At 46.7% G+C, this 142945-nt stretch overlaps 1 protein-coding gene and 2 long non-coding RNA genes across 10 annotated transcripts; 2 read left to right on the top strand and 1 right to left on the bottom strand.

Moving 5' to 3' along the window:
* Window positions 1-43232: 43232 nt before the first annotated feature.
* On the top strand, window positions 43233-45574 carry LOC144340599 (uncharacterized). Its single transcript, XR_013416872.1, has 2 exons — window positions 43233-43499; window positions 43857-45574. It is a non-coding gene; the product is annotated as an uncharacterized LOC144340599 (long non-coding RNA).
* A 1227-nt stretch (window positions 45575-46801) lies between these two features.
* Window positions 46802-50140, bottom strand: LOC144340598 (uncharacterized). The gene is made up of 2 exons (XR_013416871.1): window positions 49906-50140; window positions 46802-49328 (listed from the first exon to the last, which is right to left on the bottom strand). It is a non-coding gene; the product is annotated as an uncharacterized LOC144340598 (long non-coding RNA).
* A 3690-nt stretch (window positions 50141-53830) lies between these two features.
* On the top strand, window positions 53831-112193 carry DUSP22 (dual specificity phosphatase 22). 8 transcript variants are annotated; one of them, NM_001260542.1, is made up of 8 exons: window positions 54183-54284; window positions 65755-65788; window positions 72994-73076; window positions 95293-95342; window positions 106265-106339; window positions 108657-108828; window positions 109259-109331; window positions 111653-112187. In NM_001260542.1, the coding sequence occupies exons 1-8, from the start codon at window positions 54264-54266 to the stop codon at window positions 111697-111699; spliced, it is 555 nt and encodes a 184-aa protein (NP_001247471.1). In that variant the 5' UTR covers window positions 54183-54263; the 3' UTR covers window positions 111700-112187. The 8 variants fall into 8 exon arrangements, with proteins under 8 accessions (XP_077854742.1, XP_014990880.1, XP_014990881.1 ...); XM_077998616.1 differs by lacking the exon at window positions 65755-65788 and having other exon boundaries at window positions 53831-54284; window positions 111653-112193; XM_015135394.3 differs by having other exon boundaries at window positions 53831-54284; window positions 109259-112193.
* The last annotated feature ends 30752 nt before the right edge of the window (window positions 112194-142945 follow it).

Here is a 142945-nt window from a genome sequence, read left to right as displayed (position 1 = left end):
CGATCTTAATGATCACTGGCGACACTGAAATCCAAGAATACAGGAACTGCTCCAGCCTGAGACCAAATCTGGGAACGGAGAACTGAAAAGGACAAGAAAATCGTCCCACAAAGGACTTGAACATACACAGAAGGGGCGCGTTAAAACAATATGTACACCATGAAGCTTGAAGAGAAAACTGTTGGGAAGTTTCTTAGCAAGAGGAGAGGGACTTCTTACTATATACATTATATTAATATGTTAACATTAATCAATATTAATTTCTGGAAGAATATACTTCACTAAAATGAAAAATGGTTTGATGTTGAAAAAATTGAGACATAAAAGAGAATACATTTATTTAACTTGGGGAGTTAGTTTCACTTTGGTTTATTTATGACATTTCAATATGTCAACTTTAATTTTTTGGATGCAGTTTATTTGTATGTATTTATGGGGTACATGTGACATTTTGTATACGCATAGAATGTGTAATGATCTAGTCAAGATATTGATCATTTCCACGTGTTGGGTACATATCAAGTCCTCTCTTGCAGCTATTCTGAAATACATAGTACATTGTGTTAACTATAGTCACACTGCTCTGCTATCAAACATTGGAACTCATTAAATGGAAAGATACCTAGCACTTGGGCGGATCATTTGAGATTGGGAGTTCAAGACCAGCCTGGCCGATATGGTGAAACCCTATCTCTACTAAAAATACAAAAAAGATTAGCCGGGCGTGGTGGCGGGTGCCTCTAGTCCCAGCTGCTTGGGAGGCTGAGGCAGGAGAATTGCTTGAACCCGGGAGGCGGAGGTTGCAGTGAGCTGAGATCGCGCCACTGCACCCCAGTCTGGGAGACAGAGCTAGACTCTGTCTCAAAAAAAAAAAAAAAAAAAAAAAAGAAAGAAAGAAAGAAAGAAAAGAAAAGATACAAAGGCACACTCTTATTTTATGAAAACGTGTTTCCTCAGTCAGAGACGGATGCTTGTCCGTAAGCCCTGCAGTTATCATCCTGAGTGGTAGTGAAGATGACACCAGAGGCGCAGTCCCGTTAGTACTTCTAGGGTTTGTTTTTGTCCATCCCTAAGACTGCAGTTTATTAGATGAAGTCGAAAGAGCTCCTTACTGTGGCACTGTGAAGAGAAGGAACCGCCTCTCTTGGCTTGCTGGTCTAGTGCTGGAGAACGAGGTTATAGGTGTATCTTTGATCACTAAAATCAAAGATACATGGGCCTTCATCTTCCAGAGGGACAAAAATTACAAGATCTCAGAGTTGCCTCAGTATTGTTGAAAGATCAAAATCAGACAATAGGCCAATGCAGGTATTGTCATCACGGGGTGTCAGGAGCTGATAGCCACCAGAATTTAAATGAAGGGCCTTCAGAGTGAATGCTGTTGACAACACCAGAGATCGTTCCCCTCCTTCTGAGTCCACCCTTGACCAGGGCCACTGCCTGACTTCTTTCATAGAACTCCCATGGTACTTTCCATGAAGTTAAGACAGTCATTGCACACCTTAAAGCTGGAATGATCCACTCTCTCATTTTATGATGAGAAAATGGAAGCTTAGAGAAATGAATTAGCCTGGATTGAAAGATTAAACAACTAGTTAGGATGGGAGCCAGGGCAGGAATCTTAAGTCTCCTCCTCTCCAGTCAAGAACTTCTCGCCTCCACCATCCTCTTGAACTCACATCTCAGAAGCGTGACACAATGTCCTCTCCCTGGGACCTCTACGTAGCCTCCACATTGTCGAGGCTCTTGAGGTGCTGGCTGGTGCCCTTGCCCGGAACAGAGAGTGAGGCAGACTGAGCCAGGGAGCAGGCAGGTGCTGCGGAGCCAAGGAGCCTCGGCGGGATGCCTTCCCACCTTCCCACTGCTGTCATGCCAGAGCCCAACTCACGTTTGTCATTTTAAAAGCCATTTGTTAAACTCCCTTAGTCAATCCCGTAGACCCATTTTTCTTGTTTCCCTGTGGCACTTGACTAGGAGTTAAAAAATAATAACATTTAAGACAGACCAACTATTCTTATTCTTGGACCAAGTCCTGGGAGCTGTGTTTTCCATAGCAGGGAATCAGGGGAATCAATGTCACCGGAGTAGAGTGGATGAGCAGTTTCCCACTCCTGGAAACCTGGGGCTGGTGCAGGTCCGGGGCATGCACTCCAGAACAGGCAGGGGCAACCTCTGAGATGCAGCCGAGCTACCACCGCTCCTGATGGCCCCTTTCTCTATAAAAAATATTTAAAAGTATTTTACTGCTGCACTGATAAAATGACAGATGTAATTGAGATGGGATTCATTATTATATATTCATGATTATTATATATATTTTTCTTCTGATTTTAAAGAAATAAAGATTAAGCTTTTTTTTTTTTTTTTGGACGGAGTTTCGCTCTTGTTGCTCAGGCTGGAGTGCAGTGGCACAGTCTTAGCTCACTGCAGCCTCCACCTCCCAGGTTCAAGCGATTCTTCTGCCTCAGCCTCCTGAGTAGCTGGGATTACAGGCATGCACCACCATGCCTGGCTAATTTTGTATTTTTAGTAGAGTCGGGGTTTCTCCATGTTGGTCAGGCTGGTCTCTAACTCCCGACCTCAGGTGATCCGCTCACCTTGGCCTCTCAAAGTGCTGGGATTACAGGCTTGAGCCACTGCGCCCAACCAAGATTGAGCATTTCTAAGGTTTCCAAATGCAGCCGGGCCCCAGGCACCATGCCTCCTGTGCCAGAGTGCAAAGTCGGCTCCATCAGAACCAGATGAGCTGCGGGCATGTCCTGCTTCTTCATGCCATCCTGAGTTCCCAGAACCTCTGTTTCCTTCTCTCTAGAATAAGGATTGCCTAGGGCTACTGTGAGGATGGACAGAGATCACATGCATAAAAAAGAGCATCCCCTCATCCCTCCCTCACCTCCCTCCTTTTCCTGGGAGATTGGTCTGCAGCATTTCTTGTCTGCACAAACTCTTGGATTTGTTGCTTCTGAAATTAGAGACAAGCCACTGGTTAAGGGCACAGTCATTAGCAAGATCAGGTTTCCTCTGTCTCAGCTAACTTTTCTCTCTCTGTACGGCACTCCCTCTGCTCTGGTCAACATGTGCACAGCAGCACTGAAACTTCTCTCTGGTGACCACCACTCCCTCCAAATAGCCTCACGGTGCCCCCACTGTTGCACACACACAAGCTACTGCCCAGAATAAACCACCTTGGGCATCTCTTAAAAAATGCACTGAAGGAAAGTGCTATTCCATCCCTGAGTGATGGAGGAGGAATATATGTTTCAATTAATGGTAAAACAACCAAGACTGATGCATCCTATGATATCTGGGACCTGCTTTACTCATTTGTCGTGAAAAATTGTGAAGGATGTTGAAATGTGAAAGAAAATGTGAGTGATGTCTATAAATCTATGTATCTACGGTTGACCCTTGAACAACATGGATTTGAACTATGCAATTCCACTTACACACGAATTTTTTTCCATGGGAGTTACACTGACTGTGCCTGACTCTCTTGCCTTCTCTTCCACCTCCTCTACCTCTTCTGCCTGTGCTACTCCTGAGACAGCAAGACCAACCCCTCCTTTTCCTCCTCCTCCTCAGCCGTTGTGAAGATGATGAGGATGAAGAGCTTTATGATGATTCACTTCCACTTAATGAACAGTGAATGTATTTTTCTCTTCTTCATGATGTTCTTAATAACATTTTCTATTCTCCAGCTTACTTTTTGCTAAGAATACAGTACATAATACATATAACATAAAAATATTTTTTAATCAACTGTTTATGTTGTTGGTAACACTTCCAGTCAACAGTAGGGTATTAGTAAAGTTTTGAGGGATGCTGAATTTTACCAAACATTTAAAGAAAAAGTAATACCAGTCCTACTCAAACTATTTTGAAAAACAGAGAAGGAGGGAATACTTACAAAATCATTCTATGAGGCCAATATTATCCTGATAACAAAACCAGACAAAGACATATCAAAAAAAAAGAAAACTGCAGGCCAATATCCCTGATAAGCATTGATGCAAAACCCTCAACAAAATATTAGCAAACCGAATTCAACAACACATTGAAAGGATCATTCATCATGATCATATGGGGTTTACCCCAGGGATGCAAAGATGATTCAACATAAACAAATCGGTCAATGTGATCCCTCATATCAACAGAAAGAAGGACAAAAATGATATGATCATTTCATCTGATCCGGAAATAGCATTTGATAAAATTCAACATCCTTTCACAGATAAAAACCCTCAAAAAACTGGGTGTAAAAGGAACATACCCCAACATAATAAAAGCCATATATGACAGATCCACAGCTAGTATCATACTGAATGGGAGAAAACTGAAAGCCTTTCCTCTAAGATCTGGAACATGACAAGGATGCCCACTTTCACCACTGTTATTCAACACAGTACTGGAAGTCTCAGCTAGAACAATCTAGCTGAGACAAGAGAATGAAATAAAGGGCATCCAAATTGGAAAGGAAGAAGTCAAATTATCCTTGTTTCCAGATGATGTGATCTTATATTTGGAAAAACCTAAAACCTTCACCATAAAACTATTAGAACTAATAAGCAAATTGAATAAAGTTGCAGGATACAAAATCAACATACAAAAATTAGTAGCATTTCTATATGCCAACAGTGAACAATTCGGAAAAGAAATCAAGATACTAATCTCATTTACAATAGCTATGAATAAAATAAAATACCCAGAAATTAACTTAACCAAAGAGGTAAAAGATTACTACAATGAAAACTATAACACATTGATGAAATAAACTGAAGAGGACACAAAACAATGGAAAGATATTCCATGTTCATGGACTGGAAGAATTAATATTGTTAAAATGTCCATATTGCCTAAAGCAATCTACAGATTTGATGTAATACCTATCAAAATACCAATTACATTCTTCACAAAAATAGAAAAACTAATTATAAAATTTATATGTAATCACAAAAGACCCAGAATAGCCAAAGCTATTCTAAACAAAAAGAACAAAACTTGAGGAACCACATTTACTGACTTCAAATTATACTACAAAGCTATAGGAACCAAAACAGCATGGTACTGGCATAAAAACAGACACATAGACCAATGGAACAGAATAGAGAACCCAGAAACAAATCCATACATCTATAGTGAACTCATTTTCAACAAAGTTGCCAAGAACATACATTGGGGAAAGGATAGTCTCTCCAATAAATGGTGCTGGGAAAACCAGATATCCATATACAGAATAATGAAACTATTGCCCATCTCTTGCCTTATACAAAACTCAAACTGAATCGAATACTTAAATCTAAGATTTCAAACTATGAAACTAGTAAAAGAAAACATTGGGGAAACTCTCCAGGACATTGGTCTGTACAAACATTTCTTGAGTAACACCCTACAAGCACAGGCAATCAAAGCAAAAATGGACAAAAAAGATGACATCAAGTTAAAAAGCTTTTGCACAGTAAAGGAAACAATCAACAAAGTGAAGAGACAACACACAGAATGGGATAAAATATTTGAAACTATCCATCTGACAAGGGACTAATAACCAGAATACATAAGGAGCTCAAACCACTCTATAGGAACAAAATCCAATGATCTAATTTTAAAAATGGGCAAAAAATCTGAATAGATGTTTCTCAAAAGAAGACATTTAAATGACATATAGGTATATGAAAAAGTCCTGAACATCACTGATCATCAGATAAATGCAAATCAAAACTACAATGAGATATCCTCTCACCCCAGTTAGAATAGCTTATATCCAAAAGACACATAATAACGAATGCTGGTGAGGATGTGGAGAAAAGAGAAACCTCATACACTGTTGGTAGAAATGTAAATTAGAACAACCACTATGGAGAACCATCTGGAGATTCCTCAAAAAACTAATAATAGAGTGCCATAGGATCCAGCAATCCAATCCCACTGATAGATATATATCCAAAAGAAAGGAAATCACTATACTGAAGACATGTCTGCACTCTCATATTTATTTCAGCACTATTCACAATAGCCAAAATTTGGAAGCAACCAAAGTGTCCATCAATAGATGAACAGATAAAGAAGATGTGGTACATATACAGAGTGGAGTACTATTCAGCCATAAAAAAGAATGAGATCCTGCAATTTGCAGCAATGTGGTTGGGACTGGAGGTCATTACGTAAAGTGAAATAAGCCAGGCACAGAGAGACAAAGTTTGTATATTCTCACTTATTTGTGAGAACTAAAACTTAAAACAACTGAACTCATGGAGATAAAGAGTAGAAGGATGGTTCCCAGAGGCTGGGAAGGGTAGTGGGGGGTGAGAGGAGTAGGAGGGATGGTTAATGGGTACAAATATATAGTTAGAATAAATAAGGTCTAGTATTTGATAGCATAACAGGGTGACTATAGTCAACAATAATTTATATGTTGTTAATAATTAAATATTATAATTGGATTGCTTGTAACACAAAGATATGATAAATGCTTGAGGAGATGGATACCCTATTTACCCTGATGTGATTGCTACACATTGTATGCCTGTATCAAAATATCTCATGTACTCCATAAATACATATACCTATTATGTACCCATAAAATTAAAAATTAAAAAAAACAAACAAGATTTTTCACTGCACAGGGATCTGCACCCTGACTCTTGCATTACTCGAGGATCAACTGTACATCTATGTCTGTACATCTCACCCACTGAAGTTATCCTCACTATTCTTTTACCTCTATAAGTTGTAGAAAATGGATAATAACGTGAATTACTCTTGTTCATAGAAATGCAAATTAATTTGTCCCCAATGGGATACAATTGACCATTGCCCTATGGAAGAGCAGTTTTATGGCTATTTGTAAATTCATTTTACAATTCCTTATCCCTTGTATATAAATGTATGGTTCTCAGAATTCTCTATTGAACCCATTGTAACATTTAATTAAAGAGTGAAATAACATCTTTGACATGTGTTCATTTTATATTTGCGCAAGAGTCTGCAAATCACCCTTTAACACATTTCATCACTACTCTTGAGTTCACTCTTCCCTCCTTCATAAAGCCACATCACCTTCTGACATGAAGCAAACCCTGAAACAAGGTCTGCAAATCACAGGCTCATGATGGCCCAGATCCTCTGGCAAAAAAGAAAGGACATCACATTAGATAGATGTCATAAAGTGATTGTCTTCATTATGAGCAGTCTGGAAACCCAGTCTCGGTAATGGTTTGAAGTCATCCAATATATATACTCCCCTTGTATAAATTTTACAGTTGTGTAGGTATGTTAGGTTGAACCACATGAAATTGCTGCTCTATAGGTTAAAATGTTCAACATCAGCAAATCCACATGATTTGACCTAACAGATATGTATGCAATTATAACATTCACATGGATGTGTATGCAGAGACACACAAAGTACGCATTCATACAGAGTAAAACTACATCATGAGCGGAAGTTCTGGGCTAATTTAGGTGTAAGCAGAAAGTCATGTTTCTTGATGAATGTGTTTCTGTTCCTTTAAACTCTAATTTCTGGAAGTTCATGTGAAATGGGGAGAGGGGTCTGTACTGTATTGTGGGAAACTTTTGAGGCCAGGAATCAGGAAACCTACAGCCTCACTTGCTCTAAGATGTATCCATCCCTTTAGTGGACATTACTTTAGTACCTTTTTCTTGGATTCTGAAGGGTTTTACAAGGACTCATGTGTTTTTTCCTGAGGATCCAGAATGGATAGGAGATTGGGTTGAGTTGAAGCTTAAAATTATGTTTTCCTTTTGTTTTGTTTCCTTCAGTTTTGAAGAAAAATATTTCCTGATATAACCTTTTTTCCCCCTGATTGGCCTCTTTCTACCAAACTAAGAGAGCAGCAAACACAAAATGTGGTTGAGATTCCATTCGGCAGGAATCCAGTGATTCTGAGTTTGGCTCTCCACATTTTGCAGAGCACATCCTCGTGATTCACAAACCTACACTCTCCCATGTCCATCATGGCGAAGGTGCCAACATGACGCTACTGACTCATGCACCAGAGGAGGGTGACACTAGATGCCCTCATGGAACCACTCGTGGTTGGTTTTCTAGTTATGGGAAAGGCTTGTGTTGAGTCATCTTCATGTTCTCACCTTCTCCTCTGCAATGTGTGTGACCTTCCAGCACAGGCCCTAGCCCTTAGAAATATGTCAGTCCATCTGGCCAACACGGTGAAACCCCGTTTCTAATAAAAATACAAAAATTACCGGATGTGGTGGTGGGTGCCTGTAGTCCCAGCTACTGGGGAGGCTGAGGCAGGAGAGCAGCGTGAACCCGGGAGGCAGAGGTTGCAGTGAACCGAAATCACACCACTGCACTCTAGCCTGGGTGACAGAGTGAGACTCTGTCTCAAAAAACAAAAACAAAAAAGAAAAAGAAAAAAGAAATAAATATGTCAGCCCGTAAAATCTGTCTCCAGAGAAAGGGAAGAGAGGGAATCACCACATGTTGGCATGGGTTATAATTGGTGAAGTTTACTATTGTGTACAGAGGAACTTGAATTTTCTCCAGTCATTAGTAGTAAGTAAAACATGCTTCTTAATGGAGTGACTGTTGGAGAGACATAGAGAAATACATGAAAAATATTTTATATGTATATGTATATATATGGAACAGGGTGAGGGAGACAAAAGAGAAATAATACACACTTTTTTACATAATAGCTTTTTAGAGGTATAATTCATACCATAAAATCACTCTTTTAAAGTGTGAAATTCAGTGTTTTTTAATATGCTTGAAGAGTTGTGTAACCATCATGACTACGTAATTTAGAACATTTTTATCACCCTTCAAAAAAAAAAAATCCCACATCTATTAGCAGTCACTCCCTATTTTCTCTTCCTCCCAGCCCCTGGCAATCCCTAATTTGGTTTCTAGCTCTGTGGATTTTCCTTTTTCAGACATTTCACATCCATGGTCTGATACAGCATGTGGTCTTTTGCGCCTGGCTTCTTTCACTTCACATTTTCAAGGTCTTCGGGGGTCATCAGTGCTGTGCCATGGATAAGAACTTCATTTGCTTTTGTGGCTAATAGTCTCTTGTATGGATAGACCACGTTTTGTTTCGTCACTCATCAGTTGATAGACATTTGGGTTGTTTCTACTCTTTGGCTATTACAAAAAATGCCATTTATGTACAAATGTTATGTAGACATATGTTTTGATTTATCTGGGGTATACACCCTGGAGTAGAAATTTTAGGTAATATAAGAACTCTGTTTAATATTGTGAGTAACTGACACACTGTTTTCCAAAGTGACTGCACCGTTTTACATTCCCATGGTAAACTAAGAGGGTTCCAATTTTTCTGTGTCCTTGCCAATACTTTCTGTTTTTTTTTTTTGAGATGGAGTCTCACTCTATTTGGAGTGCAAGGGCGTGATCTCGGCTCACTGCAACCTCTGCCTCCCTGGTTCAAGCGAGTATCCTGCTTCAGCCTCCTGAGTAGCTGGGATTATAGGCACATACCACTTTGCCTGGTTAATTTTTGTATTTTAGTAGACACGGGGTTTCACCATGTTGGTCAGGCTGGTCGCAAACTCCTGACCTCGTGATCTGCCTGCCTCGGCCTCCCAAAGTGCTGGGATTACAGGTGTGAGCCACTGCGCCTGGCCAATACTTACTATTATTTGTCTAATTATAGCCATCCTCATGGGTGTGAAGTGATATCTCATTGTGGTTTTGATTTTCACTTCCCTAATGGTGGATAATTTTTGGGCATCTTTTCATATTCTAATTGGCCATTTATATATCTTTCTTAGAGAAATGTCTGTTCAGATCCTTTGTGCATTTCTTAAAAAATAGTTTATTTTTATTTTTGTTATTGAGTTGCAGATGTTCTGTACTTATTCTAGAAGCAAGTTACCCTTCTATTCTGAATATATTTGATTTGCAAATATTTTTCCCATTTTGTGGGTTGTTTTTTTCGCTTGATGGTGTCTTTTGCAGAACAACAGTTTTTAAATTTGATCATGTCCAATCGATCTATTTTTTTCATTTGCCACTTGTGCTTTGTCGTTTTATCTAGGAAGACTTTACCTAACTCAAGGACATTAAAATTTACCCTTAGTACTTCTTCTAAGAGTGTATAGTTTTAGCTCTCACATTAAGGTTTATGACTCATATGGATTTAATTTTTGTGTATGTAACAAAGGAGTCCAACTTTATTCTTTTGCATGTCTATATTCAGTTTTTCCAGTACCATTTGTTAAAAAGATGTAAAGAGAGGAGGGTGATACTGGACCTACTCATAAAACCACCAGTGTTTGATTCTCTAATTTCTAATTTAAAATTATATCTATGAGTCTAATAATTTTATAATTTTAAAAAATATTTTAATTTTTAATTTTGTGGGTTCATAGTAGGTGTATGTATTTATGGAGTACATGAGACATTTTGATACAGGCATATAATGTATAACAATCATATCAGGGTAAACGGGGTATCCGTCTCGTAAAGCATTTGTCATAGCTTTGTGTTACAAACAATCCAATTATAATATGTTACATATTTTAAAATGTACAATAAATTACTGTTGACTGTAGTCATCCTGTTGTGATATCAAATATAAGATCTTATTCATTCTAATATATATGTGTATACTATAATATATACATATGTATTCTAATTCCTACATATACATATATAATAGAAAAGAAATATATATATATACACACACATATATACATCTTTTTGTTTTTTAGATGGAGTCTCACTCTGTCACCCAGGCTGGAGTGCAGTGGCATGATCTTAGCTCACTGCAACCTCCGCCTCCCAGGTTCAAGTGATTCTTTTGCCTCAGCCTCCCAAGTAGCTGGGACTACAGACGCACGCCACCATGCCCAGCTAATTTTTGTATTTTTAGTAGAGACAGGGTTTCACCATATTGATCAGGCTGGTTTCAAACTGCTGACCTCAAGTGATCCACCTGCCTCAGCCTCCAAAAGTGCTGGGATTACAGGCATGAGCCACTGCACCCGCCCATTCTAACTATATTTTTGTACCCATTAACCATGCTTCTACTCTCCCCACCCCAACCCTTACTAACTTCTGGGAACCATCGTTCCCTTCCGTATCTCCATAAATTCAATTGTTTTAGTTTTTAGCTTTCACAAATGAGTGAGAACATGCAAAGTTTGTCAGTCAGTGCCTGGCTTATCTCACTCAACATGATGACCTCCAGTCCCATCCATGTTACAGGATCTAATTCTTTTCTATGGTGGAATAGTACTTCATCGAGTGTCTGCACCACGTATCCTTTGTCCATTCATCTACTGATGGATACTTAGGTGGCTTCCAGACCTTGGCTATTGTGAATGTGCTGCACTAAACACGGGCACGCAGACATCTCTTCAGTAGGGTGGATTTCTTCCTTTTGGGTGTACACCTAGCAGTGGGATTGCTGGATTCTAGGCAGCTCTGTTTGTCAAAATTGATTGGCCACAAACATAAGGATTTATTTCTGGACTCTGAATTCTACTCCATTGATCTACACGTCTGACTAGTACCACACTGTCTTGCTCACTGTCACTTTGCAGTAAGTTTAAAATCAGGAAGTGTGAGTCTTTCAACTTTGTTTTTATTCTTCAAGATTGTTCTGGTTATTCTTGGTGCCTTGCCTTTCCATATGAATTGTATAATGAGCTTGCCAGTTTCTGCCAAAAAAAAAAAAAAAAAAAAGCCAGCTGGGGTAATGCTAGGAATTATATCGAATCTGTAGATCAGTCTGGGGAGTACTGCCGTCTTAACAGTAAATATCGAGTATTCCAATCTATGTTCACGAGATGTCTTCCGCTAACTTAGATCCTCTGTAATTCCTCCAATGATGTTTTGTACTGTAGTTTTCAGTGTAGAAGTCTTGAATATTTTGGCAAAATCTATCCTTAAGATATTTTATTCTTTTTGATACTATTATAAATGGAACTATTTTCTTACTTTTTTTTTCAGATTGTTCATTGCTAGTGTATAGAACCAACCAACTTTTGTATATTGATCTGCTACCTGGCAACCTTAAGGAACTCATTTTGTAGTCCTAATAGTTTATTTTGTGGCATGCTTAGAATTTTTAATATTAGATCATGTCATCTACAAACAGAGATAGTTTTACTTCTTTCTTCCTTATCTGATGTCTTTCACTTCTCTTTCTTGTCTAATTGTCCTGGCTTGATCCTCCACTACGATGTTGAATGGAAGTGGTGAGAGTGGACTTTCTTAGGGCGAAAACATTCTGCCTTTTACCACACACGGAACGTTAGGTGTGGATTGTTTGTAGATTCCCTTGATCAGGTGGAGGAAGTTCCCTTCTGTTCTTAGCTTTTGTGTGTTTGTATTATGAAAGATTGTTAGATTCTGTAAAATGCTTTTTTCTCTATCTCTTCAGATGACTCTGTGGTTTTGTTGTCATGCAGTGCATTACATTGATTGATTTTTCAAAGTTAAAGCATCCTTATATTCCTTGGATGAATCTCACTGGATTCAGTTTGTGTTTTGTTGAGGATGTTTGTATTGATTTTTATAAGGGATATTGGTTTGTACTTTCCTTATGATATCTTAGTCTGGTTTTGATATCAGGGTAATACTGGGGACATAGAATAACGTGAAAAGTACTTCTTCCTCTTCTCTTTCTAAGAGTTTATGAGAGGGTCCAGACCTGGTGGTTCACACCTGTGATCCCAGCACTTTGGGAGGCCAAGGTGGGTGGATCACTTGGGGCCGAGAGCTCAAGACCAGCCTGACCAACATGGAGAAAACCCATCTCTACTAAAAATACAAAATTAGCTGGGCATGGTGGTGCATGCCTGTAATCCCAGCTACTCAGGAGGCTGAGGCAGGAGAATCGTTTGAACCCGGGAGGCAGAGGTTGCAGTGAGCTGAGATCATGCCATTGAACTCCAGCCTGGGCGACAAGAGCGAAACTCTGTCTAAGAAAAAAAAAAAAAGGTTTATGAGAGTTTGGTGCTAACTCTGCATATGATAGAATTCACCAATGAAGCCATGTGATTTGATGGAATTCACCAATGAAGCCATGCGATTTGATAGAATTCACCAATGAAGCCGTGTGAGTCATTTGATAGAATTCACCAATGAAGCCATGTGAGACTGAGCTTTTTGGTAGGAAGTTTTTAATTACTAATTCAATCTCCTTACCTGCTACATGTCTATTCGTATTTCTTATTTACTCTTCTCTCAGCTTCAATAGCTTGTGTCTTGTATACACATGTTAAAATAAAAATGTTAATTTGAAATTTCTCCTCATCCCTGTCACCTACCTATTCTCCTTATTACTTGGGCTCATCTCCTTGACAGCAACTATAAGAAAAACAAGAAAGCAAAAATATCATCTCTGTACATGTGACAGATTCCTTTGGATTTTGCTCCCCTGTGGCTTCTTTTGATACGTTTGGTCACCTAGCCCCTCTTCTTTAAAACTTCTCAACTCTAGAAAAACAGAAGAAAAAAACTGAACGAGAGAAAGAGAAAGATTGCTGTAGTGAGATTTGAATCCGTTCTGTAGTGCCGCATGGATAAAAGTAGGCCTATCAAATGTCACAAACGGGTTTGACTCACTTGGCATCTCAAAGCCCTCACAGCATGTAACTGCTAGCAAAGGTGTGGTGATTCATATCTTCTGCAGAATTGAGAACATGAAACTCTACATTGCCTTCCTCCTGAATTGTTCAGAGGAAATGTTATTTCTTCCCTGAAAGCTAGTTGCAAGTGGCTTTCCTTTCTTACTGAATCAAATGTCACATGTATTGAAAGATGACCACTTTCACACAGAGCTAGGTAAATAAGATTATGATTCTTATATGAATTCCAGAGTGATGATTTGATAAAGAGAGGAGATAATCCATCATTTCATCCTTGCAACAGACATCTCAATTTTGTTGTAATTAGAGATGAATTATTTTTCCTTTAATGTACTTTAAAAAACAAAAACCAACCACCATCAATAACACAAACACTCTCTAAGCTTGTGTTTAAACTGCAGTGGAAAAACTATTTTAGTTAACTTAGCATTTTCCTAGTATTACCTCACCTTAGGATTTGAGTTTTCCGATGACTGTGGCAGTGCCTTGTTATTTTTAGGGATTCGACAGCCTCTTCTGCAAACCATTCTCTTGAACTCTCCCTCATCTACCTCTGCATTGTGATATTTTATGTATCAAAAAGTTTCGTTTTCTCTAAGATGAAGCTGGCTTATCTTTATTCAGTCTAGAAGATGTGATTGCACAGAAATGATCTAATAGTTGCCCACTGAAGGATTTCGCTGCACCTGAACTCATTCAAAATGCTTCTTACCCTCACACAACTATTGAGTTAAGAAAGGAAGACCAAAGTGTCTCCACAAACTGGACTCTAGCTTGTGATTTTGCAATTAACTCTCTGCGGAACCTTGAGGTAATAATTTAATCTCAATTCTAGACCTTTTCTTATCTTCTCATAAAAGCTGATATTCTTTTTCTCTATAAAAATAACACTTGATCACTGATAGAAATGTTTTTAAATGAGCCTTTCAAACATTACCAGTCTTGCTCCACTGGCATTCCGATGCCTATATTGATTTTTGGCTCTATTTCTTTACTTATAAACTTGTTATTTTGAAATAATTTCAGACTTATAGAATAATTGTAGAAATAGTACATAGGATCCTTACATTTCCTATGCCCAGAATCGCCAGATGTTAATATTTTAACAGATTTGCCTTCTCTGGATTAATGTTTTTAATAAAGCCGTGATCTCTAGGATGGATTATGGAACACGGATTCCCATTCCATCGAGTGGCAGGCAGTCAGCACTTTCCTAGTCACTTTGTTCTTGTTTTCCTTCTAAGTTTTGTGTGCTTTTTAAACCCTGTTTCAGAAAGTCAAAGAAACATACCTTCTTATTCATTTAAACAACACTGAAGGATCTGGAAAAGTCTGTCCTTAATTATTTCATAACTGAAACGAAAACAAATTTTAGCATGTCAGTCTGATATTGTAAGCCATACACAGGAAGCCCAAGGTCAATGTAGAGCGTCTTATTCTAGAATGGTAAGCCAGGCTTTACTGTTTCTATTATTCTATAAATTACAGCTGACAAGCATGTATGAAAGCTTAACACAGACATTAAACAAACCAAAAAGACTTTCAGTTTCTACCTACACTGACAGATTATTTATCTCAACAGGTAAAATCGTAATAAATCCAAAAATCTTAGGAAAGGTATGAAAAGTTTATTTTCTAGTTGGAGAGGAAATTATGCTGACACCATACTTATGTTTTATTTTCCTTTTTCATTCATGGACCTCAGTTGCACAGAATCAGATGATTCATAATTCTTGTTTCATCACACAATTTCCCCACTGATCCATGCATGGCCCTTTTCTATTAATTTACTCATTTATTTATTTCTAGTAATACAAAAAAACCCCACGAACCCACCACCCATCACCACTGATCCATAAGCCAGGACTATGAATTTTTTTTTTTTTTTGAGACAGAGTCTCGCTCTGTCACCCAGGCTGGAGTGCAGTGGCATGACCTCGGCTCACTGCAACCTCTGCCTCCCAGGCTCAAGCAATTCTCCTGCCTCCACCTCCCGAGTAGCTGGGATTACAGGTGTGTGCCACCACACCCGGCTAATTTTTGTATTTTTAGTAGAGAGGGGATTTCACCATGTTGGCCAGGCAGGTCTCGAACTCCTGACATCAGGTGATCCGCCCACCTTAACCTCCCAAAGTGCTGGGATTACAGGTATGAGTCACCGTGACAATGACAATTTAACTCAGATTTTCTGCTCCTTTGTGATCTTCTATCCCTGCTCCACCCCACCTGACTTGCAGGCTGGTAACTGTGACCCTAAATGCTTGTCTATCATTCCCTTGCCTCCCTGTTTAACATGGGGTTTTCACTTTGTATCCCCTGATTAACAAGCCGATTTATTTTGTTTTATTTTTAAGTCCCTCCCAGATCCCACTCAGATATGCCTTTCACATTTTTGTGTTAGAGGGAATGGCTTGGCTCCTCCATTTTGGGGAAATTAATTCCTCATTTATTCATACTTAATTCTTCATTTATTCAAACAGGGTTTAAGAGCACGCACACCGGCAAGGGCAGAGAACAATCCCAGCTCAAGGGACCATAAAACCGAGAAGTCTTTTGTGGGCTGTCTCGGTTGCCTCATACTGGTCTCTTCATGACACGCCAGCACTGGGCGGCTCCTCCGTGGGCTGGATCGTGTCTGTGGCTGGCCAAGCCCATGGTGAGCAGCATCAGGAGTTTCCTTGCTGAGCGCTTTTCCACATGAGAGCTGAATTATGAAATTATGAATCTGTATTAAGGAGGTTTTAAAGAGGGGAGGCTGACTTTGGGGGCTTTTTGCTTTCTTGAGGTCAATAAAAGTTGGTTTGGCAGGAAGGGGGCATCCCAGTGTAGGGGAGAGGACATTGGATTTCGAGCTTAGAGACGTGAATTACAGTTTCAGTTCTGCTGCAAGTAGCTGTGTGACCTTGAGCAAATGATTTCTACCTCACTGGACTCAGCTTCCTCTTCTGTAGAATACACATTTGAACCAAATTATTTCTTGTTTGTTTGTTTGTTTTGTTTTTGAGAGAGTGTCTTGCTCTGTTGCCCAGGCTGGAGTACACTGGTACAATCCAGCCCTTGACCTCCTGGGTTCAAGCTATCTTCCCATCTTGGCCTCAAGTAGCTGGGACTACAGACACACACACTATCATGCCCAGCCATTTAATTTTTGTAGAAACAGGGTCTCACTATGTTGTCCAGGCTGGTCTTGAGCTCCTGGGCTCAAGCAGTCCTCCCACCTCCCTAAATGCTAGATTTACAGACGTGAGCCGCCGCGCCCAGCCCCAGATGATTTCTAAGGGTCCTACCGGAGAAGGAACTTGGGGAAAGAATGAGTCAGGGCCTCACTGTGTTTCCTTCATTCATTTGGTTGTGGAGTCAACACACATGCCATTGGGTTCCTACAGCGTGTCGGGGGCGCAGGAGCTGAGCCCTGCCCCTCAGTGAAGTTCAGTGTCCTGCAGTGTATTTTCCAGTCTATCTTCCTAAGTTGAGAGCTGTTTATGAGCAAGGACACTGTCAAGCCTCGACTGTGAGTAACAGAAGCTACTGGGACTAACTTAAGCAAAGAGGTAGATTTGCTGGAAGACTACAGGAGTTGGAGTATTTCATAAAAGTCGTAAGCAGGACCACAACCGGGCCTGGGTAAAAGGCTAGAGACGCCACCCTGAATGTGGAGGGGAACCAGAAAGTCACCCCTCCATTTCCGTTTCCATGTCTTTTTGGGCAGCCTGCTTCATTCTTCACTTTCGCCGTAGCTGCTACTTCATGGAAAATAGCCTCGACAACCGCAGCATTTTATACAGAAGGAGACAAACTCTCTCTCATCTCCATTCTGAATTCCTAGGGAATAACTGTGATTCCCTCCAATCCACTCTACTGTGGCCTGGCTGGCGTGGAGGTTGGGCAGGTTAAGGTCACACAATGGCCTTTCATCCTTCCCCCATGAGGACGGGAGGGAAAGACACTCCTGGGAAGGTGTCGTGTCCTCCGGCTCTGGCAGGGCCTATGATCAGGGCTGGTTTGCTCATCTCTCTGTGCCTGGTGCTAGCTCAGAACGGGTACTCAGAACCTGCATTCTGAATGAATGAACACGTAAATATAATCAACGAAGAGTGAAATTACAGGTAAAGAAAAACATGCCAAGTGAACCCCGCTCTTGGCTTTAAAAGGAAGTTAAAAGAATATTAGCGGAAGAGAATAAGCCACACAATTTTGAAACAGCGCTTCCTGGAAGGCATGAAACGCGACACGCGACACTGCGCATTCACAGTTTACAGCCGTGTGTTACTATCGTGCAATGGAGAGAACGCAAGTGTGTTTTCTTATAAGGTATCAAACAAGTAGGAAGAGATGACGGATGACATTTCTTTCGAGTTTTCAGCGACTTAGAAGTCTTTCTTAGAGCTTTTCATGTCCATGTCAAAATACTGATATCAACGAAGAACGACCAGTGCGGACAGAGAGGCCCGTTTGCCTTCTCGTAGCCGTGACCCTGAAATCCAAAGAACGTTTCTAATGGAGAATCGAGGCATTTTACAGCTAAAGTGAGCCTGTCCCAGCGTCTCAATCTTTGCCCTAATTTTACAAAGGTGGTTAAACTACCTTCTGCCAGCTAGAGACAGAGGGGACCCCTGGCTCAGTGTTTTGGAGAATCGTGAGCTTCAGTTGTCACCAAAGCCGTGTGTGGATGACATCGAAAGTTGTGCCTGATTTGTGCGTGAACACCTCATTCTCCCAGGCCTGGCTAACACGTGCTACATCAAAGTTAGGATGCGTGGGTCTGAGCCTTGCCAGCCCAGAGTCAGGGCCCCAGAGAGGTCACAGGTTTATACTGACACTGTCTGCCAAGCAGGTAGCACATGGAGACACAGTGGTGGGGGAGCTGTCTTTTTTTTTTTTTTTTTTGAGAGAGTCCTGTTCTTGTCGCCCAGGTTGGAGTGCAGTGGTGTGATCTGGGCTCACCGCAACGTCCGCTTCCCAGGTTCAAGCAATTCTCCTGCCTTAACCTCCCAAGTTGCTGGGATTACAGGTGTGCACCGTCACACTGGACTAATTTTTGTATTTTAGTGGAGTTGGGGTTTCACCATGTTGGCCAGGCTGGTCTCAAACTCCTGACCTCAGGAGATCGTCCCACCTTGGCCTCCTAAAGTGCTGGGATTACAGGCGTGAGCCCCCGTGCCCAGTCAAGAGCTGTTATATTTTATGTCAAATTGTATTTATTTGACATATACTTCTATAAATGTATTCCATAATTTTGTTCAATATTAAATTATATTTAACATATATTATACACACAATTTTGTGACAGTGTTATACTTTCCATAATTTATCTATTTCATATCTCGTGGGGACTTTTTAAAGAAAGGAATCTTTGACATTAAAAAAAATGTAAGCTGATCATGATCTTAAATCAATAGTCTAAAATTTTAACTTAGATCTAAAATTCCTTGAAGAATAAAGTCTGTAAGAAATTTCTAAGCATGACAATTCCACTCATGTTATTGAAGGACAACATATCCATTTACAAAGTCAACACATTTTCCTCCAAAACACTAAATGTGCTAGGAAAAAATACTTCCTGGAGAAGCGGTTTCCTTTTTGAAATAATTTCATCTTTTTCTGACTGCCTTTGGTTGACTAATCATGAGAAATCTCCCCTTGATGCGGTAATTCTAATTCTGACGCTGTCTCCATGGGGAAAAGAAAGCTTCCAATTTCTCTTTAAGAGGAAGTCAGTGCCTCAGACAGATAATCACTTCCCTGGAAGAACATCTCCTCACAAGTGGAGTTTTTAAGTTAAGAAGTTAACTTTGTAATGTTTAAAAATGAAAACTGCTGCTGGATTTGATAAGCTTAGGAGGGAAGCCCAGAATACCTTCGTCACTACTCATCGGGCTGATGGCTTCGTTCGAGCCTCAGGTGGGAACGGGAAGTGCTAATTAGGGCTTCCACAAAGACACCCGCACTGACAAGCATCCAAGTCCTCCGCGTCTCCAGGACTAAACCTTGATTTCAGCCTTGCCAAAGCCCTGCAGAACTATATTATGTAAGGGTACTGGCTAATCTTTATTTGCTGACTTTTAAACGTCTTTCATGCCTAAGGAAAATCAAACCCATTGTTGGGGTTTGAGAAGGTATATTTACCACACCTCTGCCGGTTACAGCTTTAAGACCAGGTACAGAAAGCAGATACAAGTCAGTGTATGAGCTTTATTTCTGGCAAGGCTGAGTTAAAAAATCTCCACTTGGACCCAAGGTCCCAATGGTCTTCCACTGTACTTAACCAGACCCACCCACCCACAGGCAGGACAGCTGTGGGCCTCCCCCTTCAAAGGCTGCACCTGGCTCCTTGGGCGCACCCCATGGAGGGGAGGAGGGCAGGTGCATCCTGTGACCAGGCTGTTCTAAAAAACGATGAGAGAGAGAGAGAAAGCACACCAAGGGGAGGGGAGTGGTGAACTTTACACAGTGACCCCAACCCTTAATGAGCAGCAGAATTAGTCATCCATACTGAAGAGTTAGAAAGGGGTAAGGAGAAGAAAAAAGTTCTTTCCGATGTCTGAAAGGTCAGGCGTTTCCTTTTCCTTGGCAGAGGCAGGAGCAGGTGGGGACAAGAGAATAGATCTCCCTGTGGTTGGCCACTCCAGTGGGTCACTGCAAATGCTGCCATGCACACTAGGCTTTGCCAAGTGTAGCTTTGTCCATAGGCCATCAAATTTTGAAAGCCCAGGAAAAGTTTTATTTTATAATTTCAACTTGTATTTTAGATTCAAGACGTACATGTGCATGTTTGTTATATGGGTTTATTGCATGATGCTAAGGCTTGGGGGTGTGAATCATCCCATCACCCAAGTAGTGAGCATAGTACCCAACTTAGTTTTTCAGCCTTGTCCCCATCCCTCTCTCCTGCCTCTCGTAGTCCTCAGTGTCTACTGTTCCCATCTTTATGTCCATGTGTACCCAACGACCAGTGCTTAGCTCCCACCTATAAGTGAGAACATGCAATGTTTGGTTTTCTATTCCTGTGTTAATTAATTCACTTAGGATAATGACCTCCAGCTGCAAAGCACATTTTATTTATTTATTTTTTTTGGTAGAGGTAAGATTGTGCTCTGTCGCGCACTGGGCTCAAGCAACTCTCCTGCCTCAGCCTCTTGAGTAGCTGAGACTACAGGTGCATGCCACCCACTTGCCTAAGCTTTTGTTTTTTACTTTTGTAGTGACAGGGTCTTGCTCTGTTGTCCAGGCTTCTCTCAAGCTCTTGGCCCCAAGTGGTTCTTCCACCTTGGCCTCCCAAAATGCTGGGATTACAGATATGAACCATTGCACCTGGCCAAGTTCATTCTTTTTTATGGCTGCATAATACTCCACACAGTATATGTACCACATTTTAAAAATCTGCTCCACAGTTGATGGGCACCTAGGCTGATTCCATGTCTTTGCCATTGTGAATAGGGCTGTGATGAAGTTTTAAATGATCTTTTGAAAACTCTGTGAAAGCCATTATATCTCACCTCTTCAGTAAACACTCTGTTCCCAGTATGGCCAGCATGGTCCCACCAACAGAGGCAAAGCGCTGAGCTCCAACCTCAGACCAGGACAGGCACCAGCAAAGCTGAACAGGACCAGGGACCCAGTACCCCTCTGTGGGCATGGGGGCAGGCAATCGCGTCCTCCTCCCCTCTTCCCTTTCCCTGCTGCTGACACTGGTGCCTCTTTTGTTTTGGGAGTTTTTCCATGCTGCTTGTCCCTAACATCAAAATTACAGGCTAAGACGCTGAAGACAGAAGGATTTCTTTCAAATTAGTGTTAGAATTCTTTCAACAGTTATTTATTGAGCACTTACTATATGCTATTCTAGTAGCTAGGCATGCAGCACTAAACGAAATAGAATGTACATCTGGTGGAAAGAAACTGCAGTGTTCAAGTAATTAATCTTCAGAGAGAATTTCACGTATGTGTGCATTTGCCTCTTATGTGTGTCCACGTAAATCCAGCTTGTCCAACCCATGGCCCACGTGCCACATGCGGCCCTGGGTGGCTTTCAATGTGGCCCAACACAAACTTGTAAACTTTCTTAAAACATCGTGAGATTTTTAAATTTTTTTGCAATTTTTTTTAGCTCGTCAGTTATAATTAGTGTATTTCATGTGTGCCCCGAGACAATTCTTCTTCTAGTGTGGTCTAGGGAAGTCAAAAGATTGGACACTCCTGCATGAATCAACATATTAATAAGGCACATTACAGTCACTTTGAGGGTTCTCATTGAGACAGTTCTTCAGGGGACATATAAGAGGGCATAGGCGACAAATCACAGACACCAACAAGATTCACACAAAGAATTTATTGACCATCTAGGCTGTGCAAGAGACACTTTTGTTTTAAGGCTTTTACTACATCGCAGGAAGCATGTTACAACCACAAACTGACTGCTCTTTAATGGTAAAAAATAAACCCCAAACTCACGTCTTTGTTTTGTTTTAACCAGGTAGCTAAAAAGCAAAAATGAAAGTTTAGATAAATTTTACTGTGGTAAAAGACACATAACATAAAATATACCATTTTAACAATTTTTAAGTGTACAGTTCAGTGGCATTAATTGCATTCACATTGTAGTGCAACCATCACAACTCTCCATTGCCAGGACTTTTTTCATCTTTCTGAACTGCAACTCTAACTAATAAACAGTAACTCCTCCCTCCCTCCACGTTCTTGCCCCTAACAATGACCATTCTGCTTTCTGTCTATGAATTTGCCTAACACAGGTGTCTCACGTAAGTGGAATTGTACAGTATTTGTCTTTTTGTGACTAGTTTATTCCACTTAGCATAATGTCTTCAAGGTTCAACCATATGTAGCATGTCTCAGAATTTTATTCCTTTTCAAGGCTGAATGATATTCCACTGCACGCATACACCACATTTTGTTTATACATTTATATACCGATGGATATGGGGTGTTTCCATCGTTTGGCTATTGAGAATAAATCTGCAATAAACACTATCATACAAGTAGCTGAGTCCCCACTTTCAGTTTTTTGGTTACGCACATAAGAATGGAATTGCTGGGTCATGTGGCAATTTTACACTTAACTTTTGAAGGACCCAAACCAAACTGTTTTCCACAATGACTGCACCATTTTAAATGCCTGCTATCAATGTACAAGGGTTTCAATTTCTCTACACCCTTGTAAACATTTATTTTGTGTTTTTAAAATTATAGTCATCTTAGCAGCTGTAAAGTGGTGTCTCGTTGTGGTTTTGATTGGCATTTTTATAATGATTAATAATGTTGAGATTAATGGCCAATGTGCTATTTGCAAATCTTCTTTGGAGAATTGTCTATTCAGGTCCTTTCTCCTTCTTATTTATTGGGTTACATGTTTTGTATTTTTGTTGTTGAGTTCTAGGAGTTATTTATATATTCTGGATATTAATCCCATTCCAGATATATGATTTGCATATATTTTCTCCCATTCTGTAGTTGTCTTTTACTTTCTTGGTAATGTCCTTTGATATACAAATATTTTGATGAAGACAAATGGATCTAATCTTTCTTTTGTTTCTTGTGCTTTTGGTGTCCTGAGTGTCTACTACTGAACTCAAGATTATAACAGCTTATTGCTATGTTGTCTTCTAAGAGTTTTAAGACTTTATTATTTTAGAGGAGTTTTAGGTTCACAGCAAAATTAGGCGGAAGATACAAAAACTTTCCATGTGCCTATTATCCTACGTATGCACAGCCTCCCCCACTATCAAAATCTTTCATGAGAGCTGTTCATACAATTAATGAACCTACCTTGACACCCCGTAGTCACCCCATAACCACCCCAAGTTCGCAGTTTACCTTAGAATACAACTCTTGTGTTGCATATTCTACAGGTTTGAACAAACCTATTCATCATTGCAGTATTTCACAGAATCTTTTCACTGCCCTAAAAAAAAAAATCTTCTGTGTCTTCAAAGATTTTATGGTCATCAACCCATGAGTTAACTTTTATGTATCATGTGAGGTAGGGGTCCAGCTTCATTCTCTTGCATATGGAAATCCAATTGTCTTTGCACTGTTTGTGGAAAAGACTATTACTTCCCCATTGAATGAACTTGGCATATATGTCAAAAATAAATTGGCCATACTGGGCACGGTGGCTCACGCCTGTAATCCCAGCACTTTGGGAGGCCGAGGCAAGCAGATCACGAGGTCAGGAGATTGAGACCATCCTGGCTAACACAGTGAAACCCCATCTCTACTAAAAATACAAAAATATTAGCCAACTGTGGTAGCGGACACCTGTAGTCCCAGCTACTTGGGAGGCTGAGGCAGAAGAATTCTGTGAACCCAGGAGGTGGAGCTGGCAGCAAGCTGAGATCGCACCAGTGCACTCCTGCCTGGGTGACAGAGCAAGACTTGGTCTCAAAAATAAATAAAATAAAATAAAATAAAATAAAATAAAATAAAATAAAATAAAATGGCTTATAGATACCTGGGTTTATTTCTGAACTCTCATTCTATTACATTGGTTTATATGTTTATACCTAGGCCAGTACCACATTGTTTTGCTTTTTGTAACTTTGTGAGCTTTGAAATCAGGAAGTGTGACTCCTCCAAATTTGTTTTTCTTTTTAAAGATTGTTTTGACTATTCCAGGGCCCTTGCAATTGCCTATGAATTTGAGGATTGACTTTTTCATTTCTGCAGCAACAGCTGTTGGAATTTTGAAAGGGATTTTATTGAATCTGTGTATTGCTTCAGGTAGTATTAACATCTTAACAGTATTAAGTCTTCTAATCTGTGAACACAAAATGTCTTTCCATTTATTTCTTTAATTTGTCTTCAATTTCCTACAGCAAAGTTTTACAGTTTTCACTGTACAATTCTTTCACCCCCTTAGTTAAATTTATCTCTAGGTGTTTATTCTTTTAGAAGTTGTTATAAATGGAATTGCTTTATTTCAATTTTCTTTTTTGATGGTTAATTGCTGGCATATAGTATATTATATACTGTATATATGTGTGTATATGTATATATATATATTTCTGGTATAACACAAACTAAATTTTTTGTGTTAGTCTTGTAGCCTGTAATTTTGCTGGATTTGTATTCCTGTCGACTCTTTAGAATTTTCTATATATAGGATCATGTCCTCACAAATAGAGATAGTACTACTTTTTCCTTTTTCATTTGAATGCCTTTTCTTTCTTTTTCTTGTTTAATTTTTCTGGCTAGAACTTATAATGTTGAATAGAAGGAATGAAAGTGGGCATCCGTGTCTTGTTAGGAGGAAATTTAAAAAATCTTAAAGGAGAAAGCTTCACTATTGAGTATGGTGTCAGCTGTGGGTTTTTATAATTGCCTTTTATCATATTTAGGCAGCTCCTTTCTATTCCTAGTTTTCTGGGCTTAAAAAAATCAAGAAAGGGGATTGAAAATGCCTTTTCTGCATCAATTGAGATGAGTATGCATCTTTTCCCTTTGTTCTATTAATTTAATTGATCTGTTACACTGATTTTAAAAAAAATTTTGAGCCACCTTTGCATCCTGGGTTAAATCCTACTGAGTCATGGTGTATAATTCTTTTAATGTGTCATTTGATTTGGTTTGCTGGTATTTTGTTGAAGTTTTTGCATCTCTATTCATATGGGATATTGGTCTATACTTTTCTTCTGATGTCTTTTTCTAGTTTGACATCTGGGTTATGATGATGGCCTTATAATATGAGTTCCCATAAAAAGTATTCCCTCCTCTATTTCAAGGATGGGAGGAAGAGTTTATAGAGAATTGGTGTTAATTTTTTAAATGTTTAGTATAATTTACCAGTGAAGCCATCTGGTCTTGGACATATCTTTGTTAGGAGGTTTTGATTACTGGTTCAATCTCCTGTTTTATGTTTGTTGAGATTTTCTATTTCTTCATGAGTCACTTCAGGTAATTTGTGTGTTTCCAGAAATTCATCAATTTCATCTAGGTTATCTAATTTTTTGGCATACAGTTGTTCATGGGATTCTCTTATAATTTTTATTTCTGTAAAATCTGTGCAAATGCCTCCACTTTGATTTCTGATTTTAGTTATGTGCGTCTTCTCTCTTTTTGGTTTGCTACTTTAGCTGAAGACTTGCCAATTTTTTTGCACTTTTTAAACAAGCCAGCATTTGGGTTTATTGAGTCTCTATTTTTTATTTTTTGTTTTGAAACAGACTCGCTCTGTCACCAGGCTGGAGTGCAAAGGCGCGATCTTGGCTCACTGCAACCTCTGCCTCCTGGGTTCAAGCGATTCTCCTGCCTCGGCCTCCTAAGTAGCTGGGACTACAGGTGTGCACCACCACACCCAGCTAACTTTTATATTTTTAGTAGAGACAGGGTTTCACCATGTTGGCCAGGATGGTCTCCATTTCTTGACTTTGTGATCCACCCGCCTTGGCCTCCCAAAGTGCTGGGACTACAGGCGTAAGCCACCGTGCCCAGCTTATTTTTCTCATTCTCAGTTATATTTATCTCCATTCTAATCTTTATTTCCTTCCAACTTTACAGAAAGAAGTTTAGTTTTCCTCTTCTTTAGATCCTCAAGGTGTAAAGTTAGGTTTATTGATTTGAAATCTTTCTTCCTTTTAAAGGTAGGCATTGGCCAGGCACGGTGGCTCACACCTGTAATCCCAGCACTTTGGGAGGCTGAGGCGGGAGGATCACTTGAGGTCAGGAGTTCATGACCAGCCTGGCCAACATGGTGACATCCTGTCTCTACTAAAAATGCAAAAATTAGCTGGGCGTGGTGACGTCCACCTGTGATCCCAGCTACTTAGAAGGCTGAGGTAGGAGAATTGCTTGAACCCAAGAGGCAGAGGTTACAGTGAGCCGAGATCACACCACTGCACTCCAGCCTGGGTGACAGAGTGAGACTCCATCTCAAAATAAACAAACAAACAAACAAACAAAAAAGGTAAACATTTACAGCTGTAGATTTCCTTGTAAGCATTGCTTTTGTTGCATTCATAAGTTTTTGTATGTAATACTTAAGTTTTTAATCATCTCAGTATATTTGCTAATTTCTCTTGTGATTATTTCTTTGATCATTGGTTGTTTAAAAGCATGTAATCTAATGTCCACATATTTGTGACTTTTTCATTTTTCCTTCTGTTCCTAGTTTCTGTTCCTGGTTGAAGGACATACTTTGTACACTTTCTTTTAAAATTTGCTGAAACTTGTTTTGATTCAACATATGATCCATCCTGGAAAATGTTCCGCCAGCATTTCGGAAGAATCGTATTCTGTTTATGTTGGGTGGAATTGGGTGGAATGCTCTGTACATGTTGAGCAGATCTAATTGTTTATTATGTTGTTCAAGTTCTGTGTTTATCTTTTGCCAAGTTGTTCTATCTATTCCTGAAAGTGGGTATTAAAATCTCCAACTATTATTATAGAACTCTGTCTCCCTTCAATTCCATTAGTTTGCTTCATATATTTTGAGGCCCTGTTTTTATGCATATATGTTTATAATTGCTATATCTTTTTAAATGAATTTATGCCTACACGTTTCCCAATACAAGTCTTGCTATCAAATATTTTCATCTCTGCTAATGTTCTTGGTTCTTGAATTTTCATTATTGAGTGCAATTGAGCATCTTTTCACAAGATTAAGTCATTTTTTTCCTTTTTCTATAAACTTAAGGCTCATAGCCTTAGCTCATTTTTTATTTTAAAATTATTGTTACACATAACAATTATTTTATGCTATTGTTGTAATAACATAATTACGTTATCTTAATTTACTAGAAAAGTTACTTCTTAATTCCAATGTACTTTGTAAACATTCATTTCCCAGTATGCCATTTGTTCCTTGACTTGCTCATAATGGCTTTTGCCATGCAGAAATACTTGACTTTCATGTATCTCAATTTATAAAAGTTTTCTGAGTTGTATAATAGCCAATGATTCTTCATTCAAAGGGTGTTTTGAAACATTTTTCCTTAAATGATTTTAGTATTTTTCTCATTTCTTTTTTTCATTTTTTTTTTTTTACCTATTACTGATTTCTTCAGAATGTGTGCTGATACAAAGTGTGAGGGAGGGATCTATATTCACTCACCTCTCTGGGTGGCTTTCTAGTTATCCCAAACTATATAGTAACAAGTATAATCAATTAGCTCTGATGTGATCTAATTGTGAAAACAATGTGTTGTATCTGCCGAAGCCGACTTCCACTTACCAGATAATTTTCTAATGCAAGACAATGCAGCTGGTCCCGTATTTTGTTTCCAAATCTGTCCTTAGTAGAAAAGACATCTAAGGGTTCCTAGGTCAGCAAGGCAGATAATTTGTCAATAAGTCAGTATTCCTGTATATTCCATTTAACCTTCTGTTCCAGGCTGGGAAATGGGCTTGCTACAACCTGGACTTTATCTGCACTTCATTTCAATGATCGTATCTTTTTACAGCCTTCAGTGGGCCACTGCCTTGAAAACCTGTTAGGTGCCATTAGGCTTGCTTTTTCTTTTTTTTTTTAATGAATGAGGAATGCAGCCCTATCGTAATCTGCTGTGAGACCACCCCAAGATCAACCATTGATCTACTGAGTTGTATCTCTGTTTTCTATTCCTATTATGATGTGCCACCCATCTAGAAGAAAATATTTTTAAATCACATACATGATAAAGAACTTGTATCTGCTATATACAAAGAACTCTTAAAGTCCATTTATAAGAAAACAAACAACCATTAAAAATGGTAAGTTTTTACAGACATATGAACAAAGACGATCATATGAATGGCAAATAAGCACAGAAAAAGATATTCAACATTATATGTCATTGGGGAATAAGACACCACTTGATACTAATTAGGATATCTCAAATTATAGATGCTGACCAAGCCAAGTATTGGTGAGGATGTAGAATAGCTGGAACTCTCACTAATTACTGGAGGGAATGTAAGTTAAACACAGTCAAATACAAACCTGCTACATGATCCAGGCATTGAACTTCTAGTTATTTACCTAAGAGAAACAAAAGCATAAAATGTGTACATAAATACATATGGCAACTTTATGTGTAATCACCATAAATTAGAAACTACTTAAATGTCCATTAACAACCGCATGGATAAATAAATTGTAGTATGTCCAGACACATACAAAGGAGTATTCATGCTGCTCTATCATAAAAATGAATTAAGTATTAATGCATGCAGCAACATGAATAAATCTCCAAATAACTATGCTGTGTAAAAGCAGGCAGACAAAAAGAGTGAACAAGTACATTATTCCATTTATGTAAACTCCAGAAAATACAAAATACTCAAGAGTTGGTATGGAGTCGGCTGGGTGCAATGGCTCACGCCTGTAATCCCAGCACTTTGGGAGGCCCAGGTGGATGGATCACTTGAGCTTAGGAGTTCCAGACCAGCCTGGGCAACATGGTGAAAACCTGTCTCTACTAAAAATACCCCAAAAAATTAGCTGGGCATGGTGGCACATGGCTGTAATCCCGTCTACTTGAGTGACTGAGGCAGGAGAATCGCTTGAACCCAGGAGGCAGAGGCTGCAGTGCCTAGAGACTGTGCCATTGTACTCCAGCCTGGGCAACAGAGTGAGATCCCGTCTCAAAAAAAAAAAAAAAAAAAAAAAGAGTTGCTACGGAGTCTGTCTGCAATGGGGGAGCCACTGGAAGGTGTTGCCCATGGTGCTATGTTTTAGGGCTCTCTGGAATTAAATGTAAAACTGCATTCATAAGCTGATATTTCTGAGGAAAAAATTTCAACATATCACTCCTTGGGAAGGCTAGAATGAACTCTGTGGTACTGGTGGTACTGTATTAGAGTTGGAGACATCAGTATGAACTCAGCTTAATATAGATGGATAGATATAGAATAATTTTAGCCGCATGTGTCCATGAGTTTGTATACAATGTACATCCTAGGTCTGCCCAATGAGAGGGCCTTGAGTCAGTGAGCCCCCAGTGGCAATGGGCACCCCCAGGACCAAGGTCTTAATTTCTAATCATTCTTCAACAGAAGGAGCCAGGGTTCCTTGAAGAATTGGCTGACTATGGGACTGACAGGGAAAATACAGGATAGACCCGGAGTGTCTTGCAGTGCCAGCAAGAAAAGAAGTACCAAGAAACAAAGCAATTGGGATGTGAACAAGGGACACAGGAGCCAACTTGGAAGAGCTCCCAACAGCCAAAGCTGAAACCATTTGAACAAGAAAATAGAGAACATAGGATTGAATTATAACCCAAAGTGTAAAATAAACATCACGAGTCTATACGAACATAAACTGCATAAACAAATAAATACGTAAATAGATGAGAACAGACAAATATTTCATATGGAAGGATTACAAATAATTTGTGTAATACCTTGCCCTCCAGGAGATGTGCTTTGTCCTCCCTCCCCGCCTCTGCCCACTCGTGCATGTGGGGCTTTGCTGGATGACTTGGTCCCAAAATGCAGAGCACACCACATTCTGTTTCCTCATTTATTCATCAATGTGCCTTTGGGTTACTTCTATTCTTGACTAATTTTGAGTGATACTGCTATAAACATGGTTATAAAAATATCTGTTTGTGTTGTTGCTTCCAATCCTTTTGTGTATCTATACAGAAGCAGAATTTCTGTATCATATGGTAATGTTAAGTGTAATTTGTTGAGGAACTGCCACGCTGTTTCCCACAGTGGCTGCATCATTTTATATTCCCACCGGCAATGCACAAGAATCCCCATTTCTCTGCATCCTTGTCAACACCTGCTTTTGTTTTCTATTGCTTTTATATTTTTTATAATAGCCATCATAATGAGTGGGAAATAGTGTTCCTTTGTGGTTTTCAAGTGAAATTCTCTAATAATTAGTGATGTTGAGCATCTTTTTACGTGCTTATCAACCACCTGCATATCTTCTTTGGAGAAATGTCTGTTTAGTCCTTGGCTCATTTTAAAATTGAGTTGTGTGATTTTTGCTAATGTTCTTTATATAGTCTGGGTATTAAACCCCATTAGATGTGCAAATATTTTCTCTCATTAAATGGGTTGCCCTTTTAACTGTGGTTATAGTGTTTTCTGGGCAAACGTTTTTTAATTTTGATGAAGTACAATTTGTTTATGTTTTTCTTTTGTTGCCCATGATTTTGGTGTCATATCTAAGAAATATTTACCAAATCCAATGTCATGAAATCTTTCCCCTATGTTTTCTTAATTTTATAGTTTCAGCTTTTATGTTTAGGTCTTTGATTCATTTTGAGTTAATTTTTGCCCATGGTGTTAGGTAAGGGTGCAACTTCATTTTTTTACAATACGGATGTTCATGGTCCCAATACCATTTGTTGAAAAGATTTATTTTCCCCTTGAATGCTTTTGTCATCCATGACAAAAATCATATGTCCGTATGTATGAGGGTTTGTTTCTGGGCTTTCTTTATACTCCATGGGTCTATATGTCAGTTTTCATGTCACTACCACATTGTATTGATTACCCGTAGCTTTGTAGTAAGTTTTGAAATCAAGAAGTGTGAATACTCCAACTTGATATTTCTTTTTTTTAAGGTTTTTGTTGACTATTCAGGGTCCCTTAAGTTCTATATGAACTGTAGGAGTTTTCTATTTCTCAACATAAAACAATGTTAGGATTTTGATAGAGATGTCATGAAATCTGTGGATTATCACTTGGGGGTAGTGTTGATACCTTAACAATATTAAGTCACAATCCATAAATATGGGATGTCTTTCCATTTATTTATCCCTAATTTATTTTCAACAAAGCTTTATAGTTTTTGGTGTACACATCTTTGGTTAATTCCTAAAGATTTTATTCTTTTTTAAACACTATTATAAATGGAATTTTTAAGTATTAATTTTGAATTGTTCATTGTGTTTAGAAAAGCAAATAATTTTTGTGGTTGATTTTGCATTCTGCAACTTTACTGAATTTTTATATTAGTTGTGTGTGTGTGTGTGTGTGTGTGTGTATAATCTTTCAGGTTTTATGTGATATAAGATCATGTCATCTACAAGTAGAAAGAATTTTACCTATTCCTCTCCAAATTAAATGCTTTTTATTTCTTTTTCCTGCCTAAGTTCTATGGCTATGCTATGGGCTAAGTGTTGTATCCTCCCCAAATGCATTTGTTGAGGCCCTAATCTGAATTGAGAGAGTAATTAGAGGTGTTGCTTACCCATGAAAAAGAGTTAAACTTTGTCAAATGCTTTTTCTACATCAATGGAAATTATTGATGAAGAAGAAGAAAACTTACTTCTATTCTCTATTTCCTTCATTCTGTTAATGTCATGTATTACATGATTGATTGCCATATGTTGAAGCATCTTTGCATTGCAGGACACAGTTCCATTTGCTCACTGTGTATGATCCTTGCAATATGCTGCTGAATTTGGTTTGGTAGTATTTTCTGGATGATTTTTACATCAATGTTTACAATGGATATTCATCTATAGCTTTTTTGTCACGTTCCTGCCTGGTTTTGGTACCAGAGCAATGCTGTCTTCCGAATGAGTTAGGAATGTTTCTTGCTCCTGAATTTTCTGAAAGAGTCAGGGAAGGATTGGTGGTTTTTGTGCTTTTATTATTCGGTAGAATATATCAGTAAATCCATCTGGCCCTAGGCTTTTCTTTGATTGGAAATTATTTATTTAAGTTTTTTTGTTCTGTTGCTCAGGCTGGAGTGCAATGGCGCGATCTCGGCTCTGCAACCTCTGCCTCCCGGGGTCAAGCAATTTTCCTGCCTCTGCCTCCAGAGTAGCTGGGATTACAGGCCACTGCCACCACGCCCAGCTAATTTTTGTATTTTTAGTAGAGACAAGGTTTCACCATATTGGCCAGGCTGGCCTCGAACTCCTGACCTCAGGTGATCCGCCTGCCTCGGCCTCCCAAAATATGTTTTATTTCTTTATGACTCAGTCTTGGTAGATTTTGTGTCTCTAGAATTTTGGCCATTTTGTCTAGGTTATCTAATTTATTGGCATACAATTATTCATGGTACTCTCTTATAATCCTTCATATTTCTGAAAAATTGGTAGTAATGTCTCCACTTTCATTTCTGATTTTAGTAATCTGAGTCGTTTCTCTTTTTGTCTTAGTCAATCTTGCTAAAGTTTCTCAATTTTGTTGATCTTTTTGAAGAACCAACTTTTGGCTTCACTGAGTTTCTCTATTGTTTTTCTATTCTCTATTTCATTTATCTCTGCTCTAATCTTTATGATTTCCTTCCTTCTGCAGCTTTGGGGTTAGTTTGTTCTTCTTTTTCAAGTTCCTTAAAGTGTAAATTTAGGTTGTTGATTTGAGATCTTTCTTCTTTTTTAATGTAAGCATTTACAGCTTTAAATTTCCCTCGTAGCAGTGTTTTCACCGCATCCCATAAATTTGTGTATATTGTTTTAAATTTTCACTTATCTATAAGTAATTTCTAATTTCCCTTGTGATATCTTCTTTGATCCATTGATTGTGTAAGAACATGTTGTTTAATTATCACGTATTGTGAATTTTTCAGTTTTCTCTCTTTTTGTTACTGATTTCTAACTTCAACTTGCTATATTCAGAGAAGATACTTTTATAAAAGTAATATCAATCTTTTAAAAATGTAGACACTAGTTTTGTAGCCTAACATATGTTCCATCCTAGAGAATGCCCCATCTGCATTTGAGAAGAATATGTATTCTGTTTTTGTGGGGTGGGACGTTTTATATATGTCTGTTGGATGTAGTTGATTTATTGTGTTTTTCAAGTCCTCTATTTCCTTGCTGATTTTCTGTCTGGTTGTTCTATTGATTATGGAAGCCTGCAACTATCACTGTAGAACCGTCCATTTCTTTCTTTACTTCTGTCCATATTTGTGGCATGTATTTCATGGGTCTGTTATTAAGTGTGGAAATGTTTATGACTGTTACATCACCTTGCTGTATTAAAACTTTTATTACTATCTAATGTCCTTCCTTGTCTCTTTTCAACATTTTTTTTTAACTTAACTCTATTTTGTGTAATATTTCTATCCCTTCCCCAGCTCTCTTTTGGTTACTATTTGCATGAAGTATCTTCTATCACCCTTTTACTTTCAACCTTTTTGTGTCTTTGGATCTAAAGTGAGTCTCTTGTAGATAGCACATAGTTGAATTATTTTTAAAAATTTCTTCATCAATCTCTGTCTTTTTGTTTGATGATTGAATTCATTTATATTTAAAATATTCACTAGTAAGGAGAAACTTATTTCTGCCATGTTGCTATTTGTTTTCCATTTTGCCTTTTGTTTTCATCTTTTACATTACTGTCTTACTTTGTGTTTGAGTTTTTGTAGTGAAACATTTTAATTGCTTTCTCATTTCTTTTGGTGTAAATGTTATAGCTATTTTCTTTGTGGTTTCCATGGGATTTACATTTAACATCTCATATTTATAACAGTCTAATTTGAACTCACACAAGCTTACAGTTCTGTCTTTACCTTTTAGTTATTGATTTCATAAATTACACATGATCAAAAACAATGACTAAAAATTGTTTCTCTATGTATTTGTCTTTTAAATCAGAAAATAAAAGGGGAGTTACAACACAAAATTACAATTATATTAACTTTTATAATTGCCCATGTAAATCCTCTATTGGCTGTCTTTATTTCTTCATATGGCTTTGAGTTTCTGTCTAGCATCCTTTCATTTCAACCTGAAAATCTTCCTTTAGCATGTTTTACATTTATAGCCACTATATATTTAAATCTCTTTCTTTCTCTCTTCTTCTTGAACTGACACAACACATATGTTTGTCTGCTTGACAGTATCCCATGGGTCCCTTGGACTCTGTTTACTTTTCTTCAGTCTTTTTCTGTTTCTCTGACTCAGTAATTTCCATTGTCCTATCTTCAAGTCTGCTGATTCTTTCTTCTGCCTGCTCATATCTGCTTTTGAAACTAAAGAGTTTCAGAACTTCACCAAAGTGAATTTTGTATTTGTTATTGTACTTTTCAGCTCCATAATTTCTGTTTTCTGTCTTTACTGATATTTCTATTCATTCATACCTAATTTTCATGAATTTGTCCACGTATTTGTCCATGTCTTCCTTTAGCTCTTAGAGCATCTTTAAGACAGCTGTTTTAAAGTCTTTGTGTAGTAAGTCTGACACCTGGTCTTCCTCAGGTATGGTTTCTGTCCATTTAGTTTGTTACTCTGAATAGGCAACTATTTCCTATTTCTTTGTATGCTTTGTGATTTTTGTTATTGTCATTGTTGAAAACTGGACATTTGGAGCTTACAATGTAGTAGCTTTGGAAATCAAATTATCTCTGTTTACCAGAGTTTGCTGTTTTTAAATATATATATATATATATTCTATACTGGGGATTAGTCTGAGATGTAAACTTAAGGATACCTCAGGTCTTTTCTGAGTGTGTATCTTTCCGTAGACATGCATACTGACTTTCTAAATTTCCTCATATAAGCAATTTCTTTTGAATGTCCTAATCCTTAAATCTCAGCCAAGCCTCTTTCTGGAAGCTAGACACCTTCAAAGAGACTCCAGAGTTCCAAACCTCATTACATCAGTCATGTTCCGGCAATACCATTGTTGACTAGGCAGAGAGAACCATTCTTGGAGCTTCCTACTTGGCCATCTTCCTTGACATTCCTCTGTAGGTATGTGTGCATATATATATATATGTGTGTATATATATATATATATATGTATGTATGTATATGTAATATGCACACTCAGACTGAAGATGAGTCCTTAAAAGTGGAAGACAGTGAAAGAAGAGTGGGTCAGAGTGATGCAATGTGTGAAGGATTCAAGCCACCATTGTTCGAAGATGGAGGAAAGGGGCCATGATCAAGGAATCCTGTGACCTCTGGCCTCAATTTACAGCAAATAAGAAAACATGGGCCCATGTTCTACAGCTGCAAGGAACTGAATTCTTCCAACAGATCATATGGGGAGGAAAAGTTCTCCCCTACAATCTCCAGAAAGGAATGCAGTGTGCTGAAACTTTGATTTTAGTCCAACAAAACCCATGTCTGACTTCTTTTATTTTTTTTTTTGAGACAGAGTCTCACTCTGTAACCCAGATTGGAGTGCAGTAGTGCAATCTCAGCTCACAGCAACCTCTGCCTCCGAGTTCAAGTGATTCTCCTGGCTCAGCCTCCCAAGTAGGTGGGATTACAGGCATGCACCGCCACACATGGCTAATTTTGTATTTTCAGTAGAGATGAGGTTTCACCACTTTTGGCCAGGCTGGTCTCAAACTCCTGACCTCAAGTGATATGCCTGCGTTGGCCTCCCAAAGTGCTGGAATTACAGGTGTGAGCCACTGCACCCAGCCCATGTCTGACTTCTGACAGATGTTACAGTTACAGAACTGTAAGCTAATAAATTTGTGTTGTTTTACGCCATTAAAATTGTGGTAATTTGTTATAGCAGCAATAGAAAACTAATACATACATCCAGTATTATTCTAGTAAATTCAATTTCTTTCTGCTAAAACCAAAAGAATCTTTGGTTATTTAAGAATTTAAGATCAAATCTATATATTCTCTGAATTAGAAAGAAAATGTGTTTTCCTAAAACCTGTGATATGTGCCTCGACGTGCTCAGTGTTATCTCTCCTTTGTTAGTCCATAATCTATGAAGACAAAGACATTTCTACACTACCATTGATTTTTCTTCAGAATTAGATCCGAAGTTTTGTTTTGTGTTGTTATTGTTGTTGCTTCCTCTACCAACTTGGATAAACTCAGCCAAGCAAAGACAAATAGTTAGCAGATGTTCTTCTTTTAGCAGAATTAGGATTACAGCAGTTAGAAATATACGTATATGAAATAAAAATAAAAAGTTCTCACCTGTGATTCTGCTAATCGGTTTAATCTATGGGAATTTTAATGATGCTATTAAGAATTAAAATAACTTTATTATTTGTTTTAAAAGTAATGATTAGGATTTTGGGTAGGGTTGTTCTGTGATTATCTCTAGTGGAATACATCATAGTGAATGAGTGTGCATAAAAAAGATGGAGGGAGTTCACGTAGCAGACTAGTAGTCAAGTGTTCTCCTCTGAAGCCACACTACCTAAGTGAAAATACCACTCTTTCCACTTAGCACATCATTTTGAAGGCTTACCCTCTCTTCAGTTTTTGATCCATTGAAATGAGGATAAATATAGTACCTGATTTATAGAACTGTAAGTATTAAATGAGTTAATATATTTAAATTACTTAGATGAGTTCTGGCCCATAGAAAATGCTTAATATATTCTATTATTATCATAATAAAAATTATTATTACTATTCAATAAATATGAAGAACATTTAAAGTGGCTATTTCAAGTATTTTCAATGGGCTGATTCATTATTCTGATTCATTATTCTGAATTTTATCTTCAGATATCAAGCAACGTCGTTGCCAAAACAGCTGATTTCTTATTGGTTAGGATGCTTTTCACTATAACATAAAACTCAGCTAAATGTGACTTAAGCCATAATGATATGTATTGTTTACCCAACGATTACAGTTTCTTTGCCTTCCATACAAATTTTAGAACAAGCTTATTGATTTCTACAAATAATCCTTCAGGGATTATAACTGGGATAGCACTGAATCCACAGATCAACTTGGGGGAAAACTGGCACTTTAGAAATATTGCGTCTTTCAATCCATGAACATGGCATACGTGGTGTACATCCATTTATTTAGATCTTTGATTTCTCATCTCAGTGTTTTATTATTTCCAAACATACAGACCTCATATAAACTCTATTAGGTTTATATCTAAGTGTTTTCTGTTTATTGGTGCAATTGTAAATAATACAGTTTTTTAAAATTTCAATTATTACTTTTTATTGGTATTATATAATAAAACTATTGATATTTTAGCACTGACCTCGTATCCTCTGGCCTTATTAAATTCATTTGGTAGTTCTAGCCATTTTTATGTATTATTTGAGATTTTCTAAGTAGGTAATCATGTCATATGCAAATAGAGATAGTTTTATCTCTTTCTTTCAATGTGTATTCTCTTCCCCACCTCACTTTAGTGTTTTGGCTAGGATCTCTAATATGAGGTTGAATAGGATTGGTGAAAGTGGGCATCCTTGTCTTGTTCCTGATCATAAGGGGAAAACATCTAGTTTCTCACCGTTAAGTGTGATGTTGGCAAAGTTTTGGTAGAAGCTCACTTGGAGGAAGTTCCCTCATATTCCTAGTTTGCTGAGAGTTTTTATCAAAAATGGATTTTGGATTTTGTCAAGTGGTTTTTCTGAATCTAGTCAAATGATAATTTATTTTCTGTACTCTATTGATATGGTGAATTACATTGTTTAATTTTCTAATATTTGAACCAGCATTGCATTCATGGAATAAATTCCACTTGGTCATGATTTATTATACTTTTATATGTTGTTTATTTGACTTGCTAATCCTTTGTTGAGGATTTTTGCACCTATATTAATGATGGGACTTGGCCTGTAGATTTCTCTTCTTGTAATGTTTTCATCTGGTTTTGGCACCAAGGCAATGCTAACTTCACAGAATGAATGGATAACTGTTCTCTCTCAATTATCTGAAAGCTTTGAAAAGGAATAAAATTCTGATACATGAGTGAACCTTGAAAACATTACACTAAGTGAAAGAAAATTATTATGCTAAGTTTGTGTAAAATTGGCACTATTTCTTTCTTAAATGTTTGGTAAATCTGCCCATGAAGCTATCTGAGCCTGGAGATTTTTATGAACTCTTTAAAAAATGTTATTTTAAAAATTGTAAAACATATATGTAATATAATATAAAATTTACCATTTTCACTATTTTTTTTATTTTTATTTTTTGAGACAGAGTCTTGCTTTGTCGCCCAGACTGGAGTGCAATGGTGTGATCTCGGCTCACTGCAACCTCCACCTCCTGGGTTCAAGCGATTCTCCTGCCTCAGCCTCCCAAGTAACTGGGATTATAGGCGCCCGTCACCACACCCAGCTAATTTTTGTATTTTTAGTAGAGATGGGGTTTCACCACGTTGGCCAGGCTGGCCTCAAGCTCCTGACCTTAAATGATCCACTTGCTTCAGCCTCCCAAACTGCTAGGATTACAGGTGTGAGTCACGGTGCCTAGCCCATTTTAACTGCTTTTGGATGTCCAATTCGGTGGCATCAAGTACATTCACAATACATGCAACCGTAAGCACCATCCATTTCTATAACTTTTTATCACCCCAAATAATAATTCCTCACTTTTACCTCCCCCACGCTCCTGGTAACCTCTATTCTACTTCTGTCTATATGAGTTTGACAACTCTTGGTACCTCTTGGATAATTACTGTGGAATTATACACTAATTTTCCTTTTGTTCTAGCTTATTTTACTTGGCATAATGTTTTTAAGATTCATTCAAGTATCAGAACTTCATTAGTTTTTAAAGCTGATTAATATTCCATTGCATGTATAAGTTTTGTCTATATTTTGTCTATCCATTCATCTGTTGATAGACATTTGGATTGCTTCCATCTTTTTCTCCTAGGAAATTTGGCCTGAAGTATCTTTTTGAGTTCCTGCCTTCAATTTTGTTGTGATATACTGAGGTACACAGTATCTACCCCTGGAAATGGTTATAACTCTTCTTCTAGGTAGTTTATTTGGGAACTTGACTCAATTTGGTCAGGAGTTGAGTTCAGCTGGGCTTCTGTTGCTGCTCTGGTTCACTTCAGTGCACCACTGGCTTCAGTGGTCTCTGGTGTTCCTTTGTGCTGAGGATGGCTGCTCAGGTCCTGGAGCATTTTCCTCAGTGTTCCTGCTTCATCCTCAGCTTTGGCCTCCTTGGTACTCCTGCACCACAGACATTTTCTCTCTCTGTGCTCTTGCCACCTCCCAGTGGTAGACTGCTTCTTCTTACCTGCTACGAACAATCCTTGTGGTGGGAAGCAGGAGAATTCTTTGTTCTCAGCTTCAGGCAGGCCCTGTGTGTCTGGGACTTCAGGGTTGGGGTTTCCGCTCCTTCCCTTGGAGCTGAATTATCCTGCATATCTTTGGCAGAGCTTGTGTGCCTAGGGTTGTCAGGTAAAATACAGGATTCCCACTTAAATTTAAATATCATGTAAACAATGAAGAGTTTGTTAACATCACTATGTCCCAAATATTGGAATATACTTATAGTAAAAATTATTTATTGTTCCACGAAATTCAAATTTAACAGTATTTTTATTTGCTAAATCTGGTAACCCTAGATGTTTGGTGTTTTCTACCCTCCCCCAGTAGTAGGAGGCCCAGTAGGGCTCTGGGACCAGGATTGTTTTCTTCTCTTCCGCAAAGGTTAGAGGGTTTCTTGAAAAAATTCTTCCTCAGACATATGCATGTTCACCTGTGCCCTGGGACTGAATGTTTCCTGCTCCTCAAAGTGAATTAAAGCTTTAGTTCCACAGAAGAGAGGGTCTGGGGGGGACTCACGAGTATCCCGCAGTGACAGCGCGTTCCCAGTCCATGTCTGCACCACCGTGAGGCTCTTTCTAATCCTCCAGCTGCAGCCCTGAAATTTCTCTCATGGGAATCTGGTGGAAGCCCGTGGAGAAGAGCCTGGAAGTGGCTCTCGTGAGAATCTGGTGGAAGCCCGTGGAGAAGAGCCTGAAAGTGGCTCTCATGAGAATTTGGTGGAAGGCTATAGAGAGAACCTGGATGTGGCTTCTTGTGAGAATCTGGTGGAAGGCTGTGGGGAGAGCCTGGAAGTGGCTTTCTCTCATACTAGCTCATTCTTGGTTTCTAGAAATCTGTCTTGAAGGTTTATCTTCTTACCTACTTGTATGGTAGCTGGGGTTCTGTTTCTCCCATTTACCATTGGTAGACGAACGCTCAAATCCTTTCTACCCTTGGAAGGAATTGTCTTTTTTGGATATGGAACTATTTGATTGCTCTATGACCTCAGGTGTTTGCGGAGCTCAGGAAAAGTTATAATTCTATGGTATATCTAGTTTTTACTTGTTAGAGTGGGGGCAATACTCTTGCCTTTCTGTATATTTTCAACTCCTTATCTGTCTTTCTTTATGAGTAGAAATCTCAATAAAGACATCATAAAACAGAGCTTTAAATGTATGCATTAGAATGTTCTTTAATTGGTCTTGCAAAGTGCATAGGTTCCTCTGTTGTAATAAATAATACAGTGCCTTATCTTTAATATTCTCTAAATATATGTTAGGGACATTATTTGATCAACAGTATAACTGCAAGGATGTTATTGTAAGGAATTTTCAGGAGGACTGAGAGCCATCTCTCTATGAGCTTGTCTCTCTTTCAAACTGTTTCATTCCTAAGGCTATCTGCCGAGCACAACTGGGGTTGCCAGAACTACCAAACTACTGGAAATGAGGTGCATGATAAAATAAGTTATTGCAAGTTAAGATCTCATAAAACCATCTTTGAGGTTACTTATTTAGCATACATTGACTTTTAAAAATTATCTTTACAATTTAGGACATTGCATAGTTCACTTCCTTAATATCCGTTGCCTATTTAAGCTGACAAATTTGAAATGATAGATCAGAAAGAGGCCTGCTGCATGACATGTATAATTCACTCTGCCAGTCAAATTTAAGAGTCGTTGCCTTCATCTGGCCTTTTTGCTTAGCATTACCTTCCACTGCTGACAACAGGACTGGCAGTGGCTCTCAGAGAGGCGGCCTGTGAGGCTGGAGGCTGGAGGTTCAAGATGCAGGTGTGCGCAGAGCGCGTTTCCTCTGAGGCCTCTGTCCTTGGCTCATTCTCCCTGTGTCCTCACATGGGCTTCCCTCTGTGTCTCTGTGTCCTCACCTCTTCCTCTTGTAAGGACGTTAGTCAGATGAGTCAGATTGGATCCAGGCCACCCTGATGGCCTTATTTGACCTGACTTACCAGAAGTAGCCATCACCGTCATACAGGTGTTCAGGTGGGAACCTCGCTATCTACCATGTCCACGTTGATTTTGCATTCAGCACTCCATCCTTTTTTTTTTTTTTTTTTTTTTGAGACGGAGTCTCGCTCTGTAGCCCAGGCTGGAGTGCAGTGGCCGGATCTCGACTCACTGCAAGCTCCGCCTCCCGGGTTCCCGCCATTCTCCTGCTTCAGTCTCCTGAGACTACAGGTGCCCGCCACTACACCTGGCTAATTTTTTTTTTTTTTTTTTTTTTTTTGTATTTTTTAGTAGAGACGGAGTTTCACTGTGTTAACCAGGATGGTCTCGATCTCCTGACTTCGTGATCCGCCCGCCTCAGCCTCCTAAAGTGCTGGGATTACAGGCTGAGCCACCACGCCCGGCCTCAGCAGTCCGTCCTCTCTAGCCTCCTTTGTTTCAGTTTTGTGACTCCGCCGTCAGCTCTTCCTGGAAGACTCGCCTTATTCGTCCTTCACTCTTACCTTTTTATCTTCCAAAGCTTATTTAAGTATTTTTTGCAAAATTAGAACTCAGCTGCTTTTAAAATTATTAAAATAACGTGCTTGTAGCGTGTTATGTGCTTTCATGGTGGCACGTGCTTTCACTGCTCCCAAAGGTGGGACAAGTGACCATTTTCAGAGTGATCAAAATCTTGTGATTTTGCTGTAAGATACTTAACAAAATTTAAGTTGTTGGGTTTGCTGTGTTTTCTCATGGAATTTGGCTCTGTCTTTTCTGCTTAGGTAACCCAGAGGCACCTGAAACTCAGGTGTCTGGGCAGCAATCATCATTTTCCCACTGAACAGGTTCCTCCTCCTCTGCTCCCAGCCTTTGGGAAGGGCGCTGCTATCCATGAAGTTCCCCAAGCCAGGAACCCAGAGGCACCCTTTGCGTCTTCCTCCTCCCCATTTCCCAAATCCAATGAGTTTCAAGTCCTGCACATCTCACAGTCTGTGGCTTCTCCCACCACCACCCTTCAGTCCCTGCTTCCCCAGGGCCCATCTTTGGTTAAGGTCCTCATTATTTTTCACCTGGCTTTCTGTAAGTCTTCTAACTCATCGCCCCGCCTTCAGTCTCACTAGCAGTCTTACTGCTAGAATATGACATCCTCTAAACTGCCCTCAAGATGTTCAATCTAAAATCTGAATCCCTGGAAGCCTTCCCAAGCTCCCTGGGAGGAGTGTCAGCTTCTGGCCAGGCAGGAGAGGACGATCTTCATCTGTCCCTGCCTCCCTTCTGCTCGCTTCCTGCCTCTCTCCACACTGCACTCTCCAGTCCCACCCTGGTGCACCACCTCGGGTCCCCAGAGGTGCCCGTCTCTCTCGCCAGCACGCCTTTTGGTCCGCAACACCCTGCTCTGGAACTGCCCTTCACCCAGGCTTCCTCCTCTGGCTGAGGGCTTTCTCCTCGTGGGATGCAGCCTGGACTGGTGGCGCTGGAGCCAGGCAGGCCTGAGCGTGGATCCCGGCTTAGCCATTTGCTCAGCCTCCCTGAGCCTAACATTCCTATCTGCAAAAAGGAGAAAATAATACCAACCTTCCAGTATTTCTAGGAGGAATTAGAAATAGTAATAAATATCAGTGTGTGGTAAAACTGACACAGATACCTCTTATCATAGGCCAAGCAGGATTCTGAGTGTCTTCCTCGTATTCACTCATCTGTTACTCCAGACTTCCTTCATGATTCACCTCCTCCATGCAGTCTGTCTTGATTTCTCAATACTTGACTGGACGCCTTTGCTGATTACTTTTTCCCTACCTGTTCACGTTCCCTCTCTCTTTGCCCCACAGGTGTCCTGGGAGCTTGGCGCATACGGAACACACCAGTTGGACTCCTTTGCTGGCTTCCGGGTGGGTGTGGCGTTTGGATAAGGTTGAGAAAGTTTAGGGTGTTTCCTCCCCATGCTGTCCGTGATCAAGCTGTGTTTGTGGCAGCGGGTGTGTCCCTCCCTGTCTTAGTTTGCGAGGGCTGCGGTGAAGCACTACAGACTCGGTGGCATAACCAACCATTATTTACGCACAGTCTGAGAGGCTGGAGGCTGGAAACTCAAGATACAGGTGTGTGCAGAGCGCGTTTCCTCTGAGGCCTCTGTCCTTGGCTCATTCTCCCGGTGTCCTCACATGGGCTTCACTCTGTGTCTCTGTGTCCCCACGTCGTCTTCTTGTAAGGACGTTAGTGGGATTGGATCCAGGCCACCCCGATGGCCTCATCTGACCTGACTGACCTTCTGAAAGGCCCGATCTCCAAATGCACTCACGTTCTGAGGTGCTGGGAGTCAGGGCTTCATAGGAATTTGGGGAAGGGGGACCCAACTCAGCCCCTAGTGATTCCCACCTACTCCACAGGTGGCCCCTCGGCCGTGGCTCCAGTGGTCACTGGGCTCCAACCACGCTGTCCTTCCTCCACCCCTTCAGGCCTGCGATGGTCACAGCTTCCCACTGTCTGGTCTCCAAGCCCAGGGCTCCTCTGGGTTCTCTCCACCCTGCCATGCTGTTCATGAAGTGACTCTCACTGAAGGTGCTTCCGCTGACTGACTGGAGTTTTGTTTGCTGCTGCTGGGACACCTGATGGTGCCTTGGCCGTGAGTACCTTGGGCCACTTTCTTTCTCCCGCCCTGAACACCTAGGCGTGCAGCTCTGTGCTCCCTGTGGAGATGCAACTTCCTTGGGGTAGAAACCATTCTTGCTCTTCGTACACCCTCAGGACCTTGCCCGGGGTCTGATGTATGTAGAGTGGGTGCCGGGCGTTTGGTTCAATGCCATCACTGACGATGGTTTCTGGCGCCACTCTCCCCAGCACTCTCTCCAGCCTCCTGAGCACTGAGTGTTGTGGACTAGGAAACAGCTCCTGGGGATCTCCTGCTCCCACTTCTTCCCCTACAGTCCTGCTCCGGTTCATCTCATGATGCTCAGAGAGACCTGCCAAGCAAGGCATCCTGACTCAGCCTCAAACTACCTTCAGTTTCTCCTGCTCCTGCCGTGACGGTCACCACCACCTCCCACTTTCCAGCACATCCCCGGACTCCAGCCTTTGTGTGGCTGCTCACATCCCTCCTCCCACCAGAAGCAGTGGCTGCTCTCGAGGGGAATTGAACTCAGCCTTCAGGGGGATATGCTCCAAATACCACGATACCGTGGATACCAACCAAACACAAAACAGCTTGGAGCAGGAGTGGCGTTTAAGGTCCTGTTAGTTGCTAGACAGTGGAAAGGTAGGGGAGCCCCAGAGGAGGGAATCTGCACAGCACATATTTTCTGATTCTGTCACTTTGTGTGGCCGTGAAAAATCACCTAATGTCTCAGTTGCTCTGTGGCTTAGACTAGCGTCTCGTGATCTTCAAGGACCTTTCAAGCTCTACAGTTTGATTTTCTTCAACACACGTCAACTTTGACTTGCTGATTTAGCTCATTACCAACCATCCATCTCGCAATGCTGAGTTTTCCTCAAGAAGAAAAGGTTTCCTTTCACAGGCTAAAACGTTCCCAAACCTGTATTCATAGAATTATGCCACTTTTATAGATTTGTAGCCTTTCTAAATTCAAAGGCTTTTCTCAGAAATGGTACTTGTGAGCACCCCATATAAAGGAGAAGGGAAGGCGTGGGGACAGTGACAGGCAGAAATTCACCAAATCAGCTGTGGCTTAGAAGCAGGAGCACAGCCATATGGCCCTTCCACTTGGCATACGGCACCTGCATCCCTCCCTACATGTGGCCCCTTTGGAGGCAATGCTTCGTAAACCAAGAGCTCCAGAACTGACCAAGACAGGCCAATCTTATATTCTTTGCCCTAAATAACAAAAGTTGTTCATCTGGAAACACATAGAAGTATGTATGTTTGAAATAACTTCACAGAAGTACAGAAAGGGAAGGATGCTTGTTTTCACGGAAAGGAAGAGCCAGCTGAGCCAGTTCCAAGCATGCCTTCCTCTAAGCTCCCAAAGCAAATTTTACAAATTCAGAGTATACTTCATGACACGGAAATCATTTACGTGTGGGTCCTTGTTTCCTTGGAGTTATAAAGCAACACTGAGTTAAGAGTGGGGCAGGTTTTCATTTCTGTATCCCCAGTTACTAGCACAATGCCTAGAACATACGAGGTTCTCAATAAATGTTGGTCGAATGAATTAAAAAGGGCCCTTAACGCTTGGAGATAGAGAATGCGCATAGGGCTTGTGAAACCCTGTTACCTGGGGAGCTACCGGGGCTGAGGGACGGTATGGAGGAGGAGACTTAAGAGGGGAAATTAAAAGTGATTAATTACCAACGCATCGATGCACTCAGCCTCTCCATTTTATGAAAATCTAACAACTTTTAGGAGGCTGTCCATCTCCTTTTAAACAAATACTGTTTGAAGCCTTGGGATTGACTCAATTTAATGTTATAAGAAAAAGTTATTAGACTCTCATAGTTATTGTAAGATGTTTTCCAGGGAAAATATTCAAATAGAACCTGATACCTTATTGACTCGGTTGAGGAAAAGATCAAAATGTGTTTTTCTCCATGAAGCAATATTGACATTGAAGTTTCCTCAGCCAGTATTTCCCTTCTGGAAAGCATCAATTGCCCGGTCCAAGCCTTGAGTAGAAATTCGTTCCTGCCATGTGTTCCAAGCAGCTGAGGGTGCCTGGCCCTGCCCAGCAATGGGAGGCAGCTGCTCTCCTTCAACCTCTCACACAGGGAATTATTTGTACCTAAAGAGGATGGGGTTTAAATCATAACTGTCTTTTTCTCGTTAAAGCTAAAGTATATTTCACCAAAATATACCACAGTTATAGGGTAACCAACTGTCCCAGATTGCTCATGACTAAAGGGGTTCCTGGGACACAGAACTTTCAGTTTCAGAATCAGGAAAATCCTGGGCAAACCAGGACACGCTGGTAATCCATAGCACAGAGGCTTTTATACCAAATGGAAGAACCAAATTATGCCCCCTTTTAATGTGGTGACTAAACATTTTAGAAATAAGAAAATCTAACAAATTAAATAGAAAGTAACCGATACAACTAAACCCAGACATTTAAGAAAAGAGAAAAAGAAGGCCAAGGGATTATGAATGTTAAGTCTGTGACAGAGTTGCACTTAATCCACAACTAGAAGAAAGCATGTTCTGTTTCCAAGGAGCTGTTCTGCGAGCACTTGCTCAGACGTCTTACTTCCACAGCCCTGTGATACTCAGATATGTAATGTTACCAATTAGAATCAACACTTACACTGACTCGGAAGTTCTAGAGTTGCTATTACTTAAAAAACATACTTTTAGACCAAAAAGAAGCTTCGTACCGTGGCTCGGGTAAAACGCCAACAATGCTGAGAGCTTCCTGCCCCTTTGGCTTGGTGGTTATCACAGCAACAAAAACAGTGAAATTTTGAAAGCAAAAGTTTATTTTAAATTGTACATATTTTTAAAAGCACTACAGTAAGATGTCCACATATCTGTCTTATATATCAGTTATCTCTCTGCCCATCACTGCACCTGCCCACCTGTTAAGCTGCCCTGTAAACCTCAACAAGCAGGAGGGGAACTGCCATTTAAAAGTTACGTTTTCTGTCTGTAGAGATAAAGATCTCATCTCACCTTTAAGACAGACTGTGGCTTTGCTTGGGAAAAATTACCATCGTGGACACTTTAATCACATCAGAGGTAAGATAGGTACTGCTTTGTATTTTGGGGAAGGAGGGCAGATAAACTGTTGTCATTTAAGCCAAATATAAATGATTTTAGATTGACACATTGTTCTAGTCTGTTCAGTAATGCAAACTGTGCATGGATGAAACAGGGCAAGCTTAGCCCCAGACTTTTCTGCCCCCCTATTTTTTGCAAGGGGCATATGAGAGATGAGAAAGAAATCTATCCCAGCCTTGTGTGATCATGCTGCAATGGCTTGAGCCTCTTCCCAGCAGTTGTCCTCATGTTAGTTGTTGTTTGCGGGGTCTGGAGTTGAGGCCCCATGCAGAAAGGGCACACAGGTATGCAGAGAAGGTGAAAAGCACAGGTCAGACTGGGCGCAGTGCTCACATCTGTAATCCCAGCACTTTGGGAGGCCAAGGGGGGTGGATTGCCTGAGCTCAGGAGTTTGAGAGCAGCCTGGGCAACATAGTGAAACCCTGTCTCTACTAAAAATATAAAAAATTAGCAGGGAGTGTTGGCATGCTCCTGTAATCCCAGCTACTGGGGAGACTGAGGCACGAGAATCACTTGAACCCAGAAGGCAGAGGTTGCAGTGAACCAAGACCGTACCACTTCACTCCAGCCTGGGGGACAGAGTGAGACTCTGTCTTAAAAAAAAAAAAATGCACAGGTCAACCTTCGCTTGAAGGCCAATGGTCAATGGTATTCTCACGAGTAAACATGATATCCTGGTACCAGGTTGTTGCTTCAGATGAGATTGTCTCATCTGGGCAAGGACAGCTCCTCGCCTGCAGGCCAAGTGGTGTTTGGTCAAAACAAAACAAAACAAAAAAACCCAGCAAGTTCTCTGTTGTAAAGAATAGAGAAAATGATTCTGGGTCCATCATCTAGCCTGAGGAGCCCTCGATACGTGATGATTTTCTCAGAATTCACAGGGTTTTCTTGATGAATAACTAATCAAAAGAATGATAAATATTAACACATGAAACCCAATGGAGAGTTTATAATGACAGTGTTATATCATGTCATACGAAACGGACTTCCCCTCTCATGGTAAGTGAAATTTCTCATGGGACATTCCATTCTCTCAGGAAAACCCCTGCTCCCTGTAGCCCCCTACCCAGACATTTTTTAGTGTCTTCAGACCCACTTCAATTTCAGTTTTGCATGAAAGAGTGAATAACGAACACAAACAAAAGCAGGGCAAAGCTCTGCACTGGGGAAGAGCTCAACAGTGACACACGGCAGGCAGCCAGAAGCATCTCTGAGGAGGGCCACCCTAGCCCAGTCGCTTCTTTGAGCTGGGGCTTCCCTTGCTGTCCTCCCTTCTGTTTTCACTTCTGGACTGCCCCCTGGTCCCTGCAGGCGTTTGAAGAAGCAGAAGTGTGCCTCAGAGAGGGTGGCTGGCGGTGCAGGTGCAGCAGGCGCAGATGGTTAGGACTCTCTGTGCAGACACCTCGGGTCCCTTTCCTGCTGTCCACGAGACTGCAGTCCACATGATCATTTTGAACAGGATTTTAGGAGAGTTGGAGACCTCAGAAAGAGTACCACATCCAAGGCAAATGGTAAGACCTTCCGGCCATGTCTCCTTTTGCCCAGGCGAGTTAGGCTGAGAAAGCCCAAGCTCTGCCTCACAGGAGTCCTGCCAGACACTGATGAAAATGATGATTATTCTCCTGAGATTAAAAACGCATTCGTGGTTCAGCTTTTGTTAATTGTTTTGGACTGGAGTCATTAACCATAAAATGTTGTTTTTGTTTTGTTTTGTTTTTAAACCATGGAAAGTTTTAAGGGCCTAGTTTGTTGTCCCAGGTAGAGCTTCCTTTGTAGAGACAGAGAAGTACCTGGGCCAAGTCACACCATTCCACACATGGAAAATCAATGTAAGCAACTTCCATCATGGCCATGCATAAGTCAGGCATGGTTTCTTAACCAAAGATCAAAGAACAACATGATGCCAAGAGGCAGAACCACAGAGAGTATTGTGCTCTGCCAAGTACGGCTGTGGCTGCAGACCAAGGGGTGGAGTACAGCAATACGTGGAAGCATTGTGTGCGAGGGCTCCCTCCTCTCTCTCCTCTCTCTTCTCATCTTCTCTCTCCTCTCTCTTCCCTTCTCCTCTTCTCTCTCTCTCTCGTCTCATCTTCTCTCTCCTCTCTCTTCCCTTCTCATCTTCTCTCTCTCTCTCTCTTCTCTCTCTCGTCTCATCTTCTCTTCTCTCTCTCTTCTCTCTCTCTCTGTTGAGTGTGCCCTATGTCTGTTTCAGAAACAAAAGACAACAGGATTCTGGTTTCTCCTAGAGAGCCGTCTCACATGGAAACTACATTGCTCAAGAAAAGGAAACATGAGGAGATGGCAGCATTGATGGAGTCTCTGGCATATCAAAGGATGAATTATTTGTGATCCTTATGCCTGGACAAATTCAGCGGCCTCCCAGATGTGTTTCTTTCCTAAATGGACAAACATCTACATGGCTCCCCTCACACTAGGAACTATTTTAGATGCTGGACACTAAGACTGATTAACAACTGGTCCCTGCCCTCAGGCAGCTACCATTTGGGGGAAAACAATAGTTGTCCTGAGAATACACAGGCATACATGTTCTGACCTGCAGGCTGATAATAATGTGACCTCCAAGTTTTAGGAACCAGGGCTCTGTCTTATTTCCCCTTTGCTTGACACTGTTTTATAATCTGCCTGATAACTTCATTCCTGCAAGCCTCTGCCAATCCTCCCAGGAACTCTGTCCACAGACTTTTGTTGACTCCCAACTAAATGCCTGACAACATTTTCCCTTTACCTCTCCCAGATTCTCTGCCCTCCTGCTCACTTACCTGGACGTCCATTCCTCTTGCTGCTCTTCCCTGACCCCACACTCTCCAGATATCTGTGCTGAGATCTGAGCCCCCCAAATCTCTTAAGTGAAAGGAGAAAACCATGTTCGTAATCAGAAGACTGCTTTGAAGAGCTGAGGTCGTACACCACAGGGGCCCATCCTCATGGTCAGGCTGCTCTGCAAGGCCCTGAGAACTCAGGTATTCAACTGGGCCGCCTCTGTCTGGACAGTGCTGGAGAAACAGAGAAAATGTTTTGCGCTTTTGCTTCCATAATTCCAGGTTCCACCTTTTTTCTTCTTTCCACAATTCATCAGATTCTAGCTTTCTTTTACTTTCAGTCATGCTTTGGCTAGATTAGCTCCTCATTTTAGCTTCTTGCTCTGAATTTGTTAATAATGAACAATTGTGGCTTAAGAATTCTGCAGAGGCCGGGTGCGCTGGCTCAAGCCTGTAATCCCAGCACTTTGGGAGGCCGAGATGGGCAGATCCCAAGGTCAGGAGATCGAGACCATCCTGGTTAACATGGTGACACCCCATCTCTACTAAAAAATACAAAAACTAGCCGGGCGAGGTGGCGGGCGCCTGTAGTGCCAGCTACTCAGGAGGCTGAGGCAGGAGAACGGCGGCAACCCGGGAGGCGGAGCTTGTAGTGAGCTGAGATCCGGCCACTGCACTCCAGCCTGGGTGACAGAGCGAGACTCCGTCTCAAAAAAAAATTAAAAAAATAAGAATTCTGCAGAGAACTAACACGATCTATTAGTGTAGATTTAGCGGGTTATTGAAGAGAGGGGGTTGGAGACATTTCTGACTGTCATGACTGAGAGGGTGCTACTAGAATGCAATAAGCAGAAGTCAGGGATGCTTCTGAATATGCTGCAGTGCACAGGACAGCCTTCTAGAACAAAAATTTATCCAGCCTCAAAAGTCAGTTTTGCCGAAGTTGAGAAACCCTGGACTGCAATATGTTCAAGAGGCCAATGAAGATTACATAATTACTTCTCTGTTGGGTAGAGGTTAATCTCAATGCTCTGAAATTATCACTAACACCTACAATGATTTGGCTAACTCTAATGGTTGAGCTTCTGTTTGTGGGCTTTTATACACCGCCACCTTAAAGTTTAAGGTTACTGCTCACTAAACACACCATTAACCAGTTATCCTTAACCATGTGTAAGTACGGACTCAGCTGTCCTACACACTTTGTAGACCATTCCTCATTGTGCACACATGAAGGCTTTACCTGTTTTGGAGTTGTTGCCAAAATTTGTGATGTTGATAGTACTGAGAGGAAGAAAATAACAAGAAGAAAAGTGGAAGTAAAAATCTTACGTAGTGTGAAAATCCACTGGGCTTGTGATGCCTTAAAATTTTTATGAGAGAGATAAAGCACAAATGAATAAAGATTCTACTTTGGATGTGAAAAATGTCGGCTTTGTTGAAGAGTTTCCTCTCTTCCTTTCTTTCCATAATCAAGAGCTAGAGAGTAAAAGTTATAGAACTACAAGACGTGAACATCGGGAATTATTATTATAATAAAGAGAGGTGTTCCAGGGTTAGGGTGGAGGAGAGTACAGGGAGTCTCTTGTGGGAAACTCCCGAACCCCACAAAATCAGTAACTTTTTTTTTTTTTTTGAGACGGAGTCTTGCTCTGTTGCCCACACAGAAGTGCAGTGGCACAGTCTTGGCTCACTGCAGCCTCTGCCTCCTGGGTTCCAGCAATACTCCTGCCTCAGCCTCCTGAGTAGCTGGGATTACAGGCACACCCCACCAAGCCTGGCTAATTTTTGTATTTTTAGTAGAGACAGGATTCTGCCATGTTGGCCAGGCTGGTCGAGAACTGCTGACCTTAGGTGATCCACCCACCTCGGCCTCCCAAAGTGCTGGGATTGCAGGCGTGAGCCACCATGCCCAGCCAAAACCAATACATTTTTTAAAAAAAATCTTCCTCGTCTGACTTCTGGTGTTAACAGTCTCCTCTTTTCTCATTTAACCAAAAAGAAAAATTTGAGATTTTGATAGCAACTCTGGGCATGTGGACCTTTTAGGACCATACTGAATGCTGATTTTGACTGTAAGGAGGAAGCCATGGCAGGTTCTGAGTTTAGGGGGAATTGGCAAGCACATGGTCCAAGCTGGAGAAATATATCTATAAGAAGAGTATGAATAAGAGAAGAAATATTCCAAGCAGATGACAGAAGAAAAAAATCGGTATGAATTTGTCATTCATGGTCAAGTACCAGTTTATGAACTGGTTGCGTTCTTAAACATTCATCTGACTGTTGGATGAACAGCCCAAGGAGGGCAGAGGGCTGCAGAAGTAATTCATTGGTTGCTGGATAGAAGCTTCAAAAATTCACAGTTTAATGGTCTTGTTTTAAAGAGAGGAAAAAAAAAAGCTAGATCAGAAAAGTTGATCATCTTGCTCAAGACCTCCTTAAGAATCAGAAATAGAGGCTGATTACGGGATTCCCCAGGCAGTCCACTAACTATTCTGTGTTGTCTCTAAGCAGGAAGGCAGTAAAAACAGTTACTTAATGGCAGTGTGTGGCAGAGGGGAAAGCAGGCTGTCCAGGTGACTGAGAAGCAGGCGGGAGAAGAGGAAGTGAAGGCAGTGAAGAAGGAACACGCTCCCAAAACAAGAGGCAGAAAGGGCACTCTGGGTCTGGTCCCATCCTACCCACAGAAAACAGGCAAGCCCATACTGAGTGAGGGCTTTCTACACGGAGGGTTTTGATACCATTTCTTGCCCAGAAGATATGGTGTACAAGGACAGATCAGAACTTCACCTGTTTTCTCAGCCACAAGAAATTATTAATTTATTTCACAGATATTTACAAAATCACTATTTTGTGCTAGATTCTGTCCCAGGCCACATGGCTGTAGTATTGAATAAGACAACTTTTTTTTTTTTTTTTTAATCTGAAAGTTGCTGGTGAGTGAGACAGATAAAAAGAAAGCAAATACATATATTTTCCGATCAATAATACTGAGTAATATGACAGTGACTGGAGGACCCACCTGGAACTGGGTGGTTAGGAAAAGCCTCTTAGGAGAGATGGCATTTGGGCCGATACCTCAGAGATAAGAGGCAGCTATGCAGAGACCTGGGGATCCAGGTGTCTGGATAGTGAGCACAGCCCAGCAAGCCTGACAGGTTCAAGGAACACACAGGAGACCAGCATGTCTGTAACTCGCTCAGCAAGAAGATAAAATGAGGTCAGCAGGAGTGAGCCAGGACACATCAGATTGATGCATGTACTCATTCAGCAAATATTTGTTAAGCACCTACTATGTTCAGGACATTGTTGAGGATACATACATTAAAAAGAAAAAATACTGGCTCAAGGATTCTGTCCCCGGAGAGAAACTTAGAATTTACGAACGTTGATAGAATGCCCAGAACAATTCTGCTACAGGTTAGAAATTGATCCGTTCCAGACGGAAGCACGATGCAGACATTCAGGGGCACACATCGTCCAAGGCCGTGGGGTCTGCGGTCAGAGATCCAGCCATCTGCTCCCCCAGCGTAGGGAGGTCAGGCCTCCCGGGGGTGAGTCACGTAGCCCACCTCTCCCCACCCGCGAGCCTTCTCGTCTTGGTGCACCGGGCAGGGCCGCAGGAAATCCCCCGGCCTAAATCTGTCGCCCTCAGAAAACCCAGGCAGGGGAGCCCCCAGAGACCAGGCCTCTGATTAGCACCTGATTCACGGAGGCAGCCAAGGCAGGCTAGCGACTGCTGGTAACCGGCCCCCGGAGTCGCCCCGGGGGAAAAGGCCAAGGGGCTCTGGGCACCCCCGACCTTGGAGCGGGCTCGAGACCAGCGCAGCCGCCGGGTCAGGGCAGCGCCTGCGCGTCCGCCAGGCCCCGCCCCCGGTCTCGGGCGCCCCGCGGGCGGCTCGGGCCGCGCACGCGCCGTGGGCTTGGGGCCGCCCGAGAGCCCGAGGCCGAGCCTGCCCCGCCCGGCGGCCGCGAGCCGGGGTCCGCGAAGGCGGAGCGGGAGCCCGACTACAAGTCCCAGGGTGCGGGCGGGCGGACCGAGGAGGGACGCTGGGCCTGCCCGGTGCGCACGGGGCGGGGACCGGCCAGGCGGGACCACTGCCCGGCACAGGCTCCGGGGCCCCTGCGCTGCTCCCGCCGGGAAGTTCCAGGCCGCGGACGGAAAGCCCAGCCTTCCGCGCCGGCCTCGGGAGCGCGCCGGGTGGCCCGGCCGGTCCCCGCCGCCGACTTGTCGACACTGCGCGCACTCAGTCCCGCCCGCGCCTCCTCCCCGCCCGCCGCCGCCGCTCCTCCCCGTAACATGCCATAGTGAGCCGCGAGCACACGGCCAGGGGCGCTAGGGTTCGCCTTCAGCCACCATGGGGAATGGGATGAACAAGGTAACGTCTCCCCGCGTTCGCGCTGGGTGTGCTCCGCGCTGCAGCCTCCTCTGCGGCGGGTGCCGGCCCCCCGTCCTGGCTGCCCGGCGACTGGAGCCCGGGGCGCCCCTGCCCGCGGGGGGACGGGCGCGGAGGGAGGGGCGGCGCGCCGGGGCGGCGACTGCGGATCGGGGTTCGGAGGGTGCCCGCCCCGCCCTCCCGGCTTCCGGGTGGGCAGCCCGAGCCGCCGCCTTCGCAGCCGGTGCGTGTCTGAGGCTGGAGCGAGCCGCGCGCTTCGAGAGCCTGGACACGTTCCGCCGGGGGAGCAGCTGAATGGATGTGGTTTCTGTTTTCCCTCCTCTTCGCTCCCGAACTGCGCTCTGGAAGCGTCACCCCCCCACATCGTTAGCGAACGGGCGTCCGCTGTCATTTCCTCTTTCCCCTCAGAGTCTGTGCGGCCGCCCGTGGGCGCAGATAGTTTTTCTGTGGACAGAGAAGTTAGCAGAGTCCTCAGCCCTGAGCTGTTTCTAGATAAGGGGGAAGCGGAGGAAAGGTTCGGAGCGCGTTAGGTTGTGTGACGCTGCGACGAGGGCAACCTGTTGCTGGGGGCCTGCCCCACGCGGCCTTCCAGAACGTCTGCGCTGCTCCCTTTGTCCCGTCAGTGTCTGGGCCCCACCCTGGGTTCGCTGTGCCCCGCACCTCCCTTCCCAGCCCGTGGGATCCCTTTCCTGTCCACGGACGCTGCCAGATGCCAGCCCCGGCGGCTGGGAGTTGCCGGGGTGTGTTCGTGTGAACCACGAGGTTAAGGATTTTGTTACTTGGTGCTGGGCTGGTTTCAAGGAAGGAGTCACCAGACTTTACAGAGCCCACAACACAGACAGTAGCTTTTTGCAGGTCTTTGAATGGTCCTGGATTGGATGAGTCGTCTTTCTGCTTCACTTTTTCTTTGCGCTCCGCCCACCCGCAGCTCTACACGCTGTCGGCGTCCACACTTTCTGCGTGGGGATGGCAGTGCGGCTGTGTTTTCTTCCTGTCCCTCAACACGGGGTCGGCAGTGGTTTGGGAGTTTGGGCTGGAGTGTTGCAAATGCGGATTCCCGGTAGGGAAGGGGAGATGCAGTGGGGAGTCAGTCCAGGGAAAACCTAAGTTTTCCCGTGCCCATGTCATGTTTATTGTGTCCTGGTTACTCAGTTTGTGAAAGAACTATTGTGTGTTTGGGGCTTGCATACCAATACTGAGGTATTTTGGTAAACAGAATTGTATTCACTTTTTTTTTTTTTGGCGAGTGATCAAGTTTGGGAACAGACTCTCTCCGGCTAAATACTTGTATTATATTCCCATGAGCACTGGAATCCATCGCACCACGAGTCTCCTGCTTTTTAAATTAAAACAACAATAAAGATGGTCATCGTAAGTTTGTGGGCTCCGTTTGCCTTGCCATTGATGACGGCGGTATCTCAGCTTTCCTTTGGTTATTTCTACAGTTTTTCCCACTTGAGCTGTTCACTCTCCACCGTTTTCAGCATTAAATTTATAGTATTTGTGTAATACAATTCAAAAAATATATTTAGGAATACAGATGGTTGCCTAAGGGATCAACGTTATTTTCATGCTTTTCAACAAAAGCAGTAATATTCATACACTTTTTACCTTTCAAAATGGGTAATAAATTGCTTGACTTTTAGTATCTTGTGAATAGAGACTCACAGTGTATAAATGAAGAAATATATGTATAGAGAGATTTAGAGACTTCTCTGCTTCAACGCTTGTTTATTATGTACATACTATGAGCCAGGTGTTGTGCTAGTGGGTGGGGAGGCAGGAAAAGGGAGTGCGGTGGTAAGTGACCCAAAAATCCTTCACAGAACCTTCAGTATAGATCAACGCTTGTCCAGCACTAATATGATGCGAGCCATGTATATAACTTAAAATGTTCAGGAGCCACATTAAAAAATAAACTGGTGAAATTAATTTTAATAATATATTTTATCGAACAATATATTAAAACTATTGTTTCAACATGTAACCAATATATAAAATTATTCGTGGAAGATTTCATGTTTTTTACTATGTCTTTGTGAAAGGAAAAATCTCGGGATCCCCAGATCACTTATATATTCAAAGCATAGCATGTATTTTATACCTAAATCACGTCTCATTTTGGACTAGCCGCATTTGAAGTACTCAATAGTCACTGTGGCTGATGGCTGCTGTGTTGCACAACACAGGGTGTGTATGTGTGTGGGAGTGAGAGAGAGAGAGAGAACACAAGGTGGGGAGGAGTAGAGGCTCCAGAGGATAACATAGGCAATTTCAGAAAAGTGGGGGAAGCAGAAGATAGGATGAAAGTGACCTAGAAGGGGCATTCAGCCCAGGCAAGGAATCCTGCTGCAGTAAACATGTTTACGTGAGATCAGGAGGAACTACCCCAAATCACAAGGTTAGTTCGTGGCAAAGTAGATTGCTGGAGGCCAGTGAGTTAAGAACCTTAACCAGAACTTTTCCACATATTACTGTGTGACTTGGAACGAGGCTTCGTGTTTTTCCCATCTGTAAGAAAAAAAGAATGTTGATTTGCAGAATCAGTGGAAGGTGCTACCCCTAGAAATCCTTTTCTAAGAACATTTATAAATATGTGCAATGCCTCGGGAACTAACGTAACTTGGAATGTGTGTGCCCTGAGGTTACTGGGACAAGATTTCTTTCCAATCTCATACGCATTGGTCATTTTTGGCAAAAGAACGTTTCTGGTCTAAACAGTGCAGGCTCCATTCTGACTGCTTTGGGAGAGCAGTTTCTATTATTTCACATCCCCATGATGGCTCTTCTTGTCAGTACATTCCGGTCTCCTGTATGGCAAAATACTGTGCCAATTCCCATTAGGTATACACAGCAGATTATCAGAAGATGGAAGGGAAAAAGGCTTTTGTATTGTAGAAAATTAAAGATGAGGAAATGAAGGCAGGACCGGGTGCGGTGGCTCGTGCCTGTAATCACAGCACTTTGGGAGGCTGAGGCAGGTGGACTGCTTGAGTCCAGGAGTTTAAGACCAGCCTGGGCAACATGGCGAAACCCTGTTTCTATCGAAAATACAAACAAGCAAACAAACAAAATCAGCTGAGTGTGTGATGGCTTGCATCTGTAGTCCCAGCTGCTTGGGAGGCTGAGGTGGGAGAATCACCTGAGCCTGGGAAGTCTAGGCTGGAGCGAGTCGTGATTGTACCACAGCACCCCAGCCCTGAGCAGCAGAGGGAGACCCTGTTTCAAAAAAAAAAAAAAGCAACACCATTGTGAACCATTTGTTTTTTTAACACTTTATAAAATCTCAGCCTCACAATAGCCCTATAAGGTCAAACGACCTTATATTTGCCCAGATTGGGGAATGGAGATTTGGAGAGGTTAGGTAAGATAAGGTCCAGTGCTAGGCAGGGCGGAACTGGGTTTGGACCCCAGTCTCTACTGATTTTCAGGATAGGAAAAGTCTGTCCTTTGAGCTGGGTGCCAATTCATCCCAAGTCAGTTTTAAAATTCCTAAAAAGTAATTTGAAAAGCTCCTCATAGCTTCGATTACTTGTCAAATAGCCAAAATCACCTCTCTTCCTTCATGTTTGACATTGATAAGGAAGGGGGTAAAAGGCAGCAAAACTAAAACTATTTTTTTATTGTTTCTGTTTGTTTGTGTGTGCAATTCCTAGGTAGATGCCCCACGCTGGCCAAAATTATAATCGCCAGTGAGTTTATGGTGTGTTTTGAGTACGTTACCACGTAGAGTAAGCCACAACGCCATGAAGCAGGTCCTGTTATTTCCGTGCCTGTTTTCTCGATGTACACAGAGGTTAGGGAACTGCCAGGGTCACCCAGCTGGTGGGTAGCAGAGCCGGGACTCGAAGCCACAGTGGCTCAGCCACAATGCAGAGTGCCTCTAAGATACTCGTCTGCTGAGATGTTCGTCTAGTAAATGTCTCTGGTAAGATTAGGGTTAAAGTGAGCAGGGTGTTGCATGCAAATGTCGTGTTCCTGTGGAGCCTTTGAAAACTCCTAGTTGACTCAAAGTTCTCTCGAGTCTGAACCCTCAAATCTTTTGGGGGAGAGCCTGTAAACAAAACTCCTGTCCTCACTGTCTACTTATTAGTCTTCAGTACTACAATACCCCATTAAAAACAAAACAGCGACTAGTCTCTAGCCAAACATTATGTCAGAGAAGGCTGCCCGAAATGCTTCTCATGTGCCAGCAGTCTTTATCTTGATCAGCCTCAAAGTGGGCTGAAGCCTCGTGTTCTAGGGCAGGATATGAGGACCCTCTGGTTGGCATCTTGCCCTCCACTGACTGCCAGGGTTCGTTCAGCTCATCAAGCATCCGGCCTGCCTGCTCTTGTGGCCTCTTCCTTCCTCCCTGCTGTGTGTCCTCTGAAAGCACCCTGCCTGGTGGGAATGGCTGCCATCCTGTATTTCTCCCTGCCTGGTGGGAATGGCTGCCATCCTGTACTTCTCCCTGCCTGGCGGGAATGGCTGCCATCCTGTACTTCTCCCTGCCTGGCGGGAATGGCTGCCATCCTGTACTTCTCCCTGCCTGGTGGGAATGGCTGCCATCCTGTACTTCTCCCTGCCTGGTGGCAATGGCTGCCATCCTGTACTTCTCCCTGCCTGGTGGGAATGGCTGCCATCCTGTATTTCTCCCTGCCTGGCGGGAATGGCTGCCATCCTGTACTTCTCCCTGCCTGGTGGGAATGGCTGCCATCCTGTATTTCTCCCTGCCTGGCGGGAATGGCTGCCATCCTGTACTTCTCCCTGCCTGGTGGCAATGGCTGCCATCCTGTACTTCTCCCTGCCTGGTGGGAATGGCTGCCATCCTGTTCTTCTCGGGAAGCCTCTCATGGTGCTGGGAGGCCTCACTTCAGTGGGTGTGTCTTGTTCCCTTGGGGAGCTCACTGTTGCTGAGAGGGGCTGGCTACCAAAAAGCCTGACCTGGGGAACCTCCGCCTCTCTGCTGCTTCACGGCTGTGATCTTGAACAAGTCACTTAGATGTTTCTCGGCGTCAGGATTGTTTTCCTTCCTGGATTCGTAGATGTGTAGAACTGAAAGACCTTAGGAGGTTAGCTAATCCAATCTCCTCCTCCCTGGCTCTGAAATGAGGGTAATGATACCTTCCCCGGTTACTACTTGAGTTACTGGGAGAAGCAAATGGGAATTTATTAGAACACAGTTTTCCAAACTGTAAAGTTCAAATACAGTCTGTTTTGAGTATTCTTGGATGTGACTGACACTTGTTTGAGGATGGCTTTTGCCCTGTTAGGAAGATGAGGGAGTGTAGTTGGGAAAGGATTATAATTCAAGGGGAATATGTTCCCTCTAGGCACAGACCGGTGTTCCTCAACGGCTGCTCCTGTAGACATTTCAGGATAATAACTTGTGCGACTGCCCTGTGGATTATGAGAGGTTTAGCAACATCTCAGATCTTCACCCAATAGTTGCCAGTAGCACCTCCTCCCCACCTGTGACAACCAAAAATGTCCCTGACGTTGGCAGATATCCCCAGGGAGTGAAATCATCCCCAGTCGAGAACCACTATCGAGGGTTCTTCCTCTCAGAATTTCCTGAGGCCTGTGTGGTCTGGAACTGGAGAGTTAGCAAAAGGTGGAATAGGGCTACAGGGCTGAGAAGCTGTATTTTCATACGGGAAGGGACTGGAAGGTCAGGCACTTTTGTGCTGCTAAATTCATGTGTTTCCACCTGGCGGCAGGTGACTTGGTTGCCTGCATAGTCCAGTCATCCATCCATTCACCTGTTCATGATATTATTATTGAACACCTGCTATTGTCAAGGCACTGTGTTAGATCCTGTAGTGGGTTGTTAGTATGAAAGACACGAAGATCCCGCCATGCAGATTAGTCCCAGGCAGCTTGGAGAGGAGCCTCCTGCAGGAAGTGAACACTCAGCCGCTGCTGCAGGACTGACAGACAGATGGCCACGTGCTGGTGGGCTCTGGTTCCTTTCCTCTACACCACCCCCCGAGGGCTCTCTTTTCTCCATTTAGTATTACATTTTTGTTTCATGTTGAAGAGCAGATGTTAAAGGCAGTGTTCTAAGGGCCCAGGAGAATATTCTCATATTCTTCCCTTTTTATATGCAAACTGGTTAAGTCCATGGCCAAATGGCATTTAAAAAGTCTGTGTGACATTTAACCCTTCAAGGAATCCACCAGAGTTTTTCCCCTTCATCCCTGGCTTTGAAACCCAGAAAGTCCTTTCTGACATAGAAAGAATTAAGATTCCACCGCCACCCCACCCCACACACGGCCTTCTGCGGCTGCTTGCTCAGGAATTTACTTCTCAACATCAGTTTGGGTGGGGTTCTTAGATTCCATGCATCCTGAAGGACTAAAAGAAATGTTTAAAAAATAAACTCAAAATATTTCCTGCCTTAGAAGCAGTATTCTTTTGTGCTTAAGTGCGTTTTTGTGGCTGAGGATTTGTGTTTTTGCATTTCTGTGAAGCTGGAGTTAGCACAGTGTAACACGTGGGTGTGAAGCTATCCGTCAAGAGGAACCATCAAGCATGGAGAATCTTTAGGATGATTTCAGAGCATTTCTGCAGAAGGGTTCTGCCTATATTATCTATGCCCAGACAGTCTTGTAACAGAAAACAGGAATCTTTGACCTGCAGAATGCCAGAGACCATCTTCCTCTGTGGCCTGTGCTGTTTCATCACCGTTTGTTCACTGACTTCCTCTCAGTGTGTTCGACTCTGGGCAGGTTTTAGGGACACATTAGGAGACAAGACAGATGCAGCCCCTGCTGCAAGATCAATCCGAAAGTCAGGAAATGAATAAAGCCATTTAGCCACTGATAACTGTGGTGAAGAAAATAAAACAAGGCGATATGAGAGAGAGAGTGCCGGGGAGTTCGGTGGTCAGGAGAGACCTCCCTGGAAATGGTCATCTTGTGGGAGGCTGCTCAGGACCAGCATCCCCAGCACAGGGAAAGGACGGTTTCAGAGGCCTGAAGAGGATTAGCATCAATTCTGTGCTTTTTACTTTAGCGTAGTGGGACATTCCCGAGTTGCGTTTACAAACTCTTTTTTCCGACTTGGCCTGGCTTTCTACCAGGTGGTCATGATTTCGTTTTCTCTCTGTGTTTCTTGCTTCTGGCTTGAGCTCAGCTCCTGCATGGGCTGACTGGTCAGCCGGGTTGTACCAGATGAACACTTGTTTTTCCCAGGTCTCCTCTGCTGGAAAGTCACTCGATTTTATTTCATGTTCTCTTTCTCTGTACGCACGGATTACCAGCAACAAAAATATCGTGAAAGTAGGTGGGTCAAAATTTTTGTGATTTCCAGGTTGAAAGCCCACATCAGGGTCCGTGGTGGTAAGCAACAGCATCCAAACGTGGTTACCTTGGGTGGAACAGAGCAGAGCAGACAGCCTGGTGGCTGGAGAGCCAGACTCGGGGCAACCTTGGCAGGAGCAGATGCTTAAACTGGTCACTGAGGGCATTTCTGGGGCTACTGCAAGATGCTGATGCTGCAGCCAGTGGACTCTGAAGGTGCCAACAGCCCTGTTGCCAAAGAGGACACTCCAGGCCGCCCCTGCCGTCGGCGAGCAGACTCGTCACACACGGGCACACCCATGTAGCAGCGAAGGCTCATGTGAGCAGGTGTCCGGCTTTGGCAGCTTCTGTACTAAGAGCCAGGCTCTGCTTCCCACCCAGACTCCCTGGGCCCAGGATATCCCCAAACCTAGGAAAGGGTTTCAGAGACTGGAAAACCACTAAAATAAATGGCCATTACAGGGTTTGTGATTTTCGAGCATACCCAGGGGATAAAGGACCCCACACAGTGGGAACTTCTTCTCTGTTTAGAACGATTATTTGGGGCAAAGAAAGTGCTATTGCAAGGTGGGACCAGTAAGGGGTATTGGGAGAGTGGGGGTGACCTGGCTCGGCTGGACGTGAGAAGGAAGTTAGGGGAACCCTTCAGAGATACGTTGGAGCCAACGTGCGAAAGCCATGCTGAATATGTATTGAATGTTTGGCCTTGATTTTTTAAGTAAAAGGGTTGTCACTGAACATTTTGAGGTAGAAAATCACCCAGGAAGAATATGGCTTTAGAAAATTAATTTGATAGGACAGAGGAGTGAGTTCTGTGTTTACTACTGTAACCCCCGTGGGAACTGAGGCTCTGGGCAAGGCCGAGGAGGGATACCGTGAGGGTCTTCTAATTCCCGGGAGGAGGGGAGCGGAGAGTTGAGAGAGGTGCCACAGCGGTGGGAGCCCCAGGTTTTCCATGCAGGGTGACTGGGAGAAGGTGGCATCATCGGGGCAGGAGGACTCGACACGGGGGTGGGAAAAGAGTGGTTTGCTCGAGATGGTTCTGCAGCAAGCCGGGCTCCAGACGGTGAATTTAGGAGTCAGAACATCACGGTTCTACAACATTAGAATGTGGAGATGGTCTACTCTCATGCCCTCATTTAATTTTAAAGATAATATAAAATTTATTAGTTTGTGTTTAGTAGAGAAGACAGTAGATGTACAAAGAAAAAAAGCAAAGATGGGCCGTAATCTGTTTTCCAAATAATCCCTCTTGATTTAAAAAAAAAAAAAAAAACCACCATAAACTGGCATAGTGCATGCACAGGACTAGCGCGTCAGGTGGTGTAGGCAAGCTCAGAGAGAAGTGCAGAAGCCCCCCTCCGGGACGCCGCCGTCGCCGTCGCCGAGGTGCGCGTGGTGACGAAGGGAGTGTGCTGCGCACAGCTCTACCTTTCCTGTTTTTCATACCATTTTCAAGATGTATTAAGTTAAAATGCATGAGATTGTCTTCCTCACAGTCCCACACATCTTAGGCATCTTAGTAGTATTTCATTTCATGGCACCTAACTCGGAGTCTGGATAGCGGCCAGTGGCCACAGTGTCCGCTGTGCAGGGCCATCTCCTTGCACTGGCCCCTGCCTTCTCTCCATCTCTCTCCCACTCCTCCCCATTAGAGACAGGACCCTTTCTCCAGGCTGACTGTTCTGTCCCCTACCTGTCTGCCCGCTCCTCTTGGGCTGCAGTTCCCCTGAGTGCCACTGTCCCCAGGAAGCCCTCTGTGACCCCAGAGTGGTCAGGTCACCTCCCCTTTCCCTACATGAGCTGCTCCGTGAGGGCAGGACCCTGTCTCTCAGTCACACCGGTACCCCGAGTGTGCAGCGTTGTGCCCGAGGAACGTTGTCCACGGCAGTATGTGCTCTGACTTTGGGCAGATAAACATGCTTATGGTCTGGAAACATTTTGATCTAGAAAATCACCCAGTGATTGTAACTGTAGAGATATGGAGCCATTTGCAGTCACTGCTGTAAAAGAAAAGTGTTTTTGACACTTGCTTAAGCCAGCAAGGAAGACTCCATTCAAGACTATTGCAACAGGGGAGGACTCGACTCCAGTGTGGCAGGGACGAGGGTGGATGGAAAGCCGAGGGCAGGGTGAGGGAGTGGGTGGAACGCCACTCAGGGGAAGTGGATTAGACGTCAGGGTGGAGGAAGGGGCGCTTGGTGGGGTCTTAGGGGATACACTCAGCAGGTCTCTGCTCGCCAAGGACCGGGCCTTCTTGAGAAAAGGACTCAGGAACCTGGCTAAAGTTCGGTCAAGGAGGGGTCATTGCACTGCCAGCCAGAGGAGCCACGTGGCAATGATGCTCTTCAGTATCTGCTGCCACGTCCTGAAAAAGACAGGCAAAGCTCTGCGCAGCCAAGCGTCGCCGGAGAACGTCAGCGGGATCCACATCCAGGGCGAGCTTGCATTGTTCCTGTGTTTCAAAATAGGAATGATAAAGTATAGACTCCACCCTTCCTCCCAGGAGAATCCTAAAGACTGATGATGCTTCCAGAAAGACCTGTCAGGTGTTTCAGCTCCCGGGCAGTGGGTGCTGGCGTCGTCCTCTGAGACGTCGTCTCACATGCCCCTGGTTACGGGGCTAACCCGACCTGCCTCCATCGGTGACTTCAGTCACGGACATAACTGAGCTCCGTCTCATGGGGCACTGTCCAAGCTAATTTCGCATCCTTACCACTCTGGGTATTGAGTCAGCCAGGGTGATCGCACAGCCCTGCGCCCGGGGCACTGCTGGTTTTTGCCTGTTTTCCTGAAGTAATGATTTAGCAGAGCCTGTTTTCATTCTTGGACTGTCCCAGTTTGGTTGATACATTATGTGGCCCCTTGGCTAGTTGTCCCTCTGCAGAGAGACTAACTCTGGGCCTAGCACTGCTGCCCTGATGTGAGCCACGATAGATCCCCTGCAATGACTAGACATGAGCCATCCGTTTTTAGCGAGGCAGCCGGTGGTCAGGAAGATTCTCGAAGAAATCAGCAAACATGAAGAACCGTACTACAGGCTCTTTCGACTTTCTCAGTGGGAGTGAAGGAAGACGGGAGCTGCGGGGATGGGAGTGGCAGACAGGAGGGTGAGGCTGGGACATCCGGGGATCTGTGGTGAAGTGTCACCAAAACCGCTGGGTGTATGTGCTTGGAAATCATGGTGAGTGATACAGTGAGCACATTTTAATGAATGGTACCGTGTCCTTATTTAAATTTTAGAGTGTCCATGCAAAGTGCTGGCAAGACAAGAATTTGCTTCCTATTTCGCAAATCATGGGTGTGAAAGAAACCACCCCCAGTTCTCATTGCTGATCTGCTAAATCATTCCGTATGGGGGCTGGAGGTGGAGAGGAGGGCTTGCCCAGAAGTCTCTGTTTTTAACAGAGTCCGGAGTTCTGATGGGGAGTTTGGTTTGAGAACCACTCCTTGGACATTTTGCAACAAAGATGTTTTCTTATTAACTTGCATATATTTGCAGGTTGGATCATGTATTTAATTATTTAACAACCCCTTGTTGACTGTCATCCTGGCCTGGGGCTCGGGAGGCAGCAGTGAGCGACAGGATTCGTTTGCTGCCCAAGGAGTTTTCCCCGACAGACAGATGGGCCTTCACCTGGTCATGCCCTCGCAACAGCATCGCCACCCAGGGGACACGGAGGGCTACCAGCACTGAGTCGGGGGCCGAGTCGGGGACCAACCCTGGACTCAGGGCTCAGGACAGGCCAAGGGTGAGGTGGGCGGCAGCGTAACCGCCTGCAGCGGGCACCGTGTGTGCAGCGGGCACCGTGTGTGCAGTGGCCTTGTGCAGCAGAGCGCAGGGCTGCGGGGCCGCCAGGGCTGTGGGGCCAGGGTGGGCAGGCGGGGCAGGGGACTTGGGCCCTCAGAATGCCCACCAGCACTGCAGGGCTGCAAATGAGGATGACGGGGTCAAAGCCGGGCCCTCAACCCAGCGAGGCGACGGGCACCACCTGCAGCCTTCCACAGGCCGCTGGGGGTGCTGGGTCGCCCGCGTCTGTCAGGGAGGGGCTGTACTGGGGAAGCGCCTGGCCTTTGCAGGGATCCTGCTGCTGGGTGAGGCCCCTTCCGCAACACCATCCACTGAGAATCTGCCAGGCTCACATCTGTGTCTGTCTTCCTCCTAGATCCTGCCCGGCCTGTACATCGGCAACTTCAAAGGTGAGCTCTTGCTGTTTTGTTGTTGTGGCAAAATACACAGAACATAAGATGTGTCGTCTTGACCATTTTAAAGTGTGTAGGTCAGTGGCTGTAAGTAATTTGCATTGCTGTGCAGCCGTCACCAACATCCTTCTGCAGGACATTTCCCGTTCCCAAACTGAAACTGTGTCCCTGTTAAACACTAACTCCCCATTCCGCTCCTCCCAGCCCCGGGCAGCCACCATTCTGCTTTCTGCCTCTAAGAATCTGACGACTCTCAGAGCCTCCTCCTAGTGGAATCACACAGTGTTTGTGCTTTTGAGATGGGCTTATTTTAGTGAACACCGTGTCTCAGTTCATCCATGTCACAGCAAGTGTCAGAATGGCCTGCCTTCTTTTTTTTTTTTTTTTTTTTTTGAGACGGAGTCTTGCTCTGTTGCCCAGGCTGGACTGCAGTGGCCGGATCTCAGCTCACTGCAAGCTCCGCCTCCTGGGTTTACGCCATTCTCCTGCCTCAGCCTCCCGAGCAGCTGGGACTACAGGTGCCCGCCACCGCGCCCGGCTAGTTTTTTGTATTTTTTAGTAGAGACGGGGTTTCACCGTGTTAGCCAGGATGGTCTCCATCTCCTGACCTCGTGATCCGCCCGTCTCGGCCTCCCAAAGTGCTGGGATTACAGGCGTGAGCCACCGCGCCCGGCCGGCCTTCCTTCTTAAAGCCGAATAGTATTCCATGGTGTGCAGAGGCCTCATTTTGCTTCCATTTATTTGTTCGTGGACATTTGGGCTGTTTCCACCAAAAGTGAGTTCACTTTCTAAAAGATCAGCTTTAGACTTCTCATGGGTGAGACTGACAGGCCAAGTGTAGGCTCAGGCTACGGTCTGTTCTGGGAGTGGCCACCACGTGCACCCAAGCCCCTCGCTGGGTGCACCCCAACCCCTTGCCCGTCCCCTGATGGAGTGGGGTGAGGCTGTGAGGCTCCAGCTCTGCCTCAGGTGCTCCTTTTAACTCTCCACACCCGTTGGGACATTGTCATCAGAAGATGGTGGACAACAGGCACGTTCAGCAATCACGTGACCGACTTATAACCTTTGACCACTTTCATTTTTTAGTTACTGTTGAGAAATTTTCAGAAGCCTGTTCTTTTTAAGTCACCCGGGAAACAAGAGTGACAATTTCATTTCTGGCAGATTCTCCTCGTCTGCTGCTGCTGCTCTTCTCACACATTTCCTGCCCCTTGTTCGGTACTGATTGATTCGCTGTCGGCTACTGACTCTATTTTCACTCAGCTCTAGAGCTCGGTGGTCCCTGGGCCTGTCGGCTTCCAGGGAGGGGCCAGGTCCGCCTGCCAGGTGACATTCAGAGTTTGTGTAAGTGAATCACTGAGATGAGGTGGGAGGACAGAGATGAGGGGCCCTTAATAGGCTGGGAGGGGCTTGGGAAGCTTGCAGACAAGGCCCCACCGTGTTAGGTTGGACAGAGCCGGACCGTGTCGTCGGCAGCTCCTGCTCCTCCCTTCCCTCACAAGCCGGAACTTGGCCACTCCTGTCGGCTTTCTGGATGCTGCTGAAATTTCCGAGTTCAGATTCAAACTGATTGTGCAAATAATCTTTATTATTTCTCTGCGCTCTGTATGATGTTTATTTCCACACACCTCCCGCCCCATCTCCCTCCAGCTCACTCATTGGCCTCCAGGAGAATTAAGCACAGAGCTGACAGCTGCTGATTGTACAGCATGTTAAAAATAGTACTGGGCTTGCTAAATTAGTAAGCGTTGTGGTTCTGAAAAAGCAGCAAACCTGTTGTGGGGGGCAGGCCGGGGGACATTAATGTAGCGAATGTCAGAGTTACTTAGTGAGGTATTAACTATTTCCATGGGGAAAGGGAGTGTGTTTGAGAACAGAGTTTAGGATAAGTTCTTAGAAGTAGAATTGCTGGATGAAAGGTTTGAAATTGAACATTTTAATAAATATGAACCAAATTCAATACTTCTGACAATAGTATGTGAGAGTTTCAGCCTTAATCATGAAAGGTTACCTTTTCTGGAAGGATGGCTTTAAGAAAATATTTAAAATTCTTTTCATACTACACGCTACACCTGTTTTCTAAATATTCCGTGACATAGGACTCCTTCCAGCTTCCTGGGTCTCGTGCTTTGTGGTTTAGTCTCTGAGAGTGCTGTGGACAGCCCACCTCCTCTCCTTGTTCTTCGGGTTGATGCTGTGTTACTACCTTGAGTTATTCTGATGTTGGCATGAGGTTGTGTTTTATTCACTCGTTAGCCAAACGTTTATTAAACGCTTTCCAGGTACAAGGCTTGTCTGAAAGAAAGGAAGGAGAGTGCAGTGAATTGGCAATAGGGCTGGAAGGAGAGGAAGTATTTTCCCCCGTTGTGCTGTGAATTCACTTGTTCATTGCACAAGCTTGTCGGGAGCACACAGTGTGCTGGGAGTTGGATGTGGACCAGCGTCCCTGTCCTCAGGCTGTCAGAGTCCAACAGCAGGTGCAGAACAGGCAGGGGCCAGTGTGTGTCCTCAGACGAGTTACACACCAGGGGGTGTGGACTGGGAAGATGGCGTCTGCCTCACAGGGCTGTCGCGGGGCTGACCCAGATGATGGGTGATGCCCTTGGTGGGCTCAGTGCCCAATACCTGGTGCCCTGAGAAATAAACACCCACATACTCACTGCTACTGCCATGGGGCCCGATAGATGCCAGGTCTGCAGTAGGCAGCTGGGTGGCATTAGCTGGCAAGGGTGGAAACCTGTGTGGAATGTGGCCTCTTTCTTTTTTCCTGGGCGGTGAATCCAGCTGTCATCTGTGCTCTCACCTGGCATCTCATATAGTCATTTATCTTGCTCTTTTAAAATCACAAGTAATACGTACCTCTTGTAACACAGGAACCAGGAAAGTGGAAAGGAACGTGGACAGTCACTCCCTTCTTCTGTCCCTTCTCCTTCCTCCCCTCCCTTCTCTTCCCCTTCCCATTTCCTCTCTTCCCTCCCCACTTCCCTCCTTTTTCTCTCCCTCCCTTCCTTCCTTCTCCTCTTCCCTCCTTCCTTTCAGTGGGATCCCTCACATGTCACTCGGCAACCCTTAAAAAAAAAAAAAAAAAAAAGCTTTGTAATGAATCAACAAATGGTTTTGCAGCACCTGGTGACTATTCCTCCTGGAGAAGACCCACAAACAAACCCAGCTCTGAGCCCGGCCTTTGGGTCTTCGACGCTTTGGTGAGAGCCTCTCTGTTGGGGCTGCCCACACGCCAGGAGGGAAGCCAGAGAGAGCAGCCCCTCCCTGGGCCAGAGGGTGGGTCCATGGCTTCCTTCCAACTGGGCACCAGCAACAGTGGATGTCAGCTGACAGAGGAAGCCCTCGTTGTTTGAAGATGTCCACAGATTCTAGAAAAGAGGGAATGCTCTTCGGCACGGTGTGTTTGCCGGTGGTGCGTGTTGAGACCATGTTCGCAGTCTAGAGCTTGTGTTCTGTGTCTGCCAGGGAGACAGACAGCCCTGGTGGGTACCCAGTTGTTTGGACAAGGCCAGCCTGGTCAGAGGTAGTCTGCTGCCAGCTCGCTGAGACAAAATAACCATGCTCCATAGGTCAGCATATGTCTATCCAGACTTACCTTTTCCACGTGGATCCCCACTGGTTACCTTCCTGTTGGTTTTATGAGTTACCAGCCTGTTGCATTTGTGATTGGCAGTTGGGGAGGGGCCACTGGCACCAGGCCGAAGTCCGTCCCCTCTGGGGCTCGCTGTTAGGGTGCACGTGGCCTTCTGGGGTTCTCGCTAAAGTGCACGTTCTGATCAAGTAGACCCGGGGTGGAGTCAGCTCCGGGCGATGCTGTGCTGCCGGTTGGAGTAGACCCGGGGTGGAGTCAGCTCCAGGTGATGCTGTGCCGCGGGTTGGAGGACCCCGTGCTGAGCACCAGCGTGCTAGTTTTGCCCCTGTAGGTCTATGCTCAGGAGGAGTGCGCTGGAAATATACAAGCTTGTGTCTGTGCCCCGAGGAAGCTCCACCCTGGGCCTTACAGATGGATTCCCAGCTCGTGACCTCGCTGCTCCCTGGCCTTCCAGGACAATCAATAATGTGAAGTCCGCAAGAAATAAAGTTCCAGGGTCATCACCCAGCAGGTTTCATTAAGCATTTTATGCACTCGAGTAAGTGGGCAGAGCCTGTGCCTCACGGGAAGGGATGCATCAGCGGACATGGTGCGAGCATGCAGTGAGGAAGAGGAGAAGCGCTGGCCCTGGAGTGCTTCCCTTTGCTTTGGAGTCCAGCAGTCCGCTGGCTGTTGTGTGATATCGAGTGGTCTTCTGTATTCAGAAAAGTATACTTTTTTTTCCCCAGGCCACTTTAAAAAGATTCACTGTGTATTTGTATTATAAAGGCATTTTACTGGGTGAAGAGAATGTTCTAAAGTTATGATCTGTGACGGTTACGCAGCCTTGTGAACGTATGAAACCACTGAATCATGGACTTGATCAGGGTCCATATTATGGTATGTGAATTATATCTCATTAAAGCTGCTGTGAAAGGAGCAAAGTAGATTGAAACAAATACGGATTGTTAAAATTCGAACGCCAGGCGGAATGGGTGTCAGGAGGAGCCAGGCAGGAGGGTAAGATGAGCTGGCCCCGTCAGGCTGCCCCACATCTGCTGGGTGCCTGTCCCACCTCCTGCGGGTTCACTGCTTGTCTAAAACGTCCATGCTGGTGGCGATTGGAAAATCCCATTTTGGTGTGAATGTGGGACTGGCTGCCTGTGGCTTCCAAAACGATTCTAGCTTCTGCCTAATTAATTCTAAGCCAGCCCTGCTGGTACCCCAACCTGTGAGGGGTGGGGCGTTGGCAGTGAGTCTGCATGTGCTGTGTAGATGGCTCCCATCCATAGCAGGGGGCTTCGAGGTAACTGTTTAGCTTGAGCGGGAGTGAGAGGCGACTGTTCCTGCATGATGGATGCCTTTCTGAGCCTGATAAAGGGCTCGTGTTCCTCATATAAAAAGGTTTTTTCTTTCTCACTTTGGGTCAAAAGATGAGCCGGTCAGAGATAAACTGAGGCAAAATACTGGAAAGCAATAGCCCTAAATTGGAAGCTCGAGAATTTGAATCTGGGAAAGCAGTAGCCTGGAATGTGAAGCCTGAGAAGTTGGAGCAATGAAAAGAGTCTTAAAATGAAACTGGTATTTTGATATTAGTTAAATTTTTTTCCTGACGTTGCTGAATGTTTAGAACAACGTTTCTTGATTTCTGCGTCCTCATCAAGGCTTGTTGGAAATGGAGATGCCTCAGCCCCGGGCTGGATCAGGAACTAAGCTCTGGCCTCCGCCTTTCTAACTGAGCCTCTTGATAGTTCACAGGGTGTTAGACTTTGGAGCCACTCATGTAGAACACACATACACACACACGCGCGCGCACGTAAACGATAAGGAAAAACCCACTTGTAATTCCGTCTCTGAGCTGGGGCTGCCTTTGTACCAGTCCCACCATGCTCCCTGCTGTGTTTGTCTCTGTGCTTTTATACGTTGGGTTTGTGTCACATTCATGGTTCACATTATACCCTGAGCATTTTCCCATGCCATGAAATAGTCTCCAGAACCGTGACAATTAAACGTTTGCCTTTCTTTGTTGTTGTTGTTTTGTTTTGTTTGAGGTGGACTCTCACTCTGTTGCCAGGCTGGAGTTCAGTGGGGCGATCTCGGCTCACGGCAACCTCTGCCTCCTGAGTTCAAGCGATCCTCCCATTTCAGCCTCCCTAGTAGCGGGGATTACAGGTGCACACCACCACGCCCAGATAGTTTTTGTAATTTTAGTAGAGACGTGGTTTCGTCATGTTGGCCAGGCTGGTCTCACACTCCTGACCTCAGGTGATCTGCCTGTCTCGGCCTCCCAAAGTTCCAGGATTACAGGCGCGAGTCACCACGCCCGGCCTAAACATTTGCCTTTCAATCCATTTCTCCTGTATCATTTTGAAAAGCTTGGCCAGGCTGGGATGGGGGCGCAGGGCAGTGGACCTCCTGATTTCCTGCTGGCCCCTGTTTTGTAGATTAGTAGAAGTTTCCAATTCGGGGGATCACACCATTCAGTCTTCTTTTTGCAGGTGGGAACATTGGAAGGGAATATAATTTTATTTTCTTCTTAGTTTCATATGGAGATAATTTAATAGCCAACTGAGAGCTGATAGACAATTCTGTTTGGAATTTCCAGAGCGAGTTTCATTTTCTAATTGTGCTTTAAGGTGAATCTAGATGATGTAAACCACAGGCCTGTCTGATTCCAGAACTGTCCATGCTTTTGACATCTGGGGAAAGAAGTAACGCACAGGCTCCTTTGTCTTCCGGAGTTAGTGGTTCTTTTGTATTTAGCTTTTTAAGAATTCTAATCATTAACAGGTCATTGAATTTAAAAAAATATATTTTAAATATCCCTAATATTATGTGTCTCATGCAAAGAGACTGACCTAAGGTCGTCTCTTACAAATGCTGACTACAAAATGGTCTCGTAAATGTAGCTTCTTGATGATGTAATCCATCATGATTACAACGTTGATTAATCGAAGTGCACTTCAAGTTCTAGATTAACACTTTTTTTGCCTAAAAGGAAGAAGCTGAGGCAGAATTAATACAGAGAGTTTATTTGGGCCAAGCTTGAGGACTATAGCCTGAAACACACTTTCAAGTTGCCTTGGGGAGTGCTCCGGAGAATAAAATAGAGGCTCAAGTTTTTAAAGAAAACAAGGCGAATCAGGAGAGTGGTGATTACAAAAACTTGTTCAGCAGGAATTCTCGTTGGTTTATAGAAGTGACGTTGGTTAATGACTGGCTGTACGATATTGGACTGTGATGTGCGGCATCTTATGGCTCCTTGGCATCCGTCTAGGGACCACATAGCAGATGGTTCGAGGTAGCCATTTAGCCAAGCGGGAGTGAGCGGAGGCTGCTGTTATATTCCAGAGGCCTTTCTGTGCCTGATCATTTCAAGGGACTCTTGTTCCTCATAGAAAGTTTTTTCCTTTGTCACTTTGGGTCAAAAGATGAGACAATCAGAAATAAAGCTAGACAAAAGGTATGAAAGCAGTAGCCCGAAATTCCCTACATGTATGGTCAGTTATGAAGTTTCAGGAAAGAAATATGCAATTCATTTTGTGGGTTTTTTTTTTTTCTGGCTAGAGTTTAGGAGTAATTAACTTGCAAAGATACCAAAATGTCCATCCCCTTTCTTCTCTGACAGATGCCAGGGATGCGGAACAGTTGAGCAAGAACAAGGTGACACATATTCTGTCTGTCCACGACAGTGCCCGGCCTATGCTGGAGGTAAGAGAGCAGCGGGGGCGTGTGTGGGTGTCTTCATTTGTATCCCGTGGGAGTGCGTGTGACGTTCACGAAGGCAGCCACGTTCTCTCCGTGCGAACCTGCTCCTGCGGTCTCTGAGGGTGTTCCCATTGTGCTCAGGCCGTATTTACGTTACCGCGCTGTCTGTGGCGTGGTGCAAGGGTGTGTGCTTTTTCTGATCACCGTCCTGCTGCGTTGCCACTTTGGCTTTCTTGGCTAAATGCCTAGCAATAAGCTGATGCTGCATTTCCCACTGGACCTTACGGACATTTAAAGCCCATTTTCATTCCTTTCAGAGTTATCTCTGGTTTTAAAATCCAAAACGCTTCAGCCTGCTCATTTCCTGATTTTGTCCCATTTAAGCTGAAATAGCCACCATTGGCATTCAGGGGTAAAAGAAAACAGAAGGTAAATTGTGCCTGGAGGTTTCCCAGGGCCCTGTAACCTGGAGACTCGTGTAGAAGCTGTTGTGTTTTAGGTTTTCAGGGTAAACAGGGTGTGTCTGCTTGTGCACTAATTCCAAAAACATCTTTAAATTTACCCTGATGGACGGTTGGAGCTGTTGGCTAGAGGTAAAATCTATTTATGTTTATTGGCCTTGACAGAGCCCAAGTTACCTCCTTTTAGAAAATAATGCTGTGTGGTTGCGATGTGTCTGTGTTTTTCTATTTTAGGGTGGGGTGTTGGAAAGGGAGGGGTGACTTGTTCTGAAAGAAAGAATCCTGGTTCAGGCTGTTTTCATTTAGATTTCTATTAGGCAAGAGTAGGTAATGTTTTTTAATTGTATCTATTCTCTTTAGCCATAAAGGCTGCCAGATTTTAGTTAGTATAAAGCAAGCTAAAACTAGTGAGAATGTAGAATAATAAATGATTCTACTAAACATTGTAGTACCAGAGAACCATAGATGGTGAACAAACCTCAATTTCTCCAGATCGCCGAGCTCCTACTTCCTTGTATTGTTTAGCTCATAAATTTTTTTGGTAAGGTGCTGTAATTTGTGTTCCAGCGTGATTTTATTGGAAATAACAACAACAACAAAACAGTTTTTGGAGCCTAACAGTTCCTTTGAAAATAGCCATTTTTTAATCTATCAACAGTAGTTTGTATTTAAAATACAGCCAAGCTATGGCCAAGATGGTAAGTTAAACTGCAAACTGGTCATGATTGACTTCCTCTTAAATCACAAGATGAGGCTTGAGGTTTCCTTTATTTTAATAAATTGCAGAGATGCCCTCTCCACCCTCAGCCCCCAGGCCTGCCTGCCTGCCTTACACTCCATTTAATGGAACATACTGTCGTGTGTGCACATGACCCTTAAATCTGCTCCCATTGTAACCTCTGTGTAGACAGGAGATCTGCCAGTGTTAGAAATCAAAGCTCCAGCCCTTGTCACTCGGGAAGCCACAGGCTGGCGAGTGAAGCAGCGGGGGTTGTAACTCAGGTATAAAAAGCCCACCGATTGTGTAAAACCTCAGAGGTGCGGGCAAACTGTGTTCCCAGCACAACACACTGCAGATGCTTTTTTATTCCCTTTGTAGCTCAGTCTATAAGGACAAATTCTGCCATTAAAAAGAGAGAGAAGTGCTGCCCTTTTTCTTCACTGGGATGGCTTTTTCTTGGAGACATCCTGTTGTGGTCTCTGGGTGCTGTTATTATCTTAGCTTCATAATAAGTACTTCCATGTGATTTTATATTTATTAAGTGTTATAGCACTGTTTTGTAGCATAATGTAGTTTAGTATTGCCCCCTTAGCATTTTATTAATCTTTAAGTTCGCAAGTAATGCATGGTCTATTCTTATTTTAAAAATTAAAACAACAGCCTCTGATTGCACAGTGGGGAAAAGTGAGGCACCAAAGTTACTTGAATTGGTGGTGCCCACACTAAGTTATACTCTTAGAAGTTTCAAATCTTTGTTTAGCTGTCTGCCTGGGGCATAAAGGCAGCCTTCTGTCTTGAGTTTCAAATCCAGATCTGGAAGCTGTGTCCTCACGCAGCCCGAGATGAGTCAGGGAGATGATGTGTTTGCAGTCGGTGGGGAATTAATGGATGGGTTTGATGCCTCGGCAGCTCCATGTTCTGCCGGCCTGATCCTGGGAGAGAAACGGGGCAGGGATGAAGGTGAGCGGGGCGACTGTGCGGGGCCAAGCAAATGCAGTGCGCTGACCCCCCGGTTGGTGAGAGCCCCCAAGTGAGGGTGAAGGGATAAATGGTAGGCGAGTAGAGAGCTGGGCCTCCTCTATTTTCTGAGATCGTCAAAACCACACGTGTTTATTGATGGCCGCTAGCTTCTCTGGGCAGCCCTGGGCTGGGGCTTGGTAGGAAGTGGGAAGGTAGCTCCTGTCTAAAATGGAAGGGTTTTGGTCTTACTACGTCCATGCAGGTGTCCCGCGAGCCCTGCTGCTGTGAAGCTGTGTACTGGGCACTACACTGTGGATACTTCTTTGGGTCATTTCCAACGAACATCTCAGTGAGTTTAAAGCTCTGGGGTACTTAGCATCCATTACAAAGGTCTTTTTTCTCAAAGAGTTTCTACTCTAGTTCTACGTTTATTGTGACGAAGACTACGTGACAGAGGGTATTCATGTTGTTGGATGTGGTCATGCAAGTTTAGAAAACTTAGCACACTTTGTTCCCCTCTGGAAGGTTCGCGGTCGTGTAGTCAGAATAAAGGCTTGAGAGCCCTGTTGTGCAGACATATATCGGCCTTTGTGAGCCGGGAAACATGGTGTGTGCTTGCTTATGTGATGCGCCTCCTACTGAGACCCCCTGGAATATTCCCTGTGAAATCCAGGGGATCCAAATAAGGAGGCCCCCATGGGAGCCTCGGGGGTGAGCACTGGTCCAGAGGGTTGCTTACGCAGCAGCTGGGCCGAGGCACCTGGGTGGGAGGGGAGGGTGCCACTCTGGGCTTGTTGCTGGCTGAGGCTGCCTCCGTACATAACGCTGCCTTTCAATCCTGGTTTACTTGGTTTGTTGTGAGAACCTGCCATAGGCAGAATGGAAGGTTGTACAGTTTTTGAGTCTGTTCCATCCTCTCTGGAGATAATGATCTGTAACCTGTCACAACTCCTGACCAACGACTGTGCTATGAAATGCACCCGCTACGAGAGATCTGATGAAGACAGTTTTAGTCCTTATACACTTACTGAGTTTACGTAGGAAGGACCTGAGGAACTTGGGACTTGGTTGCTTTTGGTTGGATTAGATCAGACTCCATTATTTGGGTAATTTGCTGGGGGTTGGGGTTTCCCAAAATAGCATTCACAGCATCTTGTACTGTTCCTCCAGCCTGGCTGGAGAAATAACATGGAAGGTCTGTTCTCAGGCCTTCGGAGTGGCTGTGCCTTGGCTGCGGTCAGGGAGCGGCTGGATGGTCTCCAGTGCGTCTTGGGTGGATGAGACAAGGTGTGTTTAGCCCCTGGACCATGAGGGATGAGGTGGTCGGCCAAGGGAAAAAGGCCTGTGTCTCCAATTTCTACCTCTTCAGAAGAGTGGCTGAGGAGTAGACCTTCCAGAATGAAGATCTTAGAAACGTAACAGAAACCTGGGGACTTGCAGGCTTTCTGGTCCGCCCTAAAGTCACATCTGAGATTCTGAGCAGCTCTGGCCCGTTTCTGTGCCCGCCGCTGTGTGTCTGAGACAAGTCCCAGCTAAGCAGGGTCTAGAGGTCAGCAAGCCCAGCTCCATCGCTGGGTGGACAGAAACCTGGAAACCTGGACGACGGGAGACATGAAAGGGCTTGCCTGGGGTTCATTTCCACGGCCGTCTGGATAGCCTGATGGAAGCCGGGAGTCCCCGTTCAGACCGGTGGTTTTCCTGGCATGCCTCGCTGCCTCCGTTCTCTCCTGGCACGACCGATGTTTCTGATATCCTTAGTGGTATTGGTAGATCTTACCAGATCACCTTTGAAAAAGGTTGTGTGATTTGTGCTTGTTCTAGCAATGTATGAAAGTGCCTTTCCCCCCTACGCCATCACCAGCACAGAGCTTTGATCTTCGCTCTTCTTTACTTCTAATTAGCAAGATTTTTGCTGTTATTTGCTGCAAATACCCTCTTCACACATCCCGTCCCTTTCCAGATAGTTCTTCCCTTTGAAGACAAAGGGTTACTAATTTATTCATTTCTTGAGCCCCTACTACGTTCCAGGCCTTGGGACAGGTACTGTGGGTAACAGAAATGAGTTCATTCCAAGATCTTCCCTGGCAGAGCCTTTGGTGTATGCACAAGATATGCGTTGTAGATGCTTTATAAACATTAATGGCAGTGAGAGAAGAGCTGTGGCTTGGAGCAGGAGCAAATCCCGTAGGAACAGAGCCGGTGGAAGCCCAGAGAATGAGGTCCCTCTTCTGCCGCCAAATCTGTAGACATCTGACTGGGCCTTTGGCGATGCCTAGGAATTCAGAAAATGTGACCCCTGGCCTTCCAGCTGGTAGAGAATGCCAGGACATGACCCTCTGAGAACCCTGAGTCCAGCAAGGTGGATGGTGTTATTTTGGTGCCTCTGTGGCTTACCCAGGCTGGGCGACTTCTCATCATCTGTCAGCACGTGGCAGGGCCAGGGCTGGAACCGAGGCCTTCTCACTACAGAGGCAAGGGTTTTGCAGCCAGCCATAGCCCTTCAGGAGTACACTTTTGGTATCGAAACTTTGGAGCACATGATGCTGGTAAAATGGTGGAAAATCATTGCCACGTATATTAATTTCAATAGAAGGTAAGCCCAGACCTGCTTAAGAGGAAAAAACAAAATCCTCCTCCACCTGTTTCCATGCTTCGGACTTTGTCAGGGGGTTGCTCGTGTCTGCTCAGAAGTGTCTCCTATTTGTGGGGCTGGGCGGGGGCAGCGTCTCCAGCATCTGCTGATGGTTCTGGGTTTGAGGGTTGGTGAAAACTCCGGTTGCAAAGACAGTGATTTTTTAAATCAGAAACCCGATATTGTTTGTAGTTGCTGAGAAAATAATATTGGGCAATGAAAGGTTTCTCCCTTCCCCTGAAAAAAAGAAACAGAACTCTTTCTAATGTAAAAATTTCGGTGTTTCATTTTTCATTTTGTGTATTTCACCAGAGCACCTGCAGGAAACAAAACTGTTTCTCACTATTAACAAAAAAATGTTTTAAGAAATATTATCACGCCTTCACTAAGCTTCTAACACGAAGAACCTGACCTTTTTAAAAATAACACGTAAGATTACAGTGCAGGATCAGGTAGAGAAAAAGTGATTTATACTCATCTATGAAGACCGGGTATTGTTTGTATACCAGGTAGATTTTATGAGCTAGAGTTCAGCTTGGGTATTTTCTGTCTTCAGTGTGAACCATTTATGGTATTTTTAAAAGAATGGGATGTTTTCATATGCAGACATTTATTCTTGGTGATTCTGTTTATATTTCTTTTAACACTGAAGACATTTTTGGAAGTGTTGGTGCCAGGACTTCAATTGTGTTAGTTTGTGGTTGGCTTCTGCCTCTGGTTGTTATCTGTATGCCTGTACTTCTGTCTTTATTTACCTGCTTACTGATGAGCAAGCTCCCCAAGGTGAGATGCCCAGTCTGCTTGGATGGCCCCGTCCTCTTTCCCTGGGTCACTGCCCAGCAGCCACGTGGCCCTGAGGTTGAGGCTCCTGGAGGGGCCCTGGTTTCCTGCCACGTGTTCCTCTTGCTGATCCACCCCGTTTCTCTTGAACAGAAGTTTTGTTGGCTCCCCAAATGTAAAGCAAGCCAGAAACAAGATGATAAAGGGTGTTTAAAGCTGAAGAAGGCATGTGTGTATTCTCTTTCCTCTCTTCCCACCCTCTCCTGCCCACATGAATTCTCCCCTCCCTCTGAGTCAGCCCCAGCTCTCCTTCCTCCGAAAGGGACACCGTCAGGGCCCTCCGAGCTCAGCCCCAGCTCTCCTTCCTCCGAAAGGGACACCGTCAGGGCCCTCTGAGCTCAGGACTTCTGCCCCCCTTCTGTAATATCTTCAGTTTGTACTCTCAGTTGGGCCATGAGTTATGTGTGCACTGTCACTACTTCTGTAGGGTATTAAGCATCCATTTAACCTGTGCTTGATGACCTAAGTGTTCATGGCCCACATCGGGCTCCTGAGCTGGCCTGCAGGCCCACAGAGGCAGCCGCCGTGCTGGGGTTTCTCTGGTCCTTAGCGCACTCAGCGTGGATCCAGCACACACGGGCCCCTCTGCAGACGTCTGCTAATGAAAGGCGAGATATGCACCTTTGTAGCCCCATTCCAAAGTGAGAAATCATGTCTTGTCGTGTCTTTGGTCACTGGTGGTTCATTAGGGTATGAAAGTAGAGTTGGGTCAAGAATGATTTCTTTATCACGAGCAATTTGTGAAGCCAGAGGATCGGTTAGTCCAGTGCAGCCTGGCTTCTAGAAACTGGGCTGTCTGTGTGGTTCCTCCTTTCTCTGGTAAGCAGTGGTGCCTGTGGATGTCCTGCTCTATAGAGCTGCTGTGGCCTCTAGTTCGGAATGATCCTTTCCTAAGTTATTAACAACCAATAATCACCTGCACAGCTCCTGTGACTTTCTGATTGATCTCTAGAGAGCTACCTTTGGTTGGCATTAAAAGCTTGGCTCTGCAAGGAGGACCATGCATCCAAGACACAGACAGTGACAGTCAATTAAAGGTGGCTTTGCCGTGGTCAAGCCCCATGCCAGGGTGGGGACACAGCTTGTGGAAACGCCGTCACAGGCTTCGTAGAGCTTATCATCATTAGGAAAAGCTGAGAGGACGTTCAGGGCACAGGGACTTGTGTTCTCGTCAAGGGAGAGCCTCATTTTCTGTGGCCCTCCTGCAGCAGCCACTGAGGCTGCCATGCAGGCCGTCACCTCCAGCTCCACCTTTCACCAGCTGACCACAGCAGGCCTCAGCTCTCAGGACCCCAGGGCCTTTCCTGTCCAGAACCTGCAAGTCACAGAAGCTATAGGTTGCACTTCTCCAGGCACAAGGAGGATGACCCCCAAAGCCACACATCTCACACACACAGATGAGTGCGGACGTTCAGGTGTGCAGCCATTCATGGCAGCCCTGTTTGTAATGGCAACAGGTTGGAGCCAACCCCCATATTCGGCCGAAGGGGAGTGGTCAGTGATGGTTCATCCGTATTCAGGAATACTTGGCAGCAATTCAACAAGAAAAGGAAGACGTCTGTGTGTTCACAGGGTTAAGTCCACTGTTAAGAAAAAGAAGCAAGTTATAGGATGATACCCATAATATAATCACATCAATGTAAAATTTAAAGTCAATGGTGTATTTCTCTATTACATTTATATGCATGACGATGCACAGATAAGGGCTGGAAAGGACCATGCCAGACTCCTCAAACTGGTTATTTCCTAGAGAACTAGAATGGGAAGGGAGGGAGGGACGGATGGGAAGGGAGGGAGGAACGGATGGTTCCCACTTTTTCCTCTATTTAAAAAAGAAAAAAATTCTTGAATTTATTTGTCACAGTAAGATCATGTCCAAGTGTCTATTTGAGTGAAGAGAGGGAGAGAGAGAAGGGAAGGGCGTCTGTGGCCACGCTCTGTGTGTCTGGTAGTGACAGGTAGATTTCATTTGAATGTTCAGGCCTGACTGGAAGGCAGTCTGTGTTTGGCTACATCCTGCTGTCCATGGCCAATTGGTCCAAAGCAAGTATGTCATCCACTTCGTTTCAGTCATCTTAATCTTCAAAGGGAGAAGATGGCCCAAGACACTTCTTTAATGGTCTAGACTTTATTTCCTGTGTGCTCTATTTCTGCCTGATTGATTGGACACAGAATGAATCTGTGCCCCTTTTCAGGACTCACAGATCCCCGGGGGACACAGCTCGAAGCACTGGGCAAGATTTCCTATTCACGTTGGCCATTGTTTCCAGCGTGGGTGAATTCAGCTATCTTACCGAAAAACGCTGTGGGTGTCAAGTTGCTAGAAAGGTCCAAGTCTTTTGAAAACCAGTTGCTGTTTGACCTGGAATGGTTTTCAGATTGACAGTTGTTTCCAGCACACCTCAGTTGTTTCACCTCTCTAGGAAAACCTCTTTGAAGCCACCCAGAATCAGTGGTACTTGCTGTACCAAAAGCTACAGCAGCTTTCATGTGTTGAGGCAAATTTGTTTGAAGCCAACCCCAGATTTAAATAGATATGACTCAAATAGAAATGATTATAGCAGGGATCGAAAACTGTCTAGTAATCGCTGTTTCTTGAAGCAAGCTGCATCTAGGTTTCTTGTGTGGCAGTCAGGTGTGTGAGGGCGGCCCCTCCGCCTGCTGGTCCTGCTGCCATAGACTCACTTGCAAATGGAGCCCTAGAACCCCTGCATGGCTGGACTCAGAGGGCTTGAGATCTTCCGGTACTTAACTGAGCCTAGGGAGGAAACGGTTTTTTAAATTTCTAAATCAAGGAGCTCTTTTGGCCTGGCTTCCTAGAGGTACCCTGTCCTTCAGCTGGGAAGCTTCTCTCTCGGGCTCACACTCACTGACCAGCCTCTCCTTACAGCTGAAGACTTTTGCAGAACGCTCTTTCTAGATTTTGCCTTTGTGTTTAAGTCCCGGTGTCTGGACGTTTCCTCCTGACTGCTCTGCTTGAGCAGTCGCCTGGCGCAGGTGTGTGGAGGGCTGCGTTCTTGGAGTGGATTTCCTGGTTTGCATCTCGCCCCGTCCACGGTGGGGAATGTGTGAGGGGCGAGACCTGCCAGGATCTCCAAACCCAGGTTTTGGGAGAAGCATGTAGTGCACAGACGCCGCTGCAGCCAAAGTGCCTATCGTAGATGGCACAGGCTCTGCCAGTCCACGCACGGGCTGCATGGCCGTGGGCTGGGAGATCTGGGGAAGCCTTTGTCAGGAGAGGGGTGTTGAGGCGGCCTCGCAGGACTGGTGTGGTTTGACTCAGTGGGGAGGGGGCGAGGGGCATGTCTTCCGTAGGTTTAGTGCTTCGGGGCAGGTCAGGGACGGGGAGACGAGCCCCACCTGATGATAGAGTGGTGACAGTGGTCAGCACGGGTGAGGGTGGTGCCGTCTTCAGTTCTCCTTTTGGCTGCGTTGGAAGTTGTTATCCCTTCAGACTCAGCAAACATTTATTGAGCGCCTACCTCGTAGCAGGGATTGGGGATAAAATACAAAGAGAAGCGGAATGTGTCCCAGCATTAAGGAGAGGCGGGCGTGTAAATCCTTAAAAATGCATACCAGAGGCTAGGGCCCTGGGAACCCAGGAGAAGCAGCTAACACTGCAGGGCAGACAGCAAGGCTTCAACAGAGGTGAAAATTTGGTCCTAAATGAAAACAGAGGTTTGCTAGGCAGTGATGGAGATGGCAGTTGAGTTGGAGGTGGGATTCTGGGTAGAGAAAGCAGTACGTGCAGAGGCACAGCGCACACTGAGGGATGGGGAATGCAAGGAGAAGGTGTGTCCTGGCACTCTTGAGAGCTCACCAGCGTGGCCAGACTGGAAAAGCAGGCTCAGAGCAGATTAGCAGAGACACTGTTTGTTAAGCTGTGGAGTCTGAACTTCATCTTGCAGTAAGCAGAGACCCAGCAAAGATTCATGAATGAAGCCAGGGGACACATTCAGATTTCTTTTGCAGGATGTTGCCTCGAGGATGGAGTGGAGTGAGGGAGGTGGATACCCCAGAGACCCTTGAAAGCTCTTGAAGTAATCCTCGTTAGAAGTGATGAGGGTCTGAACTGGGATGCTGGGGACTGGATTCTTTTTAGAAGTGAAAGGATCAGATTTGATCTGAAAATCTTCCATAAAGTGACATAGCAAGCTTGAAAATGAAAGAAGGGTAAAGATTCTCTGGCAAGAATCAAGCAGAAGGAAGATGGCATAGCGATAGTTTTTATGAGATAAAATGAAATTGAAAGCAAAAGAAAAATTAATAATTAGGGTAAAGAGGGAAACTACATAAATAAAGGAACAATCCATTAAGAAGTTACAACAGCCATAAACTCAGGCACCTCATCAGACATCTTCAAAATACAGACAGAAAGTCATTTCTCAGGCTGGGGAGTCAGGGATGCCTGCGGGTACAGCCAGTGAGCCGTAAGTACCCATGGCTCTGCCTCCCAGGGATGTGAGTGCTCAGGAAGCAGAGCCAGGTAGAAGAAAGGGACCAAGCTCAGCCGTGGGTGGGATGTTCGTGTGATATTCATCAGTGGATAGAAATACAGGTCCAGGGCTCAGGAGAGAGGTCTAGGCTGGACTTGAAGGTTTGAGCATCACAGTATCGCAGTGTATGCATGTAGGAAGCTAAGCCCTTGCTCTTGAATAAAACCATGCAAGAAAATGCTAGGACAGCATGACTGGGGAATGACGGTGGCCATCCTCCAGCGTCTTGCTTTTGTGTGGTGTTATGTGATGGACTTCGCAGCCTGTGAGCACGTGACCTTGTGAGACAGACACATCTTTGTTACTCCTGTGACCCGCTGTGTGGGTTCTACTTAGTCTCAGCTCTTTGAGTACAGTCCTTGGGGTTCCCTGCAGGGTGCCTCGGGGCCCTCTGGCACCAATGAAGAGCTTGTGTTTTGCTTCGCCCACGCTGAGATGCTGCAGCTTCTCCTTCACAGACCCCAACCCGAGAAGACCCTCGTGTTTGGCTGTTTTAGGTGCTGTGGACACTGGAAACGGGAGGCTAGGTGACATGAATAGTAAGTCTGGGATGCTTTCAGAGGAGATGCAATTCTGGAAGGAGTTTGAAAGAGAAGACAGGCTCAGTTTGGTAGAAACGACCGAGGGGAATGTCCATGGAGAGCGTCCGCGGAGGGAAAGTGCGTCTGGTTCTGGGTCAGGCCAGCACTGTGTGTGTGGCTGGCTGACAGAAAGCTTAAGCTTCGTGGCGGTGGTGGTGATGGACGAGGACACCCACTCCAGGGAGATTCCGTGGGTTGTGGTTGCTTGGTGGGGAGGGCCTTCGAGTCTGCAGTCCGAAGTGTAAATGGGAAGTTAAAGGGGGGTTGGCTAAGACCCAGAGCCGGGTTAAAGGGCTCTCTGGACACCATTGTTGTTTTTAGCCATAAGAAAATATGCCCTAGTTTACCAAAGACTGGTTTAAGCAAATCTGCTGTTTTCAGGTGCCCTGAATAATCATTGCCTGCTAGGCAATGCAGGTGGACCTTGCGTCTGCCCACACCTGCAAGGGAAGTGATCCAACCTTATTTTAAAACTCTGAGAGTGAAGCAATAGCACCTAGCTAGTTTCATCACCTTATTACAGGCTGTGAACGAGCTCTGTCCATGCTTTTAAAAATGTGTTCCCCTCGGTGTGGCCAGACTCCCTGGGATGTTTTAAAGACGTGTGTGTGTGTGTGTGTGCACATGCACATGTGTGCGTGTGTTGGGGTGGACAGTATCAAACCCTAGGTTTGGACTGAAATATTATTTCTCTTTCTCTCCTTTCAGTTATCACCACAACTACTGCCAGCGTCAGGTTTCAGCATTCATCACTGGGCAGGGGCATCACGAGCTAGCTCTGGCCGCCTTTTCCCATGGGAGAGCGAATGAAATGCATGGTGAAGGTTCTGGGCATGGGAAGGGAGTAGGTGCATCTGAAATCTGAGTTAGAGCCTCTTTCTCTTGAGGTCCAACTTTTCGTTCTCAGATTTTTCCAGCTAGTGGAGGTTAATCCACAAGGCCCTTGGCTCCTTCCGTGAGAGGCACAGCCACTGTCGGTGCCAGGAGAGGACGCGGGGGAAGTGGCGCGTAGGGCTTCCCTTTGCCATCTCAGGATGGCTGCAAAGGCACAGACTTCCCTGTCAATTTGCAACTCGGGTGAACAGAGCAGAGCTCAGACCTTAGCTTGAGACTCCTACTCTTGGAAATTATTCCTGAGCAGAGTAGTTCAAGGATCATTTCAGCTGTACTGACCTGGGAGGAGGCAGAGCCTAGCCAGGGTAGAATGGGTACAAATCAAATGTATCTATTTTATGAAATACCTCGTTCCAGATCCGCCCCGCAGCACCCAAATGGAAAGCAGTTCGGAATCTCCTCTAAATGATTGTGGTGAGAGTAGATCTAGGCTGCAGTTAAATTGCATTATGGAAGGGCTCCACCCTATGCCCTGAAGAAAAAAGATCTCATAGCTGGCAGAGGAGGGTAACGTTTCCAAGTGTGTTTGGTTTTTGCCTTTTGGTTTTTAAAACTGTCCTTTAGGCTGAGGTTTCTGATGAACCCTCTGCAGCTGCCCCTACGTCGGCAGTGGGTTTCTAGCCGCACGGCTGCCCCAGTGAGTGTCCTCTGGCCTCATTGGTGACCGGGGCACTCTCTTCCCTGTGCTTCCACATGTGGGCTCTGACCGAAGTGACCTAGGGCCTCCTTCTGTGCCATGGTGCAAGAGGATGCAGCTGTCAGATAAAAATTGCCCATCAGACTGCTAGCAATGGCAGGCATGGAGAGGGTGGAGGGCGTGGAGAAGGGCAGGGGAGGCCCGGGAGCAGTGACCTGCTGGTCCTTAAGCAGACCAAGGAAGACGCCCTCCTACCCGCACCTGCCGTGTGAACACCAGGCAGTGAGCGGGAATGCAGCACGTCTCTCAGACTCACTCACTCCGTAACAGAGAGGTGTCCCTCCCAGTGTGGAGGAGAAACAGAAGAGCTGCTGTTCTCACTTCTATCCACTCTCCCAACCCATGGACATTCTTTCTGCCCTGAGCTCCCATGGCCCTCACCACGTCCAGCCTTTGCACGTCCTGAGCCTCAGCCCTGCCCGTGCAGAACTGGCCAGCCCTGGAGGGCAGCACCCTGCTCTGGGCCAGCGTTTGCCTCTTTCCAAACAGCTTCTAGAGTGTGAGAGTGTGATCCCAGAGGGAGGACGTGGGGTTCAGCCGGAGGGTTCGTCCGTGCTGTTCAAAAAGGGCTTCCTAGATGCTGCACATTGTGTCCAAGCCTGAAGACAAGCGGTGGTCTGCAAAGCCCGTAACCCGTCTGCAGCTGATGGACCCAGTCCATCACCAGCGAGGGGCTCCGAGGGCTCACTGGCTTAGCCAACTGCAAAGCAGGCACAGTGTTCCCAGCAGTGCTCTGCGCCTCCCTGAGGAGGGAGCTGTGTCTAAGGCAGGCCGCTGCGTCCTGCCGGGAGCGGGAGGCTGGCTCAGGGCGGTCGGTACAGCACACAGCTTGAAGAGCAGTGTGGTCCTCTCCCTGCTGGTGCCTGGAGTCACCTGCCCTGGGCTTCTGCGTCCTGGCGTGTGTGGTGCTGTATCTGCTGGTAACTGTGCAGATGGGATTGCCCTTGAGGGAGAGTCACTGGCGACAGTCCTGTCAGCTGCCGTTTATTGAGCACCTACTGTGTTCTGGCACTGCACTCAGTATTTTTCACATGTCACATTGACTTTCCTTGTGTCAAGTCCTGTGTTCGAGGGAAATCCTTCTCTCCCTCTCTGCATTAAAGGAGAACTGAGCTCAACTGCCAATTAGGAATGTTGCAATTCTAAGAAGGTAGTGTGCTGCAGCAGATGTCGTTTAAATGTCGAAGACAAATGGGACATGAAAAACAAGCTGTCAGCCACGAGAGTGACTCGTGCAATGGGACTGTCCAGACCAGGGCTTGGCACGCTTTGTCTGTCAAGGCCCAGATAGTATCTGGGGCTTTGGGGACTTCAGCTGCAGCTACTGTACCCTCCACCATGAGGTGCAGAGCCACAGACAGTAACGTACATCGGCGGGCACAGCTGTGCCCTGTGAACACGGGCCCTAGTTCACCCACCCTGGGCGTTGCTGTTGGGCAGCAGGAGCATTACTGAGAGGAAACGAAGGGCTTCCGGGAGCCCAGCCACGTCTGAAGCTTGGGGCTGGGTAACCCCCAGTTTAATGCAGCCCCCAAAATGCCCAGCATCTTTGCCTTGTCTTTGCCTGTCGTGGTTTTCCACACTCACCACTCTCCCTAGATGCTGCAACAGAGCCCCACTTACAGGATGGAGGAGAGCGAAGGTGGAGGCGCGGGCCTGACAACGCCCTGGACTGGTCGGCCTGCGCTGGACGGTGACTGCGGGGCTGCCTGCAGGTGCCGTGGCCAGCCTGGGAACAGTGCTGTCGGGGCACATTGGGTTGGTGGCCACATGTTTAAAATTCTGGAACGGCATGCCCCTCCTCGTGCATTCCTTTCTTCACTTGGAACCGTTTGCAGGAGAGGTGCCAGGAGACTGATGGACGATGACCACAGCCCTGGGCATTCGAGGAATCCGGGGGTCTAGTGAGAGAGACTGGCCCTTCACACAGTGCCAGTCCTCTCTGCCAGGGCCATGCGCCGTGAGCTGCTGGTGGTGTGGGGTGCCCAGCACGGGGCTGAAGTCTGCTAAGCGGGAGGCCGAGGAGGTGAGGGAAGGCTCCACAGAGAGCCTGGTGGGTACATCAGGGAGGTTTTACGGAGAAGGGCCACACAGAAAGCTATTCCAGAGAGAGAAAACCACAGGGACTTGGCAGGATGGCCGGGGGCAGGAAAGCACAGAACATGTTGGGAGACTAACGGCAGCACCGGGTTGCTGGCGTTCGGGGAGGCAGGGGTGATAGGAGGGAGATGTCGTGGATGCGAGGTCAGGAAGGGGTGTGGACCCAGGGTTGCTGGCGTTCGGGGAGGCAGGGGTGATAGGAGGGAGATGTCGTGGATGCGAGGTCAGGAAGGGTGTGGACAGATGTTGAAACACTGTGAAAATGGGTCTTCTCTACTTTGCGGAGAGAGCCCCTGAATATTTTTCAGCAGCTGAGATGTGTGATCAGGTCATGTTTGTAAAAGATAAATTTTTCCCTAATGATACATACAGAGAATGCTCCTAGAAATACCTACTGCTGATTTCTAAGCAGCAGCTTTCACTCCTGGCAGGTTTTTGATATGGGCTGTTCAGGATCCACCTTCATTAAGTAATGCCACGGAAGGCCAGTGAGTGCTGAAACTGGCCCCGTTTTCCTGAGTCACAATTCTGTGCATCAGCAAGTCCTCCAGCTGAACCGAAAGCACCTGATAGGGCTTTCAGTGGTGAGATGGAGCTAGAGTGAATCTCTCTCGCCGCCTTCCCATAACCCAGCCCGTACTGGCTGGAGGAAATCCAGCATTCTGACTGTGCCCACTTTAGCCTTGCACTGAAATATCTTGAACAAAAATAAGCTTTTGAGTGCTCATCTGTTGATCTGACAAGTCAAATGTATGTCGGTTTTTGACTAACCTGAAAGAAGTCACAGGTGTTGGAGGTTTCTCATTTGCATGTTGTCTCACAGAATCAAACCAGAGGCTAAATCTTGTCTCTCCACTCTGACCCCCTCCTCCCTCCCCGCCCATCAGTACCACAGAGTTCTTGGAAGTTATTATTTGTAGTACTGTTTCCTAAATTTAGCGAATGCAGGAAGAATCAGTGGCAAATGGGTGCTTTAAGAAAACACATGTTCAGCTTAGAACCTGGACTTAAAACATGAGTAATGCAGCCTAACTAAAGGAGCATATTTATCTGCCATGGCAGCTTTCTACAGTAATTTATTTGGGACTTTTGTTGTGATGCAAACAAAAAAGAGGAGAGGTCTTGTCTGCTGGACCTTGCCTATTTTGTTTTTTTGTGTTGACTTCCAGTACTTAGTCCATAGGCATACATAAGTTCTTCCAGGTGTAATCTTCCTTGGGATGGGATTTCCAATTCTGCTTTTTCCCTTTAACCTTACATAATTTCTGCAAATGTTATGGGCCATGTGAACGTCATACCTGGAGGAGAAATAATCAAAATGCATGTGCCAGGCACCGAGTTGGGCTTCCACACACGTAAGTGAGCATTTTCACGTGCTTTCTGTGGAATAAAGACACCTTGCAAAGAGGAGACAGCTCATCCCACCTGCAGTGTGCATCGAAAGCAATTTCAAGTTCGTGTTTGCCATCTCCTGGGTCTGCGATCTTCAAGTGTGGCCAGACTGTGTGCACAGTTTGCTTGCCGCCAGGTTTATATGACAGTGTGGTGGTCAGATTCGTAGCGGGAGAAAGGTGGTTGTCAGGGGCTACGAGGAATGACGAGTTATTACTTAATAGCTGCAGGGTTTTACTTAGGAAAATGAGAAAGTCCGGAGATGGGTGGTGGTGATGGTTGCACAACAGTGTGAATGTACTTAAGGCCACCGAACGGTACACCTTAAATGGTTATGATGGTAAATCTTTTTTGTTTTTGAGACAGAGTCTCGCTGTGTCCCAGGCTGGAGTGCAGTGGCGTGATCTCAGCTCACTGCAACCTCCACCTCCCAGGTTCAAGCTGTTCTTCTGCCTCAGCCTCCTGAGTAGCTGGGATTACAGGCGCCCGCCACCACGCCTGGCTAATTTTTGTGTTTTTTAGTAGAGACGGGGTTTTACCATGTTGGCCAGGCTGGTCTCAAACTCCTGACCTCGTGATCCACCTGCCTTGGCCTCCCAAAGTGCTGGGCTTACAGGCACGAGCCACCACAGTGCCCAGCCTACGATGACAAATCTTATGTGTATTTTACCACAAAATAGTGTAGAGAGAGCTTGTCTCCAATGAGAGCCTTCTGCTGTGTGTTTCTCATCATCATGTTATAAGCTGTGACCTTGCTTCTGATCGGGGAGGGTGGTTCAAATTTAAATTTGGCTTTTAATTCTATTTTTTTTCGGGGTCAGGCTTCTGGGAGGTGGTGAAAGTAGCTCTTGAGGGGTCCCTGGCTGGTTTCACTCAGTTGTTAATTGTGGTGGAGGGTCCATGTGAATACAGTGTGTACAGGGGCTGCACAGGCCGGTGCAGCAGGGCACCCGACGCCTCCCTCACGGGACTCACGGTCAAATAACAGACACCATTGCTGGAGGAGGACCCCTCCTGGGCTCGCCCGTGCCGTCACGGCTGCCGTACGGGCTGAGATGAGAAACCGGGGCTTCTAGTCGTGACATGCTTATTAGCAGCCAAAATAACGTTTCCATTGCGTGATTTCCTGATCCTGGCCCTTAGAAACTTGCTTTCCTCCTCCTTGTGTTTTGAACAGGCTCCTGCAGGGATCCAGTTCTGTCCTGTAACTGGGTTCTGTTGGCTTTGCAGGAAGAGAGGCATGGCTTCTGAAGGGTTTATCTTCTTTGTGCAAAGTAGAATGTCAGCTGGGCTCCTCAGAAGACTCTCCTTCTTACGATGCCTCAGAAAGAGAAGAACAGTGAATGTTAGAAATCATACTTGAAACAAGCGAGAGTTTGATCTCTTTCTTTACCAGTCGTGAAATCAGAACCTTGGCCCTGCTTCTCAGGGACCTGCCTCCGTCTCGTTTTAAGTGTAATCTTTAGTTTCAGGCCCAAAGAAAGGTAAAAGCCTTACTTTTGGTGGTTACTATACTTGCTGAAACAGAAAACTGAGAAGTATTAGAACTTTTGAGAAGATGGACGTAGACAGCTCTGGGCGCTGGTTCCAGAAGAGCTGCTGGAATCCTTTCTGAGCTTTCTTCTCCTCCAAGTGACGTCTGTTGTTTCTTTCAAAACCTGAACACAAAACCTCCACTAGAAAGCTTTCCTTAGCAGGCCCCGCCTCTCCTGCTTCTTGCCTGCATCTTCCTAATTTTCACATCACCTGGTTTTATGCCAGTGGTTTTATACTGATGGTTTCATACGTGCTGTGTGGTATCAGTCACGTTCAGTGCACACGTGGTCCCCTCAGTCACGTTCGGTGCACACGTGGCCCCCTCAATCACATTCAGTGCACACGTGGTCCCCTCAGTCACATTCAGTGCACACGTGGTCCCCTCAGTCACATTCAGTGCACACGTGGTCCCCTCAGTCACATTCAGTGCACACGTGGTCCCCTCAGTCACATTCAGTGTACACGTGGTCCCCTCAGTCACGTTCGGTGCACACGTGGTCCCCTCAGTCACGTTCGGTGCACACGTGGTCCCCTCAGTCACGTTCGGTGCACACGTGGTCCCCTCAGTCACGTTCGGTGCACACGTGGTCCCCTCAGTCACGTTCGGTGCACACGTGGTCCCCTCAACACAGGTAGAAAGAGACTGTTTCTTCCTCCCCTCTCCTCTCTCTGGTGCCCACCTCGTCATGTTACGCCACGTAAAGTGCCGTCATCAGCTGCTCTTTCTCTGTCCTCACCGAAACCATGACGGTCTTGAAGCACGCACAGCCCCGTTCTCTTAACTGTTTCTGTGCCTCAGTGCACTCGAGATTGAAGCCCTGTAGCTTGACATATAATAGCCTCATAAAACTTTATGTTAACTGGCTTCCCACCAGTCCGCTTTTTTGGAACATCATGGAAAGTGCTGGATTCTTATTTATTTAGTGAGAATTTTATTGCAACAGGAAGACAACCCATTTTACCTTGACTTTTTCAAGTAGTAGCAGTGGCATGAAGGAGTGAATACCTTATAGCAAACACTATACTAATGGAAACATTGCTGCTATTTTTGTTACTTACACATTTTTCAGATTGTTCTAGAATTTTTGCTTTTTTTAAACCTCCAAGTTTGTTATACTTTCCATAATTTATCTAAACATATCCTTTATTTCTATTTCTGTAAACTTCAAAACTGAAGCGTGGTCCTGTCTTTAGGACCTATGTGGTGAGACCATCTATTCCACCTCACGTTAGAACTTTTGCAGAACTTAACTTCTGTAGTTAAGCGGGCCCAGCTTTCTTGTGGCATTGGGGGACTCATGCTGCTTTCTGAATTAGTAATTAACTGTCGTGACTTGTGCACATGTGCACGTATCTGAAGCTGTTTTAAGGCAACTCACATTCTGTAGTCTGTGGCTTGGAAGAGACTTTTCATGCTTTGTTAATAACTAAACCAAGATAAATAGGTGTTCCTGGGCGGCGAGCAGCTGAACCTTTTTGACAGTTTTGACTCCTTCCTGGACCGAGTTTGCATGTTCTTATTGTGGATCACGCCGACTGGCTCTGAGCTGCGTCCTGTTCCCGTGGCCGGGAGGGACGCTGGTGTCCCTCGAGCATGTGTGGATGGCTTGTCCTTTGCATGGTGTGGGCCGAAGCCCAGCTCTCGTCTCGTGGTCACTAGGACAGAGGATGGTGCTTCGCAGTGTTTTTCTTTCCTTGCACTCATCTCGCAGTATGGCCTTTGTGCTCGTGCTCATCCTCCCGCTCATCACTCCACGGACGTTTCAGCGAGTGCCTGCGACGCGCCGGGCACCCTGATCCTCCCGCTCGTCACTCCACGGACATTTCAGCGAGTGCCTGCGACATGCCGGGCACCCTTGCAGGGAAGTTCGTTACTGTTGCTGTTGTTACTCCGTCTTCGACAGAATATAATCTTGACTTAGGTTTTATATTTTTATCTGTCCTGCCTTCACCACAGGGGGTCCCCAAATTGTGGTTGGGAGCCACTTTGTTCCTCTGTAGCGGATTCACAGATGGGAAACGGCAGCTCCACACGCCCATCCCCGCAAATGTGGGCAGGGCCAGCGTGGCCAAGAGCTGCCTTCTCATCCTGGGTGTTCTCAGATGGAGAGAGCGCCTTTGCCGTCCTCCTGTGGGTAGATTCTCGTGCCCACCTGACAAGGTGCTCCTGCCTCATGGGACCAACCTGATTTGGTCCTTTTATGCATCGGGTGCCGCAAAGGGGAACACGGCGACACACGGAGACGGCCACTGGAAGCACAGCACGGTCCGGTCCCACGGCTGGTACTTAGAGTGAATGCTCTCAGCCAGCAAAGAGCTATTCAGCAGACCCTCTGTCCATTCTCTTCCTGTCCTCCTTTTTGTCTTTCTTTCCTCTCAATATGTAGACCAGGCTGATTTCAGATTCTGCTAGAATAGAGTGGCTGTCAGTCAGCATCTGTGACAGGCGGGCATTTCCGTCGCGTCTTAAGCTTCCTTGCCAGATGGAAGTCGCTGACACTGAAGATGGCACTAGAAGGGAAGGTGGGAACTTGAGACTCCTTCTGGTCTGTCTGGAGGTCCTGGTCTCCAGGGAGGGTGGAGGAAGAGTGTGGGAGGAATGGATTTCACAAGCTTCTGGACTGAGCGACTGCCAACTCTCACTTAAGAGTAAAAGGAAAGAAGTGAATGAGTCATTTCAACGGTGGCTGCAGGAGGTATGAGCACCTATACCAACAAGCTTGTCTGACCTCCATGAGGGAAAGGACTGAAATTACTTTTAACAACAATATTTCCTTTTCTGTTTGCTTTCCCTTTAAGTCCCAGCTGTAATACTCTCTGGGTTTGAAGATACTTTAGAGTTTCAGACAACTGCTCAGTGTTCCCGGCAGAGCACAGCCCACGGGCCCGGGAGAAATGAGGACAGAGACAGGAGGAGGCAACTGGGGATGACAGAATGAAGGCAAAGGAGGGAGAAGCTGCTGCTTCACTTTCCTCTTCCACCAGCAGATCCTCAGTTAACCCTTGGCGTGGCTGAGGCCCATTCGGTCTTAAGGGAGATGTTCCCATGTGGATAAACAGCAGTAAAACTCCTCTCCTTCAAGACCCAGAAGGGCCTTTACTGGAAGGTGGAAAGATTGATGCAAAGCGGGAAGCAAAATATACAGAAACTGTGAGGGGAAAAATGTTTTTGATTCACACTGTACAGAAACTGTGAGGGGAAAGTGTTTTCTGACCCCTTGTCTCTGTGGAGGGGGCCGCAGATCCTCTCACTCACGACCGTCATCACTGTGGAAGAGGCCACAGATCCTCTCACTTAGGTCCTAGTTGCGGTGAACAGACCCTGCTCTGACCCAGTTTCAGCAGGAAGCTGAGCTCTTACTAAGAGAGAGTCAAAGCTCATGGTTCCCTCGGAATGGAAGGAGAACAGGTTTTAGACTGAAGTTCAGGAGCGATTCCCAGAAAACTGGCCCCAAGCTCAGCACCCACCTTGCCACGAGCCGGCCCGCCTGTGCCCGCCTGTGCCCACCTGTGCCAGCGAAGCGCACGTGCTCTGTCCCCGCCCTGCGCCTGCGAAGCCCATGTGTGCTTCCCAGACCCCACTCGGTAGCTCTCCATCTGACTCTGAGGGTGGACCCTTGGGTCCGTGAAGCCAGGTGGGGAGTCCCTCATCGCAAGGGCGGTTGGGACACGAGCGTGTCTGGTGCCCGTGTTGGAAAAGGAGGACTCACAATGCCAGGAGTTATTAAATGTGTAGGGAGTGTGGAAGGATTGGGGCAGCTACACATTGAGTTGTTCCTATTAGCAAATACAGCACAGAAATTCCTGACAATAGGAGTTAATGGTAAAAGTTTAATTAAAAAATGCAAAAATTATTTGTGAGTAATTATTGAAGATGTGCGGCGTTGTAACTGCATCTTCCGAGGGACCTGAGCTTGTTTGCTGTGTCACTCTTCTCCCTCCCTGTGCTTTTGTTCTTCAGGGTTGGTTACTTTTCCAGTTTCTGATGTGCTCCCCTCACCCTTAGTATTGTCTGTGACATGGTGGCAAGATTCTGTGAGATTAGGCAATTAAGAGAGGAATAATTTAAAAATAATTCATCTAATTCTTCATCAGGCTATAATCTCTTACAAAGAGAAGATCAGATTTTTATGTTTTGTGTTTCTACTTGGCAGAGCATTTGAAACAGTCTTTCAGTCCCTCCGAAAGAGAAACAGCCAGTTTTTTAAAAAAATAAATCTCAAATTTAGCATGCCTGTTATAGCATGGATTTACATAAACCTTTTTTCTGAGTGTTATAGAGGAGTATATGAAGTTTATTTTTTTCAAATTTGGTCATTCTTTAAAAAAGAAAAAAGAATGTTTGTTTGATATATAAACCTTTATTGTCCTGAAAAGCAAGCAGAATGAAACAAATTATCCCTAGGGTAAAGCTCATGTTGGTGCATCCGTGAAATTGTAGCTGTCATGATACTAAAATTGATGTAGAAAGCTGTAATGTGACATTATAGTTTTCACTTATTATGTTAAGGCTTTTACGAATAGTGCTTCCTTTTTGAACATTCAGATTCCTAAATGAAACATATAAAAAATTTGGAATATATAAACTAGCATCTGAGATGCTGGTTTTGAAAGTAGTGGAAACTTACTGAAAAGTACTCAGTATTTCACTTGTTTGACGTGTCCTTTGAGTTTTGCCTGAACCTACAAGCTGTTTGCAGACCAAAGCGGGTTATTTGTACGCATGGTCACGGAAAATAACCAGGAACTTTAATTAGTTTTTCTGCAGTTCCTTGGCAACAAAAGACGAGTGAAAAACTTCTCCTTTTTATTTTTTATTTTTTGACTTGAGTAAATAGTTCCTTAAATACTTTTCTCCACTGAGTTTCATGTTTTTATTTTTATGTTTTTACTTTTTATTATTCTGCAGGGAGTTAAATACCTGTGCATCCCAGCAGCGGATTCACCGTCTCAAAACCTGTAAGTTTCTTTTTTCTGTCTTATTTGGAGACATTTAAAAAAATGAATAGAGGACGATAAAGTCAAAGAAGTAGAAGATTGTGAAGTCGTCAGAGCTCGTGGGACCCTGGTGGACCCTGCAGGCCTGGTGCCCCAGGGAAGAGGCTGTGAGCCTGCGACGTCAATGCTGGGCACGCTGGGATGAGCTGTGGCAGGAGGCTCCTTGCGGCTGACTGGTCCTTCCGTTATGCAGAGAGACCCACGGCATGTCCACAAGAAGGGTCTGATGTTTAAAAAGGGTACCTTAAACCTTTAGTGTGCTCATCTTTCCTCTAGAAATAAAACTGTAAGGGATTTGTTGGGTTTTGTCTAAAGCAGCACCGTCCAATAGAAGTAGATAGTAAGCCACAAATGGGCAGTTTTAAATTTTCTAGGAGCCACATTTTAAACAGCAAACAGAAACAGGCAACATTAATTCTAATAATATATTTTACTTAATCCAGTATATCTAAAATACTATTTTGATATGTACTCAATATAAAAAGTTAATGAGCAAGTTTATGTCCTTCTTTCATACGAAGTCTGGGGACTCTGGTGTGCTGTTTCATACTTCGCACGTCTCAGGTCAGACCAGCTGCATTTCCAGGGCTTGAGAACCCCAGGAGGCCGGCAGCTGCCTTACGGGACAGCAGGCTGCTGAAGCCTGGCTGAGTTGGACGAATAGGTCGTTCTGGCTGAGGAAAGTCCGGTCCTCTATTTCTTCATAGCTGAATAAACCTTTGATGTCGTTTTAACTCTGTTTGCACCTAGAGAGAGATTCGTAATTGCCCCCTTTTCCGTATTGAAGAAATCCTGTGGAGACGGGTAGGATTAGGTTTTGGCAAGATAGGGGGCAGGGCCCTGGAGACCCACGGCAGCTACAGCTTTAGCAGTCACTCGTGGCTGTGTAGAAGGAACCCGGAAATACCATGGTGTGGAGTAGATGACAGTTTTCCTGAAGCACAAATGTGACTTTTGCAGGCTGAGAGGCTGGGGCTGGAAGTGAAGTACTTAGCCTGTGCCGCTGAGTCCGGCCTCTGGTTCTCAGGTTGGCCCAGTGCTGTATGACACAGGTCAAAGACACAGCAACCCTCCTGGACTACGTGTCACTGCATTTCACAGGGAAGTTGGAGGCTGTGGTGAATTTGTGAACTTGAGAGTCCCCAGGCTTGTCTGGATTCACCTTTTCTGCCCCAAGCACTGGTGCATGCATACCCTGCGAATCAGGAGTGCAGGCCGTGTGCCCCGATGTTCAGGATCCCAGGTGTCCCACCACTCTGGGAATTACTAAACGCTGGCCATCAGCCGACCTGGAGTCTTCACTGGGGCAGAGCAGAGAAATCACAGTTTATGCAATAATTTTGTGAGATCTACCTTTTTGGGAAAAAAAATAGAGCTGGAGTAAGATGGGTTGACATGGGAAAAGTGAGGTGGTAGATGAGGAGGGCATGGGAGGTGGGAAGCTGCAGCCACTGTGCGCTACCCAGGGGCTGTGTTTCCACACGCACTCCTGATACTTCACAGAAAGGTGAACTTTAAGATTGAGGATGGTGGAGGAGGGGTTTTCCTAGGAAAACAGAGTAGCGCTCTCGGCCTGGAAGGAGGAGAAGCAGCATTAGAGAACTTCCTTGGTTCCTGGTCGTGTCAAGAAACAGAAGTGGTTGGAAGGCATGGTGCACACGGAAGGAAGTGAGCCGCTGCCTTTCTCTGAAGACCACAGCAATCTTCTGCCCATGTTTTGGTGGCTATTTTTAGAATGGTTGCTTTGCTCTTATCTCAAACCGAGATTCTGACATGCTGTTGAACTTGTCAGTACCTGATTGGCAGTTTGATTCTGTAGAAGAAAAACTCAGATGTGACCCTGGACACCTGTTGTCAGTGCAGGTGGCTACGTGTCCTTGAGCTGTCCCTAGTGCTTCCCAGCTTTGCTTGGAGCTGAGTGCCGTCTTTGTCTGTGACAGTGACCTGATCTAAGCGTGGAGTGGCCCCTCGCACTATAGACACGTAAGCAGTCGACATAGATGTTAAAAAGTCTCAACTGTAAAGCCAGTTACCCCTACCTTGGGCATTTTAACCATCTACACCTCTGTTCTCTCATCTGAAAATGCCTGCCCTCAGGATTTTGGGAGGCAAGGTCATGTATGTGAAGGTGTTCTCTGTGAACTCTGGGCACTTGTACAAATGAGTCTGTTTTTACTCAGCGGGTATTAACGTATCTTGAGAGTTACAGAAAAGGTAGTTGCGATAACAAGTTTTGGTGCCCAGGAAGCCTGCTTCCGTTACTTGAGAGACGTGGAAGGACAGGGGAGACAGAGAGATGCCGGCTTCTTTTCTGAGTTCCAGGTCTCGTGGGTCAGTTCAGATCATCTGTCAAAACCAGCCTAGTTGCAGTCACCTTTGGTGCCGAAGGACTAGCCCGTACTTTTTCTTTTTAAAATACGCATAGATTTAGGGGGTGCAGGTGCAGTTTTGCTCCATGAATATATTGCTTAATGGCGAAGTCTGGACTTTTAGTGCATCCGTCACCCGAATAGTGAACGTTTTACTCTGTAAGCAATTTTTCATCCCCCACCTCCCTCCTACCCTTTTAATTAGTTCTCTCCCATCCCGAATATGTAAAGAGGTTCTGTTAAGTTTATGGTTTGCCTTTGTAACTCGTTCTTTGTATCTGGATGACAAAGAAAGAGTTACAAAGGCAAACTATAAATGTAGGTGGGCTTAGGGGTTAGGTAGGTGTGGCAGTGCCGTGTGTGGGGCCTGCGTGTGGAGGATGTGCCCTGCTGCACTTCCCAGTGAAGCTACAACAGTACGACTTCTGTTTCAGCTGGAGGAGGAAGCCGGGACCGTAGCTCGTGAAAAGGCGGAGAGAGGTGGACACTCTGCTGTTGGGAGTCGTGCTCTTGTGTGATGTTTTGGGGAAACGTTTATTTTTAATCCATTAGTAACAGCAAAGCTTATGAATAAGTCAGGCTTCGGCACACATGTGTCCCTGACTCTAAATATTGCTTGCTGTACTAGTTATGTGGAAATGGTGGAGTTGACTTTGGAACTTGGCGTGACTCAGCTTGTGAAGACGCAGGCGATGAAGCAGCTTGCGTTTCTCTTTACCGGTTACGGTTTCTGCTGGAAGCCATGGTGAACTTTCTAATGGGGAGCGTATTTTCACAGTGTAATCAAGTGATTCCCCTCAGGTTGGCAGGCAGAACACCTACCGCTCTCAGGGCATTTATTAGGGTGTTTATTACTCACCAAGTATCCGGTGCTGACGATCCACTTTTGCTTTCTGTATCGTCAACCAATGAGGATGGTCAGACGACAAATGTTCGTTATTCTCTAGTTAACAAAAGCGAAAGAAGTCTTACCTGCCACTTAGAAAATGCGTTCTGCGGGACCTAAACGATTTGAAATCGTAGCTCTTTAGCCACTTAAAAAATTCTTGGTGCCTCGGAGTTTCTCTGTGCAATGATAAAATAGATTCTGGAAACCTATGTTGCTCATTGTTTCAAACTTAAGTACAGATGTTAAAAAGGAATGGCAGTTTTGATGTAACTGAACACTTTATGTCTTACATTTTCCCCACAAATGCCTGCACTAACAGGAATTCCGGCTAGTTATGCTTAGGAAGAGATTTGTGACCTTTGAGACTAGCTGTTGTCACTTGACATTCAGCTGCTGCGAACTGCCCAGAAAGGTCAGTTTTCTGTCTTGGCCTTAATCCTCTCAAATCTCCCCCTCTGGTCTTCCAGGAACTTAAAATGCAGAAACCTGGTTTGAGATAATAACGTTAACATGTTAGAACTTCAGCTCACAGTTCCCCAACCGGCGAGCCCTGCCAAGTCAGGAAATGTAAAAGTTCAAGTTCTCAGAGTTGTGATAACCCCACAGACCTATTGTGGTGTGTTTTGCATGATTTTGTCGTAATTAGGGGCATCCTAGAGTTTCTATCAAATGCACACACTGCATGTTCCCCGAGTGGCCAGCGTGGTGTGGGTTAGGGAATTAAGGGCTTTGGAAATACTTACTTGCTTTTGCTTTCTCTCTGGGATTCTTAGGCAAGTCATTTTAACCTTTCTTCTCTTATCTGAAACGCCTGTCTCACGGGGCTTTTATAGTGTTAGGTGGGATGATATCGGTGAAATTGTTTTTTATGAACACTAAGCATTTCTGAAAATAGGATTATGTTTTCTGTCTGTTCAAGTACAGAGTATTAATGTATTTTGAAAGTGAATGGTTAGATGCATATTAACTTATTTACTCATCCTGTTTTAATATATTACATTGGCATTTTGTAGTTTGACGTCATGAAGCAAGTAATCATAGATTTTTTTTCTTTTTCTGTGAGGTCCAAGGGCATTTGATCTCTGCCAGGCTGTGGAGTCGGTGGGCCTGCATCATTGCAGTAACGCCTTCGTGACATTCAGTGGTTTTAGAATCTAGCAGGTCTGTAAATTTCTTGAGGTTTTTGTGGGGAGAAGCAGCATTAGCAATACAGAGAGCCTGTATTGAAAACATCGGTAAAACGTCCGTGCCTTATTCTATCTCCCTATCTTTTTGTCTGTATTTTCTTTAACTGACACCTTCTGTACTTTCAACTCTCTTTTTCTCTCATTTATGTTTTTCTTTATTTTATTATAAAGGAGCACTTTTACAAGACTAGAGCTAGATGGGCCCTTGGACTGCCGTGGTCCTGCTTCCGGACCGTTCCTGAGGGCTCTGCCAGCCCGTGGCGATGTTCTCCTGCTCAAGGAGAAAGAAATGAGAGCTGAAAGTGGCATTCAGTTTTAAAGACTTCATTTATTCAACTTAAAGAACTATCGATCAGTCTTAGACTGTGTCCTTCTTTTTTGATGTTGAAATATTCTTCTGGGGGATGATGCAGTAAATAGTAGACAGGTCTTTCCTTGTTTTAGTTTGCTTTTAAGAAGACCTTGTCTGGCAAAACGAAAAGTACAATATATGTGTCCCCCAAGTTTATTTTTAATGTTGACAGTGCATGAAATACCGAAGTTGGGAATCACTGATAGAAATGTGGGCTGGTTTTGTGTGTAGTGCTGGGCGCTCACGGGGCAGCTCCTCCGTGCCTGTCTGGTGAGGACGCCCACTTACCTCGGGGTGGAGTGGGGGCGTCACCGCCAGCCTCTCGCTGCAGAGCTGCTGGGGCAGGGCCTGTGGGTGGGGGCTGCGGACAGATCCTGCCCCGGGAGGAAGCAGCTCTCTGATACGAAACCACCTTCCAGAACCTGGACCCAGAGAGAATACTCTACTCATTTGCTGTTAGAAAACAAACAAACAAAAACATTTTTTTCTAAGCAAAAACATACATATTTACATACGTAATGTATAAAAATATACATTTTTTTATATATAAGGGTGCTTGCCTTTTTTGGATTTCTCCTTTGCTTTCATTTGCACACACACTTTTGCATCACTTGAAGGAAGGAGGAGCCCCCTGGGTTCCTGTGGCCTCGGCTGCTGTTACAGCCTGGCCTGGTACCACGGGCTTTTGGGGTAGGACCGGCTGCCATTCAAGGTGCTCAGCCAGATCTCTGGGCTCCCACTCCAACAGGCAAGGTCCTTTTGAGCAGGACAGGACCACCTTAGATCCTACAGTGGGAATCTAGGCCTCCAAATCTTGCAGTTCTGGAGTGAGAAGTCGTTGTCCGGCCTCAGAAGTGAACACCACGTAGTGTGACTTACAGGCTCAACCACCATCTTTTCTTAGACTCTCTGTAGGTCAGTAGAGCCCGTCTGGGCACTGGCTCTTGGCCTTCGATGCAGAAAGGAAAGGAACCAGGCAGAGGATGCTGGTCCGTGAGGAGGGAGGGAGACAGCTGCGGGTGGCTGGGCTGTTTGCGAGTTCCCTCTCCCTGGAGGTGCCCCTGCTGCCCGAGGTGTGCTCCGAGGACCAGGGGCAGGGGCGGGCGTGATAGCCCCAGGCGCTGTTTGGTGCATTTCTAACCAAGCGCGGTCCGGTCCATGCTTCCCGTGCATGCCTTCCCTGGCTCTCTGTGGACAGAGCCTGTGCCACACGGCTGTGCGTGGACGTCAAGGTGAACCGCCAGTGAGACGGAGAGCAGGAACAGGGAACTTGTGTTCATCGAAACAGCCTGCGGGGGGTAGTGCCTCAGACGCGCGCTTCTGCTTCTAACTGCAGTTGAGCAATAGAAGGACCGGGACCGTGGGTGTTTCCCGCTGTGGAGGAGGGAGTTTAATGACCAGAGCTGGGGCTTCTGCCATCAGCTTCCCTGGAAATAACACCCCACACAGCCCTGCCCCGCAGTGGCAGAGTGCTCGCCTGCCTCTGGGCTTTTCTTGGAAAAGGCATTTCTAGGAATATCGCTCTGGCTTGGCCTTGTGCCGAATCGTGTCCATGACTCAGGTTTCGCGGGGGGGCTCTGAGCAGCCGCCTTGTTGGCATCCTTCCGGCTCCTGGCGTGGCGCCGTGAGTAGCCCTGTCGTGATGCCCGCACAGGGGCTCTGCAGCCCAGGCCCCTAACGCAGTGGTGGGTAGGAGCTATGTCCTGTGGGCTCTACTGGACTAACTCTCACTGCAGACGGAACGAGCTACCGGGGGTGGTGGTGCCGAGTGGGGTCACCTCTCCATAACCTCCTCAGCTCCTTCCCATGCCCACTCGGCTGCCTGGGCACGGATGGGTTTGGATGGTGCCAGGCTGAGCACACACCCCTCTTTTATTTTGAGATGTGGCAAGGCTGACTCTTGGACCCAGGTTCAACCCCACAATATGTAAGAAGCCCGGTTTCACTGTATTTGTGGTTGGGGACGTGCAGATGTCAAAGCCAGATATAAGAAGTGGTTCCCACTCCAAGGTTTCAGTGGAGGGATTCAGTTGTCATCTTTACAAGACCTTGGTGAGGTTCACAGAACTGAATGTGACCCGGTCCTGTCCCCAGTCAGAGGGGCACTGCTGGCTTTCATGTTGCCGTGTGGTCTTTGCCGTGTGTTCTGAGGTGCTCTGTGGTTTTTCATTTACTCGGGCGGTCGTCATTCATTTCTAGACTTGCTTTTGCTTTTTTGGCTGCTGTGCCTGCAGACACGGCTCCTTCTGAGCAGAAAGAGACCCACCCGGAACAGACCAGAGCGGGTCCTGCAGCGGGGGCAGCATCTTGGCACCCGGGGGGGGCCACAGCAGTGTGAGCAGCCTGGGGCACCAAGGAGGGCGCCGTCCAGCTGCACCCCTGCAGCCAGCCAGTCAGCTGCCCCAGCCTGTGCACTGGCCTGTCTCACGTGTGCAGGGGCCTGCAAGGAGGGCAGGCCCCTGGTGTAAACCACCAGGCAAGTTGCAGACCAGCCGTCTGGAGCCATGTCTGGGCCAGATGAGTTGGCTCAAGGTTTTCAACATTGTTGAATTAGTTGCGTAATATCAGGTAGCAGGAATTTGGCCACGCGTGGCGGAATAGCATGTCTGACTGACACACGACGTTCTAAGGGAGACACGCTTGGCAGCAGGTAGTGCAGGTCCGAGCACGGCGCTCGCTCCCGGCTCCGTGGCGGGAAGTCAGGGGCAGAGATAGACCATTTTCCTCTCTTCAGGAAGGGAAAGGTTTTCCAGAAGTCCCTACCCATGGCCTTTCCGTTACTTCGGCGCGGACGGGAAGTCCGTTACTTCGGCGCGGACGGGAAGTCCGTTACTTCGGCGCGGACGGGAAGTCCGTTACTTCGGCGTGGACAGAGCTGCAGGAAGACAGGACGTCCTTCCCAGACAAACTCAGTGCAACGGACGTGTCTTGCTCCCGTTCCAGTACCTGCAGACCACAGACTTCCCTGCCAACCCCACGTGGCTAGTCCTGCTGAAGGGGTGGGGAGCTCCCACCTGGCTGCCTGGCTCTTTGCTGGGGGCCAGGCTCCTGCCCAAGAGGTCGCCTTGGTGCCCCACTCTGCTGTGCACTTGGCTTCACGGCCTGGCTGTGGTGGGTGTCTGCTCTGAAGTCTCCTTCAGCACGGATACCTTAGATTTCGGGATTACAGCAAGAAAGCAAGAATCCTTTCTTGCCTGCTGTGTACCAAGCCACCTTATGAGTTTACGTCTGGGAGCAGTTATCCCTGGAACAGCTAACAGAAGCAGATGTGCTAGTTAGGGATGTCAGGTCAGAGTGTGGAGTCCTTGATTTGGTCCCCTAGGGATTTGTGCTTTGCTGACACTTGGAGTTGTTGCAGAACATGTGTGTGCATGTTTGCGCGTGCGTGCGTGCACATGGACAGTTGCTTCTGCTCCCTGGCCGTCCTCATCTCACTGAGCATCTACCGTGAGGCCGCTGAGTTTCTTCTGCAGTCGATACTGGGTGAGTTTGTTAGGCCGTGCCTGAATTTCTCATTCTTACTACACTCATGTGCCCTGGCGTTCTGAATGTCTTAGTTTATCAGAGTCCCTGGCAAATTGTCAATATTCAATCAGTGTTTAAAGAGAAGTCAGTTTAGTCCATGGGCAACTTTTGCTGCTTCATAAGCCATTCAAAGGTAGAAGACATTGGAGAGGTACATGTGCTCTCCGTCCCCTGAGGTATCTGCACTTAACCCACAAACCAGTCCAGAATGAGGTCTGAGTGGCGCGGGACACACATGCCGCTTGGGAGCGCACCAAAGTGGGGCTTGAGTCCTGCCTGGCTTTGTGTCTCAGGGGCTTGGCACACGGCCGTGCAAGTAGGCAGTCCCTGAACTACTTGCTGAATGAGTGACAGCTGGGGGCTGATTGAGTGACAAGAGAAAAGGGCAGTCTGAAGAGCTAAGAGTTAGAAGAAGAAAGGATTAAGGCATGCGTCGTCATTTAGAGCTTATTTCTATTATTTATTTATTATTTATTGAGACAGGGCCTCGCTCTGTCGCTCGGGCTGGAGTGCAGTGGCATGATCTCGGCTCACTGCAGCCTCAACATCCTGGGCTCAAGAGATCCTCCCACCTCAGCCTCCCAAGTAGCCGGGACTGCAGGCATGCACCACCACACCCAGCTAATTTTTTTTTTTTTTTTTTTTATTTTCTGTAGAGATGAGTTTCGACATTTTGCCCAGGCTGGTCTCGAATTCCTGAGCTCAAGTGATCTGCCCACCTCAGCCTCTCCAAGTGCTGGGATGATAGGTGTGCCCCTGCGTTCAGCCTATTTAGGACCTTAGTTTGCAGAGCATATTGGCACGTATTATCTCATCCGGCCTGTGAGATGCCAGCCCCACTTTATAACTGAGAAGATAAGTGGCTTGTCCTGGGCCACATGTTCCAGTAAATGGCAAAGAGGGATTAGAGCCAGAATTTCCATCTCCCCACAGCTCTCCACTGAGCTGCAGACAGGACTGCCAAAGTCCAGGGAGACCAGTCTGAGAGAATGCTGTTAGATTTTCCAGATTGCCAGGAGTAAATTAGCTTTTAGGACTTGGAAAGCCCACACGACATGGACACCTTCCTCACCCGTGTCACGGTGGCCTGCACCACCCACAGCCGGTGTGAGGGTCCCTGTGTGCTGCTGGGGCTTTGAGGGGCTCAGATTGAACATGGGGGGGCTGTCCAGACCTCTCCCAACCCCAGTCCGTGGTCGCTGTGAGTTTCAGGGATTTCTTACAGAGAAATTCCAGGCAACCCACAGCCTTCCCTAGGCCTCAGCATTGTAAATGACGGCTTCTAAGGCAGAGACGCTGCAGCCGCTTCTAAGGCAGAGACGCTCCGGGTTTTGATGGTACGGGACTGGGAGAGCTTTCAGTAAACTACAGGAAGAATAAATTCTGGTTTCTTTTTTTTTGGCTCTGTTGCCCAGGCTGGAGTGCAGTTGCGTGATCTCGGCTCACTGTAATCTGTGCCTCCTGGTTCAGGAAATTCTCCTGCCTCAGCCTCCCTGGTAGCTGGGATTACAGGTGCCCACCACACCCAGCTAAATTCTGTATGTTTAGTAGCCTCAGCCTCCCTGGTAGCTGGGATTACAGGTGCCCACCACACCCAGCTAAGTTCTGTATGTTTAGTAGCCTCAGCCTCCCTGGTAGCTGGGATTACAGGTGCCCACCACACCCAGCTAAGTTCTGTATGTTTAGTAGCCTCAGCCTCCCTGGTAGCTGGGATTACAGGTGCCCACCACACCCAGCTAAGTTCTGTATGTTTAGTAGCCTCAGCCTCCCTGGTAGCTGGGATTACAGGTGCCCACCACACCCAGCTAAATTCTGTATGTTTAGTAGCCTCAGCCTCCCTGGTAGCTGGGATTACAGGTGCCCACCACACCCAGCTAAGTTCTGTATGTTTAGTAGCCTCAGCCTCCCTGGTAGCTGGGATTACAGGTGCCCACCACACCCAGCTAAGTTCTGTATGTTTAGTAGCCTCAGCCTCCCTGGTAGCTGGGATTACAGGTGCCCACCACACCCAGCTAAGTTCTGTATGTTTAGTAGCCTCAGCCTCCCTGGTAGCTGGGATTACAGGTGCCCACCACACCCAGCTAAGTTCTGTATGTTTAGTAGAGATGGGGTTTCACCACGATGGCCAGGCAGGTCTCGAACTCCTGACCTCAAGTTATGCACCTGCCTCAGCCTCCCAAGTTGCTGGGATTACAGGCGTGAGCGACCGCACCCAGCCGTGTTATGGTTTCCATTACATGGTGGATTATTTGATTACAGCAAATAATAATGTAGTATATGTTTCAAGAGAGCTACAAGAGAAGCTTTTGAATGTTATCACTACAAAGTGATAAATGTTTAAAGTGATTAAACATTTATCAGGTAATTATCCTGATTTGATCATTTATACAATGTATACACGCATTGAAGCGTCACACTGTAGCCCATAAATATGTAGAATTTTGTGTCAATTATACATAAAAATCAATTAAGATTTTAAGAAAGAAGCCTCAGGTAGAAATTTCTTTTCATCATATATTGAGTAAAGTAGACAATGTCATTTCTCTTTTTTCTTTTCCCAGGACAAGACATTTCAAAGAAAGTATTAAATTCATTCATGAGTGCCGGCTGCGCGGTGAGAGCTGCCTCGTACACTGGTGCGTGTGTCTCGCTTTAGCGTGTTTTGGTCGGCTTGGCTTCTTGTCAAGTGTTTTTCTGTGTGTGAATAATGGTTTCACCTCCCAACAGTTTGCTGTAAACTCTCGGTCTCACATGCGTGCTCCGTGTGTCCAGTGCTGTGTGTTAGTCACCGTTGCCTTCTGTTGAAGGAGAAGCCTAACTCGTTTTGCTTTTATTTTTTTTTTTCCATTTCCACTGTTAGGATTTCTGTAGGGACCGTGAAGGTTACTGGACAACAGAAACTTCCCTTTGCTGGCTTGCCTCCAGCATTTCGTCAGAACAGCCTCTTACAGATGACACAGATTCTCTAGGCTCATCCCTGAAACCTCAGTGGCTTTTTGGAGACACTGTTGTGTTTTTCTTTAGGAGACTTGATGGTAAACGTGGATTTTCAGTATCGCCAAAATGACCCAGTTTAGTGACAGCTGTCTGTCTGCATTCCGCTGTTTTGTGTCTGTTTGCATTCTGCTATGTTTTGTGTCTGTTTGCATTCTGCTGTGTTTTGTGTCTGTTTGCATTCTGCTGTTTTGTGTCTGCATTCTGCTTTGTTTTGTGTCTGTTTGCATTCTGCTATGTTTTGTGTCTGTTTGCATTCTGCTATGTTTTGTGTCTGTTTGCATTCTGCTATGTTTTGTGTAGATACACACACACGTACACACAGTGAAAAGAAAGCTGCTGTATCACATTTAACCCGAGGATGATGCATCTGAAGCTCTTGGCCGTGCGCCTGGCACAGAGAGAGTCCTTAGTGAAAGTGGGATGGCATTTTTATTACCACTCGTAATCATACTAATAACATGGCTAATTTGTTCACGGAACCAGTCGCCAAAATTCTGGAGCCAAGGCTCTGTTTTGTAAGTGCTGGGCCGGACATGTCCCCTCTCTGTCTTGAATGAAGTGTGTTATTAATTAACTGAAAGTCTAACAATCTTTTGACATTCCCCGAAACAGTTACTCTGTAAGCTCGTTAGGTCTGTGAAGTGGTAACTCCTGGGGAATATTGCTGCTGAGGTCGGTGGCAGCCCTGCCAGGACAGAGGGGACGCAGGGACCCAGCGCATGACATCCAGAGAAGCCACCTGTGTAAACTGTGGTGTGTTCTGAGGGCCAATAACCCATGACACGGGAGGACGCTGATAGTTCAGTTGTTTTCAGAATGGTGTCTGCAGTTTCATACAGTTCTTGAAATCACATGATTTTTCATCTCACTTGTTTAAAGAGTAGAAAGCGTAATAAATACAAATGTAGGATTTTAACGTTCATTTCTGTTTGGCTTTAACATACCTTGGGGGTTCAGGGAGCCAGTGAAAGCGGAATTCTGGGGCTCCCGCTGCTGGGCCTCTCCTGGCTCCTGGTGAATGTGAATCTCCAGGGTTGCAGCCCAAGGGGATCTGTCTTCTAAAATCTCTCCTAGCAGTTCTACTACAAAACCCTAGTGAAGAGCCACTACATGAGAGTGGGGTTTCCAAATTATTGTTTATATTTGAATATGTGTCGGCCTGATATTCTAGGAATTAATATTTCATACAGTTAGGTACCTCTAAAGATAGGTTTTTCTAAAAGCGAGACATTTGCTAAACTCCCCCATCCTAACCTGTTGCTAGAACTCTCCAAGTCTGATGAAGCACAGCCTTCCTGTGACCACCCTCATTTGCATGTACATGTAAAACGGGCCTCCCTCGGCCCGCTCCAGGTAACTGACCCTAACCGTTGCTGGCTGCAGGGTGCCTCGCTCCCACCCTGCAGACACAGTGTGCCTGCTGCGTACTCTGCGTATTTGTGTCAAAAAGAGCACAAAAGTAAGGTTGGGTAAGGGCTTCTGTATGTCGTGGGCTTTAAAAACTACAGATCTAGCCCTCGTGTAGCTAAGAAAACTAGACTTCTAAGGAACATGAAGCACCCTAAACAAACGTAGGTTATAAATGGGTTTGTCGTGTAGACCTTGGAAGCCTCAAGTTCCCTTGGAATCTCAGTTATGTCATCTGTCTGGGGAAATGGGGAGACCTGAGGAGGGGCTCGGAGCAAGGGGGCATCTGGAGCCACAGCTCCTAGAAAACCAATAAACGAAGCTCAGGCAGTGGAGGAAAGCGTGCGATTCTGGTGCCAGGAAGTAGAGGAGGCTGGTGCGCTGAGCGCTGAGTGGCTCCCTGGCAGTGAGCTTGCTGTCCACACATCATCCAAGGCACAGGGAGACTTTCTAAACAAGGTCCTCAGAATCCCCCACTCCACGTGGATTGGGCGATGGACCCGGGGATCTGAAACTGCCCTCACACGTGTGCTTCTCTTGGCCCCGCAGCCTGGCCGGGGTCTCCAGGAGCGTGACGCTGGTGATCGCGTACATCATGACCGTCACCGACTTTGGCTGGGAGGACGCCCTGCACACCGTGCGTGCTGGGAGATCCTGTGCCAACCCCAACGTGGGCTTCCAGAGACAGCTCCAGGAGTTTGAGAAGCATGAGGTCCATCAGGTAAGCAATTCCTAGGGGACATCAGAGATTCAGGCCGGTGCCCCTGGGCAGTGCCCACAGTCTCCGTACACAGCCAGCATCATGGCGTTTGGAGTTGAAAGGCCCACGGAGGACATCGGCTCCCAGCGCGCCCAGCTGCGCCCCCTCAGAAGTCATCACACATCCCCTGTGCACCTGCTGAAGCCACAGGCGCCAGCTTTTGTCGTTTTCCTTGTGCCTGGTACCCCCACTAGCTTGTTTCTCTCCCTTTGGGTGACGTACCATTTCCTTGGTCTGGCCTATTTTCATGTCCTAGGCCAGCACCTTGAAGGAGCTGTTACTCCTCTTGCTTGACCCTGGCTAGCCAACCACAGAGCTCCGACTTCCGCGGCTGTTTCCCTGGTTGTGCGTGCACCTGTGTGACGCGTCGGGTTTGTTTCATCCTCTCCAGTATCGGCAGTGGCTGAGGGAAGAGTACGGGGAGAGCCCTTTGCAGGACGCAGAAGAAGCCAAAAGCATTCTCGGTAAATATAAGGAGCAAGGGCGCGTGGAGCCCCAGCCCGGCACCAGGCGGTGGAGCAGTTTTCCGGCACTGGCTCCGCTGGCCTACGATAACTACACGACGGAAACCTAACGCAAGGCACCTGCTGCCTTCCTTCCCACTGCTTGTCTTCAGTGTGCCCGGCTGGGCGGCCGTGCGGTGGTGGTGGCCGCTGGGGACAGGAGAGGGAGATCGCCAGGGTGAGGTGGGGCACTCAGGGCTCCTTCCCAAGCAACACTGCCCAGCCCTGCTCGAGGCCCCTTCACGCCTCCCGCCCCCACCCTGGCTGCCTGAGCTTGCTGCCCCCCAGATGCCGCCCAGTGGCTGTGCACGTGGGTGTGTGTGAGTGCACGTGGGTGTGGGTGAGTGAATGGATGCATGCGTGTGCCTGTGTGAGGGTATGTGCACCCTAGGTGTGTACCTGTGTGTACATTGTGAAAGTGTGTGTGTGCACATGAATGTGTGTGTGCACGTGGGTGTGTGAGTGCACGTGGGTGTGAGTGCACGTGGGTGTGTGTGAGTGCACGTGGGTGTGTGAGTGCACGTGGGTGTGGGTGAGTGCACGTGGGTGTGAGTGCACGTGGGTGTGTGAGAATGCACGTGGGGGTGTGAGTGCACGTGGGTGTGTGTGAGTGCACGTGGGTGTGGGTGAGTGCATGTGGGTGTGAGTGCACGTGGGGGTGTGAGTGCACGTGGGTGTGTGTGAGTGCACGTGGGTGTGGGTGAGTGTAAGTGAATGGATGCATGCGTGTGCCTCTGTGAGGGTATGTGCACCCTAGGTGTGTACCTGTGTGTACGTTGTGAACGTGTATGTGCACATGAATGTGTGTGTGTGAACTCTTTCTCACTGCTGGAAGTCACAGAATGCATATTGCTGCCTAGGTTGGTGTGGCCACCTTTGCTTTTGTCCAGGACTCCACATGGAAGGCATTGGAGCTCGACCTCTGAAAAGCTACCCAGCAAAGAGCAGTCTGTGCTTGTGGGCAGACCGTGAGAACTCAGGGGCGAGTGGCTAAAAGCGTGGCCACTCCTAGAACCCACCCAGGGTGGTGTGGTGGGGGCAGCAGGGCCAGACTCCCCTAGATGGAGGGTGGCTCTGGGGCCCTGGAAAGGGTGAGAGACTGCCCTGAGCTGGTCCAGTGGGCCAGAACTTTATACCAACTCAGCAGTTAAGGGAAGTGTCTTAGATTGCCTCAGTGTCAATGCGAATGCACCAGGCTGAGCGTTCCCTAGCGCCTCGAGTTAGGGCCACTTTCCAGCCCATCGAGCCCTGAGTTCTCCTTGGTGTTTGTTCTCTGGAACTGATTGCACTTGAGCTCTGTGGTGGGCAGGTGCACTAGCCTAAGGTGGCTGCACCAGGGCGCCCCCGCTCTCTGCTCCTTGCCAGCTTCATTCACTCCCAGCCTCTTGCTGTGCTCACGTTGCAGGGGTTCCTCCTCAAGGTTTGCACGCACCTGCAAGAACTGGGAAGAAAGAGCATTTATTAGGCACTGTAGCAATTTGCATTTTAAAATGCCTGAGCATTTATTAAGCTTCTTGGTGTTCACTTGGGTTTGATAATTGACCTGAGCTACCTCATTGAATGTTTTTGGAAAGGTGTTTTTGGTGTGCAAGTCACCTTTGCCTCGCAGTTGAAAATGTTTGGTCATGATTGCGTTTGAAACCAGAGGGGAAGGTACGGATATCATTGAGCTATTTAAAGTTGCCAGTTTGGGCTCCAGCAGTGCTTTCTGGTGGGTAAAATTCCACATTCAGGCCACGAGAGCATCTACAGTTTGTACTTGGGGGCTGCAGGCATCCTGGGACGCTGTACCCAATTCAGTGGTCTAGTCCTTTACACTGACCCAAATTCCGTAAGCACGCAGTCACTCAGATGAAAAAACACACTCGACCTCTCCCTAAAAAGATGTTGCAACCCAGTGTCTCTCAATTCCACCCCAAGAAGAGCCCTGAATGAGAAGAGCGGTTTCCCGTGCACGTGGAGGGTGTGTCAGCGGTGAGCGTTCTGGGGACCGGGGAAAGACACGTTGCCTGATGCCGTGCACGTGCGCAGGCCCTGGGTGCACACCCAGAAAGGGGCATGTGGCTGTAGAACCATCCATCCAGCTACAGCTAAACAATTTGCCAATAAAGTACATGTTTTTCCTAAGCCAAAAATAAATACAAATATGTTAACGGAAAAATGATTTAGGATATTAGCTTGAACGCTTAAATATTTGCATCTTTACAAGCCTCTCAGTGTATTCTTGGAGTTCTTAAAGTGGTGTTTTAATATTTGTTGCCAGTAATGTTCTTTCTTCACAGCCGCTCCGGGAATTCTGAAGTACTGGGCCTTTCTCAGAAGACTGTAATGTACCTGAAGTGTCTGAAATGTTGCAAACCCGCAGAGTTTAGGCTGGTGCTGCCAAAAAGAAAAGCAAAGTAGAGTTTGTATTTTTAAGTATCCAGTAGTGATTTGTAAACTTGTTTTTCATTTGAAGCTGAATATATACGTAGTCATGTTTATGCTGAGAACTAAGCATATTCTTTAGCAAGAGAAAATATTTTCCCCTTATCCCCACTGCTGTGGAGGTTTCTGTACCTGGCCTGGATGCCTGTGAGGACCCCGGGAGCCTTGCTGCACTGCTGTGTGGATGGCTGCGCGCTCGTGGTTCCTTCCTGTGAACGCCCCCCAAGGACAGCCGAGTGTGCTTGTGTGGCGTGAACTCTGCCCGTGTGTTCTCAAATGCCCCGGCTTGGGAAGTAGCCCTTGGTGTGGGTTTTATCTCTGGTTTGTGTTCTCCATGGTGGAATTAACCGAAAGCTCAATGTTTTTATTAATAAAGGGCAACTTAGCCACGTTTAAGGTCATGTGCAATGCGTTCTTCCCGAGCCAAGGGGCAGCCACCACGCTCCCCTCTGCCTGTGCGATTGAAGCCTGCTCCTGGTTTTATTTTAGAGGCTCTTGTTTTCCTCCAGAAGGCGCTAAAGCAGATGCTACAAAAGGTGGATTCATGTCTCCAAGAAAGAAAAACAGGCCATCAGTGTGAGGTGAAAGAAATTTGGACGTGAGAGTTGGGTTTTGCCTGCACGGAGTGGGAACTGCATGTTTGGTGCCTGGAATGAGTCGTGTGTGCCCAGGAGTGTGCAGCCAGCCCTGCCGTGTATGTCGGCTGCACGGCACTGAATACAGTTACTCTGATTCCATATTCAGCTCTTAATCTGAAGGAACATCACCTGACTTGAAGAGAAGTTTAAGTCAGTTTGTAACATTTTCCTTCTCTGATTTGGTGGGAGAAAAGGGAAATTTAACTCTACAAGGGTAAGTTTGGCTTGATCTAAAGGCAGGTGAACTCACGAGCTGATTGACTGTAGGTGGCAGACTTTATGTAGATTCTGATGCCTGGAAGCTCCTGGCAGTGGCTCGGGGAACGGCTGGGGGCCACAGGAGAGGCAAAGCGAGGTGAGGCACCTTGCCAGGTTCCCAGAGGTCTGACTCCTGAGCTTGTAGCCTCCGAGCAGTCCCGAGGAGCGTGAGGGGACCCTCTGATCAGTTTCAGGCAACAGAAACACCTCGGGTGGGACGACGCTTATCCTGAAGCAGCGTGCGCGCCTGGTGTGGCACAGGTAGCTCTGTCCTCGGTGCCTCTGAGTGTTTTCATGGGCCAGACCAGCGAACCCTGGATGTGTCTCCTGTGGGGCCCGCTCGGGAGGCAGCAGCCAGGCCCCAGCACAGTCCCGGGAAGACCTGTGTGTGTCTCCTGGAGTGTGAGGCAGTGGCCACGGCGGGAAAACAGGTTTTCATGCAACAGCGCCCGTCTGCAGGGTCACCCAGCTCTCAGCCAATGTCACTTCTCACTGCCGTGTCTTACCACAGGATTTATCTGACACCAGCACCCGCCATCTCATAACGGCGAGCTGGTCTTCAGGTCACGAACTGTTGCCCCTAAGCTTTGTAAACCGACAGAGAAGGTATTTCACTCACCTGAGGCTCAGAGGGGCCGTGAGATGCCCCTCGGAATGTGCCTGAAGATGTCCACGTTGCTGGGACTGGAACCTGCTGGATCTTTTGGTCCCAAATCAGTGGGCGGGGAGGGAAGGAATGGGGGCACAAGGGCAGCTGTGGCTGGAGCAAGCAGCTGGGAGGAGCTCAGCAGAGTCCCTCATGGGCTCCGGAGGGTTCCACTGAGGCAGTCCCAGGCCCCAGGTGCCAACACTTGTTGGCACAAGTGTTGAAACCAGGAACCTCTCCTTGCCCACCCCCCTCCAGTCTCTGAGAGTTTGTTTTGGGCCATCGAGCAGGGGCAGCCAATTCCGGACCTCTGTCTGGAAACTCGGCCATGCTGAGGTGGTGTTGACCATCTTAGATGTTACGAGCCAGAGATTCCGGTCTGTTCATGACCCGGCCAGGCTGTGTGGGTCACCCTGGAGATGGGAATTGGCCACGTCTGAGCCCCGTGAAGACCTAGGTGTGTACAGTGAGGTGGGCTGAGGGCCCGAGATTCCGGTCTGTTCATGACCCGGCCAGGCCATGTGGGTCACCCTGGAGATGGGAATTGGCCACCTCTGAGCCCCGTGAAGACCTAGGCATGTACAGTGAGGTGGGCTGAGGGCCATGGCTCTTTCCGTTATGCTGTTTTTTCTTCAATTTCTTTGAACACGGGTCTTTTCTAGCCTGAAACTCAGAACTACAACCTACAGGTAGAGGAGACTTAACTGGGTCAGCTGCCTCTCCATTCATTCATTCGTTCATTCACTTGACAAATTTATATTCATCGTAACAGGCACTGTGGGATCCAGCCAGGCCTCAGACACACCCCTGATTCTCAGAAAGACTGTGGCCTGGTGGGGTTGGCAGTTAGGAAAGCTGTCACAGCAGGGTCCCCAGCCCCTGGGTCACAGACTGGTGCTGGTGCATGGCCTGTTACAAACTGAGCCACAGCAGGAGGTGAGCCGTGGGCGAGCGAGTCCACGCCCCTGAGTCCCGCCTCCTGTCAGATCCGCATCAGATGCTCTTAGGAGCACAGACCCTATCGTGAGCTGCGCACACGAGGGATCCAGGTTGCACGCTCTTGATGATAATTTAATTAATGCCCAGTGATCTGAGGTGGAACAGTTTCTCGAAATCATCCCTGCCCCACTCCGGTCCATGGAACAATTGTCCTCCACAAAACCGGTCCCTGGTACCAAAAAGCTTGGGGACCGCTGGCTTCCAGGACGGCGTGGTGAGGACTATTGCGGCTGCCCTGGTGCCACGTGTGGGGAAAGGGGCGAAAAGACACGTTCCAGTTGGAAGAGGTGGGCGCATTTAAGGGAAGTGTCTTAGAAAACGCAGTACCTAATTTAAGACCTGCAGTGTAAGCCATGGAATGAGTGGGGCATGGTGGGAAGGAAGGAGAGTTCGGGTGGAGGCCCGGCCCAGCGCGTGGGCATGAAAGACCTTGGTGTCAGGAACGACAGCCACTGCAGGACTAGAGCAGCCTTCCCAGGACCGGGCAGTAGTGGAATCATGCCAGCAAGGCTGTGGGCACAGCCAACGCCTGACCAGTCAGGTTTGCTTCTTAGGCCAGCCCTTGGAGCGAGGCAGGCTCAGAGGGGCAGCACCTTCCCGTGTTCTCAGAGGTCTGACTCCTGAGCCCGTAGCCTTGTAAGTGCTGCCGACGGTGGGGGAGTGGGGGGCTTGCGGAAGGGTGCTGAGCCAGCCGGACACATGACGGGGTGCAGGCGGAAGGCTTACTCAGGTGCCCACGTGGGGTGGGGCTGCATGTGGGGCCAGCCAGGAGGCTGCTGCTAGGACTACCCCAGTGAGAACAAACCGCTGCCTGCCACGGGTCATGGTGGTGGAGGTGAAGAGGGGCCCAGCAGGCCAGTGGGCTTGGTGGAGGGCAGGGAAGGACACGCAACTCTTCTTGGTGACTGACTGCATGTTGGGGAGTGGGGGCCCAGTGCCCTGCCCACTCCCTGGGATCTTGCTAAATGCAGTGGCCCTTTTGTCCCAGCATCTTCCTGGACTGTGTGGTGTGTGTGCCTCTGCAAAAAGGCTTAAGGAAGATGCTACAGAAGGGGCTGACTGGGTCCCAGATCAGGGGCCTTCAAGTGGGGCTGTGCTTGGGTGTAACGTGGCTCTGCAAGTGAGATACTCATGTTTGTGCATCATCCAGGACACATTTCCAGGGACCAGACTCATGAAAATGAAGGTTGAATTCAAATTTCCAATTTCCTGTTTTACTGTGAAGGATAAAATATTGGTTCTCCAAAGACTAATGTTATCCCCTGGTCAGGCTGGCTCTGTTTCTGTTGTTAGCAAGATCTGGGGAGATTACCTTAGTCCTGGAGCACTGTGCGGTGAGCACGAGTGGTCAGGACCTGAAGCTGGCAGCCAAGGCTCTGTCCACGCCTGCCGTGTCCCCGGGCTGGGGCGCTGCGGGGGCAGCAGGTGAGGCACATGTGATCCGAGAGCAGGGCTGCTGCTCCTGAGGCTGCCGTTCTGGATCCCAGGCAGACCCCTGCTGCCACCTGCTCTCTCTGCCCATGGCGATTATTATTGTTATTATTTTGTGTGTGTGACAGAGTCTCACTCTGTTGCCCAGGCAAGAGTGCAGTGACGCAGTCTCGACTCACTGCAACGTCTGCCTCCCGGGTTCAAGTGACTGTCCTGCCTCAGCTTCCCAAGTAACTGCAACTTTAGGCGTGTGCCACCACGCCTGGCTAATTTTTATATTTTCAGTGGAGACAGGGTTTCACCATGTTGGCCAGGCTGGTCTCGAACGCCTAACCGCAAATGATCTGCCTGCCTCAGCCTACCAAAGTGCTGGGATTGCAGGTGTGAGCCACCGCGCCTGGTCTGCCCCAGGTGATTCTTTTCTCAGATCACCTTCCTTAAACTTGAGTGTTTCCAGATCTTCTCAGCGCCGTTTGTGCTTTTCCCTGGGTTCCTGCTAGTGGCTTTTCTTGTTTATTGGGTGCCAGCTCTTTCTAGTTTCAGTCTCAGCAGAGAATTCTGTTTCCAACTTCTGGAGCTGCCTCGTGTTATTTGGACACAAGACAGCCATAAATTCTGCTGACTGGGGTGTGTGTGGGGGGGCCATGTGTATTTTATTGTTTTAATTTTATTTAATTTTACTTCAAAGAACACCTTAGCCTACAGGATGTGCAGCATCTCGGAGCGTGCTGAGCTCAGGTACTTGGCCATTCAGGTAGCTCAGGCAGCAGGTGCCTGAAAACGCTCAGGGAAATGGCCAAGCCCTCATCGTGCAGCCAGAGCTGGTCACGGTGCTGCTCTGCACACCAGCCTCTCGTCATAAAAATAAGGAACACACTAAGAATCACACCCCTGTGATCCCACATCAGATGTCTCCTCCCATCCTGAGTTATTAATAATTTTATTAAGAATATGCTTTCAACATGCTGTATTTATATATGTACTTAACAAGAAATCACCAAGACTGCAGCGGGCAGTTCCTCTTCCCTTTCCTTTTCGTCGCCCAGAAAAAGGGAGAAAAAGAAACAAGCCTCTGACTTGCCACTTGGAGGCTGAGTTCCCTTCTTACCTGCAGCGGGTCTCCTTCCGCCCTCAGGCCCAGCTTGCTGTGAGACTCGCAGTATCACAATTACTGTTCTCTTGTGGCTTGGACTTAACCAGCTTAAATTACCATCTGACTGAAGGGTGCGAGTGCTGGGTCTGCATGTGTTTCTTTCCATCGGGGGAAAGATTTGCCAGTGTGCGTTTGAACATCTGCAAGTTTGGGTTTATTTTGGCTCCAAATCTGTATGCAAACTGTTGGTCGTAAAGAGGTAGAAGTTCACAGCAAACCTTCCTGAAGCTTCTAGTTCAGTTTTTAGAGCTTGGTGTTGGAAGAAATGTATTTCAGCAGGTGCCTGAAAGTATGGGGAGTTCAATATTCTAATTGCGTGTGGTGGCGGCTGTTGGTTTAGAGGTAGGTTTAGCAGAAAAGACATTTTGGAGGGGGTCATTTCTGTGCGTGTCCTGTGTACACAGGCCTGATTTTAAAAGCTATATAGGCCGGGTGGAGTGGCTCACACCTGTAATCCCGGCAATTTGGGAGGCCGAGGTAGCTGGATCACTTGAGGTCAGGAGTTCGTGACCAGCCTGGCCAACATGGTGAAACCCTGTCTCCAGTAAAAATACAAAAAATTAGCTGGGCGTGGTGGCATGTGCCTGTAATCCCAGCTACTTGGGAAGCTGAGGCAGGAGAATCGCTTAAACCCAGGAAGTGGAGGTTGCAGTGAGCGGAGATCACGCCATTGTACTCCAGCCTCGGCAATAAGAGCAAAACTCCGTCTGAAAAAAAAAAAAACCTAGATGACGGGGGTGAGGGATGCTTTTTGGGTTAATAATTCCTTCAAGGAATAATGTTACAGAGGACAGGGTGTGGAAAAGTGCTAATCCCAGCAAGAGCCACCTTCCCAGCTTGGCCCGAGGAGCCACATCACCACGCAGCAGCCCCCACAATGCCCAGCAGTGGCGGGAAGGTTGGCCCCTCTCTCCCTCAGAGGCACGTCGTCCATCGTCCTGCGCTGGGCCGTGGGCACCCACCCCCAGCGGCGGCCCCATCGGCTCAGACAGGAGTGCACCTTGCTGGTGAGCAGGTTTGCTGCTTCGCAGTCGGCGCTGGGTTTCCCCAGACACTGATGGGCAGCCTTTTTTGAAAACAAGAATCAGAAGACTCCAACACATGCACCCAAGAAATGCCACCTTCTGCTTTACAAAGGGTGTGCCCTTCCTGGCAACAGGCCCAGCCCCACAGAGCTTCCTCAGAGCCAGTGTCCCGGGAGAGGCCTGTCATGTGCCAGGGTCAGCTGCTGGGATTCTCCTGGGTTCTGTGTTAGGCCGGGCCAGTGCGGTGACACAGGGAAAGCCAGGAAGGTGTGAGAGGAGAAACCGAATCTTGGCTGGTTGCAGCGGCTGCAGGTTCAGGTGCGGCAGGGTGGGCTGCCATCGTTTCATGCCTGGAAAGTCACTTCCACAGCAAGAGACCCGCTCCATGCCTTGCCAGGCCCTGCCATCACCGTGACCCTCCAGCTCCCAGGACCACCAGGTGCACAGGTTGGGGCGGAGGTGGCATCAGCAGATGAGAGCCTTGAAGTGGCTGGGGCCAGGCGGACCTGGCTGAGGTTCAGTTGGATCCTGATTCTCTGGAATACCTTGGGGAAGTCCCCGAGGAGGCAACACACTCATGTGGGGAACTTCTCCCCTCCACTGCCATGAAAAAAACTCCCTAAAGGGATGAGGGGTGCAGACAGCACCCTGTCTCATGGCATTGATGTGGCCAGAGCCAGCCTCTCTGGGTGGCATTTGATGTGTCTGGGAAGCTGCTTCTCTCCCCAAAGACCTCCCATTAGATGGCAGGGTGGTCGATCTGAGCATGGCCAGTAGGCACTGGGCACTGATTCGTGGTGAGAACTGGCAGAGGACCTTTTCTTTGGAAATCACGTCCTCGTGACCAACTTGTGAGACAGGTTTTACTATGATCTTGCTTTCAGATGAAGACACTGAACTCTAGTGTGTCAGCCAGGAGGCAGCCAGGTCAGGACTGGAATGCAGGCAGTCTGATCCCAGTCACAGGCAAGGTGCGCCTACGTCACCCCAGTGCCTTTGAAGTGCCAGTACGGTGAGGAGGGTGAAACCCATGCACTGCTGGCAATCGTGCCACCATGTTCTTCTCCGAGGATGGGCGTGCATTCGATTAGAGGCCTTGTCGAGTGTGGGGAGGTAAAGGAGGAAGGCGGGGAGTGGCAGAGCGTGATTCACTTCTTGCTTCTTGCAGCCAAAGGGTGCTCGTTGCATGTGCAATAGGACGACGATGCACGGCTCTGCCCAGACCTTTCTGCTTTAGCCTGCTGAGCCCTGGGTGTCCTGGGCCTGGGGGTGCCCTCCGCAGGAATATAGAACTGCCTGTGTGTGCAGTGGTGGGGGGTGTCCTGGGCCTGGGGGTGCCCTCCGCAGGAATGTAGAACTGCCTGTGTGTGCAGTGGTGGGGGGTGTCCTGGGCCTGGGGGTGCCCTCCGCAGGAATATAGAACTGCCTGTGTGTGCAGTGGTGGGGGGTGTCCTGGGCCTGGGGGTGCCCTCCGCAGGAATATAGAACTGCCTGTGTGTGCAGTGGTGGGGGGTGTCCTGGGCCTGGGGGTGCCCTCCGCAGGAATATAGAACTGCCTGTGTGTGCAGTGGTGGGGGGTGTCCTGGGCCCCGGGGTGCCCTCCACAGGAATGTAGAACTGCCTGTGTGTGCAGTGGTGGGGGGTGTCCTGGGCCCCGGGGTGCCCTCCACAGGAATGTAGAACTGCTTGTGTCTGCAGTGGTGGGGGCTTTCTGTTCTCGATGCTCCATCTCTGTGAAAGGTGAGCTCCGCATGTCCCACAAGGTATCTTCAGAAGCGCAGAGATGTGCTGTGCTTGTCCAAGAAAGCACGCTGTGTGTCCAGAGTGGTCGAGGCAGGACCCTCCCCACAGCCTGGCACCAGGTCTTGGCAGGAAGCAGCCCATCCCGAAGAACTCAGACGAAGACGGGCTCCTCAAGACCAGGCAAGAGAAGCAGCCCTGGGTGTCGGAGCAACCAGCCTGGCAGGAGCTCCCTCCAGCCCCTGAGGCTGAGGAGCAGGGCTGGGCCGTGGTGGCAGCTGAGCCCATTGGGACCTGGACCCTGGAGGGAGCCAGCAGGCCCTGGGCAGGGCAGGCTTTAGGAAGTGCAGCGAGGAAGAGTGTGTGGGGCGGCCTGGGTGGTGGGCACCGAGCGGGTGGGTTGCCTTTCACACAGGCAGCCCTGGCCCGTAGCCGTGGGTAGGGCTGGCGCCTCAGTGATTGGATGGAGGAAGTGCTACCAGCTTCTGAGAAGCATCTGAGTGTCAACAAGCTGACACTGAAAGTGGGTCTGAGTGGGGAGTCTGTGCTCCAGAAATGTGCTGTTTGGAGCTTTACCGTGACCCCTGCTTTGGGAGCATTCCTGCCCGTGTGCCCCACTGATCTCTGCTTTTCCTGGAAGCCTGTCGGAGAACCAGCCCCTCCCGGGGAAGGTCATCTGTGCTGTGGGCATGGGAGCGTCTGCCATGAACAGTGGCCTTTAAGAGACCCCCATGAAGAGGGGTGGCCTCGTCTGCAGCCCCATCTGCCGCTGTGCCCACAGCCCCCCGTGAGAGCAAGGCTGGCACCACACAGACTGCCGCAAGGAAAAGGAGTATTTAATCTGGGCAGCCTCTGTTCGGAGACTGTGCAGAGGAGGTGGGGAGAGAAGGCAGTCACTCCAGAACATTCCATGAGCAGAGCGAAGCCTGGAGCCCAGGCAGGGAGGCCCACAGGGGCTGCTCGGTGGGGGGTACCCTGGGCGGGGATGGGGGTCTGGGAGGGGTGATGGCACGGGGGCACGAATGGCCTGCAGGGAAAGGCCCGGGACTGGCATGGCCTTGGCATCGCACTTGCAAACGCTGAGGACCTGTCCTGGGGAGGCCAGAGACTGGAAGCAGGAAGGGCTGGTTTCCAGGTGCCTGCCCAGGAGGCTCCTGTGCTGTGAGCTGTGGGCGGCTGTGGAAGGCCCTGGGGCTTGGTTGAGGCCTGGTGAGGCTGGGCTGGTGGCTGGGAGGGAAAAGCAGTCAGGAGTGGGCGGGAGCCACTGCCTGGACTCGACGCCTCAGGGGCCTCTCCATGTGGCCTCTCCAAATGAGGCAACCATGTGGGGCCATCGCCATCGTCTCCTTGTTGTGACTGGCTGTGGTGGCTTTTGGGTTCTCCAGGAGCGGAAGCAGCATTAGGGGTGCAGACGGCACACTGCGGGGTTTACACCTGTGACAAGAGGAGGAGGCCGCTGGGTCCTCCAACTACAGCTCAGTCTCGCCTCATCTCCACCTGCCCCGTGGGAGCTGCCGGCAGGGACTGCCCTTCCGAGGAGCCAGGGTTGGGGAAGGGTGCAGAGGTGCCCGGCCCTGTGCCCCCACCTCACCTGGGTGTGACCAGAGTAGCACGTACTGCCAGCAGAGGCCGGAGCTCAGGGGCACCCACCACGCTCTCCCACTACCTCTACTGCAAAAACAAAAAGCAACCACAGTGCACCTGTTCAGCGATGTGATCTGATTGAAATACTTGTCATGCAGCGTGCCCTCTTTCTGTGCCAGGAATCACCACGTTCATACCCCTATTTTACTGGAATATTTATTTTCTTTTTTTTTTTTTTTACACTGGTACGATAAATATAAAGTCCAATAAAAGAAAAGTTTTGCTGCATCCCTTTTTTCTGTCCCTTATTTATTTTATCCCATGATTATGAATGATTGTCACATAGAAGGCTGACATTAATCAGATTTCCCTAACACCTGACACTTGCCAACTGGTTCCATTTCATTTTTTCTACAGAAACAGAAGTGAAAAGGTCTTGAAAATTATCTGACTTTTCACAGCTTCTTTCATTCTTTCTAGTCCTTTCTTCAAAGGTAACTGAAGATGACTGGGGATTGTTGAGGACCCTGGATGAGAAAGCTGCTTTGTTTTCCTGTGTGTTCTGTGGCATCCCTCCCACTAAGAGGCTCGGCATGGGAGAGTCGACATCTCACCGGAGGCCGACAGAGGCGGAAACTTCTCCCTTTCTCTTTGTCAAAGAAACCCTTTAGGGTGTCTTGAAATTACCATTTCCCCGAGTGCATTTCAGAGTCAGATTTGTAGTCATCTTATGTAGATACAACTTGTTAAGACTCTACCTCTACTGCACCAAAAAAACAAAAAATCACAGAACACCTCTATGGATGATGTGATCTAATTTAAGTATTTGTGAATTTTTGATGAGGTCCAGTCACGCCAGTGCCTCTTTCTGTGCAGGGAATCCCCGTGTGCATTTCTCTAAGGTGGGGCTCCAGCCTTCCTGCCAAGAGACCTGAAGCTTCTTGAGGGCAGGGCCTGGGGCTTTTCCGCCACTTAGAAGGGACTAGTGCACTGTAGGCGCTGGGTCACCTCCCACCTCGGACCCTCGAACGCTTGTCAAACAGGCAGGGCCAGCGTTAGGCGCTGGGTCACCTCCCACCACGGACCCTCGAACACTTGTCGAACAGGCAGGGCCAGCGTTAGGCGCTGGGTCACCTCCCACCACGGACCCTCGAACGCTTGTCGAACAGGCAGGGCCAGCGTTAGACCACCTGGAGCGTCATAGGCTTCTCCACGTGTCGACGTCATTTGTTTCTGGGCCTTTCTGTTAAAAAAGAAGAATGAGGAATTGACTCTCAGCCTCTTAAAGCTTTCTTTTTTGCTTCCTTAAGCTTAAAAAAAATCATTCTGACACGTTCATTCCCTTTTCTGCATTTAAATCAGATGATAAAATTACGGTTGGCCCCACTCTGCCCCCACCCAGCTGACGCCAGGCACCCACCTGAGAGGGAGGGGCCGCACTTGGAGGCGAGGGAAGCCTGGCGCCCAGCACCTTCGTCTCCGCGTGTGTGAACGGCTCCTGCAGCTCCACCCTCCAGCTTCGCTCACCTTCTGGTTTCGGTCTTTAAATTATTATCTCTTTCTGAGCATATCATTGACCTGATTCTTGTCACCTTTCACTCAAATCCATGCACTTACTATCTGATAGCCTTGCTCTGTTTCCTGGATTTTTTCATTCACTACCTTTCTCACAATGCTCATTTCTTGGAAGAGTTTGATGTTGACTGTTTGCTGTGAAACTAGCTCTGAACAAAGTTCACTGTAGCAGTTGAAACGGTTGTTTAAAGCAACTTTTCTTTGAAAGATGCACAGCTTCTGATACCGGACTCCCACACTGCTCTGTAAAACGCCCAGGTTAACACTGAACAACTTGAGCCATCAATCCCGAGCCACTGGACTGACCACCACGTTCCTGCTGTGGGCTCCCGGCCTGGACTTCACAGGGCCTTTGTGAACACTTCAGGACCACACATGGCATCCAGGTTTACAAATCTGTTTTAGTTTGCAACATCTTCTATGTAGTTTCTTAGGGAAAAAATAAAAAACAGATTCTTTAGATTTTCTGTCCAATAGTTTCTTTCTGAGATTACAAAAAAAAAAAAGTATTGTTCCTTCATCTATGTCAGAATCCAGAAACTACTTTTATTTGGCCAATTCTAGAATGCTTTCAAAATATTTTCCGCTTACAGAGCACTTTCACAAAAATTAACTCTTTTTCCCAACAAACCTGTAAAATAACTAGCACACATTTAGCTCTGAGATTAGTAGAGCCTAATCTACCACTGCAGCCCGACTCTGGGTCCAAGGCTCTGCCCTATACCGCATTGGAACCCAGGGACAACGAGCTCGCCAAGTAGCAAAACAAAGCCCTTTCAGAATAAGTTAGAAGCAAATGTCAAGATAGCCTAAACAAATGACATAATTGATTTGAAATGGATTTGTTTTTAAGTTAATAAAAAAAGACAACTAGCAGAGGGGACCACAGTTACCCAATCTACAGGACAGTGTTGTCACCACTCAATACAGTCATGCAGGAAAATGGGTTTCCTTGAGGATATGCCTTGAGGCTATAGGACTTTGAAGTCATCTTTGAGGCCAGTAGTAGGCGTGGACTCTGTGTGTAGGATCCCACCGAGGACGTCTGGACACACAGCTGGGCGCCATCGTGATTAGATGGCAGTGAGTAGACATGGATTTGTCAGGAAGAGACATTGCTGGACGAGGCAAAGACAATTCCAAAGTCTCCCAAATTCTTGGAAGATTCAAGAAAGACAAAGGTACCAAAAAGAAGCAAGAGGCCCCCAGAAGCTTCGTGGGAGGGCGGATGAGGCTAGTGGCTCAAGCACTGAGCAAGCAGGGAGGAGGAAGTTGGACCTGGGTGACTGTCTGGGAGCAGGGGCAGGTGCTTCAACAGAAGGGCACGCTCTGGGGAGCACTTGAGGTGGGCAGAGCTGCTTCATCCACAGCTGTACAGACCGAGCACTGAATTATGTGTTCTGAGAAATGCAATTCTGACCCAGTGACTGCTACTCAGCCTAATACAAACCATCAAACACAAACGAATATCCTTTTGAGGTGGTTCAACCAACGTCCTCTTGCTCCAGAGGTAAGAATTGTTTTGCCCCAAAACTTTTACCAAAAAAAAAAAAAAAAAAAAAAAAAAGCCTGCAAGTCCTTGGAAAAGAATGATCTTAAAAAGAAAAATCTCAGTGGGAAAAGAAGCAATGGGGTGATTAAAAAGTGGCTGTGTGGGTGCGGTGGCTCCCGCCTGTAATCCCAGCACTTCGGGAGCCGAGGCAGGCGGATCACGAGGTCAGGAGATAGAGACCATCCTGGCGAACACGGTGAAATCCCGTCTCTACTAAAAAATACAAAAACTAGCCGGGCGAGGTGGCGGGCGCCTGTAGTCCCAGCTACTCGGGAGGCTAAGGCAGCAGAATGGCGTAAACCCGGGAGGTGAAGCTTGCAGTGAGCTGAGATCCGGCCACTGCACTCCAGCCTGGGGCACAGAGTGAGACTCCGTCTCAAAAAAGAAAAAAAAAAAAAAAAAAAAAAGGTGGCTGTGACAACCACCCGTGTAAAGAGACGATGATTCAGTGGGATGGTGGGTGTCCTGACTTTCTGAGCCGGACTAAACTGAGTCAGCACCACCACCACCACCCTCTTCGACGTCTACCAGGTTCAGACTCAAAGATTAGGAAGCAGAAAACCGTGACATTCTTCGGAAGTGAAAAACAACCTGAGATTTGGGAAATTAGCCTGACTGGCATCACTTGGGTGGCAAAGATTTTCTTTTGTCCCAGCTGTATATTTTTTGATCTGATATTAGCACTAGACAAATGTTCATGTGTGGAAAGAAAACTTCTCAAAACGACCTCTGAAGCTTATATTTATTTATCTATGTGCCAAAAGGAAGCAGGTGAGATTTAAGGTAAAAACAAACAAAAAACTATCTTCTGTAGTGACATCACCTTTTTCTTATTTCCATATTTTATGAGACCCTTGTTCTTAGTGTGCTTGTTGCTCAAATCTCACTCAAGGAGACCTCACTGTAAAATCCCCGATGTGTATTTCACAGAACAGGCAGGGACCACACTGCTGTCCTGTGACGCTTCAGTGCCTGCCGGCCAACAAAAACCAAAGAGAATGTTCTACACGCCGTTTTCTAGGAAATGAGTGGGATTTGATCAGGTGGATCCTGACCTCCCACTCAGAATGATTTACGGCTTCGGTGGCTCTTCCTGCAGTGTTACCAGGTGCTGCTGGGCTCGTCACCGGCTTCACTGCCCTCCTACTCAGGCTCAGCGCAGCCTCTCCAGTCCACAGTGTCCCAGTCCTTAGAGTAGGAGCTGGATTTCTCGGAGTTTTGCTCTTCTGTAACTATCAGATGGAGAGTCACTAAAAGAAGTGTCTTTTTGATGTGTGGCCTTTGGGAGAAATTGGAATCATGAAAACTGTTTCCACTCCTCAATGTTGCCATAGCCAACACGTCTAGAAAATGATAGAATTTTCTATTGTCACCTTTCTTTATCCAAAACTTTGCCAGATTGGGGTCCCAGAATAATTTATCCCAAAACCCCAGTTTCTAGCCCATTTCTCGCGTTGCTTGGCTCTGAAGAGCTGAGGATTCCTTGAATGGCAGGTGCCGCCTCCCTTGGGGCCGTGCATGCCGCCTCCCTCGGGCCGTGTGTACCTCCTCCCTCCGGCCGTGCGTGCCTCCTCCCTCCGGCCGTGCGTGCCGCCTCCCTCTGGCCGTGTGTACCTCCTCCCTCCGGCCGTGCGTGCCGCCTCCCTCGGGCCGTGCATGCCGCCTCCCTCGTGTTTATAATGTGGCAGGAAAGGGCTCTCCAGGAGCAGACAGACGCCCACCTCATGGCTCTCCAGACAGGTCATGAGCCCCCTGAAAATCTCTAGGTCTCTAAAAGAGTGGATATTTTTTACAGTAAATTAACAGCAGCTGATTCTCTAAGAAGACATGGGTTACCCCATTTACACTAAGGGTCCTCAGAATTTCTTTGAATAGCAACAGCAGCTGTCCTGTAATGCAAACCAAAGGAGAGAGAAACTTTTTTTTTTTTTTTTTTTTTTTTTTTTTTTTTTTTTTTTTTACCATGGTAGAGTTTTGAGTGGGCAATGGGGAATTCTGGGTGTCTGAGTGGTTTCAAGCCTTTTTCCTCTTTAGATAGCAGGTCACACTGGGCCTGTTTCATCGCTGATACCAATTGTATTATATCCTAACAGGCAACGCAGGCTGCCTTCCGAGACACGCCCGTGCTGACCCCGGCCCCGCCCCGGCCGTGTTGAACTTGGGTGATCATGCATACACATTATTTTCCACAGAAAGATACACACCAGAGCTCATTAGACAGCCCACTGGGTTGCATCAGGTGCTAACAGACATTGCAGCTGTCTGACCAGCAAAAATATTGTGGGCTTGCAGTAACGGTCATGTGGCTAGCTAGAATGTGGGGAATCTGATCTCTCTGTTTTTAGGATTATTTCCCGTAGTTAAAGGAAGTCACTGGGATTGGTTTTAACTCCTATTTTGATTTTCTTCTACAGAACACCGTCCTCTCCTAATTTTTTTCACGCTTTTTGAAAGCAGCTTTATTGAGGTAAGATTCACCTATCATAAAATTCACCTGAGGTCAGGAGTTCGAGACCAGCCTGACCAACAAGGAGAAACCCCATCTCTACTGAAAAATACAAAATTAGCTGGGTGTGGTGGCAGGCATCTGTAGTCCCAGCCACTCGGGAGGCCGAGGCAGGAGAATTGCTTGAACCCGGGAGGCAGAGGTTGCAGTGAGCCGAGATCAAGCCATTGCACTGCAGCCTGGGCGACAAGAGCAAAAGTCCATCTCCAAAAAAAAAAAAAAAGAAAAAAATCACCCATCTACAGCGTACAAGGATGTTTGGTGAATCTCCTGTGGTGTGCAGCCATCTCCTCCATCCGGTTTCAGAATATTTTCATTGCCCAGTGAGATCCCCAGCCTGTGTGCTTCCCATTCCCGCTCCCCATACTGACAACCGCCAATCTCCTTTTTGTCTCTACCAGTTTGCCTTCTTAGAACATTTCATATAAAAGAATCATGCAACCTTTCACGTCTGGGTTTCTTCACCCAGATTCAGCCCCCGGGGCACGTCTGGGTGGTTCTTTCCTTTTGGTTGAACAGCCTGGTTTCTTTCTTATTGGAGTACAGGACCGATCGCGAGTGAGTCGGACCAGTGGTTCCCCCGGGGCCGACTGCCCCCGGGGCATTTGTCTGGAGACATTTTTGGCTGCCACACCTGGGGTGGGGGCCGCTCCTGACATCAAGAAGATGGGGACGCTGCCAAGCCCCTGCAAGGCACAGGGCAGCTCCGCACTGGGAGTTACCCCACCCAAGTATCACGAGCACCAAGGCGGAGGATCCTGTGTTAGACTCACCGAATTTCACCATCCAGGCGCCTGTCTAGAGCCAAGTGGTCCACAACGTAAACCTCCTTCCCTCTGAGAGTGCTGCACGCCACTGTCCTGGAGTTTTTGTTTAATTTTTACATAGATTTGAAATACAAACTCTTTTGTGGAATTGATGACTTTTCTTACCATTTGGGTAAATTCTGGAATCTCCTAAAATATTATTGGTAGTGTGCGCTGTCCGCGAGAGGAAGATGAGGAGAAAAACAGCACAACCCTAGGCTCGTGGTTGAGATATCCACATGACCTGGTTTAGAAGTAGAAAAATCTCAAGTGGTTTGGCTGATGCAGGCTAAGATCCCATGAAGCTACAGAAACAGGTGGGAAGCTTACGGTAAAATCATATAATAAAGTACATTCAGTTTATTCAGCAACAAGTTGCATTTCATTTGTTTTTGTGGTGTGAGCACCAGTGTTCCACATTCTGGTTCCACTGTTCGTATGAAGGAATAAAGTTCACAGTGGAGTAGAGGTGAAAAGGAAACAGATCTAAAGAAACAAAACTAAAGAAGTTCTTATCATCCAGCACTTGGCACAGCATAAAATCCCTTTAGGAGCAAGAAGAAATCAGCCTGAATTAAAATATTTTGTTTTATCTGAGACCAGGGACTCGCTGACCGCTCACTTCTTTTTCTCTGGGGTGGCTGAGATGCCAAGACATGAAATTCCATCTCTCAGTTCTTTGGAGCTCTGTGTGTTGATAAATCAGAAACAAAGCACTCTGTTTGGAGCTTAGTAACGTAAAAGGAGACTGCTGTGATGTGAGTCGGTAAACTGTAGCTGGCAGAGGGTACCTTTGGGGATTTGACGAATAAACAATGGCAGCGTTTCAGCTGCCCAGGCAGTCTCCTTTCCCTGACCCCTCTTTTGCTCCAGTGGGCAACTTTGCCTCGGCCCTGCGAGGACACGGGGAGGTCGTGGGACCTGCCCGGGGGCTCTGCTGCAGCCTCGGGTCCCTCATCTCCTTCCTTTTTGTTTTGACACAAAGAATAACCACACCAGAAATATATGGTGAGAGTAAACTGAGGGCAAAGCACACACATACACAGAACGCATGCATAAACACGTGTGCACATGCACATATACACATACACACAACACATGCATATACAATACAATGTGTGCATATGCACACGCAGACACGATACACGCAGATACACATATGCACAGATACATCCACACATCCACATGCACAGAATACTTGCATACACTTACAGCATGTGCACACACACCATACATGCATACCCACATACGTGTGCATGCACGTGCAGGCAGACATACATGATGCATACATACACATATACAACATGTGCACATATGTACATACACGCAATGCATGCAGACCATACACAATTCATGCACATACACATACAAAGTGTGTATGCACACTAGTACAGGACTCACACACACACACTCTTCAGAGTTATCGCAGGCACTTGGACACATTCTTTATTCATCACTGCCAGATCAATATTGTGTCCTGTGTTACAGAGGAGGAAGCTGATGCTAAAAGAGGTTAAAAAATTTGCTCCGAGCCACACAGCAGGTAAGTAATAGAGCCTGGGTCGAAACCACGTTCTCTCCAAATCTGAACTCCGAAAAGAAGCAGCACAAAGGAAGTATTCCCTTTAAAAAGATGTGCCTCCACTCGCTGGTATTCAGCCCAGTCATCCCAGCACCACCGAGCACCACTCACCTGTGCTCAGCGAGGGCATGGAATTCTACCTGAACGTGAAGCGCAGGAGTGTGATAATAGACGTAACCTCTCTCTCTTCCCCACCCATCCCCCCGAAAGGAAGGAGACGTAGGCGAAGCCCCCGCCCCGCACCACGTTTCTCTAAACCATTCCAGGAATAAGCAGTTTGCTTTTTGGCTATTGGAGGTGGTGGCAATGGGAGGGGTTCTGAATTATCTGGGCTCATCTTTCTCTCCAGAACTGGTGATCGGATGAAGCTCTGCGAACCCCAGCGAGGAGAGTGGTTAGTGGTTGCTGTTACAGTCCCCTCAGGAGTGTGTCTGTTCTTCCCTAAAGGTGACTTTCTGTCCCCAGAAATCTCTGCAGCTGATGGAGGCCTGCGGACTCTCCAGGAGCAGGAAGCTGCCAGCTCGGTGAGAAGCTGTTACCTATGAGAACTCAATGCCCAAGCTCTGCTCCCTGAACCCACACAGGCGCCCTGGGCAGAGCTGGGCTCACAGCCCCCAGGACTTCCCTTCTCTTTGTTTCTGTGATCGCCTTCTCATCCTTGGGTCTTCTTTGGAGACATTTTATTTTGTAAATTTGAGGATTTCAATTGCTATTATTATTATTATTATTATTATTTTGAGATGAAGTCTCACTCTGTTGCCAGGCTGGAGTGCAGTGTCGTGATCTCTGCTCACTGCAACCTCCGACGCCCTGGCTCAAGCGATTCTCCTGCCTCAGCCTCCCGAGTAGCTGGGATCACAGGCGTGTGCCACTGCCCACCTAATTTTTGCATTTTTAGTAGAGACGGGGTTTCACCATGTCGGCCAGGATAGTCTCGATCTCCTGACCTAGTGATCTGCCCGCCTCAACCTCCCAAAGTGCTGGGATTATAGGCGTGAGGCACCGCGCCCGGCCATTACTATTATTTTTTAAATGGGGACTCTGGCACTCAGGAAGTGTTTATCCCAACTTTGGAGACATGCTATGACCTAGCGTGCAGCCGGGGAAAAGTGACATCAGCCCTAAAAGCAGTGAAATTCCTCAGGCCACTCAGCCCTTGCCAGACGCTGGCTTCCTGCACGGCCGAGTGACTGGACTGTGAGTCTATTCCACGCTTACTGACCACCTTCTCTACCAATGAACGCGAAGCATTTCATTTCTTCTTAATGTCAACAAATTTTAAAGAACAAAAATTGTATACGTTTATGGTGTACAACATATTTTGAAAATACGTAAACATTGTAGAATAAGTACGAGGCATCCATTGTGCAATGCAGTGAATATAATCAATAACAATGTATTGTATGCTTGCAAGTTACTAAAATAGTGGACTTAAGTATTCTCACCCCTAAAATATAAGTATGTGTGGCAATGAATATGTTAATTAGCTTGATTTAACCATTGCATGAAGCATTTTGATGAGTTTTTTAACCCTCATCCTGTTGTCCTTAGGAAGAAGTGCTTTTCACAGCTTCTGAAAGGAAAAGGAGATATGCCCCATTTTTACTCCAGAGGGCAGGATGGCCACTAGAAGAAGAGGGCAGCAGCTGCCGCCTCCCTCTCCCTGCCTGCCCACTCGCCAAGGATTGTTCAAGCTTCCTGTCCTTCAGCGTCAGGCTGAAGCTGCGAGTCCCATCCTCAGGCTGCTGGGAAACTCGCTCAGGGTCACGGAGTTAGAAACGGCCTCGCCAGGTCGCAGACAGAGCCCCGGTCCTGAAGCTGTCTGTGTGGTCCTGCCTGGCAGACCCCAGGTTTTCTGTGGCTTGCTGCGCCGTGAGGGCCCGTGGAAGCCCTCCCCAGAGGGGCTGGTGCAGAGTTCTGGGTTGTGGGCTCTGGGATGTGAAGGCAGCAGACTCCGGGGGGAGGACTGTCAGCTTCCAAAACGCTGCCGGCATAAAAGTTGTTGAAGGAGTGATTCATTCTGGGAGTGTGGGGTCTGGGTGACTCTGAGTCCCTGTCCTCCGAACATCTACACACTGCACCTCCGTGTGGGCAGGGGGCACAGGTGCCCACCTCCCATCCCCTGAGACAGGGTTGATAGCACTGGCTAAGACCTTAGGGTGAAACACACCAGCATGGGGCTCAGCATTGAGGGCTGAAGATAGAAATCCATATTCAAATAGCCATTCTGAGGATTTCTGCTGCACAGGCTGATGTCTGGTCAGATCTGGTCAGCACTTCATGGTCTGGGCCTGGACAGGCAGCTGACCAGACCCGAGCTGGGCCGGGGCCCGGATCACCGTTTTTTGGCTGGCTCTTTATTGTATTATATTTCTTTCAGTTTTGTTGCTAAAAGTTCTTTTGGGGGTTTTCTGCTTAAAACCAGAACCTGCACGTCCACGTAAAGGGGCTCCCTACAGTGGGCTGTGGCAGCGGCCGGAGAGGTTCCCCACACGCTGCTGTGACTTCGATAATATGAGCATTGCTGGCTGGCACTCTGGGCTTAGTGTGGCTTCAGCTCATTTTTGATATTCTAGATGCAAACATGTAAAGACGATGTTCTGACATGTTATTTTGGAGACACTTCTCGTGCTCTGCCTGCCCCAATGTAGGCTCTGAGGGGACCCTGGAGCCACCTTACCCTGCTGTACCCCAGAGCAGTGCTTGGCACGGGGTGGGCACTCTGCATATGCCTTTAGAGGGAGCAAGGCCATTTGGGTTGAAATCACCTTCTCACGAACCCAAGGCTGACACAGTGGCAGGGAATAAACACATGCAGAGGCGCAGACTCTGTGCCTCCGAGCTGTGCATCCGAGCCTGTCCTCTCCATGCCGGAGTTTCCTACAGGTCAGATGGGCCTCAGAGAAGTGCCCCAGACCCCCTGGCATGCTACATCCATCGAGTCTGAACAACTTCGCTGTAGATTAACAGAAGGGTTATGGAGGGGCCAGGATCCAGTTTGGGGGTCCTCAGATATGTCAAGAGCTCACTGAAAAAAGAACGTTGATGATAGATTCCCAAATGGGAGTTAATGACAAAGATACAGAGAAGTAGTAATAGCAATAGTTACAAGAGCAGTAGCAATAGCAGTGGCAGTAATAGCAGTAGTGCTGTAGTAGTAGTTGTTGTAGTACTCAGAAGTCACAGCAGTAGCAGTAGCAGCGGTGCAGTAGCAGCGGCAGGAGGAGTAGTGGTTGTAGCAGTGGTTGCAGTAGTAGCGGTTGCAGTAGTAGCAGTTGCAGGTGTACTCGTAGAGGTAGGAGTAGTACCAGCGGTTGCCATAGTGGTGGTAGGAGTAGTAGCAGCAGCAGTTGCAGTAACTGTGGTAGGAGTAGCAGGAGCAGTTGCAGTAGCAGCGGTTGCAGTAGCTGTGGTAGGAGTAGTCCCAGTGGTTGCCATAGTATTGTTAGGAGGAGTAGCAGCAGCGGTTGCAGTAGTAGCGGTAGGAGTAGTCCCAGTGGTTGCCGTAGTGGTGGTAGGAGGAGTAGCATCAGCAGTTGCAGTAGCTGTGGTAGGAGGAGTAGCGGCGGCAGTTGCAGTAGTAGCAGTAGGAGTAGTCCCAGCAGTTGCCATAGTGGTGGTAGGAGGAGTAGCATCCGCAGTTGCAGTAGTAGCGGTTGCAGTAGTAGCGGTAGGAGTGGTCCCAGCGGTTGCCATAGTGGTTGTAGGAGTAGCAGCAGTGGTTGCAGTAGTAGTGGTAGGAGTAGTCCCAGCGGTTTTGTAGTGGCGGTAGGAGGAGTAGCAGCAGCGGTTGCAGTAGCTGTGGTAGGAGTAGTACCAGCAGTTGCCATAGTGGTGGTAGGAGGAGTAGCAGCAGCAGTTGCAGTAGTAGCAGTAGGAGTAGTCCCAGTGGTTGCCATAGTGGTGGTAGGAGTAGCAGCAGCAGTTGCAGTAGTAGCGGTAGGAGTAGTCCCAGTGGTTGCCATAGTGGTGGTAGGAGGAGTAGCACCAGCAGTTGCCGTAGTAGCAGTAGGAGTGGTCCCAGTGGTTGCCATAGTGGTGGTAGGAGGAGTAGCACCAGCGGTTGCAGTAGTAGCGGTAGGAGTAGTACCAGCAGTTGCCATAGTGGTGGTAGGAGTAGCAGCAGCGGTTGCAGTAGCTGTGGTAGGAGCAGCAGCAGCAGTCGCAGTGCAGTCGTGGCAGTAGCAGTAGCAGTAGCAGTAGCAGTAGCAGCCGAGGTAGCAGTAGCAGTAGCAGTAGCAGTAGCAGTAGCAGTAGCAGCCGAGGTAGCAGTAGCAGTAGCAGTAGCAGTAGCAGTAGCAGTAGCAGTAGCAGTAGCAGCCGAGGTAGCAGTAGCAGTAGCAGTAGCAGTAGCAGTAGCAGTAGCAGCCGAGGTAGCAGTAGCAGTAGCAGTAGCAGTAGCAGTAGCAGTAGCAGTAGCAGTAGCAGTAGCAGCCGAGGTAGCAGCAGCAGTCGCAGTGCAGTAGCAGTAGCAGTAGCAGTAGCAGTAGCAGTAGCAGTAGCAGTAGCAGCCGAGGTAGCAGCAGCAGTCGCAGTGCAGTAGCAGTAGCAGTAGCAGTAGCAGTAGCAGTAGCAGTAGCAGTAGCAGCCGAGGTAGCAGCAGCAGTCGCAGTGCAGTAGCAGTAGCAGTAGCAGTAGCAGTAGCAGTAGCAGTAGCAGTAGCAGTAGCAGCCGAGGTAGCAGCAGCAGTCGCAGTGCAGTAGCAGTAGCAGTAGCAGTAGCAGTAGCAGCCGAGGTAGCAGTAGCAGTAGCAGTAGCAGTAGCAGTAGCAGTAGCAGTAGCAGTAGCAGCCGAGGTAGCAGTAGCAGTAGCAGTAGCAGTAGCAGTAGCAGTAGCAGTAGCAGTAGCAGCCGAGGTAGCAGTAGCAGCCGAGGTAGCAGCAGCAGTCGCAGTGCAGTAGCAGTAGCAGTAGCAGTAGCAGTAGCAGTAGCAGTAGCAGTAGCAGCCGAGGTAGCAGTAGCAGTAGCAGTAGCAGTAGCAGTAGCAGTAGCAGCCGAGGTAGCAGCAGCAGTCGCAGTGCAGTAGCAGTAGCAGTAGCAGTAGCAGTAGCAGTAGCAGTAGCAGTAGCAGTAGCAGTAGCAGCCGAGGTAGCAGTAGCAGTAGCAGTAGCAGCCGAGGTAGCAGTAGCAGTAGCAGTAGCAGTAGCAGTAGCAGTAGCAGTAGCAGCCGAGGTAGCAGTAGCAGTAGCAGTAGCAGTAGCAGTAGCAGTAGCAGTAGCAGTAGCAGCCGAGGTAGCAGTAGCAGTAGCAGTAGCAGTAGCAGTAGCAGTAGCAGTAGCAGTAGCAGTAGCAGCCGAGGTAGCAGTAGCAGTAGCAGTAGCAGCCGAGGTAGCAGTAGCAGTAGCAGTAGCAGTAGCAGTAGCAGTAGCAGTAGCAGCCGAGGTAGCAGTAGCAGTAGCAGTAGCAGTAGCAGTAGCAGTAGCAGTAGCAGCCGAGGTAGCAGTAGCAGTAGCAGTAGCAGTAGCAGTAGCAGTAGCAGTAGCAGTAGCAGTAGCAGCCGAGGTAGCAGTAGCAGTAGCAGTAGCAGTAGCAGTAGCAGTAGCAGTAGCAGCCGAGGTAGCAGTAGCAGTAGCAGTAGCAGTAGCAGTAGCAGTAGCAGCCGAGGTAGCAGTAGCAGTAGCAGTAGCAGTAGCAGTAGCAGTAGCAGTAGCAGTAGCAGTAGCAGCCGAGGTAGCAGCAGCAGTCGCAGTGCAGTAGCAGTAGCAGTAGCAGTAGCAGTAGCAGTAGCAGTAGCAGTAGCAGCCGAGGTAGCAGCAGCAGTCGCAGTGCAGTAGCAGTAGCAGTAGCAGTAGCAGTAGCAGTAGCAGTAGCAGTAGCAGTAGCAGCCGAGGTAGCAGCAGCAGTCGCAGTGCAGTAGCAGTAGCAGTAGCAGTAGCAGTAGCAGTAGCAGTAGCAGTAGCAGTAGCAGCCGAGGTAGCAGCAGCAGTCGCAGTGCAGTAGCAGTAGCAGTAGCAGTAGCAGTAGCAGTAGCAGCCGAGGTAGCAGTAGCAGTAGCAGTAGCAGTAGCAGTAGCAGTAGCAGTAGCAGTAGCAGTAGCAGCCGAGGTAGCAGTAGCAGTAGCAGTAGCAGTAGCAGTAGCAGTAGCAGTAGCAGTAGCAGCCGAGGTAGCAGTAGCAGCCGAGGTAGCAGCAGCAGTCGCAGTGCAGTAGCAGTAGCAGTAGCAGTAGCAGTAGCAGTAGCAGCCGAGGTAGCAGTAGCAGTAGCAGTAGCAGTAGCAGTAGCAGTAGCAGTAGCAGCCGAGGTAGCAGCAGCAGTCGCAGTGCAGTAGCAGTAGCAGTAGCAGTAGCAGTAGCAGTAGCAGTAGCAGTAGCAGTAGCAGCCGAGGTAGCAGTAGCAGTAGCAGTAGCAGCCGAGGTAGCAGTAGCAGTAGCAGTAGCAGTAGCAGTAGCAGTAGCAGTAGCAGTAGCAGTAGCAGCCGAGGTAGCAGTAGCAGTAGCAGTAGCAGTAGCAGTAGCAGTAGCAGTAGCAGTAGCAGTAGCAGCCGAGGTAGCAGTAGCAGTAGCAGTAGCAGTAGCAGTAGCAGTAGCAGTAGCAGTAGCAGTAGCAGCCGAGGTAGCAGTAGCAGTAGCAGTAGCAGCCGAGGTAGCAGTAGCAGTAGCAGTAGCAGCCGAGGTAGCAGTAGCAGTAGCAGTAGCAGCCGAGGTAGCAGTAGCAGTAGCAGTAGCAGCCGAGGTAGCAGTAGCAGTAGCAGTAGCAGTAGCAGTAGCAGTAGCAGTAGCAGTAGCAGTGCTATAGCCACAGCAGCAGTAGAGCCTCAGCAGCAGCAGCAGTAATAATAATAGTCACAGGAGCAGCCACCCTTTTGTGGGCACCTCCTATGTGGCAAACACTGTAGTAGGTATCATTTCATTCAGTACTAGAAGGAGCCCTGCTGAACAGTCTTCATGGCTTCCGTTCCCCATGGCATTCGAGCCCCCTTCACTGGCCTCACAGGAACCCCTGGCCGCGGTGCCTGCCCACTGCTCAGCCCTCCTCTGGCCACATGCCCCACCAGCACGCAGCCTGCATCCTCCTTTCACTTCCTCAAAGGCTCCGTGCCCTCTCCCCTCTGCACTTTCCACCCCGACCCCACTGGCCTGTCTCCCTCACCTCCATGGACCTCAGGTTAAGTCATGCGTGGTGAAGGCTCCTGCAGCTCAGACATGCTGGTTCCGTTACTGTCATTGCGGCTCAGTCCTTTATTTCCCCGTCCAGAAAAGAAGGGTGTGCTGGGGAAAGGACAGGGCCCACGGAGGGGCGCCAGTGCCACCTGAGGGAGCCCAAGGCAAGAGCTGGAGCAGGCTGAGAAAAAAGGTGTAGCATTACATTCTCACCCCCAGAGCAAAATAAACACCCACAAACCCATATTGATACAGAAAGTGCAAACTCAGCGAGAGGAGCACGTTCGTCTGCCTTGCCCACTACCCGCTGTTGTGCCCCTCCAGGCCCTCGCAGGGAACACAGCATCGCAGGTGCTTTGTAAAGAACAGTGGCGTGAAGGCAGTGGATGTGTGCCAGGCGAGGGTGGCGGCCGGAAGGTCCGCTGGTGCCCGAGGGAAGCGGTCAGGATCAGAGTTGGAACTCTGCAGCTGGCTTTAAACTTTGCTTTTTTCTGACTGTCTCCCAAAGGTGAGGAAAACTCAACCAGATTCCTTGTTCTCACATCCCAAAGACAGTCAGGAGCCAGGACTGGCATTTTACAGCTCGGCAAGAGGCTGACCTGCCCCCAGAAAGTGGAAAGGACTGGCCTTTACAGTTTATGATGCCACATTTCATGAATCTGAGAATCCATGCCACCCATGGTCCTGTTTTACCAATGCAAAAGGGCACATCAAAGGGTCATTAAACTCGTGTCATTCAAACTGTAGTTTTGAAAAGTTCAATGAGAATGCTTTGCCCGTGATAAGAATCACAGGAGATTCTCCGAGTGCTTTATCCTGGGAGAGCTGAGTGGCATGTTCAGCAGCGCGGATGCTTCTCACGTTACCGTCGGTGGCCCCTGCTCTTGGGGGCCGGAGCGGTTCACCGCCTGGCTTTCGACTGTTCGTGTATAAATTTGGCACAGGCATGCCGGTGGGTTCCACAGAGTCCATGTAAGGATTGCACGTTAGATACCAAGCTTCCGGTGACGCACCGGCTGACATGCCCCACGGCGTGTCCGTTTCCTGGCCGCTGTAGCAGCCTGAATTCAGCTCTGCAGAGCAACTTAGCTTTCCTGAACCTTGGTTCTTTAAGAGCTATTTTTAGAAAAATTAGGACTGAGGTTTGATTCCTGGTTTTAGGCTCCCCAGGCTGGCAGAAGCTGGAATTGCTTCAAAGCCACCAATTCCTTCTTTGGCCACGCACCAGTACTCCTGCTGAGGGATGAGGAGCCACCAAGGGAGACAGAAGTCAGCCGAGCTCTGCTTGTTCCCCTCACACTGGCGAGCTCCTACGTGTGTCAGTGGCTGCTCCAGGTAGTGTGGGCACAGCCAGGGCCAGAGAGACCAGCTCCCTGCTCTCCAGGGGCCAGCATCTCCAGTGGATTCAAATGCAACTGACTGTGACATGGATTAAAATATGTGAGTATAGGTTTCATGGAGAAGTGACTGATTCCTTGGGCTATAGCAGGGAAAATACCAGAGGAGCCTCAGACATCTTATGGGGCCAGAAAATAAAGAGGTGCTTGAAAAAGAAAGCAATGCGTCAAGAAGTCACGTGACTAACCTGAAGGAGCTTCCAGTGGCCAAAAGTGGAGCAATTTGAGCAACAAAATAAATAATGAGAATAATGGATTCTAATCCACAGAATAAAAATGAATATCCATAAGTCCAGATTGAGGTAAATAAATAATTGAATAAATAATAAACAACAGAGAAGAGACGGTCTTCCTCATAGAAGAATCCGGGTTAATGATTGTGGAAGGAATGAGAAAAATACAAAATCACTAGGAAAACTTTACAGCAGCAACTGCTGTCAGCAGGAGCCACAGGTGGACACTGAAACCACTGGGCAAGGCTTTGAGAAGCAGCTGTCGCAGCTGATGGAGAAATCCTGCATCAACCACCTTCGCCAAGTGATCCAGGGAAACGGCACCACCCCTAGGACCACGGGCATCACATCCCCCAGACACGTGGCAGTGAGGACACATGCCCCTCGGTGGGATTCCTGCCAAACATGCACTAACCTCAATGCAACCGAAGGAAGCTCAGACAAACCCAACAGAGAGGCAATCCGCAGAGTAACTGGCTAGAACTGCCAGAGTGTCAGGAGCATGAGAGACGCGGCCGCTCGTGGACACACCGTGAAGAAGACTCTACTGACCAGCTCCTCTGTGGAATAAAGTGAAAGGGCTTAGGATAAAAAGACACTTTTAGCCGGCTGTGGAGGCTCACACATGTCATCCCAAAACTTCGGGAGGCCGAGGTGGGCGGATCATGAAGTCAAGAGATCAAGACCATCCTGGCCAACATGGTGAAACCCTGTCTCTACTAAAAATACAAAAATTCACTGGGTGTGGTGGCGCACGCTTGTAGTCCCAGCTACTCAGGAGGCTGAGGCAGGAGAACTGCTTGAACCCGGGAGGCAGAGGTTGCAGTGAGCCGAGATCGCACCACTGCACTCCAGCCTCCAGTCTGGTGACAGAGCAAGACTCCATCCAAAAAAAAAAAAAAGACACTTTTAAACCCTGGCAGCAATGAAGCATCATGTGGAAACCTTGAGAACCAAGTAAAATGTGCAATAGCAGTGTGGTCACCAAAGGGGCCGAGTGAAGTGGAGAGGGAAAAGGCAGCTGAGGCTGGCCAATGTCCATGGACAGTTAGGGTAATGCAGACCAACATTTCTTATCTTTAATAGCAGGTGTTTACAAATCAGCCTTATTTGAAAAACTGTCTAAATTCTCCTTTGCCTGATGGGTAACTTACTTTGTGCACAGCACTATTTTAGGTTCTATTAAAGATAATTAAGAAATAGAATAGAAAATAAGAGTTTACAAGGAGAAATGCACAAGTCAAAGATCAAAAAGCATGTCCATCAAAGAAAAGAGAACCCTGGTGTACTGTTGGTCAGGAGGTAAATTCGTTTAGCCATTATGGAAAACAGTGTGGAAGCTCCTCAGAAGATTAAAAATGGAGCTACCATATAATCCAGCAACCTCACTACTGGGTGTATGTCCAAAAGATATTGAAATCAACGTATTGAAGACAGGTCTGCCCTCCCAGGCCCACTGCAGGATGAGTCACAATAGCGCAGATCCAAAATAAATCTTAGTGTCCCATCAGTGGACACACGGATAAGGAAAATGTGGTAGATATACACCACGGGATGATTCGGCCTTAACGAAGAAAGACGTCCCGTCATTTGTGACAACATGGATGAACCTGGAGGACATTATTCTAAGTGAAATAAGCCAGGTACAGAGACAAATACCACACGATCTCATTCACATGTGGAATCTAAAAACGTCCAACTCATAGGAGGTAACACAGTGGTGGGAACCGGGGCGGGAGAGGGGCTTAGGGGGATGTTGGTGTAAGGATACAAAATCTTAATCAGATGGGAGGAATTAGTGCAAGAGCGCCATTGTACAGCATGGTGACTATATTTAATGACAGTGAATCGCATACTTGAAAGTAGCTAGAAGAGTAGATTTTAAGTATTTCCAGTGCACAAAAAAGGGGAGTTTATGTATACATGCTTGATGTAGCCATTCCACAACGTGTGTGTACACATATAAACATACGGTACACCATAAATATATACAATGTTGACTTTTCAATTAAAATAGATAAAAGGAAGATTTTCTGACCAAAGTAAGTAGCTGATACAATTATATTACGCTGTGTTTAGATGCTAATTACATTACAAAACAATTTCCATTTGGTTAGGAAATATCTTTTTTAAGTGCCCATAGATACTACGTGTATTCTGAGCTACAACTTTGGGCAGCCCGCTGCAGGTGAGGGGTCAGAGAGGCCCCGTCCAGGAAGAGGAAGCTGTGGTTTAATTAGAACCGGGATGGGCATTTGCCTGTTTCTGCCAAGGACAGGCTTGAATCATTAGGAGATGGGAATAGGCTGGACGTGAGAGGCAGCAGTGAGGTCTGTTTTTTGTTGTTTATCTTTTTTGGGCTGAAGGGGGCAGCTGGGCCACTGGGCCCAAGGTTAGGAGAACAACTGGTGTCATGATAAAGATCTTTCAGGGTTTTGGTCAGATAACGGGGGTTGATTAATGTCATGGTGGGGCCTGGAGATTCTGAGAAGGAGGAGAGGAGTTCGGCTAGACGCCCAGCGGGTCATGAACGACTGTGTGAACAGCCCCAGAGCCCACAATGGGGAGGCAACATGAGGAGGGGACCGTCGCCTTGCCCAAGGCCGAGAGGCCCAGAGGCTCAGAAAAGGGATGAGGCCATTGGATTTTTGCCAGGAAAATGTCACTGGTGGTTTTGGTAAAAGTAGTTCCTCCAAGGTAAAGACCGAACTAGAAATACTCAACTGAAAATTCACTGAGGGGAGGAACCACGCTGTCATATATCTTTGTATTTCCCAAAAACATCTAGCCCAGAACATCATCTTCAAATTTTTGACATTGGGGTTCTGTGTTTTCCTGCTAAAAGCTTCAACCAAAGCCACATTTCAAACAATTAAGAAAAAGGCATCTTGGAAGGCCAAGGCAGGCAGATCACGAGGTCAGGAGTTCGAGACCAGCCTGGCCAAAATGGTGAAACCCCATCCCTACTAAAGACACAAAAAATTAGCTGGGTGTGGTGGTGCACGCCTGTAATCCGAGCTACTTGGGAGGCTGAGGCAGCAGAATTGCTTGAACTTGGGAGACAGAGGTTGTAGTAAGCCAAGATGGTGCCATTGCGCTCCAGTCTGGGCAACAGGGCAAACCTCTGTCTCAAAAAAACAGCCAACAACAAGAAAAGGCATCAACATGAAAATAAGTAAACAGAGTCAAGATGTGTTTAAGGAATACGTTTTACAATGCAAAGAAGGAGAATGGAAGACTGGCGTAGAGGGGGGGCTTGAAAAAAAGTTAAGGTCAAGAGATATTGTCCTAGGGTTTGACATAAATCAACATGGTTCGTCAATCCCAATGTGTGTTTTCTGCTCTTAAGAAAATATCTATATGGTTTTGCTAATAATACATGTTTATCCCCCCAAAAGTATAAAATTCAGGGAAAAAGTTGAGACCAGAACAATTTATACCAGTAACGTGTGACCCCATCACCTATGTTGGTAACACGTTGGGGATTTCCCCGAGGCTTGTGGAGTTTTCTCAGAGTTAAGATCCTATCATGCATGCAATTTTGCGTATGCTTTCTTCCCTTAACCTCATATCATAAGCGTTTTCCCCAAATTAACCAACATTTTCATATAGTTTTCCTAACTGTGTAGATGTGCCACTGCGTATTTAGTTGCTCCCCCATGTCTAGATACTTAAAATATTTCTAAGTTTTACAGTAACCAACGCTGAGATGGACATCTTTGCAAAAGAACGATCCCATTACTCTCCAGAAGGAAGCATGTGCATTTCAGCTGCATGGTTATCGTCTTGTGTGTTCTCATGTAAACGGGTGTGAATTTGCTTTTTCTTTTTAGTAATCATTCACTCCTTTATTCATTTATTCAAAAAGATTTTATTTGGAAATCTAATATGCGGAAACACAGTTCTAGAACCGGCAGTCTCAGAGAGCAAGAGAGGACGAGGCCCCAGCCCACGTGGCACTCCCAGAGACGAACGCCGCAAATGAGAGGCGGAGGTTGGCCAGCACAGGAAGAGAGGTGCTGAGGCAGAAGGGAAGGCGCCTGAGATGTGCGAGTGCCCGGGACACCGAGGGTCTCCCCGACATGCAGCCTTTGAGTAGAGACCTTAACGAAGGCGGGGAGCAGGCAGTCATCCAACAGGGATTATTACTGAGGCTGAAAATGTTTTCAATATTGATCGCATTGGGCTCATTCCTTGATGAGACGTGTGGCAGGGGCTGTCCTCACTCCCCAGCTGCTCCTGTTGACTTCGAGCAATTCTACCAACCCGTCCACCTCCATGTGCTCTGTCTAAATGGAATCACTGTGCCTGCCTCAGCTCCCTGCTGGGTTCTGTGAAAATCAGAGGGCTGGTGCAGAGAATCCCACTAAGTCAGCTGCAGACCAGACACGAGGCTGGCCCCTCTGCAGCTTGTCACCGAATGCCAGTCTGACGTGACGGCTACGTGGAGTCCTCTGACCTCCTTGGGGGCCTCAGTGTGTAAACAGGTGCCAGGCTGAGCCACCTCCTCCCAGCATGCGGCTTCATGTTTCAAAACCAGTTTTGGGGAGAATCCTCCCTGCAGTGGCTGTGCTCATAGAAAGGGACCCGCAATCCTGCCCCTCCACCCACACACCCCCTGCCCCGGTCACCGTGCTCCTCCCGGGGCTGCTCCCACGTGGGTCTGCCCGACAGGCATGGACACCTGCGGCCCTTCCTTCCAAGCCCAGCAGCCTGGACAGGAAGTTACTCGCTGTTCCCACCCAGGGCCGCTCCAAGCTGTGCTGAGGAAAGGCTGCCTGCAGGGAAGTGATCAGCGCTACGGTCAGAGGAAACCCAGTTCCTCCTGACCTCCCCTCGGCCCTAACCTGAGACGTCTGGGGCCGGAAATAGAGAAGCTTGCTGTTAACCTCAGTGCCCCCGGCATTCTGCACAGGTCACGAGC

This window comes from Macaca mulatta, chromosome 4, assembly GCF_049350105.2.
Source record: "Macaca mulatta isolate MMU2019108-1 chromosome 4, T2T-MMU8v2.0, whole genome shotgun sequence".
In the NCBI taxonomy this organism is placed as follows: Eukaryota; Metazoa; Chordata; class Mammalia; order Primates; family Cercopithecidae; genus Macaca; species Macaca mulatta.
This window is presented reverse-complemented; position numbering and strand designations above follow the sequence as displayed.

Bases quoted from the DNA above. Each gene is read 5' to 3' on its own strand.
- DUSP22 (XM_015135394.3), top strand. From the start codon at position 54,264: ATGGGGAATGGGATGAACAAG. The intron at 54,285-65,754 runs GTAACGTCTCCC...TCTTCCTCCTAG, and splicing joins TGGGGAATGGGATGAACAAG to ATCCTGCCCGGCCTGTACAT. The intron at 95,343-106,264 runs GTAAGTTTCTTT...TTCTTTTCCCAG, and splicing joins GATTCACCGTCTCAAAACCT to GACAAGACATTTCAAAGAAA.